General features: G+C 39.0%; 3 protein-coding genes and 2 long non-coding RNA genes across 6 annotated transcripts; 2 read left to right on the top strand and 3 right to left on the bottom strand.

The window, feature by feature from the left end:
* Positions 1-3,884: 3,884 nt before the first annotated feature.
* Positions 3,885-17,229, bottom strand: LOC106015340 (uncharacterized). Of its 2 annotated transcripts, XR_011804894.1 has the most exons (5): positions 16,862-17,229; positions 12,990-13,101; positions 12,045-12,123; positions 8,117-8,216; positions 3,885-7,726 (listed from the first exon to the last, which is right to left on the bottom strand). It is a non-coding gene; the product is annotated as an uncharacterized lncRNA (long non-coding RNA). The 2 variants fall into 2 exon arrangements; XR_011804893.1 differs by having other exon boundaries at positions 3,885-8,216.
* A 14,484-nt stretch (positions 17,230-31,713) lies between these two features.
* Positions 31,714-61,884, bottom strand: OTC (ornithine transcarbamylase). The gene is made up of 10 exons (XM_005014311.6): positions 59,372-61,884; positions 55,481-55,619; positions 54,806-54,887; positions 47,972-48,059; positions 42,471-42,624; positions 35,927-36,049; positions 35,554-35,607; positions 35,295-35,444; positions 33,993-34,130; positions 31,714-31,880 (listed from the first exon to the last, which is right to left on the bottom strand). Exons 1-10 carry the CDS (start codon positions 59,446-59,448, stop codon positions 31,821-31,823), a joined length of 1,065 nt encoding a protein of 354 aa, XP_005014368.3. The 5' UTR covers positions 59,449-61,884; the 3' UTR covers positions 31,714-31,820.
* Positions 61,885-62,035: 151 nt separating this feature from the next.
* Positions 62,036-119,121, top strand: LOC101793936 (uncharacterized). The gene is made up of 14 exons (XM_072027668.1): positions 62,036-62,211; positions 63,370-63,495; positions 69,966-70,058; positions 72,210-72,272; positions 73,856-74,014; positions 75,509-75,658; positions 84,218-84,376; positions 96,176-96,331; positions 96,858-96,982; positions 98,571-98,753; positions 99,708-99,873; positions 101,097-101,200; positions 104,079-104,144; positions 105,218-119,121. Exons 1-14 carry the CDS (start codon positions 62,124-62,126, stop codon positions 107,663-107,665), a joined length of 4,086 nt encoding a protein of 1,361 aa, XP_071883769.1. The 5' UTR covers positions 62,036-62,123; the 3' UTR covers positions 107,666-119,121.
* LOC119714467 (uncharacterized) lies at positions 105,068-111,138 on the bottom strand. Its single transcript, XR_005261702.2, has 3 exons — positions 111,000-111,138; positions 110,572-110,642; positions 105,068-105,200 (listed from the first exon to the last, which is right to left on the bottom strand). It is a non-coding gene; the product is annotated as an uncharacterized lncRNA (long non-coding RNA).
* On the top strand, positions 118,209-126,806 carry LOC140001347 (uncharacterized). Its single transcript, XM_072032768.1, has 5 exons — positions 118,209-118,337; positions 119,121-119,483; positions 119,693-119,732; positions 121,064-121,152; positions 124,717-126,806. The coding sequence occupies exons 1-5, from the start codon at positions 118,209-118,211 to the stop codon at positions 124,939-124,941; spliced, it is 846 nt and encodes a 281-aa protein (XP_071888869.1). The 3' UTR covers positions 124,942-126,806.
* The last annotated feature ends 5,566 nt before the right edge of the window (positions 126,807-132,372 follow it).

Raw genomic sequence — 132,372 nt, 5'->3', positions numbered from 1 at the left:
TAGCCAAAAAGGCCGTGATGGGGGAGCTCAACTCCCAGCAGCATTCACTTCATTTAGGGACCAACTGCAGGCCCCTCTTGGGCACCTTCTTCTGCTCACCAGCTCAGCCAAAGAGGGGTGAGAAAAGCAGTCCACTAAGCAGCTGATGCACTTACCTAGTTATCACTGCACATTAATAGTTACTCAGCGTTGTATTGTCAAATGCACTATTTTTGGTTTTATGCTGGTCAGCTGAGGTCTTGCGCTGATGCTGATGGAGGATCACGAAGGGGAACTATGCAGCAAGTCAGAGAGATTTGTATGCTGAAAGTCATTTATGCTTTGAGAGCCTGCCAAAAATCATGTTTCAGAGGGCATGTATAACACTGCCAAAATCAAGCCGATGAATGGCTGTATCATTGAATTTGGATGCAGAATGAGGGTCAAGTTCAGAACAGTCTAGCAGTAGGCTATTCACACAACCTAAGCGGGGTGGAACCAAGATGTTTTGTAATTAACACTTCTGAAAAAGAACTTATTTAGCCCTGTTTCCTTCTAAAGCGCAACAGGGGGAGGGCAGAGAGAAATTAAATCTGGAAGGTAGATGACTAGGCAATTTGGGGGCTATATAGTGCCAGGGCTTATGCAAGCATTTGGGAATTTCATCTAGTTAGGCAGAGTAAAACAAAGAAGGGAAATGTTAATGGCTTCTTCTGGAACCTGCATGCATCCAGAAGCTGACTCTGCAACACTGGTGTTCCTTCCTTGCTTCCACAAGTACAGTTGTTCATTCTTAATGGTAATTAAAAATACAGAAATAAAAAGTCTCTAGATGAAATACTACATGCTATTTTTCCCAAACGTGAGACGAATTTACATTTAAATAATGAGGCTTAGATGTGAAAGCATACAGCCTTGCATTTCATTTTTTACTGAAGAATCTTATCTCCCTGGGCAATGCACAGGGGACAGAGCAAGAAGCATATATATCACTTTTCCCTATCTGGAGAAAGACTGTGAAAAAAACCCTCAGATCAGGTACAGAAGGTGTCAGATCTTGACTGAGCGCTTCCCCTCCTTGCTTTTGCTTTTCAGTTCCATTTATATCCTTCTCTTTAACCAGTGGGTGTTTTCCCATTGCTTTTTGACTTTTTTTTTTTCCTTTTTTCTTTTAAATGGCAGGTTACTTTCAGCTCAAGCCAGTTTTTACAGTTAAGTCAGGTCCACCATGACCACTGCTGAGGAGAAAAATAAGATCACCTGAGAGATAAAACTGCCCAAAGTACTGCTGGTTACCATGAACTTATGGAAAGTGCAGTATCATTTCTAATACACACAACCATGGGACACTATTTGGAGGTTTGTTGGGAGTATCATGGGCAATTTAATTAAAATAACTGAATATACAATTATTTTGACTACATTCTGCTATGATTTTAGTGATCTCCATGGTATCCTTTTTTATGCATCAGTCATAAGCTCTTGGGGTGATGACTACTCAGTACAAATTGATGGAAAACAGGGCCAGTCCTTGGTGTGGCACTAAGTCCAGTTAATAACTGAAAAATGACTAAGAAAACCACTTAGTGAAAATTAGTTGTTTGTAACTGGAAAACCCATGTGAGAGCTCACGATGCACATGGCTCAATGGAAAACAAATGCAATAAAAGAACAGCAAACATAATTAAATTGAGTTTAGAGCTGAGGCTAGCTATCTAAAATTATCTGTATAGTGTTGACATAATATCTAGCTATGGAGAAATCCACCCCATTGGATCTGGACATCGTGGTTTAATAGGTATTAGTTGTTTCTACATCTGTGCTTAGATTACCGAATGGTTTGTGCAGGGTAAATTAAATCTCATGGCAGAACATTGCATTAGAAATATTAGCTAAGCTTTACGGGCCAAATTGATTGCACAACTATTCCAAAACATAAGTGACGATTTATACCAAACCTTTTTATTAATTTATTGCCTGCCCCTAAAACGGAGATTTCATCTTCAGATAAAATGTCTCAGTTAAAAGAAAAACTGAGTTCCGGGGAGACAGAGGAGCTTGATTCAATATAGCAAAGAGGGCAACAAGGATTGCAGGGTTTCTGAACAATGCCTTAGTTTTCAGCTTGAATTCAGCTCCAGCAAAAATCGAGCCAAGATTCCCAGTTCTCTTTCCACAGTTGCCCCTGGACAGCAGAGCTGGTGGCTGTCCTTTCCATTCAAGTGAGCAGTCAGATTTTCAACCATGTACTAAATAGTTATCAGTTTCTCATTCTTCTGCCCAGACAAGCCCATTTCAGTTATCTTGAAGGTCAGAGCAAGAGCATGGCTGTGCAGACAGAGTTTGTCCTTAGCCACAGTCTGTTATGAAACTCCCTCTGCCCAGCTGCTGCTCTTACACCTTGCATGATTCGAGGCTGGACCACAAACATGTCAAGGACATCACCATACCTCAAGGATTACTTCTCTTCCTCACTGTTGCCAGTGGTGAGTAGTTTGGGTAGTTTGGTTGTAGTGTTCCTGGTCACCCCATGCTTCCTCATGTGCTCCCAAACGGAAGAACTGCTCACCTCACGGGCCCACACGGTGAAGGTTAAGCCTGGGTGATACTAAATCCTTCCGCGTGTGTTTATCTGTGTACAGGCATTGATGAACTACAATTCCTCTCCAAACATGCCTGCAAACAAACAGTGCAATTCAAATGTTTGCTGAAAAAACAAAGGAGAGGAATGCAAGCCTGGCTGAGATGGATTATCTGATTAGGCACAAATATTTGAGGCTACCTTTTCCCATCATTTTCTCAGCTATGTTCCAGCTACATACTTAACTGCTTGCCAAACTGATCACCCACCGTCAGCATCTATGGTGGAAAAATACTGATGGTCCCCAGGGAAATCTATGCTTTGTTCTCCTGGGCTAAACTGAAGGTGACAGTGCTGCAAAGCCTCGAGGGGGAAGGTAGGCCTGCACAGGAGGGAGGAAGAAGAGGTGGCTGTACTTTCAGTAAACAAGGAAATCACATTTTAAAGGCCAGATCTTTCATTTCCTAAGTACAATCTGACCAGTGCTTTGCAATGCATTGCTGCTCTAGCTGTAAATAAACCTAAATTGAGGTCAGGTTACAAACTAGCACTCAGAACTTCACATGTTAACATGTTATTTTTTAAGAGCTCCAAAAATCAGATTTATCCCAAGAGGCATTTCCTACAGCTGATGTCAGATAACTTTATAGTCAGAGACTGGATGAGCATCTCAGCAATGGTGAAAACAGCTTTGTGTTTGGAGAGCAGGAGCTAAATGGATAGTCCCCATCAATTTCTCCTGCTTCAGCTATGCAGCAGTGCTAAAAACAGACAAAAACACCAACAGCTTGCCTGCTTTTATGAATTCAGGTTGCCCTAGTTTATATGGATATATGTGTATGTGTCTACATATGCACAGTTACTCTGGCAGGAAGAAGTGCTTCACCTAGAAAGACTGTAGTGTATTTTGGGGCTTTTGCAGGCTTAGAAAGACACTGACAAAATATGGTTAATGCAAATGCAAATGCAAATGCAAAAAAAAAAAGACATGTCTCATAAAAAAAAAGGGGGGGGGGGGGAGACTATGATACATTTAGCTAGATGTGCTTTATGAGTAGGGTGCTTTATGAATCCCGGGGGAGTGAGTGATGCTGCTGGACACCGAATACAGCTGTATATATAGTATGTATATATATATACGTATATATAGTGTATATATATCTATATATATATATATAAGAAGAATCACATAGCTAGCCTTGCCTTTGCCATAGTAGGCAAGCAGCCCTTGGGCTGGCCTAAAAGAGTAAACAATCTTGGTTAACTTTTTTATAGAATTCATCAAAATGAAGAATAGAGCACACGTAACTTGAAGCAAGGATGCCACTCAGTTTATTTACAAAACTTGTAAAATGCAAAAATGCAGTAATGAAATTGTGTTCTCAGGTAGGAATGAGATAATAGATTAATAGCTTCAAAGTGCTTCCCTAACAAATGAACACAACAAGCAAACAAATCAAATGGCCAGGATGTCACTTTCACTCTGTCCTTGTCAACAATGAAGTTGTGCTGAGAGAATGGGAGGAAGAACTGTTTGCTTTCAGACCAAGCCTAGCAAGCATCCCACCCAAACCCCTCCTCTGACTTGCAAAGGGAGATGCAGAGGTCACACCACGTGCTTGATTTGAGCTAAGAACAAGCAAGGATGACAGAGGTGAGTGATATCCTTCCTTCAACACAGGGTAAGTGCAGCTGCCCCAGTGCAAACCATAACTCTTGCCATAACACTTCTTCAAGACTTGTGGCTGTTTCAGGATGCTGGGTGCTGTTGCTAATTCTCCTGCCCATGCACGTGCTTTGTAGGACAACAGATCTATCCCCCTGACACAGGAGGATAATGCACGATGGCAGCTTTTGTACAGCTTTCCACCTTGTAAGAAATTCCTGACTAGCTCAGTGGCAGGCTGACGTTTATTTTTATAAAACTCTAGGAGGTGTTTTTCCCTGGGTTGTACACAAACACTTATTTGTACCAGGAAAGGAGGGTGGTGGGAGGAAGAGAGAAAAATATTGGACTGAAGTCAGCCTGGCAAAACAGCTATTCAGTGGGAGCTAAGCAAGTGCTGCTGGCCCGGTCTGGACCATGCTGATTCCCAAGGGCAGTTTCTCAGGCTCTGCTCGTTTCACAGCTGGTGACACACAAATTAATGAGAGACAATAAAGGAAAATCTCTGTCCTGCTGGATTTTCCTTAGAGAGGGGTGGAGGATGCAGGGCTGAATGATCCCCATGAAAACACCACACAGGAGAGGCTGCACCCTTGAGATGACTGTACCATTCCCTTTCCAAAACAAAGCTGAATTCCAACAAGTGCTGAAGATAAGAAAGGCTGGATTTATCCCTTGTGGAGATGTGCTGAGAAAATAGTCCCTGGATATTTCCCTTACTAAAATATCTCAGTAGGAGAGTTCAAAAGCAGGTACTAGTGGGATTTGTCAAAAGAAAGAGCTTTCAACCCATCAGAGAACAACAGTGTGCAGCCCGAGGACTCTGAAGATACGCTAGGATAATATCAAACTGTGTTGTTTTATTCTATAAGACAAACCATTATTTTCTTTCACATATTTATAACAATGATCATACAAATTGTGGTTTGATGACACAGGAAATCTCACAGTTCAGCTAGCAGGGGAGAGACAAAGGTAACAGCAAAATGTGCAATGGCATTAAAGCAGCAAAGAGACGTAGTTATGCTGGCAATTACTCCTGGTGTCTGAATGTTTCCACTCCATCTAATTTTTAGATGAATTTTTTTAAACAAAAGTCCTCTCCAAACTCTAATATGCGTCAAGGGAAATGGATGGAGAACCTCGCAGTGAATGGGGTGAGCAGCATGAATGAGCCTGAGCAAGGAGTTAGCAGGGAGGTTGCTTCCTGACAGCTTTAGGGAGAGGATGGCGATCAAGGCATCTGAAGACAGCAGGCATCAGCTTGTCTGTCATTGCCAGGGAAGCAACTGGAGCATTGCAGCCTCTGGATGTGTGGTAAGCAGACAGTGCAAAAGCAGTTCAACACCCCTGCTCAGAGCAGGTCACTGTAAACAACCACCAGAAATATCTGGGAGGTGGTCAGAGGAAAACCCCTACAGCAAGTCTGTCTGGGGAGCTACCAGGAGCATGGTGGTCTGCTTCTTCTCTGATACCAGTCTAACAAGTCGAGAGGGTGCTGAAGATGACCTCTCCGGGACAACGGCATTGACTTTAGCAACTCTTTTTAGTGAGGATGAGCCAACAGAAAATGGGTCGTGGGACGGGATAAAGCGCTCTGGGGCATTCAGACTATTGCAGTAGGTGTTTGTTTAACATGGCTAGAAATGCTGTTATTAAAATAAATATTTGTTGCTAAGATACTCTGTTAGTTCAGTACCCTTGAAATCTAGTTTGTGTCATTAGACTGGAGGCGCAGATATGTTATAAACGCCTTTAAATCAATAGCAGTCAGGCCTGGGAGCGAGGGAGGGAGGGAACTCCTCAAGCGCTAAGAAGAAGTCAAGCTGTTTCTAGCAGCTGCTCTGACCTGCAGAGCAAAGCTATCCCTGGAAGATAAGCAGCTTGCTGAGTGGGTGCAAGAGAGAAGACAGAGCAGGAGAACAGTGGTAAAAGATGAGGAGCAACAGCAGTAGGATGGGACACGAGGGAAGGGAGCATGCTGCACTCCCGGCCTGAAAAATGCCACCACATGTGGCTCCCTGCACAGCACAGACACAGCACTACTGACCTGGGCTGTGCCAGTCAGGAGGAGCAGCAGGGGCAGATTTTGGAGGCCGAGAGGTGGTCCTCTGATGCTAAAGACCTGTCAAGCTTACTACACTAATTTCAGGGGGTTTACTTCGGTCTGCTTCAAGTCTTGCCCCACGAACTGAGCTCCAGTCAGGGGCTGGAGCACTGCAGGTGTACTGCTGTGGTGCGTGAACTGATTCAGTGCTGTGCAAACACAAGCAAGCACCCTATTTAGATCATCACATGCCTACGTTTTAGGCTTCTTCTCCATAGTATAGAAATGTTTAGTCCAGCCCCCCTAAAGCAAATCCTCTGCACAGTTAAAAGAGGGAAAAAGGACACCCTAGAAACTTCCAGATACTAATTCAGCATCTTAGACTGAGCATCCCTCACCATTGATTATTTAAGAAACGAGTAGGAAATGCTGGATGACTCATTCCACCAGAGGTACTGCTTTTCTGTGGAGGATCAGCAGCTTTTTACAGAAAAGTGGGTCTTTTCTTCTGCCTCTCCCTGCCAGCTCTCCGTGTAATATGACTAGTGGGTGGAAAATGTGCCTTGAGTGTGAGCAGCCTTGTCTCCAACCTTTCCTCAGCCTGAGAAGATCAGTTTTTGTCTGATATGAGCGCATGCCAGCCTTACATGGAGGGCAGTCAGAGAGGGAGAATGAGGCACCTTCTGGCCCATCAACAGGGGACTGCAATCAGTGAAGGGGCTCAGGAAAGCTAGCAAGAGAGATCTGAGTCTCATCTGGGAAGCAGCAGGAGGTTCTGCTCCTCGCAGTATGTCAGCAATAGCATAAATGATCACCAAGAAGTATCGGGTGTTTTGGGGAAAGACATCACCTGCTTCTTCCTGAAGGCCAGCTGAAGCCATTTTCCTCTTGCTTCTGCTCCTGGCTGGGTGACTCTCACCTTCCAGCCAGGGGTTTCAGGGTCAGCAGGGAGGTTCTTCATGTCTTTAGGTGTCTACCAGAACAGGTCACAGAGGTGTGCTGCACCTCACCCACACGTGTGGGCACCAGAAAAGTCCCAGCCTGCAGCACATGAAAGTTTGAAAAACATTGCTCCTCAGTAGAGATTGAGTGCAAGCACCAAGGTTGGATCCTGGTTTCTTTGCACTGCTAAAGAAAGCAAAGCTGTATTTTATGAGCAAACCAAACTATCCCAGCAAACACGAATTCTTGCCAATACAGCCGGCTGAGCACCAGAGGCTTCTGCTGACACAGCTAAGACAGTCAAGGCTGATTATTCTTCTCCCTCCTATCAACACACCCGACTGGAAAATATCTGTAGTAGAGGCTGCAATAAAAGCAATCCCGATAGTTTGTCTTTTCCGCAGTGCTCCAATTTAAACAGGGTCACTCAGGCAGAATCCGCGGGTGCAGTTTCACTGCTGAGATCAATTTCGGTGCCCTGCAGAATTGCACCCGTAGTAATTTAGTGTGGCTGTAAAATTAGAGAGACGAATTATTTCCGGGGTCTGTACACGCAGCTCTCGGCTTTGTGGTTGGAGCCGCAGCAGTGCTCACGTGAGAGCAAAATGCTGCCAGAGATGCTCTGCTGCCAGCTCCTGCAAACAAATTTTTATTTTTTTTTGGGGGGGGGGAGGCATGTGAAGAGGAGGAGCTCTCAGTTGCACCTAGCTGCTGTGCTCTCTGCTTTGTGTAACTATTTTTTTATTTGTAGGGAAGCGATTCTGGCAAAGCATAAATATTGTCATAGCAGTTTGGAGAATGGTGTTGAAGGAGAAACGTGTGGATTAGCAGGGATATTTGGCGAATCGCTCATGTCACATCTTTGCAGGGTGGTGGAAGTATTTCATTATTACCAACCTACCCTAGCAAATGACAGTCCTCCATCCTTTTCTTTGTCCCAGGTGTTCAATGAGGGTGGTCAGCAGCCATATGGTGCCCTCCACAGTCTTCAAGCCAAGATCCTGCAGACAAATTACTAAATTCAGTAAAGCCAGGCAGGTAAAATCTGGATCCTACTGACCTCAGTGAGGCATGGATTTTACTTTACGTGCAGAAACTCACCCGTGTGTATACAGTCTTTCCATGATGTGTTTTGCTGTTGCATAATAGTTAAATCATTTCTCAGTATTAATATTTAACATAGACTATTTTCCCCCCAGTTTTAACTGAGAGTGTATTACTCCCAGTCTGTCCCGAGTTTCTGGTAACTGAACCGTACTTCCTTTGCAGAAAGGGGATGTTCGGGGATGTTATTATCTGAACTTGGGACAGGGAGACAGAGAACCTGGTTTTTCATTGCCAACTTGTGCAGCCACTTAAAGTGGGCAGCAGTATGCGTAATGCTTCCTTCTTCTCCACTGTTGATAGTCCCTGCTCACTTCTCAGCGTTGTAACAACCCAGTTTGCTGACCAGTGGAGGATCAGGTCCACAAACATCCACTTTCTTATCTTGTCTCTCCTCCTAGCCTCTCAGTAGCCTTGGGAATTTCACTTAGTCACCCTCCCCTTTTTCTCACATTTATAAAATAGGGATAATATTTATACACTCTTGGCTTTTATGATGACTGTTAATTACTGTTCATGCATTCCACTGGAAGTTAATGTAACTAAATGCAGGTACTAAATGGTATTTAATCTAATTATCAAAAAATCAGAATTATTTGATTCCAAAGGCTATTGTTAGGTTTTGGTTCATAGTCTATACAGAAACCACACCTATTTCTTTCAGTCTGCAGAAGAATGTGTTAATGGCAAAAGGTATGTAAGCCTTGAAACTGGTTGCTGAAGAAATATGAGACTTTCTTGATGCCTGTGATTCCTAAGGTCATGTTGTCTGGGGTCTCAGCTCATCACATGAAAAAAATAATAATTTCCAGCAAACTAACCCCCATATTTTGTATCTCAGCTGTCCACAGGTTCTGTCGCCTTTTCTATAAACCTAAGAAATATTTGCACTCTCTTTTACAACCACTAATGCAACTTCTTTCTTCGTTGTTGCCTCCCATCCTTTCTTAGCATTGCATGATATTGTTTTCCCACCAGTTGCTATATTCTACCCACCTGGAGGTTCTGCCCACCTGGGAACAGGTTGGGCTTATGATTAACCTGTCCCAAATCTTAGTTTCAAAGCTCATTTCATGTCTGTCTTCAGATCTCGTGCTAAGTTGTTCATACATTTTCAGATTTTAGAGTAAAGAAAATAAATTCTGTTTTTTAATGGTTTATAACTGAAAATCGTTGAGGGTTTTTCTGAACTCCACAGGCATGGCTCAGACAAAGAGTTTCTATGTCATCTAAGAGGAACACCAGATACGAGTCCGTGCTGGTACACCTGAATGGATGCTGCTCGGTCTCCAGTTGCCTTCACCAGCTCATGACATGGTGTCCGGCTGTGTGTGCATGTGTGGGCAGTGGTGGAAATGGGCAGATAGCAGCACTTCACCCATTTCGTGCTGACCTCTGCCCTCAGGAACACTAAGAAAAAGCAGTGCCTGTGCTGTGGGGACCACCAGCAAATACACCATGTTTGCTCAGTAAGTAGATTATTGTCACCAATATGCCTCTTCTCTCTGATATACACAGGGTGGTTTTCATGCCCTGGAGAAGAACAACTCTTCCTTGGTGGAAAATTTAAAAGGACCTCCTTCCCCATATCTACAGTGGTCAGGGAGAACAGGGTGTGCCAATATTTGTGGCCAGATAAAAAAATAAAAACAAAATCACACTCCAAAAGCTATAGTGAGGATTTAAGGAAATGGATGTGAGCTGTGTGCTCAGCCGCTTGTCTTTATGAGCAGTTTGGATCAATGTTCAGACAACAAAAGGTTATAATAAGTTTCTCCACTGGATATTTGTCTTCTCTAGGTATTTTGGTGACTCTACAGGGACTCGTTCAAGAAATGCCCATAATTTCACAAATTTTCAAGACTATGCACTACCAGTAACTCTGTTCAGGGAGTACAGGATAAAGCCTAAAATACTCGGTGACCAGTCTGTGCTACACAAATCACACAGCTGCTCCAAATGAACCTCGGAAAAAGGGGAGCCATGTGTTTACATGGGACAGGAGACTTTTCAGACTGTCGCTGAACCTAACTGCTGCCCTTGAGATCACCCTGTGTCATGTGAGGCATGATTCAGGATGCTGTACAGCTTTTGTTGCCTCAGGCAGCATCTTTTTCCAGGGGAACAGCAAGAAGAAAACACAAATGTAGCATGTTATGAAGCAATGCAGAGTCATCAGCTAGTTCTGGCCTAGTCCCTGGAGAGGAGGCCAAGGTAAATGGGCATCACTCTGACCTTGTCTCAACTTGTGCTCAAAGGAAAAAAAAGGCAGGAGCAGAGGGGGAGGAGAGAGCATATCTAAAATACTTTTTGTTCTGGAAATTCCAAAATACCTGCTTTTGGATCTTGTTTGCATACTGACAGCTCCCTTCCTCCATCACAGCAAGGTGCTCTCAGGCACCCCAACCATGGCACACAAGGAAACGCTTCTCCCCAGTAAGGAAACAGGGCAGATGTATTAGGTTTATACGGCAAGGGTTTGGTAGTGGGGTGGCCTCTGTGAGCAGAGCCCAGCAGCTGCCCCGTGTCAGAGCAGAGCCAGCAGGGCAGGAGGTGCACCAAGCAGGCAGCAACAGTTCCCCTGCGGCCTGTGCAGGGAGAGGCCCCTGGTGGAGCAGGCTGTCCCCCTGCAGCCCATGGGTCCCACATGGAGCAGATCTCCACGCTGCAGCCCCCCCATGGGTGGAGGAGCCCCCGTGGAGCAGGTGGATGTGGCCTGGAGGAGGCTGCGGCCCATGGAGAGCCCCCGCAGGAGCAGGCCCCGGGCCCGAGCTGCCGCCCGTGGGCAGTTTGCTCCTGGGGGATGAAGCTTGAGGAGCTGCTGCCTGTGGGCAGCCCCCGCAGGCTCAGCTGGGGAAGGATGGCATCCCGTGGGAGGGACCCCACGGGGAGCAGGGGCAGGGAGGGACCCTGAGGGAGCAGCGGGGACAAAATGCTATGGACTGACCACAGCCACCATTGCCCATTCCCCTGCTCTGCTTCAGGGGAGGAGGTGGAAGAGGATGGGTGGGGGGAAGGTGTCTTTATTTTGCTTTTAGTTTCTTACTGGTCTAGTCTGTTAGTAATAGGCAATAAATAACATTAGTTTCTCTACACCAAGACTGTTTAACCCATGACGATAATTGTTGAGTGACCTCCCTGTCCTTATCTCAACTGTTAAGCTCTTTTTATCAAATTTTCTCCCCGTTTGCCCTTGAGGAGGGGAAGTGAGAGAGTGGTTGTGGTGGAGCTCAGCTGCCCAGCAGAGTAAAACCACCACAGCGACAGTGATAGAGTATGCCAGTTTAACTGATAGACCTGCTTGCCTCGTGAAGGACAGTGGTAATAGAAAAGCTCAGCATTTAGCCTGCAATAGTCCTTGCCTGACATCCCCAGGTTAACAAGTCTTTGTTAACATCAAGAAGAGACAGACTCTCAGCCAGCATGGTGCCAGGAAGATCTTGGATTTTGACAAGCCAGAAATGTCACCAAGAAACAAGATGCAGTGAGCCTGTTTCATCTTCCTCTTCCCCTCAGAGCAGTGGGGGCCTGAGCAACAAACAAAGGAAGCTGTTGAAAGTTACTATTTTGATAAATAATGGTGGGTAAATACCCCCTTGAAGCTGTACCTCTGGTTTGCCTAAGTTGATCTTTGCCTGCAGCTGTAAGCCTGGAGAGGAAAAGCACAGGACACAGGGGACCAAAAAGTCAGGGCAAATCTTGGTGTACTGAGAGATACATCTCACCATGTTGGCTGGGCTTGCTTCTGGCTACAGGACATGTCGTCACATAGGAAACAGGAGTCAGCAGCAGAAAGGGACAACCCTACACAGGAGGAGAGATGAAGCTTAGAAACTAATTGAAGCAACTATGAACAGGAGCACAAAAATGGGGAAAACCCACTAGGATAATACTGTGTGCACACATGATGGTGGGATGGGTGGGGTGAGACCTTCATGTTGGATGAATGGTGGCAGCTGATGAGTATAAACATAGAAAAGTGACGGCAGACAGCCTGGCTTTGTGCTCCTGTGAGAAATCCTTGTAAAGGATAGGGGCCAAACAGAGAAAGCTACAGAAAAGAAACAATGCCTTTTGAGAAAGCAAAGCTTGCTTTTTGCCTGGAGGATAAAGTCAAGCAGAATGGTTTTCCACTGGGAGAGGAAGAGATAACCCGTTCGGAAAAAGGTGTTTTCATTGACATCTTGTTTTCTTTTTCTTGGTATCACTGTTACTGTGTTGAGTCTTGGGATATGAACTGTGCTACAGCAACACAAATACTTAAATGTATCTGAAAAATTAAGCACATCTGAACAGAGAGAAAAGAGTAATGGCAACTGAAAAATGGGGAATTGTCATTCCACAGAGGAAAGAATTTGAGTACCAGTCAGAAAGACTCTTTGTATATTCCCAGCATGTCCATGCTGCAGCTAGAGCAGTAATTTAGTAATCAGTTAGAGCCAGGATGCATTTAAGCTGTTACAAAATACATGGTTTGATTTGGTTCCATACCACAGCTCTTCTGCTATCACTGTTATGGCTTTCTACTAGTATATAATATTCTGCATAACTGTATTTTAATAGCACACTATGGGCAGCTCTGTGCTCTGCCCAAAACTCAATCTGTAAACAAAGAACTGTGGATTTTTAACCCACACATATTTTTTGACTAAGATTATTGAATTTCTTACAGCACTCCAATAATCTTTCTTCAGGGGTCTCAGCAGTCTTTTGCTAACAGGCACTGTAACAAGTTGCTCCACTATAATGTGGTCTCAGCTTCTGAAGTTTGCATCTTGGCAGCTGAAAAATAGAAATGAAGAGAACATCAGGGACTTTCCCAGAGGGTTCCTAAGGAGTCAGACACAGATTAATTACAGCGCAGGCGGCAGAAATGTGTAGTGACTAGTGTTTCAGGATATGAAACAGAAAAATATCCATTAGGAAAGCTGATATCAGATGAGACTATATAAAAGTCTGAACTAGAGCATTTGGACATTGACTGGGCCCGGAGAACAAGCTCCCAGGATCAGACAGTGCAAGCACAGGTGTCTATCCTCATATCAGAGCCTGAGTAGGCTCATTCACTACTTGTCCCCAGCCTCAGCTTGGGTTCAGCATCATGCAGAGGCAGATTAATGGGTCATTCCTACCAGTGGCATGCTGTTCAGCACACCTCCAAGCTGCCTCTGAATAGTTTTCCAGCCCAGAGGATGTAGACACTAGAAATGAAGAAAAATAAAGCTATTTGTGCCTGGCATGCTGAAAAACCAGGCTGCTCTGCCACTGCTGCAGCAGAACCACGAGTCTGTTCCAGCTCCAGAACCTTGCTTCTGCCTGCCTGTACAAATGCCCAGCAACAAGGGGACAAAAGTCTGTCATTTGTAGCACAAATGGTTTGGAAGTAGCCTAAGAAAATGTATTTATGACTGCAGGAAGCTAGGATAAAATCCTAGTACTCCAGTAGGAACTGAAACCTTTGTGCTACCATCCCTGTGCTGAACAAGTAGCAGCGGTATTCAGCCCCTGTGGTGAGGAGTGGCAGAGTATGCCATGTACAGAGAGAAGATGGCATCTCACTTAAGCCACATCTCTGGGCTTGAACATAACTAGGTGAGTGTGTCATCTGCAGTAAAAACAGGATTCAGGCATGCCTGTGCATCAGGATATGTTTCTGGATGACACAGCCATAGAAATGACCACCTGCCAATAGTGCACATTTGGGCACACAGTGGAGAGTCTTCCTCAGATGGGAAGACACACGATAAAATATCAGACTGGGCAGTGTTGTAGAAAGCCCACCTGCAGCATGACAGGGCAGTCTGTACACAACACTGGTACATGTCTAATTCATTATAGGACCAGGTTTGTATCAAGTCATGTGGTGCCCCACTTAATTTTTATCCTTTTTTTTTTTTTTTTTTTAGTTCTTTCTTTAATGTAGCTGTGGTTATATATTTGCTAGAGAGCCACAGTCCCATCTATCATCCTTTTTCCATTTTGTACAGATAATCCCAAAGCAAAATCTCATTAATGCCTTCCAAAAATAGTTCAAAGGGTTGCGGTTTCAGTCGGAGAAGCTGATTTTGCATTCCAGCCTTGGTGACCATCACACAAGCCAACGCAGGGACTTGGCACAATGGTACCTGCAAATTCCAAGATGATTTACTTGTCAGGCGCCCATTTAAATGGCATTTTAACTGTGATGAGCACCTCTATCTTCATTATCCTCTCTTAAAAGCCTATGCCACCTACTGATTATTTCAGGAGGAGCAGAGAAGGGCCCTGTCAGTTTACCTTGCTTAATGCTTTCCATTACAAAAGACCATTGTGATGTCTTGTGAGTAAATTTCATATATTCAGTCTTTTGGGGAGCTGGATTTTCAGCAGCAAAGCCTTTTGGCTAGAAAAGTGGAATTCTTGATGGGTTTTGGCTAATTAATTGTGAAAAAAAAAGAAAATACATCATGAAACAAGCAAACAAACAACTACCTTTAGTTTTTATCTTTGGAAAAAAACTTGCTTCCTTGCCAGCATCGGCTTTCTCAGGATGAGCTGTGACTCTAGCAAAACCACTCGCCTCACACCCCTCTCAGGATGCCCCCGTAGCTCTGCTGAAGCCATGAGGGATGAGAAGAGAAGCTGCCTGGTTCCTTCCCTCTCCTGGTAATAGCATACATTTTTCCAGGCCCAGTACACAGTCCTGCTTGGGGAGCTGGGGACAACTCCTTCCTTTATCTCCTCATTTCCACCGCTTACTGTGGAGGCCCAAACCTCCACAGAATTTAGGCAAGGAGAAGGCTGAGCAAGGCAGTGCTATGTCCATTCCCCAAGCCGGAGCGGACACTAGGGGCTCAGTTCGGTTGTCCAAATATAACTGTCTTCAGCTATTTCAGAAGTTCTCTCTCCTGAGTATTTCTATGGGACTGACAGAAAAACAGGAGACCCACAGTCTTCTAGAGAGTCAACAGGAGAGTAAACAGGATTCCCTAAAGCATTTAATGCTGCAGAAGATGTCTGCATGTAGAGAGTAGATTCAAACATAGTTGTGGAGTTGTGGAGCAGGTGGAGTAAGTATCTCAGCTCCTACTGGAGTCAGTGGAAATCCAATTCACATCCATCAGTGGAACCTGGAGAGCTGTGAATGCACCAGATGTGCCCATTTTAGGGTAGCCCTCTACACCCCGTTGACTAAAACGGGGGGATAGTTAAGTGGCTCACATGTCAACAGCTCTTCTAGCAACACCTAAACCTAGGGGTCTAGGCCTGGAGTTGAGCCCTGCCCTGTAAGTCTATGCCCGTGGTTCAGATCTTTCTTACAATGGCAGCAGCGTGCTATAGTTACCTATAATTTGTTGCAACTTTCTACCATATGGAAACAAAAATGGGTAATTACATTAAAAAAAAAAAAAGTAAAAAGCTTCATTTTAAGAAACAAGATTGAAGTTGCAAAGTCAGATCCTTAAAAATTAAATGTGTTGTATTTACAGCTACCCACATAACACCTAATTCAGTCATCTTCATATTGCATTTCTCTAGACTTTATTGCATTATATTTTTTCATATCCGCCTCTCACTTCATCTTACATTTCAAATTACTGTCTTCCAATATTTAACAATACATTATTAATATGAACATAATATGGCCATACAAATACATTACAAATAACACTAAACAAAAGCCATGTTTATTTAGGTTGCACAGTCAAGCACTTGAAAGTTAGGAAATGCCAGGTGCACGCACTGCAAGTAGAGCAGAATGCATTCCCTGCCCCAGAAACCTTATGAATCAAATTAACACATGATGGTCCCTCTGGTAGGAGGTTATGTTGGGAAGGTAAAAAGAAGAGTTAGTAGGACAAGTTACATAAACTAGGTATGAGTATTAAGAGGAGATGAGGGATTTTTTTTTTATTATTATTATTTTATTTTATTGTAAGTGACCCTGGTGCTTTTGACATTCCTGAAATAATATTCTGCATATGGTCCTTGGTCCTTCATCCTTTCTCCTTACAAGTTGTCTCAGCAGAGCATTACCTCTGACACAGCTCCTCCCTCTCTCTTTCTGAAGTCTATGATTTGTGCTCATGCACAAACTTCATGACAACAGGGATGTAAGGATGAACAGTGACATGAATTTCTCTCCCTCTTCTAGACTGGATGAAGGCCACACTTTTTCCCCAAACGCATCTTTCTCCATCAAGCTCTGTACAGTGTGCCAAGCTGCTTTCTGCTACTTGGTGAAGGTGCTGGTGGAAAAAGTTGACTACTGGAAATGCTGATGAAATCTTTCAAAAAAAAACAACAAACAAACACCTGAATTACTGGTTCATCTGTTCATTTACTAACTTAAGTTTCAGATCCGTGTCTTTGCTGTGGGACCTAGGGGTATTTCACAGCCCCTGCATCTGTCTGTGCCTTCTGCGTACTTCCAGACCCAGGGCTGAGTCACGACTTGGAGACGCACCAGCCTCCTGCCTCCCCTTCCCAAATTCCAACAACCTGAATGAGCCAGCCAGAGAGGATCAGTGACACACTTTGCCTGCTCTTCCAACTCTCCTACCTTGGCAGTACCCAGCCACGAGCAGTTCATACTCCGCTGCAATCTGTTCTCGGTTTCGGGTGTATCAGATGATTCATGACACAGGGGAGAAGAATAACTAGATATAAACAGCAACTCTCACCGTGCTCCGATTAATCATCCCGGAGTATTACTGTCCCACCACATTCCTCCCACTAGCTGACACCCCTCCAGTACGCTCCGTGTCCCATATGCTGGTGCAGCCAAAGGTGGCTAAAAATGCGCAAAGCCGTGCCCGTGCGCATTTGCAGCTCTCGCAGTAAGCAGCGACTCTGCTTTTGTTCCTGCTGGAATCTCAGCAATCCGCTCCCCACCCACGCGCCTGCCATCTGCTCCGGCCTTCGTGGTGCTGGAGCATGAGAACAACTGCACACAGCTCATCCTCAGAAACACGTCAAGCGTTGCTTTCTTTCCAGCCGAGAAGGGGGAGCTCTGGGAAGGGTACGGAGCTCTCTCCTTTCCTGGTTTCTGAGATTTCACAAAAAAAAATATCTCTCTTCTGTAATGATCACTAGGCAGAAATGATCTGGGTTACAAGACGCTCTTCTTCTTCCCTCCTACGCATGCCTCCAAACGCACCCCTTAATCTTTATTTAGAGAATGCAGCCTATTGTTAGTGCTCTCTGCTTTTGTTAGTATGGATTTTTATAGTGTTTCTTAAGTTTGTTCCTTTCAGTGAAAAAAAAAATATGCTACTTCTCTGACCTTCCGAACTGCTTGATTTTCTTAGACATCAGCGTAAGTCAAGGTGCAATATGTAAAGAATGGTGCAAAAATACCCTTGCGTTTTGGTTTGTGAAAGCAAGGTCGAGTGGGTGAGAGAAAGAACTGGTATAAATATGTATGGGTGGATTCATCTTCATTAGGCTCTTTCCTTTCCTATCTCCATTCGGCTCTTTCCTTTCTGTAGGAAAGGAAAGTTCTTGGCCAATTCAGCCAATTTCTTGGCCTCCACAAGAGCTCACTTCTGGAAATGGGTGATTTTATTTATTTATTTATTTTAAACATAATCCATACATTTAATACCTTCTCTAATACAAATCATGACTGGCTTAAGCAATATTACTTGTTTTCAAAATGTCATTACTTTCATGAGGGAGTTTTTCGTGTTTGGCACAGAAGTGGAGAAAGACATATTGTCCCTGCAAGAGTGTTATAGCTCACCTGGGGTACTTTCCATTGCATCGGTTACTAGGAAATTGCACGTTTCCTTGTGGCAAAAGGTTACATAGTTGTCGATGCTGAAACAAAACAGAAAAAGTTAAAAAAAAAAAAAAAAAAAAAAAAAAAAAAAAAAAAAAAAGAAAAGAAAAGAAAAAGGAAGAACCCTCTTTTATTTATTTATTATTATTATTATTTTTAATTCCCTTAACATGCATAATAGTCCAACTGGCTAAAATGGCTTTTGAAAGTCTTTTCAGAACAATTCCCTTCCTCCTGAGACCAAGAGGAATTTCTGACTAGGAGAATTAGTCCGAAAGTTCAGAACTGAAATCATAAATTGAATAAAATATCTCCTGCAGGCTTCACAATGGAAGTATTGTCCTCATAACTTAATAAGATATTTGTCATTGCTTTCTATACAAAGAAAAAAAAAAAAAAACAACACAAAAAAAAGCATAAATAAATAAGGAGAAAGTGGGAATAGGAGGCTAAAGGCTTTTTTGTAATGCAATGTTGTGATTTCCCTTCTAGCTGCCAGCAAAAGCAACAGTTTGAATTTTGGCTGATAATTCAACTAGGAGAATTTCAAAGCAATTTATGGATTAGCAGAGGAACTGCCATAACATGAATAAAAACAGAGACCAAGCAAAACCACCCAAAGAGAAGACGCAAAAATCTCTACAAGGAAACCTCGCGCATCTCACCAGCAAACAGCCCAGCCCCTGAAGTACAAGCTGCAGTCCAGTACAACCCACTGGTTACCTTTGCAGCCACCCCACTCAGAGTCACAGCACTTCAGGGAAGTAAAACAAGATGTGAAGCGGGCAGATCGTTTACACCACATCTTTTCTGGTGATGCCTGGAAGTGGAGCTTTCTGTGAACTCTGGACTTCCATTACAAAAGGCAAAAATAAAACAGCAAAGAACTTCTTCATTCCTTTGTGGTGCCTCATTACATATTTGTTGTGTATATTAAGATCTGCCCCCTGTATTTATTCATTTACAGCTGTATTTATTGCTTACATCATCCTCTTCCTTGATCATCTCTATCTCCAGCACCCAAAATAAGTTCACCATTGCAAGATAAAAAACATATCCCCATGGTTCCCTGTCCAAGAGTCTTCAGACACAAGTTTTTGCAAGAATTTTTGCTTTTGCAAAGTTGCTCTATCCTGCATGCTATTAGAGGAGGGAGGAAATATAATTCAACACAGTTCATCTTTTGATGTTTTCGCAGCCTTTTTATCATCTTTAAAATAAGATTTTTTTCTTTTTTTTTTTTTTTTTTTTTTTCATTTAGATAAGTTAGCAGTGTCCAGAAAAGAAGAAGCATTTATCATAAACTGTGAGTTGCTAGATACAGGGGGACTTAGTATTCCCTAAGACTCTCTCTCGAGGCAGCGTTCCTAAAAATCCATTATTCTTTCCAGGTCTTTGTGACAGCTAGTGAATCTTCTGCCCCACCTTAGAAAAGCTCAGGGAGATTTCCTTTACTTCTCTTCCTAGAGGTAGAGGAGGCAACAGCAGATCCAGGCTGTTTTCAGCCTATGCCTAATATGGGAAAAATCAGAAGGCTCAAGAGGGCTCACCAGAGCAGACTTCTCTCTGCCTCTCAGCTCTAATCAGTAAAAACGAAAAAAGAAGATATGGCTTTGCCATTGCCTGCTGGGTCCATCATTTTTCTTTGTTAGCAAACTCCAATATCTGTGTTCATAGCACAAGAATGCAGCCAACAAATCCGAGACATACCATATATTTCATGGGTTTAGCAACCCATAAAAGTTGAGAGGAGCATCTGATTTATCTCGGCAAATGACTCCAGCTGTTCTCGGGAACATATTTTTTTAATCAAAGGAGGTGTTCCCTAAATTAAGTCTTGATTTGAATCTGCTTGTCCCCAACTATTTGTAAAATATTATCTACTTTTTAAAAGCATTCTGAATGCTCTGCTAATGCGGTGTGGTGCGACTTTCCTGTAATCACTGCTTCTTCCCACAGGAAACTAGCGTGGTGATTAGTAATTGCTGGATTATCAAGCAGTGCACAAGCTCATTTTCTGGCCTAGGCAAGTTATTAGAGTTTCATAACTGCTCAGCCACATACATTATTTTACTGTATTAACCTCTCACTAAAGAGACCGCTGAGGAGAGGACGGATGACCCGCAGCGGGACAGATGAATACTCACTCCCCTGAACCATCAGACATTTTAAGTGCTTGCTGCATGTAGTGTTGCTTCTTTCAAGTGTATATGCAGCCGAGGCCTGTCCCACACAGCCCACAACATATTGACAAGGGGATGATGACAAACGGTGGTGTCTCCCAAACACACGAAGCTCAGCCATGCTTGGTTTTTAGCAGCGAGCTCAGCAACCACCCAGCACGGCTGTTTTACAGTGCTCACTCTCCTACCAGCTTTCCTCTTTGTCCCTGAAGCCTAAATCCTGATACAAGACAAAGATGAAAAATCTTCACGCTCATCTCCACTGGAAAAAAAAGTCTATTTGTCCTCACAAGCCTCCATTAATCACTAGGTGACCTTCTTCCTGCCAGAAAAGAAATGGAAGGAGGAGCAAGGCAAATACGTATATGTGACTGGTTAATACCCAATCTTAACTTTTAAAGGCAGGATTTTCCCAGAGTGATTTTTTTTTTCCACTGGAAAATGCTGGTTTGACAAAACTGAATTTTTCTATGGGTACATATGGCTCTCGTTAAAATATTTGCAGAAGACAATGAAATGCTCTGTTCTTACCTTTTTCCTACAGCCCTTACATTACACTGCTATTTTACATAAATGCAAAATGAAGCCTAATTAAGTAAGTCCAAATGAAACATTTTGTCCTTAACATTTGTGTATTTCCCTCAGTGAAAAATTATGTCATAATCACTTTTCTTTTCTTTTTTTTTTTTTTTTTTTTTTTTTTTTTTTTTATGACCCAGAATGAAACCAACTTTGAAAGCATTCAGCTTTCCAGAGTTTGGGGTGCCTGGTTGTCTGGTTCCTAACCTCCCCTACTCCTGTTGCAGTCATGAGCTGGACAGCAATGCTGAGCAAACCTCAGAAACAGGACTGGAGGAGCACAACGTATGACGTGGCCCGAGATCTCTGCACTATACCACAGCAGAAAAATGATACAAAAGCTCCATTCAGCACCGTCCCAGGGAAATGCTCTTTTAATCCACTCTAGTTGCTTCTTATCTTTTAATTTAATGTCTTTTATTTATTTTTTCTGGTTCTCTTCTACATATTTTTTTTTTCATAGCCTTGGTTTGCTTTCTCTTTTGGTCTCTTAAATGCTTCAGTGAGCGTAAGGCTCTCTGTTGGCAGTCCATATGTAGGTTAGAGAACAAGAAAGAGCGCTCTGCCCTTGCCTAGGGGTGGGTAAGCAGCCTAAAATGTCTTTGCGGGAGACATATTCAAAGCCCTGCAGGAAGGTGGAAATATGGATGGTATAAGGCTAGCCTATTTCATGGTTTATAACTTTGATCAGCATGCAAATGAAAGAGGGTGAGCATCTATTCCAAATGTTCACAGTGAAAGAGTTCATTTGGTCCCATTATCAAAAATAAGCGATGAAAGAGAGGGGTGCATGGTAGAGAGAGTCAGAGACAGAGGTAACTGGTGTGCAGACTGCCTTGCCTTAACCTCTACTCCCAGCTGTGCTGCAGACTTTTGACCTGAAGAAGTCGCACATGCTTCCGAAACAGCCTTCAGCCTCAGGAGACCGAACTGAAACACCTTGAGAGTGGTTCATCACCCCCGAGATGGCCACGCTTACCTTGATGCAGCATGGAGAAAGCAGCTGCTCCACCGAAGACATGCCAGCCCCAGATGGGGTTGGACACCCACACCAGGATGAAGCACAGCTCTTGCAGAAACCCCTGTTCTACCCACAGCCCACCGCAGGGGATGGCACAGGAGGCAGGACTACGAAACCCTACAATTTCTGTCAGGAAATCATGGATACCATAAAGATCCCATGCCTCTGTACCATTCCTTTCAGAACACAACCGCTTAACGAAAAATTGTCTTGTTTTTTGAATTACAGCAGGGGCCAGGTAAGATCGGTGTCTTGTGCATTTCACTAATGAAGATTTTCAGTCGGGCTGTTTCAGTGCCTCCCCAGTTGCTGTTTCTCATATTTATGCTCAGCCATAAAACCACTACAGGTCTCACATAAAGCACAAGAATCCCTAAAAATTATAGGGTGTCAGGGTAGAGAAACGGAAAACAGAAACAACCCCTACCCATTCTATCTATCTTTTCTGTAAATTATTAGAGAAGGAAAAAACCTTGAAGAGATTAAATAGAACTTTCTTAGCTTCCAAATAATTATCCAGTGTACTAATGTGCATCCCAGGACAAATTGAGTCCTCGTGCAAGTGACTGGAACAGTCATGAGGTCAGGAAATTCATGGAGTCAGACTTATGTCTAAATTTGGCTTTGTGTGTTTTATGGGGTAGCTCTTTTTTTTTTTTTTCCTTGGAGTGAAAATACAGTTCTCAACCAGGATCTGTTGTATCCCTTCAAAAATAGTGCACAGATTCCCCGCGATAGAAGCTCAGCTTCACCAAATACAGCTTTATGCGGGGCTCAAGAGAAAAGGAATGAAGAGTGCTACAGCCCAAACACAAGCAGGGACGAACATGATGTGTATCTGATTTCTTGTTTTAATTCAGCAGGCTTCTCTGCTCTAAAAGAACAAATGGATCTTGCTTCCCCAAGCATATGGCAGCCACACATGCAATTTACATCCCATATGGGGTCTCTTTCAGGCAACCGTCAGACTATAAAATGTCACGAGAAATTGCTTTAGATCCGCGTTGTGTAGCGCAGACACTCAGCGTTCCCCCTCGTGGCATTGTCCGTAGCTCCGGGAGAGGTGCTTTTAATATAATTGTGTGTGCTGCAGCCGTACCTGGAGGCGGGGAGCCCTGAGACGCCTCCACCAGCACACTGGGGAAAAGGTGCGGCTCCTTCAGATGCTGATGATCTAATTTAGAAGCAGATGAAAACAGTTGGTGTGACAAATAATGAGAAAGAATTGGGCAGGAAAAACAGCACTGTGTGGTTGTTATGTAGTGCGTTTTATCACTCGGTCTCAAAGCATGCTGTAATCAGACAAAATTATTCCTATTTCAAAGATGGGGAAACTGAGGCAGAAGCAGGTAACCTTTCGAAGCATGCTAAAGCAGTGGCAGAGCTGGAATCAAGGCCAGGTCCCCAAATTATTGTCCAGCTCTTTATGCACCTGCTCGCACTGCCTCTTCCTCGCATGCTTTGGCCCTGTTTAAACAGATCGTGCAATATTTATACTGCATATATTTATATAACCATAAATAGTTCAGTCACATACACGTGAACATGTGGGTAAAAACAAAACAAAAAAAAAGACAAAAAAAAACACAGATTAGGTCTTTTTATTTCCTCTTCTGACTGCACAATCTTGATTAATGGACACGATAGTATTGGCAACAGGATAAAAAGAAAAATGCCTGGCAAAATGATCAGGAGCAAATTTTAAAGACTAGTATCAGAAGGGTCTTCCCTTCCCTGATGAAGGAAGCATGCAGATAGTCATTGGTAAACTAGATATCCAGGCAAACGAGGCTGAAATTTCTGGCACAGCAGAGGATGCAAATCAACAAGGCATTAAAGTAAGTAAACAGAGGCCTGGAAAGTGAACAGAGAATATTTGTGCTTGATGTAATTATAATGAAGACAGCAGCAGGAAGGGATAGGACAGGAAAGGGAATTGCTTTATCGGTGCACATGCACTAGGTTAAATGGTTTTGATACTAGGAATGCCAAGAGGAGGAAGTATTTGTAAATTTTTGCCACAAGGGATGGCACTCCCCAGTGCCAAAAGCTGCTGTCTGTGGGAGGCTTTCCATTCACTCTGGTGAGCCAAGGCAGGCCACAGGCAAAGCCTCGTTCCTGGGAGCCCCACACTGGTTGCAGAACTGCTAATGACATGAGGAAAGCAAGCCTCGTGCTCGGTAATTGCCCAACAGTCCGGGAGAGAAATGTCCGTGCTACCTAGTAGGCAGGCAGCACGGAGAGACCAGAGAGTCCAGAAAAACAAGCATATTGTTCTCATACAGGGAGCTCTAGATGACATCTCTCTGCCTTAGTCTAGACTGGAACTGACCTTATGAATTCGGGCAATTCTTCTCTGTCCTGACTCTTGCATGAATGGCTTTAGCGAGCCTTCTCCCCGCTGTCTCCAGCCAGAGCAGATTTCAGATCTTAATTGAAAAGGAAATGTTTGCCAAAGGTCAGTCTGAGTGGAAGAAAAGCCCCTTTCATCGTGGCTGGGGGGGTAGAGCAGAGCAAATAAGTGTCTCGAGGGAGGCATGGACAGACTTTGTGATTTATTTCTTAGGGGGAAGGTGGGAACCGCTGAATTTTCCCTCTCTTATTTATTTTTGTGCAGTCTTCTCAAACTCAACACGTTTCTAGCAAGACCATACATCATTTCAGTCCTTACACAGTAGTTCTCAAGATCATCCCTTTTTCTACACATATGCACAGGCTCGATAAGTCACACCGCTCACGGCTTGGAGATCTCTGCGTGGATCAGTGCACAGGAAGCTTTAAGTAAGTGGCTGGAGCGTCTCAAGTCACTTGTCCATTACCACCAACCACCTTGAATGCCAAATGGCGTTCAGAGACCAGATGGGCATCGCTCCTCAGTTTTTATCTGAGGACACAATGTTCTTTTTGTGCTTACAGGCAATATATGGCACAAACGGACTGACTCTGTATTCACTTCTTTTAAAGCTTTTATTGTTGTTGCTGCTGTTTGAAATCTCTCATCTGAGGCTTTTGTTCCACACTGTATTGCACTCCTGGGTGCTGGGAAGCTGAGAGATGAATTGGGATGCTGGTACTTAAGAGAGGGGAACAGGCAGAGGAGGAACAGCCAGCCCATTTCTCCAGCACTTTTGATGATTCTGGGTGTCTGGAAAACTGAAAGAGAATCCTGGCTACAGGACAGTACGACAAAACAAAAGATTGAGCTCTGTCTTGCAAAACTGCCTCGACAAAGTGCTTTGATACTGAGAGGCACAACTAAACTAAAAACCTGCCACCCGTTTTCCCAGAGCATTCATGGTTAAGCGTGCTCCTGCTCCTGTGTTTGCTTCTGCAAACAACCATCATAATAGATGTCCTCTCTCTCCACCGTGGTATTTGGCATCCAGACATCTTACTGAGTAATGGTTCTCCATCAGCGGGTTGAAAAACAGGACAGCCTCACTCGCTACCTCTTTTGGAGATTGTCCAAAAGCTGCAGAGGATCTTTTTGTTTTCCAGTAGCCTTGACACCTGTCTTACACAGGTACCAGCGATCTGGAGGCAGGCAGTACGTGCTGGCTTCCAGAGATGCTGAGTGCTGTGCTCCACGTGATTTCTGTGAATTTATGTCCCTTGAAGGTCAGGTCCCGTGCCTATAAATTATTGTCACTTGCCAGGTACGATGTTCAAAATAAGCATGCTTGCTCTTCTGTCCAGCTCAGCAAGAGGGAAGAGCAAGAAAACCCGTTGTGGCTCCGAGTATTAACAGCTCACTGCCCCCACAATTCAGGATCCTTTCTGTCTTACACACCTCCAATTGGTCTTACTGCCCTCTCAGTGCACGAGGAAAGCCTTTCCTCGGTCGGACCAGTTATCCTCCTGTTATGTGGATGCCTAAAAGCAACGTGTGTGTGATCCCTCCAACGCAGTCCTGCCGAGGAGTTGCTGAACACGTTGTTCAGAGCCCTTGATTGCAGTCTTGAGAATCCTAGTTACTACCCTGGCTAAATCAACAGCGCTGTTAGAAGAATAACTATAATCTCCTGGCTTCTTTCTCCCAGGAAGACGGCTGGTAAAATAGATGGTTCTGCTGTACCGCAACTTCCTATGGCTGTTTTTGATTGCATTTTCCTCCCTGGTGCTACAATAAGAATTAAACTCCTGTCTCCGGTGCAGTTTTCAGCTGCTCTCCCGCTGTGAAGCGATGCTCTGAAATGCCCGGTGATTCACAGCTCTGATATTTCATGTCTAATGGAATTATTTCTGGACGGAATTGTCGGCTTTCCTGTGAGAGGGGGACTCATAAAGCTGGTAGGAGACAAATTATGTGTGTCTACCCCTGTCTCCTCCGGAGCACTTCTCAAAATCAAATTACTTGGCTACACTTTTAAAAATTTCTTCTATTGCATGAATGTGTAAGTAATTTAAAGTGAAACACAGGGGCATTGTAATTACACAAAACACCTGAAATTTAGGGTTACAGACGGACTTGAAGAAAGACCCAGCTGTGTCACAGCACAGAAGAATAAGAGAGGGAGATCTGGAGGCTCTCTCCTTGTAGTCTGTGCTATCACAAACTCCGTGTTATAGGTTTATATGCCTATGAGGTGGTGATTGACTGACACATGAGGTGTGTTATGTATTGCTGGATCAGGATTAAGACATTTCATTGTGTGAAGTCAGTCTGAGCTTAAAGTGCCCTCAGTCCCTCCGTGCTCCCTGCTCCTGCTCCCATCAGAGGTGGCCATGCCCGCCAGGCTGCGTGAGGGGCAGAAACACCCAGGGGAGTGGGCTGCTTTTCCTGGTGCTCGGAAATCCCCCAAAACTACTCCAGGGTTTAAGTCAGAAATCTGAGCTGCGGAGTGGGGCTTGAGAGCCTGCTGATGACTCACACAAGGATTTCGCGGCGCTGGGAGGCATTTCTTTTCAATTAGTTACGTTCCCACAGCAAGCAGATATCCCCCGAGTGATACCAATTCCGACATGCTCTTGTCCGTCAGGAGAATGCATGAGGCCCCACCTGCGGGTCCGGGGGGTGCTGCACACCACAAGGTTCATAAAATGGGCACAAACCTGCCCCACTGAGGCTGCAGCAGGTGGGGGCCCAGCCCCACAAAGCTGGGCAGGGGTCCCGGGGGCACGGAGGGGATGAGCATCCACCACAAGCTGGGCGTTTCGGATGAAGATACTGGAGAAGACCGAAGTCAGTTGGGTGAGACACCACTGAACTTGCTGGCTCTGACCTGGAGAGGGACCTGTGGAGTCCCACAGCCTGCGTGAGTGAGCAGTTTAGCTTTCTCCTTCCGATGAACTTCTTTTTTTTTGGTGCTTAAATCACTAAGCCCCTGCCCTGTCCACTCTTCAGTACTCTTTCCCAGCTATTGCTGTGATTCCTCACAGCTTAAGTCTCAGCTAAACGCAGTAACTTTGACCAGCAAAGGTAGAAACTTTGGTGCTTGTCCCCCTTTCTGGATATATTTTGCTTGTGTTACAGCCTGCTTTGCACGGGTGCCAATCCCCTTAAAACGGGCCCATTAGAGAGCAGCAGAATTCAATAGTCCTCTAACATACAACACTGACCACAAGGAGCTTTCCAAGGCTTTTGGCAGCGTCAGACAATGCTTTGACTGTGGCTGAGAAAGATCTGCTCTCTGAATGGAGTCACCCCGGATTGCTTGCCCCTAGAGAAAATCCCCTGAGCACACACACAGGCATGGGAGGGATCATCAGCATTTACAGAGGCCACAAAGGTTTGGGATTTCTTCAAAGAGTTGGTAACAAGATTGTGTAAGAACCAAACAGCCTTGCAAATAGCTGTATCCCATTAGTCATGATAGCAAATGCTGGGCTGAATAAAATGTTTATTGTGGCTTATGAAGTGTCTCTGTACACATAACCTTGGGCAAGACCCAGAAATTCTGGGCTCTGCATTTGAAAAGCAGCTGATTAAATAGCCCTGGCAAAATAATCAAAAAAAGCACTGTTTATTTGCTCAATACATTAACCAAGTGATTAACTGAGTAATGGGAAACCCAGAAGAAAGAAGAAACCTTTCCCTTTGTGTGCAGAAAAGTGTTTTTCAGCCTTTCCTCCGGTATTACACATTCCTGGAAAACAAAACGAAGCTCGAGATGCTTTGGCCCAGCCGGGAAAGCTCTCCCCAAATTGAACAATCATCTCAGTGCATTGCTCAGACCTTCATGCAGCTCCTCCTCCCTTTCTTACAGAGTTTTAAAGGCTGAGAAATGATTTAATGATTTTGGCTAGCTCTGGCTTTTTTTTTATTATTTTTTTTTTTTTTTTTTATGAGGGGTAAACATACATTCAGGAATTCTGGTGGACTTTCAGGTTTCTTCCTGATTGTCCAAGATCCCCACTGAGTCCTTTCTAATGTTACTGTTCCTCAAGTTCTTTGAGATACTTATAATTTGTAGATTCTTTCTGCCGGCCTGCTGTTTCTGTGCAGTGTGTCCTCTGTGTATGTAATAGAGAACACAGGACAAAAAAAAAAAAAACACACACAAAAAACTATTCTTACTCTTGAAGAAAACTATAGAGGAGCTCTTTTCCCCTCTTCTTGCACTGACTCAAGAACAAAGGTTGGATTATTTTCAGATATTTTTCATATATTCATAAATTAATATATTCGGATATATTTTCATGATAGAGGTGGCCAAGGAATCCCACCACTACTGGGAACCGACTGCGGAACAAGAGCTTACAGTGCTTAAACTGCTACTTAGCAATACTACATTTCTACCCCTAGGTGTAGGAGAGGAGTAATTTGACTTTTACATTTACTCTTGAGGACCATGATGATGCAGTGGGGCTGGACTGGGTGCCAAAGCATAATACTCTAGGGCTGTTTGAGGCACTGTAGGTTGTCTTTGCTGGCCACCAGCTCCTGCTCTAAGTGCCCAGCAGACTGTGCCACATCTGCCAGGCCTGTGCTCATGTCTCTGAGGCCCGTAGATGTCCGAGAAGGCCGCAGCTGGAATCAGGCTTACCCTGGGCACCTCAAAGCTAGGTTTAGTACCAGCTTTGGAGCTGTGGTTAGTCTTTGGGCACCAAAGTCAGTGTGGGACACGGCACACCCGCACTGCCGGTCCACATGTGGGGCCTGACCTGGGACTGCTGTCCAGGTCAAACAGAAGAGAGGGGTTTTGGGGATAGGAAGGTTTTGACTACCAGGAACCAGGCGTGAGCCTCAGTGTAAAAAGATGGAGAAAAAAAAAGAAAAAAGAAAAAAACACAACTATACTTCAAGTGCACTCATCAGTGAAAACAGCACTTCTACTGATTAAAGTATAATAAATGTAATGAAAAACACCGTAAGCTATTAGTGACTGCTACCTGTTATGCATTTGTTCTAAGCTTTTTAAATGCTGAGAACTTTTTTTTCCCCCCTACAAAATCTTTCCATATTATTGCTGTTTCCTTTACATGCTGCATTTGCAGTCATCTCTTGTAAATTTGGGTAATGAATTCAGAAGTCTGGATGGCATAATAATGGGGCCTTGCACACTACCATGCAGCAATCCCAGAATGATTAACCTGCACAGGTGGATTAAGCCACACAGAGCTGTTCTGATGCCAGGGCAAGCAGTGCAAGCCCCTTCAGGCAGAACAATAAGCCTTAAGGACACCGTATTTTTGGTCCCTGCAGCAGAAACATACACGCCTGTTTGGTACCAGCCCAATGCCTCCAGGAAGCGTCAGATCTGCTTAGCATGCACTGTGCAGACAGCCTGCACATGTTCAGTAACTCCGACCTGCAGGGATGTGCCTGGCTCACATTGCACGTGTAGAAATATCTAGTAAGCTCTAAGCCCACTCAGTACTTCCAAAAAGTATCAAGACAGCTGATGGTGTGAGTAGTTTGTCCAAGACAGATCAAGGACTATAAGGACCGTCATCCTTTTCTGTAGATCATCACAGAGGAATCACATGAAATCAACCCACTGGACATGCTGGACTCCATTGCTCATGTGCTATGCAGCAGATCTATCCATGTGTTTTAAAAATGTCAAGGGGATTCAGACGTCTGGCATCCTGCTTGGATTCCTAAGTATAAAAAGAGTCTGTGATAACCTAGATGCATGTTGGCTCTAATCAGAGCACAGAGAAGCGAAAGAGTGGAAGATAATTCTTAATCTGCTCACCGTGAAACATGTAACAAAACAATTCTGTTATTTTAAAACTGCCAGACTTCACCGATAGCATATTAATCAACATAATTAAACTGATAATAATATTTTTTCATGAGAGGACTATCCAAACGAGTTGTCTTACTCTCAGCACTAAATTCAGGTTAGTAAGGATATCGACAACCTAAGCACTTGGCATAGTTCACTGGTTCCAAAAGGACCAAATACAGTTTTAAGCGTCGTCTTGCTGAACTGGAACCCAGTTCACAAAGCAGGATCTAATACAGCCAGATATATACTGTATTGCATGCATTTTTTCACATAGGATAAGGACTTGAGGACTTGAGGACTTTGAGGACTTGTTAGTGTTAGGTCGGAGGTTGGACTAGGTGATCTTGGAGGTCTCTTCCAACCTAGATGATTCTGTGATAAATTGTAAAGTAAAATATTGATTTCTATAAAATACTTTACTCCTCCATTCTTTCTGCAGCTAGATTTCTGCTGAAGTGTCAATGATCACTGACTTGTTGAAACACTTCTAGTGTACTGATGGAAAATGTTAATTTTAACAAGAGACGCAAAAATGCTTGCAAAAACCATGAATCAATTATAAGATAAACAAACGTACTTTTATTTTCATTTTGGTGTTATGTGTGGCCCAGCAGTGAATTCCAATTTTGAAATTAATTAAATAACATTTTGCAGCTGATCACAAAATGGAAACCAATTTGCAGATTTTTAAAAAATCACAGACGTTCAAGTATTACAGTAGGAAACACACCGACATGTTCTTGAAACTAATTAGCAACAACAAAGAAGGTGGTTTTTAATAGCTCACAAAGCTTTAGCTGAAATACACACACATCCAGCCATCATAAAAAATACAAATGTCATGAATCTATTCACTGCTGAGAGGGATTAGCTGAAATGTACACCAAGTTACAGCACCAGATGAAATGAAACAAATTCTTTCCACAAAGGAGCTGTACACAATGCCATCATCTGCCCCTTGTTTTTGCTTAGAAAATTAGTTAGAAAACTTGCTTCTTTAGCCAAAATTCCGTTTAGGGAGTAAAGATCTAGGAGAGATGGACAAAGAATGAACCGATTCCTTCCAGCCGCATCTCTCTGCATCCAACTCTGTGGAAGCTGCTCTGTTCCAGTTCTGCAGCAGTATCCTCCTGTGCCAGCCCACAGGAATGTCACAGAGGAAGATAATGCTCTCAGGGTCTCTGTATTTTTAGTGTCAAACAGTAGAGAAATTTGGAGGTTAGCTGGAGGACAGAAACAGCAGCCAGGGCACCCAGGAAGCATGGGCAACGAAGGCCAACAGTAAAGCATTGCTGGTCTGCTCACCTTCCCTGAGATCAGCAATTAGTTGGATCAGTTTTGGGAGAAGTTTATGTCTGTCATACTACACAATGCTAGTTCTAACAGGGCTACAAGGTAAATAGAAAAAAAAAATAAAAAAAAAGAAAGAAAAGAAAGAAAAAAAAAAAAACAGATTGTAATATGCCTCTGATGCTGGTAGAGCCAATCCTTAACGAAATATTTCGTTAAGGATTTGGAAAGCTTTGGAAATTTTTCAGTGATGCTGATCATTAGAGAAGGTACACAGCTTAGAGGCTCTATATAAGAAGCAGCTTTTGCAATGGCGTTTATTGTCTCAAACATTTTCACAAATGTAGTGCAATATTACATACTTCAGCAGATCTAACCACACAGTTTTATTAAAGCATCATTCATTGCCTCGACCCTTTCTGAAGAAGATAGACGTATTTGCGGACCAGAATATTCTGCCATTTTTTCTTTTGGCTGGAATCCAAGCATCAAAATGTAGGCTTTTGTAGCTGTGGTGAGTAATCCGTCAGCAGGGAAACCATGACAGCCTAGAGGAGGAGGAAAAGAAAAAATCCAATCATTTTGGAAACAGATACTCCATAAAAATAAATAAGGGGAAAATATTTTCTAGCTCTAAGTCTTGTGTTGAGAGTTATTGGCCTGACAAAAAGTGCATGCTTAGATTTATTTGCTAGAATTTCTGATGATGAATCAGGAAAGAGCTGAAAATCACTTAGGATGTTCTGTATCACAGCTGATAGGTTTTTTTTAGTGCAGACAAAATATATTAATGGACAGCCTAGCACAAATTCAGACAATGCACATTTAGACCAAAAGCTGAGGCCTTTTTGGTGTGCTATACTGTATCCTCAGCTGCTCCTAGGAAATGCTGTAGGTACCAAAACAGCAGGTGGGCTTGCTTGCAGATTTCAGTAGAGCTGCCATTAGCATCAGCAACAGCCATACTTGAATAAGGGCTTCAAAATGTATCCCAGATTAGCTATACTTTCTGTGGTAAAACATGGAAAATACTCACTGAGGTTAACCGTGTGTCATGTGCCCCTCCTGCTTCCCCCCTAGTATTTGATACACAGCTCCAACAAACCCTTGGGCCATGAAATGAGAAACAGGAAAGTCAGCTAAATAAAATAGTGCTGAGGCAGCTTTGCTGGCCTCCCTGCACCTGTACGCACAATGAGCCCCTGTTCTTGCTCAGTTTTGAGAAGGTATTACCTGCTTCATCCTGTCGTGGTTTCCCAGAGATATCTGACTGCACATTGTTCTTTTGGCCCAAGATTTACAGGGGCTGTGCTCTTGCTGCCTGTCTTTCCTTTCCCCACAGCACCACTCAGTGTGCCAGATAGACCCAGGCACACGGTGGGGACTGAACACACAGCTGTGCAGCCCCCCACTGCTGCCCATTCCAGAGCCGCGCAAATAATTTATTTTTCAGTTTGCTAGCTGAGCTGGAAGGGTTAGAAAATAGGGTACAAACAAAGCCCACGCATTCTTTATTTTTTAGCTTGATAAAATACAGGTCTGACACTTTTCTTAACCAAACAAAATGTGTAGTTTGAACCCAAAGTAAAGGTGTTTTTTATGTGTTTGTTTTCGGGTCATTAACCTTGTAAAAATAAAATAAAAAGTATGAGCACTTTTCAGAAGTTTAAGGCCAAAACACCGCACTGAATTTAATACAAATTTGTTAATAATTTTCACCGTGTCCAGAAACTCATGTTTTGGTACATACAATACTCAGCCACTTACTACTTTAAAGCACATCTAGAGTTCATAGTTCATCTGAGAGCTATGTTAATGCCATTTGTGTTTGGTTTTTCTTCTCAAAGTTTTCACTAGCTTTTGTCAACATGATGGTTCTAACGCCACCAATAAATAATAGCCTACTGAGATCCAGCAGCAATTTTCTGAAATTCTAGGAATGCTGAGAGAGGCGTTATGGTTTACATTAAGTGCCAAGTGTCCTCTCATGGTTCCCATGGATCTCACAGTACCACACACACCATGACTTTGCAGGGTCCTTCAAAGTTTTGCTCTTGTGGTGCTTTCTCAGGGAAAGTTCCCATTGGTTTCAGTGGCAGCTTTTCTTGAGAAAAAAATGCAGAATCTCTAGCACCATCTGCTTTAAGTGTTTGGGAAATTGTAGTTTGTCGGACCAGTCCCTGGGACCTCAGCATTTAACATTTTAAAATGGAGCAGCTAAGTCAATCATTAGTGTAAACCTGGTGATTTAAATAAAAATAATAAAATAAAATAAAATAAAATAAAATAAAATAAAATAAAATAAAATAAAATAAAATAAAATAAAATAAAATAAAATAAAATAAAATAAAATAAAATAAAATAAAATAAAATAAAATAAAATAAAATTGCAGTTCATACTTCAGGTTTCACTTAGTGATAAAAACTGGGTCAAGCAACTGCAGACTATTATCAAAATAGGTCACATTTGTGTCCAGAAGTATTTGAGCTACAAATATATGTTGCCTACAGTCAAAACTATGATGTGCAGCGGGGTGCATTTGAAATATGTGTATTAATATTTATGGTTTATTGAGAGACCATATTGAATCCAAGCCTGTAAAGTAGGGCAGGACAGAAGCTGACCTAACCTCTAAATAATGTTATCTTCCTTTTTATACCATAATTGTCCATTTTCTGTTTTCTGCCTCCTGGAAAACCAATGATCTTGGAGAATAAAATACTTCATCATCAACTTCTTCAGGTTTTCTTGGTAAACAATGTAAAAATGTCCAGTTGGGAGCAGCAGATTTCACAGTCTACAGATCAAAAAGAATAAAAAAAAAATCAAGACATATGCTATTACATTAATGAAAACTTTAACTGGTAAAAAGGTTTACAAATTTCACATTAGCTCCCATTCTAGTGACTTTGATGATGAACTCAGAAGAACTCCACTGACATCAAAAGAATTTCTTATCAGTGAATAAGGTGGGAATATCCCCATTCAAGTCAGTAAGAGTTCAGTGCTGCTTTCACAAATTCCATTTTTTACTTCTATTTCTCTGACTTTAGAAGGAAGTAAAAACTCTAGTGACTTAGTGGATCGATAAAGTACAGATCAATAAATCTGTATTCGAATGTCACACAATAATATAATACTATAGATAATTTCAACAAGAACACATTAAACCATGATTTAAAAGGCTGAGATTTTTTTTTCCTTTTGATATTGTCACTCGTAATATACATGTATTGATCTAATATCAATAAACAATGAAGATTTAAGCCAATTCAGAGACATACCCATTAATAGTATTTTATGAACTTACGTTAAAATAGTGTCAATTAAATCAGCAGTAATTCTATCAGCAAGGAAAATGTCCTTTTTTCTTGAACAATTAATAGTTTACAACATCATATTATGTCTGTTTTTATTCTGATATGCACTTCAACTAGATGATTTTTAAAAACATTTATTCTGTGCTTTATACATTGGCAGATAGACACAAAATTGTTCCAGATTATGCCCAGACTATGAATTAATCTGTGAGCTGCTCCTATTAAATAAAATGTAAGGAATCTTTTCTGGTGGCAAAAAAAAAAAAAAAAAAAAAAAAAAAAAAAAAAAAAAAAGGAAGGTTAGGAATAGTGGTTTTGGTTTTGGTTTTTGTTTGTTTGTTTGTTTGTTTTATAAAAAAGTAAAGGATTAGCTCTCCTGCACTGGTTATGTTCTGGATTTAGATCTCATTGGGAAGCTCTGAGGGAGGCCAGCCATGTGAAGAGTACATATTAACCCAAAACTTGTTATTTTGTGAGTTTTCAAGCTGAAGTAAGGTTTGCACATTTTGTTGTTGTTGTTGTTTGTTTGTTTTTCCCTATAGCTCCACTCAAAACCACACCAAACCCATGCTTTGTTGAAGTTGATTCTTACAAACGCAATCTGTAAAAGGATCAGCCAAAAATGAAATCTGAATTTTTACCTGCATTGTAATCTGATAACCTTGAAATGCCTTCAGTCTTCGTTCCTTTTCCTCTTCTTGTCCCATGCTTATCCATGTATCTGTAACTAAGACATTGGCACCATTTGCAGCCTCCAACGGATCCGTTGTGAGAAGCAACTTGGTACCATACTAATGTGAATAAAACAAGGAAGATCAGGAAATCACAAAACTTCAACTTCATTTATAGCAAAAGTAAACTATTCGAACTACTGTAATAGGCTGTTTCTTGGGCTCATACCTTTTTGGAGTACTGTTCAGTTATTTTCATTATTCTCAGGTCTGGTTCAAAGCCCTGCCAAAAGAGGTGAGAGATAACACGATGGAACATACATAAGATCTTTAATGATTAGAAAAATACTGACTGAACCATTTTCCTTTGGAAAAAGCATGTTATTCAGCACTGTAAAGCTTCAGGAAATTACTTTGATTTTGTTGGAAGTTCATTTTGGGGATAAACTGCTAGAAAGTATTCCGATAAGGTAAGGAAAATGTATTTCATCAGTTACAGAATGAAATACCGATACATCAGTTAATTCTTTGTTCTAATTGATTCTTGTATCTTGCAAAATCAAAGGTTTGCCCTTCTTTCTCCATGCCCACAGCTTTCTTACCTTGGGCGTTGCAATATGCAGATGCATTCCCAGCTTCGCAGCGCTCGTCATGATGGAGTGGAGGACATTGTTTCCATCCCCGATCCAGGTGATGGTGAGCCCGTTCAGACCACCGTAGTGCTCCTGCCAGATGAACCACACAGCCCTGGGGTTATGTTCCAGGAAAATGAAGCAAGATGATGACACAGGGAGCAAGATGATGCCAAAGAATGCAGTGATTTTATGAGGGTATGGATTACCCTAACCTGGAAGAGCACTGCAGTGTTAACTGTAGCTTTGCCTGATTTCACTCACAGCCCGTATATGTGCAGCTACTCTGGCCCTTAGACACCAACAGATAAGGTCTAAGGAGGAACAAGAGGACCAGCAGCACCCATCTGCAGATCATGACAATTTGAAGCCCTTTAGCAAGGCTTGTTTTAAATAGGCAAGTTTATAGGTACTTGAGCTGAGACCAGAAAACTTGTAGAGATGTAACCAAGTGCTTCTATGTGCCTGCTCTGTACTACTCCACCTCATGGCTTGAAAGGCTAATGGAGAGCCTTTTATTCTTAGTTCAAAACTGGGCCTCAATACTATTGCCTTGTATCAGCTAGAAGCCAGACAGTGTTTCAACACTTTGTATGACGTAGTTCAGTGCTTGTCAGAGAGGATAAGCATCCAGACTGCAGAGCTGTACTGACAGGCTACCTTGCAGGAAGGCTCAGCAAAGATGCCAAAAGGCTGAACAGGAGAAGGGCTGGAACTGCACGCCCCTCTCCTGGCAGCAGCCTTTCCTAAACAAATGCTTGTAAAGTTGTTGCAGACCGAATTTACTGTCGTTTCTGCTAGTGAGCACAATTTTGCGTCAAAAATAGTAGCAGCTGAAATATTTAATGCCATTAAAATGCAGTTGAAATCTAAACCTAAGAGTCCTAGGCTGCCTACAGTTTAAAAGCTAAAAATATCATGTTGTGAAAGTATAGCTTTTTGATTTGTAGACAACCATAGGCTCATGGGCAGAGCTGTGATGTGAGGGCATCATTTATGGGAGAGCAAAGCAGGACCTTGCGGACATGGAAGTTATTTTAGTAGAACAGCTCTGCAAGTCTCTAAGCATCATTCAAAATCCTTCCACATCTCCTAGCAATGATGTTCCTAGGAGAAGGCCAAACTGAGGCATTTCTTTAAGGAGCTGTTTCCAGCGAGGGGTTAGCAATAGCTGAGACACAAACCCACAGCTAGGAGCAAATGAGAGAACCCTCAGTTCTTTTGATCTCACTATTTAAAAATAGACATCACAGCCTGTAATGCTCAAAGCACTGACTAGTGAGTCACAAATACACTGCTATGTTAAATAACCTCCACCTTATTACCAGCTGCTACTCTGCATTAAAAGAAGCACAGTGCATATTAAATACTTTCCTCTGTTTTCCCTAGCTACTAGCTGGTATGGATAAAATACAAAATACCAGAGATGTCTGTATAATAACCCTCATAATGTGCACTGCAAATTGCAAAGCCACCTCTGCCGTGACTGCTGTATAGAGTGGACATAGCTGAGCTATCCTTAATGAAGATGTTCAGCTAATGGAAGAAGTCGTAGTCAAGGCAGAATCAAGCTGTGTGCATGCCAGTGGAGCCTATTTTACATCGTGTGCTAGGCTTTGTGCTGCTGCTGGTAAACAACTGCTGCAATTCCTACCTCTTCACTTAAAGCCATCTCACTCTGATTGTGGCTTTGGTGCTTATCCTCAGTGCGTAGATGCTGCAGGGCATCCTGTATCGATACATCCCCAGCATCCAAGAACGTGAGAAAGATGAGAGGATTGCACTGGTCATAACCAATGAAGGCAATACAATAACACATTTTGTATTTCTATTTTGTAGCACATGCTTGATCAGCTACACAGAGGAAAACCTGCAAAAAGTGTTTCCCATGACTGTAATGATCAAGGTTAAACCAGAATCTTTTCCCCTGGCCCTCTGAAGGTACTTTTCCCCTTGTATCACTCCCCAGTTTTTCCAAACTCTGTTATATTAACATAGGCATTTTACCTGATAGGGTGTTCTGCAGTTTCTCTTTATATTTGGGACCTGACTTCAAAATATTTAGGCTACTGGTAAAACCACAAAACAATATTTAGAAAATCTAGAGTCCTTCTCCCTCATGAGTGACTCTTTGGCAAGCTGATGACTGCTGTTTCAGTGAAACAAAACCTGGTTTTGCTATTCTCATGAAAAAAATCCCTGTTAAATAATTAATGCCAATTTTACAGTCAACTTTCTCACCCTCATGCTTCTTCTGCTATGTTTCATTCTGTTCTTCTCCATGGTTGCAGTGTATCAGTGCACCAAACCATGGGGAAAAATAAGCGTGCTCAACGGTATAGCACTGTTGTATGTTTGGAGACGACGAACTAATTAATTAATTAGGGGCTTTCATGTCTGACTCTATGTGGGATTGCTTCCAGCAAGGCAGAAACTCTGACACCATTATAAGTTCCTTCTGAAACATTCGGCCTCAATGGTCATAGCAGCCCTCAATTAAAGCAAGCTTTTGAATGATGAATCAATAGTCCATCAAAATTTTAAATGGAAAGCAGAGGACAGTCAAAGCTTTAGCCCTTTGGGAGACAGCGTGACCTGGTAAATAAAAACCAGGGCAATCCTGAGAGGCACATGGTGCACCAGTTATTTTATTCCTACCTCGGTGTTTGGCATGGTTATTGAAACAGTGTGTTCCAGAGAATCAGTCTGGATCTTAGCAGGGATTTCCAATTGTTAGAATAATGCTGCTGCTGATGGTGATGAATTTAAAGATTATAATAATTTGAGCTCTTTGGGTTACAGTTTGGGAAAAGATTGAGAATAGACAGCAGCTCCCTTCAAACAGGGCGATGCCGTCATTTGTTGCGCTATTTGAAAAGGAACCCCCGATGCATTTGTTATGCTAAACATTTCTTTATGCCAACCATTTCTTTCTGAAAAAGAAATTTCCCTTCAGACCAGCGACATAAAAGCTAGTGGCATATGGATCCACTCTAATTACCAGTCTGGCCATCCTGCAGTCAGCTACAAGCTAGCTGATTTGGCCAGTGACATTAATATCAATTGAATCAATGTCAATACCTGCTTTGTCCCCAGAATACAAATTGTGTGATGCTGCCCGCCAGCCCAGCTTCGCCGAACAGAAATTGAGAGCCACGGCTTCTGCCCAGGAGACTGAGAGGCAGTGGGTGGGCTCAGGAAGCGGCTGTTGTACCTCTTCAGCACAGAGAGGGACATAAAACGGCCCTCCATGTGCACAGCAGCAGCACACCAAATTGTAGTCTCTTAAGGCCAAACCCTCACGCTCTCCAAATCAGGTTGCAAAATGTTTACAACCATTTCTAGTGGGTTTCAAGTCGAGAGCAAACTCAGCACAAACCGATTTTTAGAAAGAATGCACCAGGTATGGTAAGGAAAACAAACCTGTTGGCATAATAGAGGACATTAATACTGACCGCAGTATTAAAGGGGAGAGCACACGCAGACTGAAAACCTGTGAGGGGCTGCAGGTTGCTCAGGAAGAAGGCACTGGGCAAGAGGATGTTGAACCTGAAGGATCTCACCCCAATACTCATGACAGTTTGTAGCCTGACAAGAACACCCTCAATACAGAACGAGAAAGAGACAGCCCCAGTTATAAACCCAGTAATAAAAATGTCTGGGCAATGGGCTAGAATACACTAACAAACAAACAACCTAACAAACACAAAATGCACCTGTGAAAAAGGAATCAGAAGCCATAAGCAGGAAGACAACCTGACAAAACAAACCAGGAAACAAGGCAGAGGAAGTTCTTGAAGAAGATTCAAGAAAGCATCTGGAGAAATTAACAGGATTTAGAAAATGGAGGAATAAAGATGTGCTAAACGTGAAGAGGGCCAATATGCCTGTAGAGCTGCAGCGGAAAACACCAAGGGAGATTAAAGAAGAGAAAAAAGTACATTTTGGGTGTGTACTGACATCAGGGAGAGGCCAAATACAGGCAAGAAAGTATTTACAGAGATAAAGAAGAGACATTTTTAGGAGAAATCAGCTGCATAAATTCTGCAGCCATATGTAAATATAAGGCTATCAGTCTGTGTCACTATTGTATTTTGCATACATGCATAAATCAAATAAATTGCTTTTGCATTGCAGAAAAGCAGTCCGAATGTTATATGTGAATTTCTAACTGATTTAAAGAATCAGTGGTGCTATTCAACATCCCCATATTAATCTTCTTGCAGGAAGTGCTCAGATAACATCTCCTTATGCTGCAGAGAATCCCATGAGAAGTTTGATTGTGGTAAGCAACAACTAGACCCTGTGGCTCCCACTTCTTCAAGTGTTAATACTACTTCTGTGAACTGGTAAAGTTCATTACACGAGTGAAATGCTGTTTTATTAGGTGCTGTAAGACCAGCCTTCTTTACCTCAGCATACTGTGCAGAAAACAACAAAGGCAGCGGAAGGGCAGAAAGGAAAAGAGCACACGGTGCCAACAGCCGCAGTGCGCTGCTGGGAGCTCCCTCCCTGCCTCCTGGGTAAGAAAGCAAGAGTGTAAAGTGCAGCGTGCCCTCTGCAAGGTGGGCAACTATCCAGCTGCTCAGACAAACTCTGAGCTTAAGAACATGCTGGAAAGATCAGGGGAGAGATAGGAGTGGTTGGAGGAAACAGTGCTCTGCTAGCAGGTTGACTGGGAAAGTGTTGCAAATTTTAAAACGCTTCCATGGCTGTCCAAAAGCAAAGTCACTCCCGGAGACCTCAGTGAGTGCTCAGTTTATCACAATACCTCTCCACGTTGGATGTTTCTTTTTGAGCATCAGCTGTTATAATTCTGTTTCCTCATCACGTCAAATGGGCAGGAACACTTATTCCAAAAACTCCCTCCGCAGTGCTTGATGTAACAAGGACAGTGACTGCTGCTAATGCTGTCCTGGGTATTCCAACCAAGGGAAAGCCCACCCTGTTGGGTCATGCTCACCTGGAGCTTCTACAATTTCTGCCCTATTCAGGGACACAGTAGAGGAGAAGCTAAGGATGAACAACAGGGCATCTACCCATTCAGCCAATCTCAGCAGGTTTCTCCCAAATTCAGTGGAGAAAGAGACACAACTCTAGAGGGTAACTGAGATGCTCAGCAGCCTCCCTTCCTTGACAAGAGATGGAATACAGGGCAACAACATTGAAGTTTGGTGCCGCAGTCAGTGGCATGAACAAGAACAGTGGATGAAACAAGATTTACTGGCAGAGATACCAGCAATTATGGAGACTAAGAGTCATGATTACTGGTGAAACTTGCTATTCTCAATTGTTAAAATGCTAATAACCAAGGTGTTTGTAAGACAGAACCTCCCAAAACACAGTGATAATATCCATCAGTTTTACAGCTGCACAGTGTTTAAATAAAAAGATGATTTACAGTGTTTGATGACGTTCTCATTATGACTTACCATCTTACATAATTTTAACAGCTCACTGAAGCTGGCTCAAAGTAATCTCCCACATGCACGTATCCTGAGGTATGCAAAGCATTTTAATCTCAATTTCACTTTTTTTTTTTTGCTAGTCTCTTCATTCTTACTATTGAAAATTGTAAGAAAAATAGTAATCAAAGTAACAAAAAAGTATTTTCACTAAACATCTGAATGGTTCAGTATTTAAAGGCACGTATAATTTGTTATTTCTCTCACTAGATCTTTTCCATATACCAAACGTCCTATAGGAGAGTCTTTGACAGCTGAGAAACACAGCTGAATGAATCAGGAAATTATTCTAACCCTCCTTTTTTCAAGCAGTGTGATTTTTATTCATTCAGAAAGCAAACAAGGTCAGAAGAGTTCATCAACGTTGTCAACCAGCCCTGCAGTACACCAATATTTTTTAATAAGCTAGTTCCTCAATTGATTGTAAAACAGCATAGTCCTTCTGTTCACAGATAAACATCTGGCATTCTATGTGTAAAATGTCATCCAGCTGTCAAACCAAATATTTCATTAGATTAGAGCTACAAAATATGATCTTTGTTAACTGTTCTTTGATGTGAGCAAAGTTTAAATAGGTTTAAGAGCCTGAACATTGGGGATTTGCACCGGTAGCATTAACTGGCTTTTCAAAGTAAATTCAAAGCAATTTCCCAATATATGGATAACGACTCCTTTTACATTGTTCATGGGTTAGGGCAGCATCAAGAGTAAACTACTGAGTCTTTTAAAGTCAGTAGCAAAACTTCCCTTAGCGTTGGTTAAGCCAGCATCTCACCTTTATCTTAGTATTTAACCCTCCCTGTACATTTTTAAAATTGTAGCCTAATTCCAATGATTAATTTTATGCTTAATTTTATGCTTAACGTCAGTACCACTACAGTGGGTAGGACTAAGTAATTGTTTTAAATTAAAAAGATTCTTAATTATATTCCTGAATAAAGATCTGTTTAAATAACAAGTGTCATGCAATTACCACTTAGAAAAACCTAGGACTAAACAGTTTTGAACCTGACTTTCTCAATGTTATTAAGCAGGGATTATATTGTTACCTGAAGAGTTAGGTAATCAGCTAAAATCTGTAGAGGATGATATAAATCAGACAATCCATTGATTACTGGGATTGTGGCTTCTTTCGTCATTAGGTCCAGATCATTATGCTTATAAACTCGAGCCAAGATTGCATTTGTCATACTGGACAGCACCCTAGGGGACAGCAGAAGATATCCAAGTCAAACATAATAAATACATCCCTTTTGCACCCTTCAATGTGCAATGCATAAATATTAATGAGAAGTGGTAATGAATCAAATTTTTTTTCAGTTTTCTGAATAATGTATGATGCCTGCATAAAGCACTTAAATGCAGATATTTAACAAGCTGCTAATAAGCAAGCAGTTTTACTTATTAACAGACCATAGCAAGTAAATGAAAACTACTGCTGTTTCTCTTCAGCTTTTGATTGTAGCTACAGATAGAGCATCAATAAATGTTATGTTACGTTAATAAATGAACTAAGATAAGAGATTGCACAACAATGTAATACTTGAAGAATTCAGTAACTTTGGAGGAGATAAGATTTCTTGAGTCTTTCATCGAAGAACAAATGTAGTATTGACTGGATATTACAGTGCCTCTGCGTGGTATCTTGACCTTTGTGAGGATTAGGACTACAGATCTGTCTTAGATCACCACAGTCATTTACTGATCTTAACAAACATGGGAACAGGAGGCCAACAATAGCAGCCTGTTCTTTCTCCTATCTATATATCTGTATATTGACACTCCTGATATCAGCACTAAAGTAATGTCCGAGTGTGAAACTCATTATATGGATAGGGGCGTGCAGGATTCACTGTGCCACTCTGGCTTTAGCCTCGTTTGCCAAAGTGTGAAAGAGTCAGAGATTAGCGTGGTGGATTAGCATAGCATACTCAGTGTGCTCTGAATTCTTTAGATAAATTAAACATGGATTGTGGCTCTGCATTTCTGTTTTAATCAAGCCCTTAAGCATGACTTTGAAGTAGCATTTTGTGTGCTTTAATGTTATCTTTAATAGGACCTTAAAACAACAACAAAAAAGAAGAGACTGGAGAGAAGACTGTGGAAAACTGTTGCAGTATTTCTTTCTGTTTAGCCAGCAAGGATTCTGATATCTCCTCAGGTGGAAATATAGCTGTTAACCACATGGTCTTTACACAGACAAATTTCCTGATGAAGTAAGTCAGTAACAATTTTTTTTTTATACTGACATCAGACATTCCTTACCCAAGCAAAACTCTTAAAAATGTTACAAGATTCCCAGTAGAGCTCTTTCTGAAGGAAAGACTGCTGATAGCAGCCACAAGTGTAAAGGAGGAACTGAACAAACTATTTACTGATTGTAAGCTATTGGAACACCGTCTGTGTGACTATTTCTTCCTGGCTCATGATTTCTATTATTTTGTTTGTCTGGTTTCTTTTATTCTAGCTTGAAGGATGTGGCTTTGGAAAACCTGTTCTGAGCTAGCCATCAGAGAAATGATGCATGACCTCTGTTGTTAGCCATCTAATAGGTGTCCACCCTAAACAAGAAATATCTAGTTCCACTTCAGACAAGGAAAAGAGGCAATCACATTGAAAAATTGCCCATTTATCTTGGACATTTTATAGGATATTAGGTCAGCTGACTCCTACCTCACATGACAGATAAAGCATTTCAAGAAGATGGTTCCTTTACAGGATATGGCAGCAAAGGAAAATCAGTCATAATCAATGCCAAACTAGTGAATACTGCTGCATTTCCATCTTTACACTGTTGAAAGTAGGTACTAAAATTATTGGGCTCCTACCAGAAAGACACCAGACAGTTCTTTTTCTAGCATTTCTAGATACCATATCTCATAGGAGGAAGTCCAGATGGAAACTGGGATAATCTTTCATGAAATCAAAACCAAATTAAATTCAGCCAAAAATCTAGACCTTATCTGAGGAAATGAAGTCTCTTGTACGCAAAACGACGTAAAGGAAACCCTATAAGTCTGGAATTGCATAGTAAAAAAGATCTAGTTAGAAAGGAGTCTTTAGTGAAGATGAAGTTTTGGAAGGTGAGGGGGAGTAAGCATAGGTTTATCAGGTGATTTTGCATTTGATGGAGTTATCAAGGTTCCTATGCTATCACCAGCTACAAGTTTTTGTTTGTTTGTTTGTTTGTTTGTTTGTTTGTTTGTTGTTTGTGAGCCTATAAACTTAACCTTCAAAATCCCAGAGCTTGTAAATATATGAGTACATTGGAATGCTACATATGAATCTTTTCAAAATAAATTTTATTTCGACCTAGAATAGCTGTGAAGTTTTGCTCAGCTGTATCCCCCATGGAATTCAAAAATAAACACAAATAAGAATATGTCTTTTGATGTTACCTCTGAACTTTTTAACCCAATATATTGTGATTTTAGAGCATTTGTGTACTTTTAGGGTAAAATATTGTTATCCAGAGTTTGGAGTATTCTATGTATTTTTTGAAAGTATGTATCAGTTCAAAAGGTTTAATTTCCTGAAAAGACTACTTCATTGTCATTGATAGTAGTAGTAAAGAGGCATGTTGTAGACTTGTTCTTAGTAAGAAGTAAACCCAGCCACCATAGGTGGAGAGATTCATCCCTGATAACGCCAATGGACTCGTACAATCATCCTAGGAGCTCTTTATTACTGCCACTGAATGTTATGGCCACTGAGCTATAGTGGTGCACAACGGAACTTCTCTACACTGGAAAAAACAGATGCAATACTTATATTTCATTTCACGTCGTGGATCACACATGCTAAACACTGAAAGGCTTAGAGCTCCTTAATGGGTAGTAACTTTTTGCTACTGTGTCAGTGTAAATGTAAATGTCTTGTGAAGCACGGAAGAACTGTATTATGACCAAGTAATAAGTCACTAAAAATACGTTCACAGCAGAAATGCTTTCAACCCTTACCTGCTGCAATTATAATAAAAAACGTGGACTTTTATAACTCTGTGTCCCCTTTGCTTTAAGTCTCAATCTTAAGTACTTCTAAGGCCTTCAGAGCCCTAGACACAAAGCTGTAAATATTTTAAATACCCTCTGGGTTTACTACAAGCATTGTTTTTTTATTCTCACATTAACTGAATGAGGTTGGCATGTCATCCTTCATTCACAAGATATGCCAAGGAATTTATAATCAGGTTGTTCTTTTGGGTAAACTACTCAGTCTTGATTATGCAAAGTCAATAATAATTCCACTAATGAGAGCAGGACTGAAGCAGAGCACGTGGGGCTCTGTAGTGACTTGGGAAAGCCTTCTCTCCGCTGTCATAGGCAAGTGCTGTGACTCAGCAGAGCAGAAAAATCCCCAGGTCAGGGTCTTGAATAGCAACTTGACCTGGAAGAGGGAAGCAGTGACAGGGAAAAGGTGGGGTGAGGGCTTGCACAGGAAGTGGGAGCTTTCTCTACCAAATGGAGACTCCTCTGGAATGGATGGAAGGTCTGCTTCTTTCTGCCTTTTGCCTTATTTCTGCCTTTTGCCTTATTTCTTGTAGTCTGTCCGTCTTTCCTCATCCATTTTGCTTGTGCAAGCAAAGGTCATTCAAGATACTTCAAACCAAAGATTTAATGGCTCTTTATTACCCTATTTTGGAAGAAGAAGTAAAAAAGGTCTACAGAAGACATGTCCTTTTGTGGATCAGAACAGGGCTGGATTTGCCATAGGGTTGGTATGTGAACAACAGAGAACCTCCAGACAATGGCACTACGTGTCTGGTGCAATGGTGCTTGGAGAGGTTGTTGCAGAGGATCACTCTACAAGGGCCCCGACCACATCCTTCTCCAACCTGGAGGTTGGAATGAAAAAGAGGGGAAATCCTTTGAGAATAATACTTCTATCACTTAGGGGGAGCTACCTTTGATATGTCTTCCATTCACCTTTAATATGACAGAGTAATTATACTGGGGCAATGTGCCATGATGTATGAAGAATTTCTTTTGAGGGGATGTGTTTGAATCCCCTGGCAGCTCTACTGAACTGGCCAGGTGGATGCAGTGACCTAATATACCTCAGACTTGACTGTGAAATCTCAGATTAATCTGGTCTCTCTGTAGGCTCATGAGTTTCCACAGTTTTTGAATCACTGAAGCTCATAGTTACTAAAGCAAGCCATTGGGACAGTTTCACTGAAACATCTAATGCTATAGTTGCAGCTTCTTGTGATATTGGCAGTTATACATGTATACCTAGCAGGAAGTCAGCATTTTCACGCCTCAAGAGACTGAAATTTTGACTTTCTACTATCAACACCCATATGTCCTCCACTTCAGCAGTTAAAGGCAGGAAATGAAAATTTTAGATGTTCTAGTGTTTCATATTTTTCTTACATTTTCCTTGGGTTTCCTCAGATAGAGAACAGCCACACAGTTCTCAATCTCTCCCACTAGACCGTGAAAACTGTAATACACAGCGGGGCAATGGAACCTCGTCTGGCTGATGGCATATTTTGACTTGAGCCTGACAAACCTGACACTGCATATCTTTCACCAGAACAAAAAGGATCTTCCAGATGCTACTAACATTTCAACGGCTGAGCCTGAGAGAATCAACCCCAGGCTGCAAAAGGGCTTCCTAGAAAGAAGCACAATGCCGAGGCTGGGTGAGTCTTTAATATATGGAGGGCTCTGAAAAATAGCAAGGGCATCTGCAGAAGATAACCTCATGTTCTGCCTACTTTGAGCTAAATTATTTCCAGCTAGGGCAATGGTGATAGACTGCTAGCTACCCATTCCTGTATGCAGGTGGGACTTAGCATGATTAAGATCTTCCACAGGTGCTGATAAGAGACTGATGCCATAGCCCAGCCTCCAAGCAGTCCTGACAGTGAGTGTGGCAGTGGAGGAAGGCACATGGCATCAAAAATTTGCTGCAAAGTGTTGGCCAAGATCGGTGCTGCTGAAAGGGGGGGATCAGAGTGGCCTTCAGTGCTCCCCTGCAGGAGTTCACCAGCAGCTACTATAACTAGGATAAATAAAGTCTTTGCTTTCTGATTTTGTTTTTTGATTTACCAATCAGCTGTACTTCTATCTCCATGAGGAGCAACAGAAGAAGAAGGTTCTAGTCTTATCTGAATATATGTGCCATTATCAGTGGAGCTGTCCTACAGAGGTTTGTAATATGTTTCTGTTTGTGTGACTGTCGCTCTTGTTATCACTCCACAACCAAAATTCAATAAAATTGTTTCTTGTTGTGAGATGTTTTGGAGAGCTAGAATAGTTGGACTGACGGTGTGCAGAGCTACATTTTCTGTGTGCTGACCTGTAAGTATTTAAGAATTTGGAGTGCCTTCTGACGTTTTCCATAAAGAAAATATTAACTTTGAAAAACCTGCAAGACAGGTTTCAGCCTGACCAACTACTTCCTTAAACATTAATGGTGGACTTGGCAGTGCTAGGTTAAAGGTTGGACTAGATGATGTTAGAGATCCTCTCCAACAGAAATGGTTCTATGATTCTGTGATCTAACAGATATATAGCGATCAGTCAAGTGACATCTTACCAACCTTGCAGTATCTGTGAGACTCTCGTTAGTGCCCAGATGAATGTCTTGTGTTGTAAGGAAGGAAGGATGTCCTCCAAGGAGAGCAAATCCTACAATGAGGACAAATTAAAAAAAGAAATTAAACACCAGCACCTCATACTTACAACCAAGTTTTCATGCAAAAGGTATTCACAGCAATAAAACAAAAAGTCAGCAGGGCATCCAAATGCTTAAAGTCAGGCACCATGAGATGCAAATAAATGTGTTAGAATAAAACTCCTCAGATATGATGCTTTGCTAAAATTTCTAGGCATGAGATCTGATCTGTTTTCATAGGATCAGTCATTCAAGCTGCAAGGCTACATATTGTTGAAATATGTGGTTTCCAGTTAAGAGCTAAGTAACCCATTCATCATGCCGAATTTCTACGACGTCTACTTCAAGGGACTTTGCATCATAGAACTAGAAAGGACCATCTGAGTCATTAGGTCTAAGTCTACATCCTTGCAAGAAGTTGCAAGGATATTCACTCAGATAGAAGACCTTAAGTTTCCTCATATATCATTATAAACTTAAGCTGGGTCACAAATAACCAAGTGTCTTAAAAACAGTGATGTGACAGGGACGCAAGGAAAGATCTTGGGCACTCTTCATATCCCTCCACCCCACAATAGTAAGGAATTGACAAGGTGAGACAAGGAACCAGATGGATTGGGTCTGAAGACTGAAATACGTTCCTGAACAGGAAATCAGGGAAAGACTTGAGCATCATTTAAGAATATAAAACACTTTGGGAAACTTGACAGTATTTTAGACTGACAAATTTCACACTGAGGGCAAATCTCAGGCTCCATTGTGCCTTATTTCCATCGCACCACCACAATAAAGCTATATCACAAGCGACCAGCTGACACAAACATAGAAGGAAACAGCTTTATTTATTTATTTATTTATTTATTTTTGGACGGGCCCTGAGGGGGGTTGTCTTAGAAACTTTCACTAATGGTTTAGCACAGGCCTAGCACAGGACACAGCATCCTACCACCGGGAAAGTATGAAGAAGAGGGTTTGAACTGGGCTGTAAGTAGCTCTTTAAGGCATTTATTGTGCAGTGGGAACAGTTTTCCATATAAAAACAACCCCCTGCTAGTAGAGAAACTGCCAGGGAGGTCTTGCCTTGTCTCTAATACCCACTATGGAGGAAAGTCTGAAGAATCCTGGTGTGGACACACCAACCTTGTTGAGACAAACCCTCAGAGGAATGAGCCTCTACAGAGACAAAAAGCTAGATAAAAGGCCAGATTATTTTTATTGTTGTGAAGAGAAAGGCTGCATACAGCACAGAAGAGTGGAGATGCCCTTCTGTACCATAATGTGATCTCTTGGAGGTGCTTCTTAATTTATTTTAAAAATTAAGAAGCAAAAAGATTAAAAGCTGCTTGGGCTGGTTGTAGCCATTAGATGGCACTGCAGACACCGTCAGGACTGCAGCCTTAACGTGATGTTTGTAAAAGCACGTCAAAGATTAAAAAATTGACCCCACAACTACTCTTCAAAAATGATCAAACCAGGAATGAACACTGAAACCTTTCACAGCTAAAACCAAGCAATGAAGTTCAGGCTGCAGGCGTGGGCCGCACAGTGGGACCCCTAGCACAGAGAAGCCCTTATTAAATTCAGTCCCATGCGGGAAGCAAGGTTGAGGTGAGGTCCTCCAATTTGGATCAGTTCAGCCAGTCTCCAGACTTTAAAATGAAACCTTGCCTTTTGATGGCCTCAATTTCCCCAAAAGTAGGATTAAAAGCAATGATGCTCCAGATCCCACCCTCAGGGCAACTCTCTACTCCATCCATCCAGTGTATATTTATTTTTGCTAATGGGCCTGACCTTACTTTCCCTTTGTCATTATTAAGAATTGCTCCAAATCACAGTGAGACTGGATTCAGACCCAACAAACTTTTAAGAACGAAGCATCACTTACTCTACTGCTACTATTTGCTATCAGAAAAACATTATCAATATGCTTGCTGCTTCACCCTTCTTTCTTGGTTATTCAGAAGCCTTTTTGTATTAAGGCAGGAAAAAATGTTTAGGTTTCCCCAGATACTTTCACCTCCTCTCTGCAGCTTAGCCACAAACACTGCATTTATGGGAATGTGCATGCAAACTGGTGCCTAGACATTACAGCCTGTTTATTCAATGCCAATTTTTAAGTCAAGATCTCATGGATGAAAAGTTATAGGTAGTAACTTTTCCTGACAGATTTCTTGTTTGTTTGTTTAAAGTTATATATGATAATGTCAGTGGTTTATCCCAGGAAGTTCCACACAATACAACAGCTCTGCACTTCAGGCTTCTAAATGAGGACACTTTGGTTGATGTTTCACAGTCCAGGCAGACTCCCATGGACATGTTCTGTTTTCTATAAGTGATGCCCAAGTAGATAAAGAGGAATCTGGACACTTATTCAGAATTGCCAGGCGTCAGGCAGCCTAGTCAGATCCACCACCTGGAGTCTGTCTACATAGCAGAGTCCTAATGTGTTGGGTTTCTGCTCATGAACTGGCCATCTGTGCAGGGCCTGAGAACATATTTCCATCCAAAACTTTCCATCTGTAAATATAGGAGCTCTGTGCTCTAGCTGCTGTGTAGTTGCAGGGGAAGTATCCATGCTTTAGACTCTTTCATCCAGACTACTAACAGGAAAAAAAAAAAAAAAAAAAAAAAAAAAAAACACAAACAAAAACTTTTGAAGATATTCAGCAAAAAAGCACACTCTGGAGTGCTATGTTTAACTGAAAGATCTAATCCTCTTTGTTGTTGCAATCTGGTTACATCCAAAGCCACTTGCTAAGTGTTTATATGGATCTCGGTATCTTCAACAAACCACAGTAAATGTTCATACTGGGGAGACAGAATAGATTATTATCTCATTACCAAACTACTGTTAGTTTGTAAATAATGGACAGTTTTATGTCCCAGGCTGTGGTATTATTGATCCCACTTATGCAGATGCTTTTACTTAGGATATGACTTCTGGTGGTAGTACAGACCTGGGTTAAATTTCCATTCCAACCTGTTGATGCTACATTGGGTAAGTGGGCCAAAGAGAATCCTCTTGTTCATACATTGGATACACATTTATGTGGCTGCCTTGCTATCACCAGGAGCCATATACACCCATCTTCTCAAACTCAAAGGAAGGATCCTGTTTTATATTTCAAGAATCTAGATTTGGATTTGTTAGTTTCCTCACTGCCAGGATGCCCGCCTCCCTGCAGGATGTACAATCTACCAAGTATCTTTCAGTTTAGACTGATAACAAAGAATGTTTCTAGCTAACAATTACAGGAGCATTCCTAAAGCAGAAGCCTGAAACCCAATAATCATTTTTAAAGTGACCCCTCTAACTGGAGAGTAAGCTAAAAGAGTGCTCTTGCCCACTTTGTAATCTAGCCAAGCTAAACAACTTTAGCCACTCTAATGAAAAAACATACTATATATTCCTGCCGTGTAATATCATCCCACTACATTAGAACATGCGAAGTGATGCAAATATTTCTGTGACAGTATGTAGTAGCCTTCAGGCATTGCCTTCATCTTCCCCTCACTCCCATGGTAGGAGGCATGAGCTGGGAGTAATTCTGATGAAGCCAGTGGCAGCAAACCTCTATAAACCTGTCAGAAGGAAAGAAGGTACATAGGGATTTTCTGCCTGCGTTGTTGTAACTCTGTTTCTTCCTTGTGACATACTGTCTACATTCAGTGTCTGTGAAAGGATGGGATTTATTCATAATTTGCTAGCTAAAATGTAACTTAAGTTGTTTATTTTAAGAGTACCACTGACAAACAGAATACTTTACAACAAAGCTATAACACAAACAGGGCATTCACCTTTATGCCATACCTGAGGATGTTTATTTTACAAGTAATATATGACCATGTGGAATACCTTTGTTTTCAAAAAGTATGCAAGATCTTATACAGAATGGGTGTGAGATTCTGACTGCAAACAAATGACATTTACCAGTATAATAGCACAGATGTCACATTTCCCAATAAAATAGCCAGTGATAGCAATAAATACAGTAGGTGTTGTAAAACTGGATTTACTTTACCAATAGCCTGTGGAAGTTATTTGTAGTTCTTCATCAAACGTGCAAGACCACTACTATTCTAAAAATGGTAAAATAATATGGGTTTCAGAAATACGCTTTAAGACAAGATTACATTTGTTCAACAGGGTAAAGGGACCCTGGATTATGCCACAGGGACCTATACATTATTCAGTACAGTCCCACTGCCGTAAGAAAAAAATATTTTAGAGACACAGTATATTGGAAAAGCAACTTCAGCTGTTCTGTTATAAATTCATGTTTATTTGTTTTTCAAGAATGGAGTTCTTCAGAGGCTTAGAGACAACAGGACTTCTGAAAGGACTTCCACAGTGTTCAGATATGGCAGCAATCTTCTAGACATTGCATAGAGCAGATATTGAATCATAGAATCATAGAATCATAGAATATCCTGAGTTGGAAGGGACCCTTAAGGATCATCAAGTCCAACTCTTGACACCGCACAGGTCTACCCAAGTTCAGACCATGTGACTAAGTGCACAGTCCAATCTCTTCTTAAATTCAGTCAGGCTCGGTGCAGTGACCACTTCCCTGGGGAGCCTGTTCCAGTGTGCAACCACTCTCTCTGTGAAGAACCCCTTCCTGATGTCCAGCCTAAACTTCCCCTGCCTCAGCTTAACCCCGTTCCCGCGGGTCCTGTCGCTGGTGTTAATGGAGAAAAGGTCTCCTGCCTCTCGACACCCCCTTACGAGGAAGTTGTAGACTGCGATGAGGTCTCCCCTCAGCCTCCTCTTCTCCAGGCTGAACAGGCCCAGTGCCCTCAGCCGTTCCTCGTACGTCTTCCCCTCCAGGCCTTTCACCATCTTCGTAGCCCTCCTCTGGACACTCTCCAACAGTTTCATGTCCTTTTTATACTGTGGTGCCCAGAACTGCACACAGTACTCGAGGTGAGGCCGCACCAGCGCAGAGTAGAGCGGGACAATCACCTCCCTTGACCTACTAGCGATGCCGTGCTTGATGCACCCCAGGATACGGTTGGCCCTCCTGCCAACCAGCAACCAGCTTTTTCCCAGTTTCTACTCCTTTAAACTGAAACACATTGATTTTTGTCTAATCGTTCCTGCAAGTTTGTTCAGATCAATCTGACCACCAGAACTTTGTCCCACAACTGACCTCTTTCAACATCTCGAAGGTGCAGCTTTTGGGAAAAGCTATTTAAGATGACTCCTCTATTTTATAAGCAAACATTCTAATCCACTTCAATGCAAAGTCCCACTGGACATAAGATAATTGGCAAGAAATTAGCTTATTCAGTGATAAGGAACACATGTGACCCCACATTGTTTCCAGCTATAAATTACAAGGGACAATTTGTGTATATCAAAAAGTAGGTGAAATACTTAGTTTCCATGGAGAGAAAAAACTCGAGTCTGCCTTTGAAACAATGTCTTAGGCTTAGTGAACTTAAGACCAAATAACTGAAGGTGTGAAGATAATGCACAGAAGTTAAACTGCATTAAACTCCCTTGTGGAAGCTCTCACTCAGAAACAATTTGGTTTTATTTCATTGGAGCTTAATCCTTCTTGGATGATTTTATATGCATTAGCTCCCATCCTTAAGCTAATTCATCTGAACTTTCTTGAGCTTCTTTCTTCCATAAGCCTTCCAAAGCCAAGGACTAAATAGTGCTTCCCTCTGAATACAGAAGCAAGAATGATAAACAGATTCAGAGAATTCATGATTACCTGCCATTATAAGTATGGCAGGCAGCAAGGAAATGGCCTAAAAACTCCAGTATTAAAAGGCAGGTTGCCCTTACAAAGAGGGAACACAAGTTAGAAACACATTCATAATCCCTGCTTCATCTAGAGAAAACAGAAAGGAACAAAAATTCTACATAAAGACCAGGATGAGCAGGTGAAGGGCTGTGCTATATGATATGAAGGCAAAATTAGAAATGCTTGCAGATGACCTATCTTCTTCCTCACATTATTTTTACCTTTTCCTTTACGTCTTGTAAAGAAATGTGAATACTCAACAAGTTTTCTGTCCCTTAACCTATGAGAAACTTCTTCTTCTCTGATAAGTAAAAATGTACCCAGAAGACAATCACCAATTCTCAGTTATTCCTGGTTTTCCTGGTACCATGCAAACACATGAATAAACTATTTCAGTAGTCCCACTGACTTCACAGCAACTACCATGTAAATAAAGATATGCATGTGTTTCAGTGTTTGCAGGACTGTATCCTAAGAATAGTGTTCCAGTGCCTCATCTTATTAGCCTAATACCATGGAGTCTCCATCGAGTTATCTTCCCATGTAGGTAATCATGTTAAATTTATTTTTTCATTAACACATATCAAGGCATTACTGTGATTCCCCATCTAAACACATACTCTGAAATGTGACAATGGTAATGAATAACACACTTGAAAGATATTTACGAGAGCTTCCACAAGATGTAATTTGTGATGCCTACTGAAATTTATGTTGGGAACTGTGCATATTGGTGAGAACTTACATCAGAAACGTTCACTTTAACCTGTTGCTTTATTTCTGGTCTATCATGTGTTGGAATGATCTGGTGAAATTTCAGTGGCCATTAATATGCCAGGTGAAACACCATTAGCTACCATTCTTTTCCTATTTTTGTTTTAAAACATTAAGTGTCTCTTAATTAAAAAATGCTAGATACAAAATTATCTGGTGTTTTTCAGTGTAATACTCACAGTACACAATTTCAAATAAAACGTGGCTGTGCCATTGCTCTGATATACCTGTTTCTGCAGATAATCTCGTTCTTGTACTTCTCTTCTCAAAAATCATGGCCAAAGCTTTTCCTTGCATTAAAGGTAAGTACTAGAAAACAGGAGTTGAAGGCATTTCAATTTTATAGTCATTATCAATTTTTCACTGTAAAAATACTTCTTTCACATTTTAATTCAGCATTAGAAAATTAAAAACTTTTTTTTAAAAAACAAAAACAAAAACACATAACTTTATTCCTCTGCCCTTCAAGAACATCTAGCAACAGAAAAGGTTAAAGAGAAAGATCTAATTATAGGGGCACAAAGACACTGCATTTCGGCACCCAAATTGATCTCCCATTAAGGAGAACTGTTACTAATTTTATTCCCATTCAATACAGGGAACTGTCTTCTATTTCCTACACTTAGTGCTGCATACACACCATGTGTAAATGGATGGGATTGGCCAATAATAGGGCCAGCCATGCAACACTGCTTAACTTTTTCATTGCAAAGTCTTCTGAAAGAATATCTCTGAACATTTTAAAGGAATGTTCTTTGATCTGCAGTATGTGGTTCACAGTATTAAAGAGCTTAGATGATGATGTTTCGGACAAGCCAGCTAAATTGCCAATTCCCAATATCTTTCAAAACGATATTTATTTCAACATCTGAGTGACCTAAATGTCAGCTGGAGGATTTTACCTCTCCTTTGTGCTTTATCCTGTGTTTCAAATCTGAAGCCATCCACAGCAAATGCTTCAGTTCATCAGCTGTGTAGTTCTGTAGAGTAAGGAGGTCGCGACCTTTCAGGCTTACATTCATTTGAGCTGGTGGCCCACGCCTGTGTCAAAAGAACAAAAAAATATACGTTTGGCATTTGACACAAAATTGTACTCGTGTTAAAGTCAATGAACAAGTAGCTGAGATCTCTCTTGCTCCCCTCGTTTGACCCAGCTGGATCAGCTTGATGGACTGCCTTAACTGGTCTCAATAACTTCTGTCACGCTGGCACGACATGCCACCATGCCGTATATTGATAATATACTGATGAATAAAAGCTCAGGTAGTAGATTAATTCTGTTGAATAAATTAATTAATTCTGACAAATAAAAGCTCAGGTAGTAGATAGGCCTATGTGGCTTCTAAAGATTTTGGTGTTGGTTAAATCTGAAGGAATGGGCTTTTTGGGCAGAATTCTGTTGTATAGGCTCAAATTGAAACTGGACAGGGAAGACGGCGTCTCTTAAACTAATAGTACTAAACATTATTACTGTTAATTTGACATCGCAGTACAAATTGCAAGACTTTTCAAATCATGTAGCAGAATTTTTTCCTTTAATTGAATGTTGTGTCTTTTCTTTCCGGACACCCTTAAGAGTTCTTTAGATAGACATTATACCACCACCATTATTAAGAAGACTTTTTTCACAGTGAAAAGGATTATGTGTAACAGCAGGAGCATGGAGAATATAGGAAGAAGTAGCACATGAAATACAGATGCCCTGGTGGTTAATTTTGCTGGAGCTCAGTACATGCTGTCATATATCAGGGTAATGTGCTCCAGAGATTATGCAGACTGCCAGAGGATCCACCACTAAGCTAGCTGAGCATAAAGCACCACAAAGGTTCCCATCAGTGTGTACGATCTGTCTCTGCACAGGTCCTCAGACTGCAGAAGGGGTGCACTTCTATGGAGCACTGTTCAGATAAGGGAATGGATTTCTTGCTTTCTAAGTTTAGAGAGATGTTGCCCATGTATTTTCTTACAGTGTTGCTGAAAACTGATTCTCAAGTGAAATGCAATCCGAATTGTATGCACAACTTCAGTAATACGTGTTTGTCAGTAACATTAAAAATAATAATGCACATTTCCAAGACATAAAGACTAGTGTTCATGCCACTACAATCATTAGTAAAATGAAGTTGCATGTTTTTCTCTAAGTGTTATCTTTCTGTTTCTATTCCTGCCTCCAAACTGAAGTAAACAACTCAGGAAAAGTTAGCAAGTGCCCAAATGCCACATTTTTGAAACTGAAGTGGATATTACCGAGCTAGCAAAATGGTCTCTTGTACTTCTGTCTTTGATAACTTTAGAATAGAATATGCCTGGCATTAGAAGAAAGGTTGGGCATTTATGCATCAGGTAGCTTCCACCATTGCTTGAAAAACAGGCTGCCAAGGTATGCTACTGAAATCCAGTCCTGGGAATACTGAGGCTATATCTTGATATTCAAATGAAGGTATATGACTTCAATATGTGCATTCTGAAGTTTCTGTGCATTCTGCAGTTTCATGAATGTGACCTTTTAAAAATATTTTTTCAGAAGAGGGATTCGCTGCTGTGTCCAGTTTGGGGGAATGAAAAAATACTCATGCTGTTTTAACATCTCTGCACTCACTTGCTGCTTGGTCACTATTCTCCTTTGCTGCATCATTTCCACTTAACAGAACATGCCAAGTTGGAAAGAACCCACAAAGGTCATCAGGTCCACAAAGGACCACCCAAAAATCAAACCTGTGAACCTTTGATGGCTATGACCAATGACTGCACTGCCGTTCAAGTGTTTTTCAGTAATTCCCAGAATAATCTTCTCCATAACATTAGCAAGTTGTGAAGTGAGACTCACAGGCCTGTAATTACCAAGTTCTCCTTTCTTGCCATTCTTGAAAATTGGGACAACATTTGCCAGCTTCCAGTCAACTGGGACCTCTCCAGATTCCCAAAACCATAGAAAAATAATTGAGACAGGTCTCGTGATGACACCAAACAGCTCTTTGAGTACCCTGGGACGAATCCTGTCAGTCCCTCATGGACTTAAATGCATCCAGATGAATGGATGATTCTGTTTTCAGCCTTCAGTGCTGCTGCTCCCTGAGTTTCTAATGGCAACCTACAATTGCTTGAAGGGAGTTACAGAGATTGCCTAGTCTGAACCTCTCAAGCAGCAACATCTGTTCACAGGTCTTGTTTTACCACTTGGCACCGCTAAAAAGTGTATTGAGTAGTACCTATCACTAACTTCTGCATTAGTAGACAGTGAAGCACTAAAATTGTTTATCCAGAAAGGATCTGGTATTACCATCCTTGGAGATTTTCAAGACTTGGCTAAGCAAAGACATAGCTGACCTGATCAGCTGTTGTCAAACTACAAGCAAGTTGGACTATGGATCCCTTCCTGATCAATGTGTTCCCAAAATGATTCTGCTTTACTGCTATGACCTTCAGAAATGTGTTCTCTTCCCTTGTCCCCAACCTCAGAAACAAAGGCAGAAGTGGTCAAATGAATTGCAGTTAAGGGGCATGAGACAACAAACCAGAGTTAAAATGTAACAGGCAGAAATGCAAGGTCAAGCAGCTGCACATTTCTTTCCGAGCAGGGATAGAAATTACTTTGGATTACTAGCATATAGATTGAAATATATTATGTTATCTTGTGGTATCAACCATGATGTGCTTAACTTGTAATGTTCATAAGATAGTGATGATTGATAGTTTATGCCAATGTTATGATATAGTGTAAAAAAAAAAAAAAAAAAAAAAAAAAAAAGACAGCATTATACAGGGAGCTTAATAAATTGGATGATTTTTGAAAACCAGGTTTACTGGGTTTACCACAGTTGTTTTTCACACCTGCTTTTCTATCATTGCTGCTAAACAGAGAAAGTTCCCACTGATTACCAGCAGTGAAAATCCATAAATCCATTGAAGAAATTATCACCCAGGCTTCAGGACAACTCTAAAACTGTCACAAATAAACCAAAGAATTCAGAAAAGGTTTGTTTCATTTCTTGTAACGTAGAAATTATACATGAAAATGCCATTGCACACTAGGATTTCTGTTTATATGAAATTCCGGTATATTGCTTTCTAACACTAATCATTTGTTACAAATGCCATGAATATTATTCATATTGACACCAACACAAAAATAGATAGATGTGGCATTAAGTGTCAGGCCTTTAATTTTAACTTGATTCTTGAGATGTGACAAGCTTACTGAAACAGTGTCGTAGAGGTACTTTTCTGAAGCCATAGGGGAGGGGCAACTTGATGTGGTTGAAGAAAGAATCTAAGTGAGGTTACGCAGATGTGTCTCCTTGGTTAACTTTGAATCCCATATCACATAATGCTTTTCCTACGTGCCTCAAATGTACACAGAAATAATAATAACAAAAAACCAGCTCTGAAGCTGATTCACCTTGCAGCTTCAAGGAGATAATCCACACTCCCCCCTCCCCTCCCAGTATTGATCATGATAATTGTCTAAACACATAAGGATTTCCCATGCTTTATTTAGATCTTTATCATTTACAGTACCTGTGGTGCACACTGAACTCAAGAAGAAATGTTTTTTTCTTGGTTTTGAAGCTAAATCCCATGGAAAGAATTAACAAGATTTCACAAAACATAAAAAGGAAAAATCCTCCAGTCTCATGAAGACTCAAAGCTTGCTGCCTGAGAAGGCAAAAGGGCACTAAAAATGCTAGCAGAACCCTATTTCTCTCACTCCTCCACATAATTCAATTACTTTTGTCTCCAGTTTTCTGATTAAATGTCACTGAATGCCAGACAAAAGAAAAGGATTAACTTACCAAAAATGTCGCAGCAGATGCTTGTTGTTCCATGTTAATTTTTTAATTTGGAAAAAGCTCCTCAAATTAAAAAGCATCTTCCTTTCACAGTAGATTTCTCTCCGTCCTGCAATCAAAGTTAACAGAAATGCAGTTGTGTGAAGCAGCCACTGTGCAAATGAGGATACTATGAAGAACAGACAATCTTATCTTCAATTTTTCCAGCCTGGGCCGGGCCTGGTCAGGGCTCATATTGAATCTTTTCCTTGGTTAGCTAAAATTCTACAGATAAAGGCTTTTCACAGGGTCCATTGCACAACTCAGAGCTTGTGCTCTTCTGTCTGGGACCATCATATTACAGCTTGCGTCAATAGCATATTGTAGCAATTTCATGTTTGTCAAATATCTGTGCAGGAACACGTCCTAACAGAAACAAAAAAGCGAAGGAATAACTGTCATGGCACAAGAAGAGCAGGGCAGCTTCTGGGGACTGAGGCTATGGGGCTCCCTATGGGGTTGGTAGGCAGCCAGGACCCATCCCAAAACCCCACCAGGAGCAAGGCAGCTGGTGGCAACGGGACAGCCCCAGCCCTGGCACCAGGCAGCTCTGGTGTGGCCAACTCTATGGGGCTACTTGCACATGAGATGAGCCTCCCACATCTTGCGGAGAGGTGGCTGGTGGTGGCTCCTCATGGTGGCACAAGTGCTGATCTCCTCTCCAGAAGGGACAATGAGATCTGCATACCCAAAGGGTGGCAGGTCTGTGCCTCAGGTTAGGAGGGCATGTGTAGGCTGATGAAGAAAGATTACTGAAAGCCTGTCTCCTCTCTGAGCTGGCAGGAGACTGACCCTTGACACCTCCTTTCTTGAGAGGCAGCAGCAGTCAGCTTCCGAGTACATGGTCAGAAGAAGAACAGGGTCCAAACTGCCCTTTTTTTGTTGTTTTGTTTTGTTACTAACAGTTCTTTCTTTTCAGAGAAAATCAGCACCAATACTGGGAATCAGAAAACATACACATACATTCGTTAAATATCGAAGATTCACACTCAAGCTGTGATGCCTGATTACAACACATTTCTCATGGTACAATCACAGCTTACCATGCTTAGTCAGTCATGACTAATGTAATTAATATAAACTTGGAGCTCTCCTGAGTTTTCAAGGATTGCATCGGGTTTACCTTCACAAAGGGGTTGTCTTTCAGACCTTAAAATTAACTTATTCCCTCAACAAAGTACAACAATATGGCAAAGTTATATTAATAATATCATGGAGTAAAAGGGACAGATTTCCTCATTGCTCCTCAAATGTGAAAATAAAAGCAATATTCATGAGCTGAATGTGTTATCATCTTGCTCACTAACTAACACCAATAAAAAGGCATCTGAGGGACTTTGCCATAAAAACCTTCAATGCTGAATAATTTGAGGAATATTGTTAGTCATTAGGGTGTTAGGGTGTGCAGGGGGAACATCATTGCTTTAAACGCCATCTTTGGTTTAAGACCATTTTAGCTGATGATTTGAAGCATTAAGAACTGGGAAAGGAAAAAAAAAAAAGAGAAAGCAACACATTCAATCCAATTACAGCAATTGTAATTCCAGTGGTATTCACAAGGTGCAGGCTTGAAAAACTCACATAAGACATATTGCTTAATAGACCAGCTAGGCTGATACTCATATTGGGTGACAATATCAATATAACTCCTTTATCCTAAGCTCCTTTTCTCTCTATCAGTACAGATTGACACTACATTATCTTCTCTACACCAGCGTGTCTCAACCCATGCGCTCTTATGGTTGCATTTTAAATGCCAGGGCCTGGAATATGGAAATCCCAACCCAATGCCCTTGCTGTCTGCTTTAGATTACAACTGCGGTCCTTTGTGCCATGTGGTGGGCACTACAGCCAAGAAATGTTTCACTTGTGCCCTGGAGAGGGGCTGGGTGGGTGCCTGACAGGAAGGACATTGCAGTTGCTCCCTACAAAACGTGAGTACTACAGTCAAGGAATGGGCAGACCTTTTTCCAAAAAAACTCAGAGACAGTGCAAGGGCAGAAGAGTCTGCAGGACAGCTGTTGTTATCTAGGTATCACTGGCTGAATGGAAGATGAAATGCCTGCTTGAATACCCAGTCAGAAGACTTCAGAGGGACAGCTTGGAGAAGCCTCACAAGCCATCAAAGAGAAACAGACGCTCTTAGGACAGGAGTGCCCTAGGGGTGGCAAAATAAAGATTTTGAGTTATATTCTGCGTATGTGGCTGAGGGATAGCAGCTCAGGAGACTCAGCGAAGGAAGTGGGGCTATTAGGGGACAGGTTTGGGAGCCCAAGGCCCCACACAAAAGATGTTGGGAGCCCCCACACGAAGATGTCTGCTTCAGGAGCGAGTGGCAGGGACAAGCCACAGGAGGAAGACTGAAACGTCCCTGAAGGGAAGGTGCAAAGAGGACACACCAAGGCTCTTTTCAGTGGTGTCCGGTGCCAGGACGAGAGGCAGCGGGCACAAAGTGGAGCCCAGGAGGCTCCCCCTGAGCAGCAGGCAGCACTTCTGTGCTGTGTGGGTGAGGAGCCCTGGCACAGGCTGCCCAGAGAGCTGGGGGGGGCTCCTCCTTGGGGACCTCCACAAGCGGCCCTGGGCAGCCTGCACTCCCCCGCCAGCCATCAGGGGGCGCCCCGGGGGCTGTGCGGGGCGGTGCGGGGCGGTGCGGGGCGGTGCGGGGCGGTGCCGGTCCCGTTGCCCGTGGCAGGCCCCGCTGTTTACTTCCGCTCGCATGGGGCGCGGGGCCGAGCGCCGCCTGCCCGCCGCCATGGCCGAGCCCGAGCCCGAGCCCGCCGGGGAGCCCGAGCTGACGGTGCCCGGTGAGTGCTAGCGGGGGCGGGCGGACACACGGACACACAGCCGCTTCCCTTCGGCCCGCTGCTGGGCTGGGGAGGGCTCCTCCTCCTGATATCCGGGAATATATATGTTTATATATGTGCCCATTAGTTAAAAAGTTAAAAAAATAAATAAAAATGAAGGAGCAGTAAATGCAAATCTGTGAATGCGTGTGGTGCACGAAATTGCATCTCGCTACTAATATCGGAAACTTTCACTCCAAAAGGAGTATCAGATGTACAGGGCAAGAGAGAGCCGTGGGTTTTGGAGCTGGGTGCAAACCGTCAATGCCAACGAAGCGTTTCAGTGTGTACATTTTCAGTGAAAGCAGTGGTATTATTAAATCCTATATACTTCTACAGAAGCAGCCTAGCGTTCCTCTGTGTGTTACCATAGCCTATACGTTAAAAAAAAAAGCAAATAATAGTTACTCTTCTCCCCCTCTCCCCCCAGTAAAGCACGAGGTTTGACATCTTTAAATAAGAGGCCTAATTTGGCTTTGCCACACACTGCATGGCGTTTTGGCGAATGGTTTAACTTGTAAGTTCATTTATTCCCCATAGAGCGAGTATTTTCTGTGCCGAGCCAAGTGCTTGACAAGATGCTTGAGCAAAGGGTGGGGGAATAGTTAGCGTGGTGCGTTTTAAAACAACGGGGCTGGCGCTGTTCGAAGTGGGAAGAATTGAGAAAACTGGTTATAAGGGAGAAAGAGCCGTCTGGGTTTCGTTGTGGGGTGCTTTTCTTTGGGCTTTTTTATATTGCAGTCTTACGAACAAGGACAGTTGTTGCATCCCGTGTTTTGAAGGCTGAGGATTTTGTTTTTAGGGGGTCATTTTTAGAGCACATGTATCTATTCAGATGAGTGAGGAGGAGTGGTCAGTTTGGAGCCTGTCACCTCTTTACAGTGTGTGTGTGTCTCTCTCTAATCCAATTTGGAAAACCTGTTTGAATTCAAGTAAGTGAGAATTCTTCGTCTCGACCTGCTTTCAGGATGAGCTTTTGAGCGTACTTTTTGGGGACAGTTTGTCAGAGTTCTTTTTGCTTTATGCATCTAGTAATTAATAGGAAACGGCTATTTTAAAATGTCTTAGGAAAAAATTATATTCACTAAAATTGACTTTTTTTTCTTTTTTATGTTTTAGAATCAGGTGCTGTTTTCACGTTTGGAAAAAGCAGCTTTGCAGAAAACGTTCCTAGCAAATTCTGGTTCAAAAATGACAAGCCTGTACATATATCATGTGGAGATGAGCATACTGCTGTTGTTACAGGTCAGTATCGGAAGCGGAGTGTATGATAAAAGGTTATACATTTGGACAGCTTGGATTCTTATTTCAATTCTGAGGTAGTATTTGAAGTGTTGGAGAGGAGAGGGAACTCTTCACACTGGGGCTGTTGGATGCCTTTGAAGTTAACAGGAGTCAATGAAGGTTTTCACAAGACATGCCCAAGAACTGTCATGAATGAATCTGTAATAACCTAATGTATCGTGTTGGATTTAAAATAAGTGTGACCTTGTTCAGCTTAAATGTTTCTTGTAAATCTGATGGTGTCCAGTAGACAATCTTAAGTATATAGGTTTGTGTTGTGAAAGTAAATAGTATCTGTTGAACTCGGTTGACAAGTTCACTTGCCTGAAACGATAGATAAAATTGTATCTCTGAAAGGAAGTTCTGAATTATCAGGTAACTGTAAACTGAAAACAACCCTTGCAAGAACAACTCAAAGAACTTTAGCAAATCCTACTAAAATCAGAAATAAATTGCAAAAGCATTCAGAGGAGCTCAGAAGCAATACACTGAACCATCATTATTGATGTTCCTTTTCATTTATTTGAAATGCTGGAAGCAATACTCATCGGAGAGTTCATTCAATTTCTTGTGTGGAAGAGACTACTCTTTTGTGATGAAAACGTGTGTTAATTATGTTGACAACCAACTTCAGATAGGTAATCATACTTTTTTATCATGAAATTCCTATGCATATTTTCAGGATGTTTTTTATTGAAGTGCATTTATTCCTCATCAGGACCCAGTGTTGTGTCTTTGTCATTGCTCATTAAATAATTTCTTGAGTTTTTTTTTTCCCGCTATATCCCCAAGGAAAGTTGGAAATGCTGGATTTTTTAGAATGAACAGTTCCAAACATGATAAAAGAAGAATATAGATTTCATGGACTGCAGAACAATTTGAAGTGAAATTATATGATGAATTTTTCAAGCCTAACTTCATAGAAGATGAATTATGCGTGAATAGATTATGTTTTGAACAAAACTTCACACTTTTTTTGGATTGAACCCACTCTATTAAAATGCCTGTTGCATAAAATTAATCAGAACATAACCTAGGGCACTGTGAAATTTTCCTCTTGAGATTTTTTTTTTCTTTAGTATATCCCTTCATATGCCCACATCCAGTTTGAAATAACACTAATATTATTCTCAGTTTCAGAGTGGTCATCTTAAATTGCCTCCTTTAACTCCTTCAGCATGTGCTTATGCCAGCGCTGTTACACTAATCAGCAACAACCCACTAATTCCCGTGTCCCTGTAATACTGGCCACTTGAATAAAGCTTTTGAAGAAGTCGACTTGGATAGGGATGCGTGTAGCACCATTTCTGTACATCTATTTCTCCTTCTCCCTGATATTTTAATATATACTGCATATTTTGAAAATGGTCTCCCTAGCTGGCCTTTGCTGCAGTGTGCAGATAAGTCACGTGGGATACTTCTAAATAAGATCATCATTTTCTCAAAGCTTTTGTAGAGGGGGAACTGTAGAAACATGAATTAAAAATAAATAAATAAATCTTTGATACCAAAAGTTTTTTGGGGACATGATAAAGTAGAAGCAAAAGTGAGGGTAAAATAGTGACCAACACTGAACACAGGGAGTGAAACTGCAGGAGTCATGTAAATGGCAAAAAAGGAAAAGAGAAAATCTTTGTCCCTCATTTTTTTCTTCACACCTGTGCATGCACATGTGCACCACACATTTCTGCCATTAGATGGAGTTGGATGATGTGGTGGAATTAAAGCCCTTGGTGAATGACATTGAACTGCAATAACACCTGGAATAAAAGAGCCACAGAAGGGCATGGTGGTAATGAATTTACTGAGAAGGATGCAGACCATGTAGAAAAGCAGGAGTTCCTTGAAATCCATCTGAACCTGACTTGGAAGAAAGACAAGACAAACATTGCTGAAGAAGGGAAGGTATCTCAAGCAGGTGTGTATTGCATGCTTCTTATTACTTTCAGTCTTTACAGGTCACAGCATTTCACACTCCTTTATTTTCCACCCCCTGGAAGAGTAGGGTGAACTATCTATTTAGGGGACAGGGGGAATATGAGGTAGATTCAAATCTGATAGAAATGCATCAGATTTATATTAAAATGTCTCAACAATCAAAACTGTCATGCACACTGACTCAAAACATTCCTTACAGCTGGTTTTGGGCAGGAAAGACAGCGACATCTAGCACTGAATGTTGACTAAATGCAAATGAAGAAAATGTACAGGAAGTAATATTCAGCATTCAGACAAAATATTCAGAACATTTCAAATACTTCTTTCATCTACTCCAACATCAGTATTCCCATATGACTTCTGGGGAGAAAAGTATAAAGTGAATATAAAAAACTGCTCTTTGGCTTTCTAGGTTAGGATTTTGAGTCCAAAATAAATTACATTTACATACCATGGCTGTATGTTGGAATCTAAAGAATCAGTGATAGTTTCTTGCTGACGCTGAGTTGGCTTGTTGAGCTAGGCAGGGAAACACTTCTTCCTCTGCTTTTGGAATTTGGGATCGAATTTTTGTAGTTCCTTCCTCATTCTCTTTCTGCCTTAAGCACAATTTTGACTAAGATGTGCAAGCACTTTTTTTAAGCAGTTGTCTGAGCAGTTTTCTTCCAGCATCCCTTGTAATATGTTTAACAAAATTTCTTGCCCCATTCCTATATTTTTTGTCCCAAGAACAGTTTACTGACAGTTCACTCCCTGCATCTTTTGTAACTGTAGGCTTTGTAAAGGAATGTATTCATCCTCTTGGGAGCTGGTATAAGTAAGTGGCATTAATCATATTTTAAGGATCTATTCCCAATACCTTTCTATTAATAATTTTATTTTCTACAAACCTCTTAAAGTTAACAGCTGTCTTATTGTTTATTGGCCTTAATTAGAGTATCCTAGGCAGATCGCCTACATTCTGTCGAAGAGACCGATCCAGTTCACAAGGGGGAAATGGTGATGGCAGAAAATGTATCTTCTGGACTCAGAGCTCTGGAGAGAATTGAAGCCCCTGGTGCAAGAGGGTAAAGAAAGTTCCAGGAGGTTCACGCAGAAGCACAACGAGATAGTATGCATATAATTTCAAGTTACCTAAGGCATTAAATATTCAACAGCTTACACAAAAGAGACATTGGAATCCCTCCAGGTCTTTGGACTTAATACTCCATCTATTCTTTCTGCCTGTTGGCAGGCCATCAGAACATGACTCCTGTGTCTTTTGCACTCTGCCGTAAGGGGAAAATGAGGAAGATTACTACGTGCGTGTGGTAGTTTTTTGATACGTTTAGGAGCAAGCAACATACTGTGCTGTTTTTTGTACGACGCTAAATAGCCTAAGCATGACTGTTCTTACTGCTCAATAAAACTTTTGAGAATATTGTGACTTGCCTAAGAAAATTGATGTCATTCCCATTTTCATGAGATGTATTTGAATTGTGTACAAATTTCAAACAATGTATTAAGAGCTTATTCACAAAACAGCACAAATAAATACAAAAAAAAAATATTGTGATGCCTGGCATATGATACTCTGTCCAAAATACTCAATATAGCTTTTCAATTGAATTTCGTAATGTTCAATGTCTGTGTGTACTCTCCCTATTTTATCTTTATCCCACACTAATACCATGTAGAAAGCAAGGGGTAAAATGCCTAAAACACAGGTGATAGGGATGGACGGATGCCTGTTGATATTACAAAGCATGTGGAGTATTTCAGCTTGTACTCCCCAGCTGCTGAATAATGCCTCTTGCCAGCCTTCGTGAACTGGGGTTGCACACAACAAATGGGGTTCTAAGGAATCACAATGGTGGTAGCCATCACCGTATGGGAAATTTCCTGGTTAGTATCCTCGTCCTGAAGTCTCTTACAAAATTTGCTGTTTCAAAAGATGTAAGCACCTTGTTGCTTTTGTTAATAGCTCGGTGTTGGTGTAACGTCAGTGATGTGCCAATGCATAAATACTTTGGAGAAGTAGCCCAGTTTTGCATCAGAAGGAGAGTGGAGACTGGTGTTTGGTGTATGTTTCCATTATCAAAACACGCCAAGTAGTCCCTTTCTTAATACTCTGTTCTATCCTTCCTTTTGCCCAGAATCGTAATCTTACTGTTGAGGACCAGTCTTCTGCCTGCTATGCCCTATGGCAGATGGCCATGGGTTGTGTGTGTTTACACCAAAATGGATGCAAAAAAAAAGATACAAACAATCAGAGTTCTCAATGTTTTGAAATGATCCTTGCCTGTTTACCTGCCATGAAAGCAGTTCTCACTTTAGGGGATCTGTGGTGATGACTAGAGATTACTTTGTAAAAAGTTATGAAAATTGGGCGTTTTGCATACAAAATCTGGTAGTGTCTCCTGGCCATATTATGCCTGTTTTAAAACCTGGTCTGGTGTAGGGACCCAGACATGTTGCTTCATTACAGGCATTTGATACGGCTCTTCTGTAGTGCCTTAGTTTTTATTCACTGTCTGAATTACCCACGTCTCAGTTTTCTTATTTTCTATTACACTAAATCTTGGAAGCCTGAAATTATAAGAGGCTGTCACTCAGCTGGTAAAGAATATATGTATAAAAAAAAGTCTTCTCATCTGTTAAGCTTCTTGATTTTCTAACGCAGTGTCTGAGAACTTACAGATTGATGTAAGAAAAAGCAGATTATAGGATTAAAAGCATGACCTGCTAGAATTCTGAATAGATAAAAAAGAATGTGATTAAACTCAATTATGGCAACTTGGCATCATATTCCCTTGAGTACTACCATCGTCACAGGCATTTGAAAAGCATAAAGTAAGGATACAAAGTAGGATGCCGTTTGCTATTAAATTATTCTCTGTCAGGGTGTGTTTTGCCCTCAGTGACACACCTCTGCATGTGTTTTGGCATGGTTTCATTGCCAAAGTTGGGATGGTGATATAAATGCTATTAGTGAAATTTGGTAAACGTTTTCTTGACCTCAGAATTTTTTCCCTTTCGACTTATGGGAAAGACTTAATATTGACACACAGCCCAAAATGTTCCATAAATTGTCAAATCTGACAATTGGATTGAGACTCTAGTTACTAGTTATGCTTCATTTTGAGTATTTTATTTTACTTTAAATGTGTGGTTGTATTTAAGAAAATAAATGTATTTTTGTAACAGTATTCTTGTACCTTAAAAATCTCCAAATCATATAGCAAAGTCTCTGTAAATCGCATTCAGAACCTTCATGAGGAACCTGTGCTACTGAAGTACAAACAGCCATAATATTTTGGCATTGCTGTGTGGAAATGTGTTGTGCTCATGTGATAATTGATGGCTCTGGTGACCAGGAGTTTATCTACATGACGGCTCCGTGATGGAATCTAACTTACAGAGACCTGCAGAGCTGGAGCAAAAGCAAACAATCTTGTTTTAACACTTGTAAAAGGGATTTTTGGTTTTTGTGTTTGTGGTGTTGGGTTGTTTTTGACAAATCAGCTTCTATTGTTTTGCAAAGATTTACGCTGAAGGAGGGGTTTTGTCTTTGGATGTGAACTTTACAGCTTTACAAGAGGTAATAGTTTAAAAAAATAAATGAGATTAATGGTTCAGTTCACTGTTCGTAATGGTCAAACCTGCAAATTCATTGATATGCCATAACAGTTTCTGAAATAAAATTTCAGCATTATACCTGTTGAAGATTTCTAATCTCATGTTTTCATTTAGGCACACAAAATTCCCTGACTGCATGGTGTTTTTATGCATTTCTTCTTTATACGCAGAGTACTGGGTTAATCCATGATGGAAGATGCAGAGAAGCAAAAAGGCTCTTGTAGTAGGCCTGATATGTCCAAAGGAAAACCCATACAACTTGTGAATATATTTGAAAATGTATCATAAGATATGTTCTATAGAAGTGCAAATCTGTAAATCATTTTAAGAGATTTAGCAGTAAAACAAAAACAAAAAAAAAACCAACACACACAAAAACAACCACCATTCCTAGCCAATTGACAATAAAATAATCCGAATATTGGAATTTTGTGTTTGCGTTGGTTATATAGCTGCATTATTCATCCCTGTCTCTGAGGTAAAAGGTGTGAAATGTACTCAGTGAAATGTACTGTTATTTTACAAGAAGCCCTGTGCTTCCTGCACTTCCAGGGTCTGTCCAAGAATACACCTTTTTATTTTATGATGAGTGCATTATCTGAGCTGTAGTTACAGGAGAGGATGTCTGTTCTGCCTTTTTGTCCTTCCTTCTGGCAGGGGTTTTCTTACTGGATGCATACACAATGCAATTACTACTCTTATGTTGAGGAATCACAAGGATATTAATTATTGCTTACACTGCAGTATGGAAGTGCCTGATTTTGAATCTTCCATTATAAAGGATGTATTAAATAATACAGTGTGTGAAAGACCATCTCATCTTGCGTGAGATACTCAAACACTCATACGGATTCTAACTGTGCCTCTTCTTTCAGGGAATGGTAAACTTTACATGTTCGGCAGCAACAACTGGGGCCAATTAGGACTAGGATCAAAGAACACTGTCAGCAAACCAACATGTGTTAAAGGTTTGTTTAATTTTTCTTTTGTCCTTTTGAAAGGATACCCTTGTGAAAAAGTGCTTTATAGGATGCGGTTCCAGAGTAACAGACTCTGATTTCTTTACTCATCATGTGTAGCATATTACTGCACAAGCTCATAAAGATAGTTTAAAAGGAAGCCTGGCTACTTTTCCTTCAGTTCCAGATTCTGGGTCCTTTTGTGTCTGAAAATAACTTCAGATAAATAGAATCCAATCTTTTTTCATCTTTTTAGCAGTGTAAGATGTGCCTGAGGAGGCATAAATGGAAATATATTTGTATGAAGTGTAGAAAAACAGTAAAATGAATGTCCATATTGCTTCATATGCTGTAAAATATGTTTTCTTTCCATTCTTTTATCTTCTGAATCTTTCCTAGCCAGTTCTATCTCGTCAAGCAAAACTAATACTTTCTTCCCTATCCCCTTACTTATGTCAAATCAGATCTATCCCATTAACACATTCCTTTTCACATTTAAATGTTTATCCTCGTCCTTTCTGTGAGCAGATCGATCTGTTAGTTTATTGCTTGAAAACAAATTACTGTGTTTGTTCAAGCTGTTTTCTTCCTAATTTAGTTTATTCTACTATTCTTTCTCTGCTCCTCTCTTTATTTCACTTTAGAGGGAGAACGCAACTACTCTCAGGTTCACATCTTCTGTCAGCCATGTGAGAGATTGATTCTTACCTTGGCTTGAATGGATTGGGTGTCAAGTTCTGTTTTATTGTCAGATTGCAATGGAGAATATAACAAACAAACAAAAAGCAGAGGGATGACAGCAATTCAAAAGAGACCTGGTTTCCACTGAAAAAAAAAGTCACAACGGGGTTATCTTTCCTCTCTTGGCAGTAGGCAGCAGGAGGAAGACCTGGAGCTTTTCTCACTAGCTTTCAGGCATCAGTTGGCTCTGGGCAAATGTTGCAAAAACACATTTCAGTTTTGCTCAGGGCCAAGTAGTTGTGGCTGCTCATTTTCTGACAAAATAGTTCTGGAGTTTAACTGGAGACTAATGTGATTGGTTATGAAAAACTGCCAGCAATGCTGTCAATATTGCACGGCTCATTGGATGTGATTGATCGGCATAAGTGGGAGGTTAGGGAGTACGGGCTTCTGCTGAGCTTATCAGGCTGATGTAGGAGACAGTGGTGGGATATAAAGCAGCAAATTAAATTTTAGGAAGAAACTAATACTGGAAATACTGTGATTCTAAACTGGTATAAATGGTTTGGACAATTTTTTTTTTGTGTGTCTATATGATACACTGGTGAGAGTTCATGCTTAAGTCAGTAGATTTATTCAGTAGGAAGAAGGGAGTTTAATTTTAATGTTATGATGCTGATGAAGGTTGATTTGGAAGGACTGAAAAGGTTTTTGTGAAAGGGATGATGGTTGTTGCCTTTTTCGTGGACCAGTGCAGTGGAAAAAAAATACATTATGTAAAAATAATGTTGTTTTAAGAACATCATGAGTATTGTATAAGGTAAATTGGTGTGACCTGACTGCAGAGAAGATATGCATGGGTGGGTGGTAATTGAGCTGAAATTGAGTTAGGAAGGAATATGCAAAATCTGTTATTTTAGGCAATAGTCCAGGTAAGACTGCCCTTACCAGTTGTGAGTTTAGTGATTAACAAAAGGTCAGTACAAAGCAAAAGTCTAGCAAGAAAGTAGCTGTGCATAGTGAGGGAAGGTATGGTTGACAGGACCAAAAAAAAAAAAAGGTATGATTTTAAAGATTTAAAATAGTGGGAGAAGTGAAGGAGTGAATTAAGAACAGTATTATTGATGAAAAATGAAGAAAGCTCTAAGCATGCATTTTGTACTGCAAGTTGATGTATTCTTTGAGGTGTATCCTGTAAATGGTAAATTTTGTGGAATGTGGCATTTGGATAAAGTAGTCATCATCAAGTTATCCTGAGTATAACAGCTATAAGTTTTAAAGCTATGTCTGTTTTCTTCTGGGATAATCCCAATTAATAAGTCATGTGCTAAGATCAAATGGTCAACTAACATTGTAGTCGTTCTTTAGGTAAAAGTAAGAAAAAAATCATAGCATCCTCTGGAGCATAGAACATTTTGTTATTGAACCAACTATCAGACTGTTTGTAACTTTATCCTCTTCTTTGCCTTTAATTCATAGCTTTAAAACCAGAAAAAGCAAAACTTGCTGTTTGTGGAAGAAACCACACTTTAGTTTACACAGGTATGTAACATACTATGTACATATTGAAGGTAGATTTTTTCTGTTGTTTTAATGCCAAACTACATTGGTAACCCCATGAGTGTTCAGGAAAGAAGAAGAAAAAGCTAAACTGGCTGTTAAAACTTGTTTTTCGATATCCAGTTCTTTGAATGCTTGGATTGTTCTATGAAGTGCATTTAGAAAATAATGTGTTATAGGAGTTCACTAACAGAATAGAGATGAAAAAAATTGTTGCCTACAGAGATATGGCTAATAATCACCAATATTACGTTTATTACCTTTATAGGTATGTTAGTGTTTTTATATATCAGTGCTCAAATTTACCTTTGACAAGGAATGTATCTTTATTAGCATGAAGTTATATATTTGAGTAAAGATACTAGAACATTATGTTTTGAAGTCTTCAAAGTTTGTTGCATTTTAGTTAGACGGAGTAGTCTGCTGTTTCACTGATAAGTTACTTTACTAAGATGTAAATAAGTAAACTTTAAATTTAAATTGAAAATAAATACATTTTTAGGGAGAGAGTATATAGAGAATTGATGCAAATTATTGTCACGGTTCTAAAAGTTGTGTAATGGAATAGCCATCTTTGTGGTAGCAATGCTGTAGCTTGCAGTAATGTGATAAAGAGGATTGCTTGTTTATTAGGGAGTTTACATATGTGGAAACCGTGAGCACTGTAAATAGGCCTATTAGAATAAAACAGAACATTTTAATAACAGTTGAGTATGCAAGACTGCACAGCGTAAATATTAGTCACTTTTAGCGTACACTCTGGCTAAATAATTTGTGACCTTTTATATAGCACGGACCATTTGTAAATTGTATGTCAGTTGCTTATCACATTTGTGTCGGGATTTGTGTTATTAATGAGCCTTGTCTTTTTCATCGTAGATAAGCACTTTAAATACGAAACAGACTAAAATTAAAAATATAAATTCTGAAGTTCTTTTAAGTTAAAGATATCAATCATCAGCTTTAACTTCAATTTTAAGATTCTAAAACAAAATACAAGCTAGTTAATGAAAGTGATTTAAATATTAAAATGAGTAAAAGATTTCTAATAAAAATATAAGTAAAAATGTATTTCATTCCTACTGTTCAAAACTATCAAGTTATGTATCTCTTGAATTTATGTACTAATATGACTTTAATTTTCTTGCCTGTGACATCATTCTCCATTTTTCCCCTGTTTTATCTTAATTAAACAATAAATTCTTTAGGGAAGGAGCTGCTTCCAGCTGTTACAGCCACAGGTAGTAATTTTATGAAGACTCTTGCAGAACTTCAGGTTATATTTGTTTTTCAGATCAGCCTCCAAAATGATTGGGAACACATTCAGTTCACAGACATGTAAGGCCTCTAGACTATTCTGATCTAAACGTGTGCAGGAAAACCTCCCTGCTAATTACAACAAGAACATCTGGCTTCAACTCTAGAATATTTCAGGGCAGTAGACCCCGACTTCTCTGTAACATTTTTCCATAGAAAATTAAATTTCTTGCTGCAGTTTCTCTGACTTCTTGCCACTGCTGAGAATATCCTCATTCTGTGTATTACATGTGCTTTTCTATATGCAGAAAAAGGAAATGTGTATGCTGCTGGAGGTAACAGTGAAGGTCAGCTGGGATTAGGTGACACAGAGGAAAGGACCACATTTCATTTAATTAGTTTTTTTACCAATGAGCACAAGATCAAACAGCTAGCAGCTGGATCATACACTTCAGCAGCAGTAACTGGTAAGAGCAACAGCTAATAAAATCTATTTATGTGTGTTCGAGCCTGGTGTTCCAGGGAAACATTTATTCCCTCTCTCTGTCTGCATGTATGTGTATATTTTCTGTGCCCCTGTCTTCTTTCCCCAGTAAACCTAAGATTATTTTTTTTATAAACAGTTGCCTATTTCAGCACAATGTGGTGAAAGGTGACTGCTGAATAACTTGTTAAAATTTTTGTGAGAATGGAACTTTTCCATGGGCAATGGCCTGCAACTGGTCTCATTCTGTACTACTTACAGAATCTGTACAAAGGAAGGACAGAATGAATACTCTCAAACGGGAAAAACTCCAATTAATTTCCGGGGGAGCCAGCTGCAAAACATGAATCTAACAGAAATCAAGATTCTCTAATTCTGCTTTTCACTATGGTTATTTTGGTCTGCTGATACAGGCTACACAATAGTGTCATTACTAATTCTGAGAGTGGCCTCACCTATGACGTACTTCTCCAATGCGAAATTACATGATCATAACTTGATGAAGTCTACACAATTATAATATATTCAGCCATAGTCCTTTATTACCCTGTCATTTCTCAAGTCTTGTTACAAAGCAACTGTTTCTGTACACGTGTAGGATAAATTTTTGAGTCTATGACTTCAGAAAGCAACAGAGCAGAGGAGTACTCAAGAAAGATGTTAGCCAGCTTTTCTTTGGTTTGTATTTTTTGTGACAATTGCGAACATTCTTGTAAGATTTGTAAATGAACTTTGAATGGTTTTAGTGCCAAGCAGCACTAGCCAGTAGCTTTGTATGTGGTAGTTGTTTTATTCACAGCTCATTTCCCACCAATAAGAAATATGCAGAGAGAAGACCTTATCTCTTCTAGAAAACTCTTGAGATTTTTCACGTTGTTCACTACCTGTTTTTGCTTCTTATTGCTGCCATTGGTCTTTGTGTCACCAGAGGCTGGTCTTAATAAACCTGGAACAGCTATTGTGATAGTTTAAGTAAAACAAAATGAAGCTGGGCAATATAATAACCTGTGAGGAGAACTGAAAGATAAGGAAAGAATAAGGGAGATGAGTACCAAAGTCAGAATAGAGAATAGGTCTGGAAGAACAGGAAGGTGGTGACGTGCTACTGGAAACGAGAATATGCCTGCAATTCACCATGTTTTCATGCTGACCTCTGGCAACTGAATTGTCCTACACTCTCAGTCTTCCTCTTTTTGAAGGAATATTTTGAAGGATTGCTCTTGTACTGGTGCTATTTATGGTCTAATATCAGTGGATCACAAAGTGTTCTGAGTCACTCTTGAAAAGCTTAGGGAATACCCTCATACATCAGACTGTTTTGTTGCATTGTGTTAAATACCACTTTATGTCCCTGGGATAATGATGTTTAGTGGTGTTGTACACAGAGCTTATGAAATGCTTCTTAAATAGGTAAATTAACTTCTTAGTAGTGTAGTTTTGCTTTGAAATCTGTTAACATTCTGTGTCTTCATTTTAGAGGATGGGCAGCTCTTTGTCTGGGGTGATAATTCGGAAGGTCAGATTGGCTTGGCTGATAAAGTTTATGTCTGTGTCCCTTGTCAAGTGGATGTTGGAAAACCCGTTTCGTCTGTATCCTGTGGCTATTATCATTCTGCCTTGATAACAGGTAAGAGGATGAGATAATGGTTAGCGGAGACAAATCACTGGTTTTCAGATTGTTTTCTTGGTAAAGGTAGTTAATAAGACATTCATTACTTTTGAAACTATACAGGCCATAGTTGCTACAAACTCTTACGTGAAAGAGAAAGTAATCTGTGTGGTTTTGTATCACACTGGGAGATTTTATCGGAGAGAGGTTCTCTAAAACGTGGTACCGTATCACTTATTTGGAAAACTTTTATATAACTACTCTGTAATTGTTTATTATTATTGATTTAACGATCCCACGAGAAAAAAATGCAGTAAATGTTCTGCATATGCACGGTGAAGGATATTAGGAAGAATGACTGTCTTATACATAATTTTATTTTCATGAAGGTTATGACAAATGGAGATTAATACCGTGGTTTCAATAATCCAGTTTTTCTTGAAATTACACTTGTTTGTGTGATGATCATCTAGAAAATACAAATATTGAGTAGACTTACTGTATTTTGAGGTAAAATTAATCTCATTTACTAGCAGTGGAACATCGTTGTCAAAGTTCGATGTTATGTCTTATTCTTAAGTCAGTTAAACGGGTGATATACATTGTGAGGAGAAGCATACACTACAAAAAGTTGGTGTCTGTTCTCCAAGCCATCTCTCTGCTGCTTTCCACCTCTACATATTCTCACCTCTTTTTTTCTTTACAAAGTGGTGATACCATTCATTTATTAACAATGCCAATGTGGTTGAATTTATCAGTCAGTACGGATAGTGTTAAATGTGAGCAGCTATGAATTCCTCTCAGTCATATATTAACATTATTAAGCTTCACAGTATAGCAAATTAGAGTAATTAAAGATTTTGAAGGATCAATAGTTTTGATTGTAAAGCCTTTAATAGGTACCCAGTAACTACTCCATCAACTTGATAAATATTACTTTTCCACACAGAATATCTATACAGCTCTCTAAGAACATGCTGTTAACAGAATGAGAGCTTCCTACGGTGTCGAGGTATTAATTAGGTGTTACACTGGTAGTATGCACCTTTTACTACAAATGTCTTATTACATTAAATAAACAAAGGACTTCTGACTGACAGCTCAGCACCTGTTGGGAAGTCTACATCTTCCTGAACTTGAAATAAATGAAAAAAAAAAAAAAAAAGAAAAAAAAAAACACCTTAATTCAAGGACATAGCAAGAAGGTCTGTATTTCTGCCTTGGAGCCAAGAGCTGAAGTTCTGACAAGATCGCAATGGGATCTGACAAAGCACTCATTAAAAGGTGGGCTGAGGGCAAGCATCTAAGAGCAAGGAGATAACAGTGTGTGCCAGGTGCTCTGAGGAAGTGGAAATTGTTAATGGAGGAGGATGAGAAAAAGGAATTAGGGTAACAGCTGAGTGAGAGAAATGGAGCCCCTTAAAATATTAATAGAAAGATAAACTGGTTATCACCAGTGAAAATGAGGACTTTTTGAACCCATTACTGTTTAAACAAGCCTGGTTGTGGGATGGGAGATCTTAATTTTCAGCCTCTAATATCTGGAAATCCTGCAAAAATTGAGCCTGACTCTACCTTCCTGAAACTACTGGCATACAGATGACCTTTTTATGGTGGAATTAGAAATATTTTTGGATTATTTTCCTTTGGGAAAAAAAGAAATTTGAAGAAAATTTATTTTCCTTTGGGCCCTTGCAGTTTTCTTTGACTGATACTGTAACTAGCATAGAAGTTTAGTGTTGGACTTTTTTAGAGAAAATATCTTCTGTTGCACAGAGTTTTAATTTAAGTGTAAAAAAGGTGATGCTTTTATTACCGGTAGGATTCTTTTATTCCTTATGGAAGAGACTTACTTGTAGTACTTGCCAGACTGGCTCAGAACAGCGGTTCACATCCTCAGTAGTCTGCCTCTGAGGGGTAGTAGAACATAGCAAACCAGATAATTATGGAGTATCTGGAATATTCTTATAAAAGAGAGATACAGGTTTTTCTTCCCTCAATTGCGATTTAGTCATTGAATTATGCCTTAAATTATGTTTTAAAGTTTGTCTAGCACAGGGTTTTTTCCATATGTTTTGATTGTATGATTTTATCATGTACACTAGAATTTAAAGTAGTTAGTGGTGATTTTGATATATAACTTTGGAGGAAATATCTGGAAAAAAAACTGATTTTGTATTTCTAAGAGTTATTTGGAATAGTTCAGGTGGGTGTATAATCAATGTTAATTCCCTCAACACAATACAAAGGAACATTTTTAGATTGTGATTGCTATTACTGTGAAGATGGAAATGGAAGAAAATGTCACCAGCAAACTTCCAACACCTCTTTTGCCAGTTATTACAGTACTGTATAATTACCACATTTTGTCTTTTTTAAACATGTCTTGTACTTTAAAAAGCATCAAATAGTATACAATCTTTAATAATAAAACATGGTTTCAGGATATAGATCTTGATATGTGTAGCAGGGTTGAACTGATGACCATGTCACCATATGGTTCCCTTTCTTAATATATTTGCAATTAACATAAATTGCATCCTGGCTAAGTGGGCTGGTAGGATCACAGGCATGTTTGGGTTAAAACATGTAAGGTGGTTAATGAGGACACACTAGAATACATAGCATGGTCACAGAGTGCCCTCTCCAGGTCAGGATGTTCATTAATAAGAAACAATTGAGAAAAAAAAAAAAGGTTATGTTGTAGTAATTTGAGGTGTTTTTTTTTTTTTTTAATTAAAGATGTTATTTATTTGAAACTGCTTTTGTTTAAGAAGATTGTTTCAGTAGGTTCAGTAGGCATATGTTTTGAGGTGCTTAACTACCAGAAAAGTACTATAAAGTACAGTAGCAGTCAATGAAGAGTGTAATCTTGATGCAGACCTTTTAGTAAATAGAAGTATGTTTTATAGAAATTACGTGGCATTTGATCTTGTGGTTTTGTAATTTGATTCTACCAAAAAAAAAAAGTTTTTTTTGCAGACATAAGACCTTAGGTGCCCATATGAGCAGTGTCTCCCAGAGAAAGTAACAGAGAAAGAAGGAGCTGAAAGAGTGTAGCAACACTTTTTGAGTTCATTTACAGATCTCTACTTGACTAGTCTTTGGCCACACTCATTCAAGAGGGAACAATTTTTCGGAAAGTGCTAAGTTTGGCAAGTGTGTATAGCTACATCTGTCCACTGAAGGAGATGCAGGGCAGGAAACCCCGATGTATCTAAGCACTGCTGTGGTGTCTAAAGCAGAATTACATTATTGGAAACAGAAAGAAATTGAATATATTAAACATCTTCTGATGCTTCCCCTGCCAGAACCATTACCCATAAGCAAGGTTAAAGTAAATTCTCCTTGAGAAGGTATCTTCTCATAGAGAGGTTTGTGGGTTCCCCAAATTCCTTCCTTTTATGTAATTCACAGTTGTTTTTAAGGACCAATTTTAAAGGTCATCCATTCCAAAGACTTCCATGCTTAGAATTCCAGTGTTTGAGGAGGTGTCAACCAAATTAATCTGGAAAAAATACTTTTTCTTTTTCTTCATTTTTTTCTTTATTTATTCAAGATCATAGGGTGATTCAATTCTTTTGTCTCCTGCCATCAGCCAGATCTCATCTCTTCTGTCTTCTACGGTACTCACTATCTTTGAGGAGCAATGATAATTTTCTGTTTCCTTGTTGCTTGTTTATTTCCTTGACATGCTCCTGTGACCTGTGTTTAGTGATACCAAAAACATATCACACTATGAAAGTTTAGTATGTGAGAAGACTCATATGAGAGGAAAAAAATTGAATAACCAGGTTCCATGGACTTATTTTGAAGAGAATGTCCTTAAAATGCAGATGCGTTACACACACATAATTGTTATGAAAATTTATCTGAGTTTGACTGGATCCTATTTACATTTTATCGGTATTCTTCATAATTTTTAGACTACAGTTTGCCTTAAAGGGATGTGTAATGTATTCAAAAATTGCTTTAGTAAATGGGTTTATCTTTGTTAGCTGGATTATTAAGTTTAAAAAATATAATAAACTTGATTAGTTTGGGAAGTCAATGGGAGCTTGACCATTCGAATCTCTAATCCTATTAATTAGATTGTGATTGGATTAATATTTACTGTGCAGTAGTGTTTTTTAAAAAATGCTGTGGTGCCTTCAAAGAGAATTGCATTAGCAGTTAACCCCTAAGTGCTTTTTGGGGTTTATGGATTTGTTCCAAAAATATATGGCAGATCTGAGAATATCAAGACATTAATACTTACCTCCCCAAAAATGTAAGTTTTGTTGTTGTTGTTATTTCCTCTTACAGGAAAAATCTTCCAGTGAGAGCGTCGACAACTCTTGTTGTCAATGGAATTGTTTGGTTATAGAAACTCTTACACTGTAATTGATTGTTAATTGTTATTAATTAGGCTAATATTTTAGAATATAAAAAATGCTACTCCACATAACTGCAAAGTATTTGTTACTGAGGCCTATTCAGAATGTTTCTGCACATAAGAATAAAGATCGGAATTAAAATAGAAAATCCAACCAAACAGAGAAGTCTAAACACATAGTTTAGAAATGAAATACACTTCCCAGCAGCTGAGATTATCTACCGTTTCTTTAAAAAAACACATGAAGTGGCTATGAAATACCTTTTAGAAGAGTGTGGAAGCATGCAACAGAAACATTTCTGCACAGATTTTTGCAAATAAATGGAGCGTTGTAACATTATTGGTGTCATTTTAAATGGTTTGTGTGAGAATGCCGTTAATGAAAGAAAAGAGAAAATGTCAGGAATGAATGATAAAATAAGGACAGGCAGGAGGATGTGGTTACACCTCTGATGATGGTAGGTAGGAAATACAGCTGCTAACCTGATTCCTTACCTTGCCAAAGGTAATGTGGCTCTGTGAATGCATTGTGAGTGGCCACTCTTAATAACTTGACTCCTGTGAAACCCTGCAAGAAACTTGATGTTGTGTATAGTTGTATTATTGTCATTCCCTGATTGCATCTGTGGTCAGTTATTCAGAGAAGACAATTAGTCCAGTTGCTGGCCTTAGAAGCATGGTATTTGAAGACTCCATACCATTGGGAGAGGCAGATGTAATCTTGAAAAACTAAGAACCCATATAAAACCATATAAAATAGTTTTTTTTTGACTAAGGCAGAGGCCAAATTGGGTAGGTCTTGTGAGCTTTAGATATAAATATTGTGCCGTCAAAGTTAGGTTCTAAATTTTTGATGCAAGTGCTGGGTTATAGCTTTGCACTGAGGATTGGGACCCAGTTTCCATTTAAAGCAGGAATTTGGCTTTTATAAAAAATGGCCTTTTTGCAGTTGTTGTGCTTTGACTATGGGATACGTTTTTTCCACCAGAATTTTCAAATTAATTGATTGATTTATGAATTTAAATTGTTTTGAAGCTTAGGTATCTTAAAAAATGCATAACTTTTTTTTTCTTCTTCTTTTTTTTTTGTCCAGAATGAATGTTACCATAAAATATGAGACATACTTCAGATTCTCTCTATAAGTAAAATTCATTGAAAACCTATCCTTAGGCTTCATTTGAAGAAAATACTTCATAATTTAGATACATTTTAGATGTATCTAAAGGTAGCATACATCTTAGATCAGCGTGACGGCTCCAGAATTACTTCCTCTGAGAGGATGTGAGGAGAAGCACTGTTTCATTAAAAGACATGGTAGTTGAAGGGTTTTCTGAATGCATCAGAACCCTTCTTGACTTCATTGCTCTTCACAGCTTCCTGAGGAGGGGAAATAGAGAGGGAGGCACTCTTCTCACTGGTAACTGTTGATAGCACATGTGGGAATGGCACAAAGCTGTGCTAAGGGAGGTTCAGACCAGATATTAGGAAAAATTCCTTTACAGTGAGGGTGGTCAAACACTGGAATTGGTTTCAGTGAAGTGGTTGATGCCCCATGTCTGTCTATGTTTGAGACCTTATCCATTTATTTGGATAAGGTCATCAATAATACGCTTTAACTTTTGATTAGCCAAAAGTTGGACTCAATGATCTTTGTAGGTCCCTTCCAACTAAACTAAACCTATTCTATTCTATTCTATTCTATTCTATTCTATTCTATTCTATTCTATTCTATTCTATTCTATTCTATTCTATTCTATTCTATTCTATTCTATTCTATTCTATTCTATTCTATTCTATTCTATTCTACTCATTTTTATGGAAGGTCCTGGCAACAGCAGTCTCTGTGCTGCTCTGTGTGCACCAACTGCAGTAGGCACTGTTCAGCACAAATAGTTGAGTCAAGCACCACAGAGGAAAAAAAAAAAAGCATCACTGGCAAAAGACTTTGCCAGGAAAAACACTTTAAATCTAGTTTATCTATTGGAATGTATCAGACAACTTAAATGAAAACACATTAGTAACTAGTCGTCCCATAGTTACGCATAGTGAAGGCGCAGTTTTGCTACCTGAAATTCTTGCTCAGTTTTTATTCATGCAAAAGGAAGTTTTAAATGAGTGTATTGCCAGAATAAAAGTCAGGAAAAATTAATAAAAAAGACCCATTTCTAACTGACACCAGTTTTGACTTTTGTATCTCAGGATTAAAAATTCAAAAAAATTCCATTCCTGCCTTGCCTTGTAACACTCAAGTTTCAATAAACCTCAGTTCATTTTGAATTATATTCTTCCATTTTTATTAACTTAATTTTGATCATATGGCTAATCTCATTTGCTTTTTAGAAAGCATGTATAGTTTCATTTTTTCTACTTTGCATTTTGATGCATTAGTTTACTTTTAGATCGTATTTTCTATTTCTATGTAAGCTTATTTTTCTGGTCATTGTCACGGACCTTAAATTCCCAAATTTTAAGTTTTGGCGGACAAAGTGGAATGAAAAGTAACAAACGTAGCAGCTATGCTAAGAAAAAAGGCTAACATAAAACTAGTAGTGAGTTTGTTTTCTTATTCCCTGCTTATGTTCAGTGGAGAGAGTGGGTCTTTTCTAATGGACAGTTCTGAATACCTAAATAAGGCTTCAGCTTTGAAACACTGAGAGCACACTTATTTTCAATGTCGTTGGGCAAAGACCAGCATTTCTAAAGTTAATTCAGCTTTAATATTGGCAATGAATTTAGAGCTTTTGAATAAATCTCTCATACATTTGTTGTGCATAGTGCAATAGTAATGCCTCTGAGTTCTGTAAAAACAAATTTGTGAACACTAAATGTATCCCTCTGAAAGCAAAAGTACATTTTGTACAGAAACATAAATGTACATGTTTCCAAAAGTATTGCAAATGTGTGCTTCTGATGACTGAGCATTAGTAATGGAGTATAAGCATGTGGTTTGTTATTATGTGGATTACGTAAGTGTAGCTATGTCTTCAAATTTTCCTTGAGCAGACAGCTCCTACATTAGTCTAAATGTTTAATTATCTTGGACTAGCTCCATGTGAGAGTTCTGCTTATCCATGTGCTTTTTTATATCCAAATGAGATTTAAAAACAAACTTTTCCTTACAAAATAGTGTGTGTTGATTTTTGCTTGGTAAATATTTTCACATATAAATTTTGGGCCATGATTTGCTAAGAAGATATTATTCCACAGAACTCATTTTTTCTCTGGAGTGGAGAACACTCAGCTATTAATTTAAAGCCGTTCATGACAGTAAGGAAACATTTCCCAACAAAACCTCACTCTGACCCATTAGAAGAGTGGGAGGCCCATTAGCACAGAAAATCAGAAATGTAGGTAAAGGCAGGAGTAGATAAATTGTAAATATAGCAATGGAAAGTACGTTTTACATGTTAGTTCTTTAACTACTGTAGAAGGATGCTATATTGAATGGTACTTTAGACTTCCACAGTAGTGAAAAAATCAAAAGGAGAGATTGGAAAGATGAAACAAAGTAAACTTTGAAAGTAAAATAAGTTACCCAAACTTTGGATTGAACAAACTTTGAACTGAATTCATAAAAAGACTGGGTAAATTAGAAGGCTCTTCTGGTATCATCTTCTGGCAGATCAGAAAGAGGCTGCAGGAATGTATTTGTAAAGACCTCTCAGTATTTTTCCGAACTTATTTCTGGTGGAGTTATTGCTGTGGAACCACTGTTGTTGGATCTGTAACTCTTTTCTTGTTGTCTGGACTTCATGCAATTTCATATCATTTACTCAGCTTTTTTATTTTTTCTCTATATCTCACAAGAAGAAAGTGTGTATTTTCCATCAAGATTTCTGTTTTAATTGAGACTCTTATGAGTGATATGAGTGACTTCAGTTGACATGAATACTGATAACAGAAGGAATAATGACCTCTCTGACATGGGATGTTTATTGTTTTGTTTTTCCCTGGCTATATTCCTTGCAGGCTAAATGCTGTGGTTCATATCTTGTGGAGAGGGTGGTGTTAAAATTTCGCTCCTCCAAGTCCCGTTAAGGCATACATACACAGCTATTCGGACATCATACAGATATGTTCAGTTGTCCTGGAAGGTTCATGTACTTTTCTGTCTTACTGACTTGTGTCTGCAGCTGTCTAGATGATCCAGAGTTGTTTCTGACTGCTTTGTGTGAATCCTCTTCTCTTCTGTATTTTCACAGGAGATGGTGAGCTCTATACTTTTGGAGAACCTGAGAATGGCAAACTGGGATTATTGCCTGAACAGCTGAAGAACAATAGAGTCCCACAGCCTGTACTGGGAATTATGGAAAAGGTTAATAAGGTTGCTTGTGGTGGAGAACACACAGTAGTGCTTACAGGTAAGGTATTTAATTGCCTTTGTACAGCCCTATAACTTAGTAATCTCAATTTGCTTTAAAGAATGTACATCCCACTGTAAAGTAAGATTCTGTAGTGATGCTAACCAGAAGACCATTGTATATCAAGGAGGTAGAAATCCACATGATAGTTAACCTGAATAAGTGCAGGCCTGCGCTGAGCTGTGCTATCCCTTTTGCGGGAGGATAAACTTTGCAAGCTAATTGTAACAGAAAGCTTACAGGCAGCTCCTACTCAGTACCAATGGTTATCTCACCTGCGTGCTTTTGCTTTTATCTAAAACTTCACATTATTATGTCAATGTCATGACAGTGTAAGTGATGAATTGATTTTTTTTTTTTTTTCTTGTAAGAAAACTCTGTAAGAGCTCAATTGACCAAAAGGGATGATCTCATCCCTTTCCAGGGATGGGATCTGTGTGGCATTCTGTGCGTGATTGAAGGCCCATTCAATTCCATGTAGCACAGGATTCCCAGCATATGAAGGGATGTAAGATTATTTGTACTAAACTCTTTTTATTTATAGTGTTATCCCTAATAAATAATCCCTAGTAAATATCCCTAATAAAATATCCCTAATAAATAGCATTTTAAGAGATACTTACAAGTCTGAGCGCCTTCTTTACTGGGATCCTAACAGGCTAGCACCTCCTACTGCAACACCAATGATCAATGTTTCTTTCTTCTGAGGAGCCTGAAATTGGTGTTGGGAGTGTGGGGAGGAAGCCTTAGATGAAAGCTTCCAATCTGTAGTAAATTTAAATGACACAGAATATGCAGTGTTTAGAAAGTCACTTTTCAATTAGCTGTTTAAATAGCAAAAAAATTGCACAATCCAGTGGATGCCTAAATGGATTAAATATCTCTCGTAATACAGGCAACACCTGTGACTTCAGGTGAATTCTGTATTAAGGTGAGCAGAATCTTTCACATGCGTATAAAACTAGTACAGATACAGCATATTAAACATATCATACAAGTATATAAAAATCATTGAATAAAACTGTTATATAGTAGTTCACAGAGTTGAATTTATAGTTCTTGGAAGATGAAATATGGTCTATATTACTGTTTTACAAATCTTTTTTAGCACATTTTGAAATATCTCAACCAGCTGATTTGAATGGGAAGTTTTCTCAGTGATAAGAGCTATTTCCATCAGTTACAGAGGGTATCAGTGGGTGGGGTAAAATGGCTCGTCTCACACCTTTGAGGTGATGCCTGGTACGGTAAGTACCAGAGAAAATGATAGTTAATTACTTTGTGTGCATATAAGAAATACTTTTTAAAGTTTTGGGTGAGTGAGTGAGTAAAGGAAATGGGATGCTATACAGCACTTAAAACACACCAAGAATGGTACTGTATTTCTAGAAAATAGAATGAGAAACAGATAAAAAATGTTATTTTTAGTATATATTTGTTTGTCATAATTTGATTTGTTGAAATGCATTCATTGGCTGACTGCCTAGATGGGTTCAGAGTATGCAAAATAATGTTATGGTTTTAGGAGGTAGGAATTTAGGAGGTTCATAGCCATTGTCAGAACAAAAATTCCTACCATTTGGCCTCAAAATAGCTAAGTGTTTATTTTAAGCATTATTTTATGTGTTTTAATTTAATTTTTTTTTGTCAATATGGAGGACTGTTTTAGACAGAAAAAAAAAAGAAGTAAGAGAGAAAAGATTTTTGTAATTTTTTGTAATGTCTTTTGTAATCAGCTGTAATACACAAATAGTAAAATGGAAAAGGAAATTTGGAAAGAACAGAGAAATAAGTTAGATCTTTATTATTACATTGAATGTTTCCAAACAGTCTGGACCTAATGAAAACTCAACCTGAACAACTTCAAGAAATGAGACTATAGACATAGTCGATAGACATAGAAACATGCAAGTCTTGAAAATTTCGGAAGGAGGGATGATGAGTCTAAAGACCCTGAAAATTACAGATCAGTCACTGTAACTTCTTTAGTTGTGTAGAAGTGTTGAGAAAATTAAACAGCCTGTTCATAAACAACTGGAAGATAATTCAGACAATATTATAAGACCAATACAATTTCCTTCTATCAGAAGGTAATGGCCACTAGATTTTACTATCTTTTGAATTTCGTGAGGCTTTTGAATAGCTTTTAACAGGGATTCTCTGGGATCAGGTATGGAACTATAGAGGACTGCACGTTGCAAAGAAGTTCTGTTAGTAGTAACATTATAGATATGTAAAAAGAAGTTTTGTGTTGTGGTTTTACCCAGCTGGGCAGTCCCACCACAACTGCTGTTACTCTCTCTCCTCAAAGGGAAAGGGGGAGAAAATACGATCAAAAGGGCTCAAGTGTTGAGATTAACAGGGAGCTCACTAAACAATTATCATCATGGGCAAAACAGTCTCAGTGTAAGGAGATTAATATAATTTATTACCTATCACTAGCAGACTAGAACAGCGAGAACTAAGAGCAAACCAAAACCACCTATCCACCCATTCACCCTCTCCTACCTCCTCCCCCCAAGCAGCACAGGGGAACAGGAATGGGGGCTGCGGTCAGTCTCAGCAGCTCTCCAAGCACTGCTCCCACACGGCTCCGTCCCATGGGGTCCATCCATCCCCCAGGAGCAAACTGTTCCAGCACGGGTCCCCCACGGGTGGGCGGCAGCTCCCCCCAGACCCCCTGCTCCTGCGGGGGCTCTCCATGGGCCGCAGCCTCCTCCAGGCCACATCCACCTGCTCCATGGGGGCTCCTCCACCCATGGGGGGACTGCAGCATGGAGATCTGCTCCATGTGGGACCCATGGGCTGCAGGGGGACAGCCTGCTCCACCAGGGGCCTCTCCCTGCACAGGCTGCAGGGGAACTGCTGCTGCCTGCCTGGAGCACCTCCTGCCCTCCTGCTGCTCTGACTGGGGGCTGCAGGGCTGCTTCTCATTCCCCGCTCTCCCAGCCTCTGTGGAACAGCAGAGTTTTTTCCCTGTCTTAAATCAGCTCTCCCAGAGGTGCAAACATCACTCACTGGCTCGACTCTGGCCAGCAGTAGGTCCCTTTGGAGCCTGCTGAAACTGGCCCTTATCTAACATGGGGCAACTTCTGACCTCTTCTCACAGAGGCCACCCCTGCAGCCCTCCTGCTGCTAAAATGTTGCCACATAAACCCAATACATGTGCAAGACCACCAAGTTTACATTCCACTACATGAAGGACTTTTATGAGTTCTGCTGGGACAGCATGTACATTTTGATCATTGCATTTTTGAAAAGGCATAAAATGATGTGGAGAGTCCATAGTGAAACAACAGGGATATCAAAGGGTAAGAAAACATACCCTGAGAGAAAAGTTTTAAAAAAGGGGAACCGATTAAGCTAAGAAAGGGAAAACTAAGGAGAGACATGGCACCACTTTTTACTGGCATAAATTCCTCCATGGAAATAAGGTAATGAATTGTTCTCTTGGTGGGATCTCAGAGTAGGACTCTGGTTGCAACACAGGTTAAGTTAAGTAGAATTTTCCTTCATAAGGATGGATACATTTAGAAGGCATCTCAGTGGTTGTGGTATCTCTGTGAACAAAGAAGGACGCAGGGAATTATGGAACAGTCAGTCTGCCGTCTCCTTCAGAAAGCATGTTATGTTTTTCTGTAATCTGCTGGCATAGTTCTTTCCATGTTCCCATTACAGCCTTTCTTGTGGCTGTCTTGTTTTAATCTAATCATGTTTCTTACTACTGGGAGTTTCAGTAATTCAAACAGAAGACTTCCCTTCTTCTCCACCTTTCCTTACTATCCTGTTTGAGTTGCCATCTGCCTGTCAAAATTTCTATTCATTGGATTTAATAATTATAAAATACTATAGAAGCAGGAAAGGGGTGTTTTAAGAGATGAAGGGGTGTTTCATTCAACAGATGATTTCAAAATTATCAGTTTTAGCTTTTATGAATTCCACAACTGTATAGCATGCCTGTAATTAATCTTCTATCAAAATGCAAAAGCTATAAAAACAAGGAGGTTTTGTAAGTCCTTAAATCTGTATTTTGGAAATGCTAAGTAGTCATCTGTTGTCAATCTGGCAGAGTGTCTTCAAGGTTATGAAATCAAAGTTTCTAAAATATAAACTGAAAATCTATCTGGGGGGGATTTTAAGTAATTTGATGTGATATTGTACTGCAAGTCACTGGAGAGAATAAAGGTAGAAGTGATGTGATGGAAATAGTTATGTGTAATGGTGAGACAAGCTGCAAGATTCTGGGTAAATCAAAACTCCTTTGGGAAGAGTATGAAGAGGAAACAACAGTAGCCAATCCGGGAAATAATGCAAACATTTGTCTACATTTCAAAGGCTTTGTCTCTGTTCTTTCACTGACATACAGTCTCACCCTGGCAGTATTCTGTCATGAAATAAATTTCTTTACATGAAATCAGATTATCATTATTAGGAAAAAAATTACCATAAATTTAAAGCTAGCAAATATATAAATCCTAGCATTATTTTATGGGTTATAAAGTGAAGTTCAGCAGAAAGAATTAGATTATCATTATTGATTTTTTTGACCATAAATCTCAAACCAACCAAAAGATATTTTGTTTTAATGGTATTTCATGTGATAAAATTTCATTAAAACAAATGACTTCTGCAGAGTTTTTGTAGGAAGATGTAGACCTGGATGATATTTGCATTAGAGTTAAATTTTACAGGAGATAAAAGTAGAACACAGAGGCGAACTATAAATGTCAAAAAAAAAAAAGAAAAAAAAAAGAAGAAAACACCATAGTAAATCAGTGTCTTGCTATGTAAGATTTATTTGCCTATGGAAACAGATGATGGAATAGAAGACACATAAGAAATTCAGTGCTGGCTTAGCTGTCAGTTGATGATCAAAGTGCTGAGTGCCAGTAGTTCCAGTTGGGTCAAGAGAAAAAGAAAACAATATCCTCTGACAAAAATGCTTAAAGATTGATAGTTGCTGTGATAAGAGTGAAAGGTCAGACAGAAGATTTTAAATGTAATTCAGCTATTATTATTCAGTGCCTAGTAAAGTTATGGAGGAGATTATTCTGGGAGTTACTGAATAACATTTGAATGACAGGGCAGTCATTGGTCATAGCCAACACAGGTTCACAAAGGGAAAGTCCTGTTTAACTAATTCGATTTCCTTTTATGACAAGGTTACCCACCTAGCTGACCAAGGGAAGCCAGATGATGTAATCTTTTTAGATGTTAGCAAAGCTTGCAATACTGTCTCTCACAGTATCCTTATAGAATTGTAGAATCATTAAGACCTCCAAGATCATCTGGTCCAACCATCCCCCTACCACCAATACCACTAATATCATCCACTAAACCACATCCCTAAGCACCAGGTCCAATCTTTCCTTAAACACCCCCAGGGATAGGGACTCTACCACCTCCCTGGTCAACCCGTTCCAATGCCTGACTGCTCTTTCTGAGAAGAAATGTCTTCTGATTTCCAACCTAAACCTTGTGTGGTGCAACTTGAGGCCATTTCCTCTTGTTCTAACTCTAGTTATTTGCAAGAAGAGGACAACCCCCAGCTCCCCACAATTTCCTTTTTGTTGGATAGAGCAATAAGGTCTCCCCTGAGCCTCCTCCAGACTATACACCCCCAGTTCCCTCAGCTGATCCTCACAGGACTTGTGCTCCAGGCCCTTCACCAGCTTCCTAGCCCTTCTCTGGACTCATTCCAGGGCCTCGATGTCTTTCTTGTAGTGAGGGGCCTTGTGGACAAAACATCCAGCATACAGCTAGGCAAGTATATAATACGATGGGTGAACAATTGGTACACAGTTGGAACTCAAAGGGCTATAATAACTGAGGTTACATTTAAATGGGGACAGACAGTCACTAGTGGGGTTCCCAAAGACTCTGTTTTAGGGGCAGTTCTCTTCAGTGTTTTTATTAATCATTTGGACATGGGACTCAAATAACTAATACTAAACATGCTAAGTAAGTTTGCAGATGATACTAAATTAGGTATTGACTCCCTCAACAGGGAAGAGTAGAGGGGCCTTGCCAAGAGATTTTGACAAGTGAGAGGGCTGGGCAAACACCAGCTGTATGAAATTTAACAAGACCAAGCACAGGATTCTGCTCCCAGGATGAGGCAATCCTGGATACATGTACAGACTGGGGGATGAGAGGCTGTAACACAGCCCTATGGAAAGGGATCTGGAGATTCTGGTTGATGGCAAATTGAATACAAGTCAACAGTGTGTCCTGGCAGCCAGGAGGGCCAACCATCCCCTGGGGTGCATCAGGCACAGCACTGCCAGCCGGTCAAAGGAAGGGATCATCCTGCTCTGCTCTGTGCTGCTGCGGCCTCACCTGAAGTACAGTGTGCAGTTTGGGGCACCACAGTGTAAAAAGGATACAAAACTATTAGAGAGTGTCCAAAGGAGGACTACAAAAATGTTGAAGGGTCTAGCAGGCAGGATGTATCAGGAACATCTGAGGTCACTCAGTTTGTTCAGCCTAGAGAAGAGACAGCTTAGGGGTGACTTCATAGCAGCTTGCAGCTCCCTCACGAGGGGAGCGGAGGAGCAGGCACTGAGTTCTGCTCACTGGTGACCAGTGACAGGACCCGAGGGAATGGCATGGGGCTGTCAGGGGAGGTTCAGGGTGGATGTTAGGAAAAGGTTCTTCAGTGACAGGGTGGTTGGGAACTGGTGCAGGCTCTGCTCAGTCAAGGCACTGAGCCTGCTGGAGGTCAAGAAGCATTTGGACAACACTCTCAGGCATACAGTTTATTTTTTGGTAGTCCTGTGTGGAGCCATGGGTTGGACTTGATGATCCTTGTTGCTCCCTTCCAATTTGGGGTATTCTTAAATCTATGATCCTGTCATTAAATAGGCTACAGCTATGAAATTCTGCCTCAGGCACTTTGAACAAAAGAGTAAAGTTAATAGGAATATCTAAAATGAAGGGTGCATTGTCAGTGGTGTTGACATACAGAAATTTTTCTGACTCAAACTTCTGAAAAGTATTTGGGAAACAAGCTATATAGGGCCTCTGAAACCATTTAAAAAGCGAGTGTAGTATACATGCATTTTAGGCTTTGCACCATAAAGTCAACATGGAATATGTACTAGAGTGTGTGTTGCATCCCAAGGTGAAGTGGTATGACCACAAATTCAAAATTCTGGAGAGGGATATAGCTTCAAAGAGCCTCAGAAACATTTATATCTCTTTTAAGCTCAGTTTCTTAAATTAATAAATTCCTAAACTTCCAATTTTGCAGAAATCCTGAATTTCATGTCATGTACAAATGGGTACTGCTTAGCTTTAGTAACACCATGTATACTGATACAGTTTTCAGCTTTCCAGGGTCTTTCCAGTTTTTCAGGGTGTGCCATTTCAGTCTTAAACAGTAAGGAGTGAGTGTCTGGTTATTCTATATTCTTCTGTTTCATTTATTTCATTTAACATAGGAATAAGATAGGAGCAAATGTCATAGGGAGAAACTGTTGTACATCTTTGTTCGTTTCTTGTCATCAGTTCTACTTAGGGATCATCAAATTAGGAGAAAGCATAATCCAGTTATTTTATTGAGTATGAGACAAGTTTCTTCCTGACTCTCATGCATAATTAGTCTATTCCAAAGCACTTCATTTGATTTCTTTCTTATGACCGTCTTATCTACTCTATTGGTAATTTTACATGGTAAGAACCATTGTTATCTGGGTTATTAAATCAAACGGCTGTTTGGAATCTCTCCAGCAATGTATTGGAGTAATTGGTAGAGCCTAGACTGGAAAATAATTAATTTAGTGGTCTGAAATTCCAAAATGGGAAACTTTTTTTTTTTTTCCAGAGAACAAAAAATTAAATACCACTGTTACTTGATAACAGTAGTAAAGGGGAAAAAAAGGAAAAGAAAATGAAAAAGAAAAAAAAAAAACACTAAAACTTTTTAAATATACAAGGTTTTAGAGGTTTTTAATATGGGATTGGAAACCATCTTCTATACAACTCTTATTGTTAATTCTTCCTTTACTATTTGCATTTGTTCCAGAGAATAAACAGAAGAACAGTTAAAATTCAGTTGCTGCAAAAGTTTTCTCTCTTTATAGCAGCACAATCTTACTCATTTCATAACAGTCTTAGCAGCCAGTTCATGAAGCTCATATCCTCATTTCGGATGATTTCTTTCATTCAGACTAAAAAAAAAAAAACCTGTTATCCATGATTCTTGCCAAAGCTTCCTACCAAAAATGGAAGCTGTTGGTACCATCACCTTGAAAAGAAATGAGAGCGCAGCAATCCCGACTTGTGTACTTTTTCAATAAAGCCTTTTAAAAAGTAGCGTGAAAGCAACTTGTGAATCTAGAAGCTGAAGAAGAAACAGATGATTGGGAGTGGCCTCAGTATTTATTTATTTTTTTCAAATGATGACAGATCTTCTGGGAATAATCCTCTCTATAAAAGGATACGCTACCTCCTTTTATTCTTTGAAGGGAGGGAAAGCAAAGATATCTCTTTAAAGGAAAGAAGTGAAGCAGTTCTTGGAGAATGGGTCACTTGACATTACAATACAACGCATTAGTTTGTTAGCATGTAAAATGATGGATTTTTTTATCTTCTGTCTCAAGGTCTTTTAAAAAGAAAAGGAAGTCAAGATACCCTTTTGAAAGAGAATGAGAAGGATGAAAAAGCTCTACCTTTTTATGACAAAACTGAGAGACTGTTCAAACTGTATAGGATTATCGAGATTTTTCAAACAGTTCTTAAGACTGCATACTATTGATACGGAAATCTCCAAATCCAATTATGAGCTGTGGTAAAACTGAGTATTATGTCAACAGCTGATTTTTACGGTAACATTTTTCTGCATAAGCTGTTCAAAAATAAAGCTATAGTAAGACTGAATAGCCCATTGGCAGAGTAATAGTAATAATGTTCAAGGGAGATGAAGACATCTGGAGATCTGTGAGCATAACTGCTTTTGTTATTCTTCTGCACATTTTTAACTTTGTATGTAGCCTTAAATGTGTAGCAAGGAATGCACGGATCTTGGAGACTCTTGAAGCTCCTTCAGTGCTTTCAGCAAATAGCATGTGTTAAAATATATATATATACATTTTTGCCTAGGACTATTAAATTTATAGTGACAACTGTCATTGAGATTGAAGAGCTCTTAAGTACTCCAGAAGCTTGTAAAGGTGGAAACTCAAGTTCAGGATGGAGTTCAGCTCTGTCATTTTCTCACAAAGTCTGTGAGATTGCTTTGCTACAGACTCCTGTTTGTCCCCACTTCTGCTAAGTGGAATTATTACTGAGGCTAGGCCTCACTTTTACGCAAGAGATGAATCGTTTTAAGAACGGTGCAAGATTTTTGCCTTTCTATACCTTGATAATGGACTAATAAGCAAATTTTAAGAGGAGCAAAATTTAGGTGCCTGTGGTATAGAGAGGCAGAAGAGAAATTCATTTTTCTTATGAAGGTACTCTAAACTGGTTTTGGATTGATCTCTTCTCCTCATTGACAGTAGCACTGGGAGAAGAAAATAGTATCCTGTACTTTTGAAGTTAACATCTCTAAATACCAATGCCTCTAGAGGTCTTGCCTGTTTTATGAAAAAGGCATTGCATATTGCAACCCAAGATTAAAAATAATACGAAAACACTCCAACTTCACTCAAAATAATTATGTGAATCAGATAGAGACAAATGTTTTGAAAATTACAAGAGTTTCTGGTTTTCAAAGAAGTAAGACAAATAGCATGCTTTTAAATAGGACTTATGGAATCAGCCATCCTGAGAAAGCTGTTTACTGAAATGAAGATTAGACTTCTTCAGTTCACTTACAGTGAGGTGTCTTTCAGGGCTCATTTATTGATTCTTATCCAGAAAGTCAAAATGTCACAGAAAAATTCTGATTGTTTAAAGATCCCCAAAGATGCTCAGTGCTTTCTTACACGGAAATTTCCAGTAGAGGGAGCTTTGCTATTATATTTAGTAGAAAAATGACTTTGATGAGTATTTTGCATCTCCAATCTGAAATAGTGTGAAACCATTTTCTTTCCTTTTTTTTTTTTTTTTGTGATGCAAATTCGTGACATCTTCATATTGAAAAATTTTGAAAGGGACAGAAAGGGCAAACTGTTTTCTAAAAAGAAAATTTCCATATTTAGTGTTGCAGTATTTCATCATAGTTCCTCTGAAACTGGAGTTCAGTATGAAGCAGTAAGTGTGCTACTGTGGTGGTAATATCAAATCTGGCCCATTCTCTGCTTTCTCTTTCCCTGAAGGTAGTGAAAGATTAGTTTGGAGTGAATGGTAACATAATTTGTTTTTAATATTTCTGCGGTTTGTTGCTGGTCCAAGAACAACAGCAAAAGAGTTGCACAGAATAAATTACTTATGTGGCACTGACACTTATTTGGCTATTCCAGTGACCTTCTGTCCTTGACTCAAAGTGCTCAAAAAGGAAAGATTCTCCTTCGATTCTTTTTTCACACATTCAGCTGTAAATGCCTATTCCTGTCTTGTTCTTGAAGATGCTGAAGTTTTTGGTGTGATGGCATCCATGTGGCAAGAGCAGGCATGCTCTGCACTGTGTTCATAATAATGATGTAAGGATATATTGCTCCCAAGTCACAGTTCTGTTTGCTTGAGGTAGGATTTTTTTTTTGCCCTTCCCAATTCTTCACAGATTTTCATTAAGTTTTTACAAGTTTCAGTTAGTATTTTTCTAGCTTTTCCTTTGTTGCCTATGTGCAGAAAAACAACAACAACAAAAAAGAACAAACAAACGAACAACTAAATAAAAACAAACAAGCAAAACCACACAGGAAGTAAAATTACAAGAATGTCTTCCCAAAAATACGTAGTCTTTGAATTTCTCTTTTCATGCATCACCTCATCAAGATTTCTAAGCTTCTCAATCATCTCCTGTTGTGATGGAGTGCAAGGGATGGACACACCAACAATCATTACCGTCTTCGAGAACATCACATTCTTTTTCCTGGCACAGACAGTCCATTAAATGGAAAAAATATAAACGTGGAAAGATTATTGTTCTGTAACAAGATAACATAGTTATAATGTTCTCTGTATTTCATGCTGGGTTGATTCGGTAGCCAAAAACAATACTGAAACCTCTTCTGTTATTGTTCCAGGGTCTTCTTCCACACATATCAGTTGTGTTTTAAAGAGGTCTGTTCTATTACATTTGGGGTCATACAATGTATATGTAGGTAACCAGAATTTAAGATTAGACTATGGTACTTGAAAATGCACTAAACATAGTGGTCTTGAGTTAATTGTGGTGCATGAACTCCCATAACATTTTGCATTGGCTAATATTATGTGTGCATGTGGTCTGGATTATTTGCAGTTATGTTAAAAATATTCAATACTGAACCATTCAAAATTATTTCCTGCATATTGTTGCCTCTTTTCTACTTTATTTTGTTATTAACTGATAAATGTAATTGTTTAGGTGGTATTTTTTTTAATTGATAAAACAGTGCTTTTTTGGCGCTGATGTCATTTGGCTTTCATTCGGCTAATAGAAAGCAGGTTATAATATACCATAGAATCACTGAATGGGTTGGTTTGGAAGGAACCTTCAAGGCCACCTGGTTCCACCCCCCTGCCATGGGCAGGGACACCTCCCACCAGCCCAGGCTGCCCAAAGCCCCATCCAGCCTGGCCTTGAGCACCTCCAGGGATGGGGCAGCCACAGCTTCTCTGGGCAGCCTGTGCCAGTGCCTCACCACCCTCTTGAGTAAAGAATTTCCTGTAGCAGCATATTTATTGTTAACTTTGCCTGTACATTTTCAGAGACGGATGTATATACTTTCGGACTTGGACAGTATGGGCAGCTGGGACATGGCACTCTTGTTTTTGAAACTTCAGTACCAAAGTCTGTGAAACACTTGAGGAGACGTAAAATACATAACGTTACATGTGGGGAAAATCACACTGCTGTAATAGCAGGTATGTACGTGAAAAATTCAGAAATGCACTTGTCGTTTCTCTGTGCTGCTAAAGCTTTTGTTATAAAATGAGTAGTAGAAGAAGACATTGCAAATGTACTGGTTTCTAAAGGTGAAGGAGTTAGTGACAAATTCAGATTCAATATTAGGAATTTCAGATTCACAATCATGCATAGTTTTGTATACAACATCTCCTGGAGAATTGTAACCTCATAATCATGTATTGCTAACAAGTATGCTTGTTTAGAAGTCTTTTTTTTTTTTTGCTACACAGTTTCAATCCTATTGTTTCATTTTTTTCCCCAAATGTCTAGACTAACTCTAATCTTAGCCAGTCCTTTGTCTGAAAAAATATGTACTTTTAGATCATATTCATCTGTTGAGAATCTAAAAATAATTGTTCAGTTTTTGCTTTGGGAAGAGAAAAACTGCTTACTTGCATGGCCTGTTACTTTGTTCGTAATGTTTTTGTCCTGTTTTTCTGTTGAATCTTTGTTATTAATAACATCTTTTTTTTCTACATGCAGAGAATGGCCTCATGTTTACTTTTGGAGATGGGCGACACGGCAAGTTGGGCCTCGGAGAAGAGAATTTTGCGAATCAGTTTGACCCCGCTCTGTGTTCTAATTTTTTGAGTTTCACAGTCCTTTTGGTAAAACATTTTGTTATGCTTCTCAGACATCAAGATGTTTAGATTCTTATGAAATGTTATTAGTGAGAGCTGAAATCTCATTATAGAACGATTTTTTCCTGCAACGTTTAATTAGTTGATAGCTTAGATAAGAGAATTCTCAGGAATAACCTTATCAATGACTATAAATACCTGAAGGGAGGGTGTGAAGAGGAAGGAGCCAGGCCGTTTTCAGTGGTGCCTAGTGCCAGGATAAGAGGCAGTGGCCACAAACTAGAACACAGGAGGATCCCTCTGAACATCAGAAAGCACTCCTGTACTGTGTGGGTGATGGAGCACTGGCATAGGTGGCCCAGAGAGGTTGTGGGGACTCCCTCCTTGGAGATCTTTAAGAGCTGTAGGACGTGGACCCTGGGCAACCTGCTCTAGGTGGCCCTTGTTTGAGCAGGGCGATGAAGTAGGTTACCTCCTGAGGTCCCTTCCAACCTCAACCATTCTGTGGTTCCATGATAACACAAAGGGAAACACAAAAAGGACATTGTTTTCACTTATCACATACACCTTTAGTTTGGAATGTGTTTCTTTGGACTACACATATAGGCTGTTTCGGGGGATTTTATTCAGTAGCACTGGGCTATAGTGTTTTAGTCTGTAAAGCCGGTAGTAGTCATAAAAGAAAACACTAGTTTCTTTTTGGTTTTAGCAGTCGGGGCGGGGGAGGCTGGGAAGGACAATAAATTTTCTCTGAAAACACCAGAATGATATCTATTTAAATATCTAATTAATTTTAATGATTATTTGTACAGTGGGATATTTGTAAAATCTTCAGATTTTTATTATTATTATTTTTATTTTTTTTTTGCAATCCATATGGGATGAGAAAAGAGAAGTACTCTTTTCTTTTTAAGAGCATTATTCGTATATATTTCCTGGGGTTTTTAAGAAATAAACATAACAGAATTGCCAACATCAAAAATGCAAACATTACTAGAGGTTGAGCAAAATTTGAGACTTAAGTACATGGCTTTCAGTGCTGTTTGTTTACAGGACATAGAGTTTAATAACGTTTTGTTAGAAATGGTTCAGCTTTTATACTTTTTTAAAAGGGAAACCACTGATCTTCCAGCAATAATACCTTGTCTATTGGAGGTTGTAGGACTTTACATTACATTTTGTGGATATTGTAATAAAATGCCTGGGTTTATATTACTGTAGTTATCTGTTGCCTACATTTGGCTCACGGAAAATAATTAGCAACAGTCCTTTAAAATAAATAGCATAAACAGTCCTTTAAAATAATTAGCAACAGTCCTTTGAAAATCAGTGGAAATATCTTTTTTTTTTTTTTCTTTATCAGTAGTTTCTTAGCCTTATCTAATGTGTTGTTGAATACAAATATATTGTATGTTAGTGAGGAAAAATGAACATAGATCATTAGTCATTAATAATCATAATTATGTACTTTTATTTAACTAAAGCAACTAGATTTGAAGTAACTTATTATCCCTTACTTTTGTTTTGGTTTTCTTATGATCTAAGTCCCTGGGGATGAGATCTTTGTTTAGATTCTTGCAAATGAAATAATCAGAACTTTGTTTTGCTGCTGTAGGTGGCTTGTGGTGGTTGTCACATGCTTGTTTTTGCTACTCCAAGACCTAAAGAATCTGAAGAAATACTCTTAGAAGATTTATATGAGAGCCGTTTGATTGCTACTATCTCTAACGTGAGTGGAGAGTCACTAGTAACAAACACCTTACAACTAACATCAGCACGAATGCGACGTCGAGAGAGGGTAAATTGAGAGTTGTTGAGAGTTGCTGTACTTTTTGTGGGAAACAGTCACTTTTTAAACTGAAGTAGCAGCATATACTCAGCAGACAAATGTATCTCATTCAAATATGTGTTTAATTTTAATGTTTAAAAAGAAGAATGAATATCCACCTTCTTCCCAAAATTGATGTAGGTAAAAACATAGCTATTGGCCAGATTTTGCTTGTTTATGCGTTGAAAAACACTCCAATTGGGCTTGTATTTTTTTAATTCTAAAATATGTATTCTGTTCCTTTGCATTTTTCAAAATATCTTAGAAATACAATTAAATAAGAAAGAATCTGACTCCTTTTGATGTTTCCTCTGAGTCCTTGGATAGATTGAGCAAGTTTATAGCTTATACATTTTCACAGAGAATCTCTCATTATCATCTTAAAACAATCTTAAGATCCTCTTGCTACTTGCAACAGTGTTTCTTCTCCTTTATTTCCAGCTACATATTGCATGTGTTTTCCTTGAGCAGCACAGTGAGATGGTCATCTCACTTTCCTGCCTGAAATCCAGCTCAATCACAAAAACACAACAGAACACTTTCCTTTATTTTGTAAAAACGTAGTGATGCTGTGGATCAAATACCTCAATGCAATTGAGAAACAAGTATTTTTATTTTAAATAAAAATCAAAGTTCTCTTTCTTCTTTTTCTATATTTTAAGACTGCTTGAGATTATTGTGTAGAAACCATCTCAAATATCCCATTATACATCTCTCCAATTTTCAGGACTACAAATAATCAATATGTTCAAGAAATCAAGTTTATACTTGTATAACAAAGTTAGAACGGTGCGTCATCAAATGAACGAAAACATCATTCTTATGTATGGGAGGTTACTTATGTTTAATTTTTCTACCCTTATCTTAGGGATTTTCTCAATATATGTTTTTTTTTTTTTTTTTTTTTTTTTTAATGTTCTAAAGGAAAGGTCACCAGAACAGATGATTCGAATGACACGAACTCTGCCTCCACTGGGAGATCACTTCTTAAAATCTTCATTGCGCGTGTCTAGCAACACCACCCCGCTCTGTTTTTCTGCAACAAGTCATCCTAAAGCTGTGCCTGTGGAGGAGAGGCATCATGAAAAAGGTGAATTGTCACCACATTTTGTTACTCTTTTCTGAGAATTAATGAGTGTTTGGCAGAATACAGACACAGAAGTTGAGAAATATGCACAAGAAATGGCCTCAAACTTGGTTCATGTTTGGAAAATGTGCATAAAGATTTAGAGAAGGGATGTGTGAAGGAAAAACAATGCTCAGATTGTGGTTCCTGTGCTTATAGAAATACAAGCTTATAGGAATACAACTTTATAAAAAGATCAGTAACCACTTTCTCTGTTGTCATGATGAAAAAGAATTACAGAGAAAAAGTGATTAGGAAACATCTTAAAGACTCAGGGAGGTTTAACAGAGACCTTGGATAAAAAAAGAGGTATACTAATTCATACAGAAGCTTTCTTCCTCCTTTGGAAATGGAATGTACTGTTCACTTTTTGTGGTCTAAGATAATAAGGACTTGGAATATCCTAGCTAGTGCCAAAACCTGGGTAACAGTGATGGATATTGTGCTGGACTTGTGCACAGGTTCTCTAGAGCAGTACTGGAATTATCTGAGTTCCTTGGGGTGTGCAATTTCCTGGAAGAAGAAATGCTGAAGAGTGCAGAATGCAGTGTTTCATGTAAAAATTAGTTCAGATTGATTGGACAGTCAAATCCAATTTAACAGTAATTAATTCAGCTAAAATTAAAATGATTATTAGTAGAGTTACTAGCATGTCCAGGAAAGCATTGCAGTGAAATCTGAAGTGCATTTAGAGTCTTTTGAGGTCCAAAACCTAGGATTTTGTGCCATAAGAAACTAGTAATACACCTAATGAACCTGAGAATGTAGGTACATTTTCATAATGCTGTGTTGGAGTTAATAAACTCACTCTCCATCATCTACACAGATAATGTGCAATGTAGGTAATATGACTGCAGATAATTTACTCTAATTGCTACACTATTATTGAGAGATTGTCCAAAAAGAAAAAAAAAAGCTTTGTTCCATGTAACATTTATTCTTTGAAAGCCTGCAAAAATGGTCAGAGATTGGCAGTGCACTGAGGCTAGATTTTTGAGCTACCATTAATGTTAATACTGATCAAAATGAGGTGGAAGTGTTTCTGCTGTGTCTTAGGTTGGGAGGATGAGGAATCTCAGAACTTCAGCCCAATGTCAGTAAAATACCAGTAATCTCTTTTTTACAAGATCTCTCTTGTACTGCTTGATATATATCACTTACTCAAAAGATATTTGTTTACCTTGAAGAAAAGAATCGTCAAAAAGATGAACCTGGTGAAGGCTCCGCAGAAGATTCAGATAATGAAAATAAAGACAGAAACCTTGGAGATACAACTGACATCCTAAACATGGTAATATATTCCACTAATGAATCTGTGAGTTGTTGCTTTTGTGCAGGGGGACAACGCAGATAAGTCACGTTTCAAGTTTTAGTACAGAACTTTTGTGTAGCACAGAACTTTTATGTGGCATGAAGAAGTAATGACATACTGTTAGACAAGCATACATTTCATGTCATCGTTATACAATGAAAACATTTATTTTCCTTTTCCAAGTGATATTTTATTATGACATTGAAGCAGTTGTTACCACAACCCCTCCCAACACTCTGCTCTGGATATCAGAAAGAAAAGGAAAAGAGCACTGGATACCCCATAGTGATCTCTATCTCTGAACTTCTTCCTGTTGATGATTTCCAGGAGAGAGAACTGCAGGAAGAGAAACAGATCTCTGTTCCTCAGAGAGCTTTTTTAGTATAGGTGGAACATATTAGAGGGAAGACCAAAATGGAGACAGTGTAACATACTTGATCCTCAAGTATGTTCCCAGATATTTTTCTTATTTAAAAACTGTTCACCTTATCACTTGTGCATCTTCCCAAAACATTTTCTTCTCTCAGCAGGTAGGGCATATCCCGACCTTAACCCAGTGCAGCAGAGAGTTTTTGTTTTCCTTCAGTGGAATGTAAACAAATGTGCAAATCACTATGGACTCAGCTCAAGATATCTTGTCAGTTGTACTGGGGGGATTGCACATTTTACAGGAATTTGTTTGTACTTAACAAGTACTTAGTAATTTAACGATCTGTGCATACCATATAAACTTAGAAAACTTCGTTTACAAGAAAAAATTGTTTTCAGATGTGATGAACAACATGGCTTTAATTAATTTACTGAGACATAACATTGCACCCTTTATATAATAGACTTCTTTCCCCTTTTTATTTTTGTGTCCATTATGAGCCAGTTTCAAAACATCAGAATGAAACAGTAGATTTGAAAAACATCTGTCAGGTAAATTTGTCAAAATAAAAAAACAAATCCAATTGATCTTCATGAATTTAAATGAAAGTAAGCTGTTACAGCATAGATGTTTAAATTTTTCTGAATTGTGGAAACATATTTTGTTGACAAGTGTTTGAGCAGGAAAAGCCTTTAATGGCATGTTGATGATAAAGTTCTGGAAGTCAGAAACCAGAACTATCCATGCCCATTGTCTTGAAAAAGAATATGGTGGTTAAAGCATAAGCAGTTAGCTATCCGCTGCAGAGAGTATATTCTACTCATTTATGGTATATGGGAAAGGATGGCAAGAATCTCACTATTCTTGCCCACCTAGTAGCATTCTTCATTGCCTTGCCTTTTATATTTTTCTTGCTGAGACAAAGATAAAGGCATCAGATTACAACGAAAAAATCTGCTATAGTGCTTCTTTGAACATGTGCTTTCAAGGCTGTGGAATCAAACTGGATGTTAAGTGGAAGGCTGGGATGCTAAGGTAGTAAAGTGTTCAGTTTGTAACCACAACTTCACACTGGGTGGGAAGCGGATATAAAATGTGCTTGTGGGCACTAAGAGAAGGCATGTAGCTTTCAGTCTCCATAGTCTCCAATATAGACATATAAGCTGCTTACCACTTGCTCTTTGTAAGAAATAAATGAAGGAGTGGGTATAAAAGATATGAGTTTGAATAATCATACAGACTTCTTCTCAACCTGGCTATGCAATAGTATTACAGTGGTCATATGCCATGATGGTGCTGTGCTTTGCACTTCTCACACTTCTCAAAAGCTGTGTGCATTCCTGATTTAATCAAATAGCACCGCTTCTTCAGGTTTTAACTTACTAGTAATGTCATAATTGAAATAGCAGTTGTACATTTAAAAGAAAACTTACTCTGATTACAGTTTTTGACTACAACGCTGCTTTGCTTATTCGTGGGCTCAACAGTTCTTCACTGCAAGATCCAGCATTTTCTCAGAAGCCTTTTTCTGAAGAAGTCTGATTGTCCCTTAGAGTGTTGGTAGCTGGAAAAGCAACAGTTATGATGGAAGATAGTGCTGCCTAGTCATTTCTCTTGTTCAGGTCTCCTTTTGCCTCCTCTGCTCTTCAGAGGAGCAACTCACTGTCCTTTCAGCCAAGAACCAGATGACCTGAAAAGGCAAATTACCTGATCCCTTTCCTTCACTGGAGAAATTATTCATTTGGCAACTGTTTTAAAGAGGAAGTGCCAGTTGATGCAATATGCTTATGTATATGAGAACAGAAACAAAGCAATAACCTTCAGGTAGTGAAAATCTGCAGCCCACATAGTATTAATAATTGTCTGAACATAAGAATCTATGATTTTATTAATTTTTTAATTAAATAAGCTTATTTACGAAATGTATGCTCCAAAGAGGCCCTGCCATAGGTATAAGTTTCTGTTAATCAAATTTTCCTCTACTTGTTGGGGTGCTTTCACATTTTTAACATGTATGAAGGTGTTTACTTGTTAGATGTGTATCATCTAGTGACAACACAATGAGAAAATTGATAAATACTAAGTTTAAAATCAGTAGTTTAATTTCTAGCTCAGGGATTTTTAAAGTGCTTTTTGACTCAAAAGTTATCAGTTAAATAAAAGCAATAGACTAAGTTCATATAACATTTAGAAGCCTAACCTAAAAACATACATTTACCTATCTTCCTTACCGAATGAGACTGGTAAGGATACACAGGAACCTTTTTAAATGTTATACTGCATATTTCCTTTGAAATAGTGTGAAGATTTGAGTTCCTTTACAGAAACTATAGCTTTCATTTAACTAGCAATGTAATTGGCAAGCATGAGGCTTGAAAAATAGTCTAAGATTCTCCAATGAAAAAGTTTTTTGAAAATGTTGATACGATGTCATTGTGCAACCTTTCCTTACTAGTTATATTCATTCTGAGATCTCATTCTTTGCAGACACATGTGATGAAATTGAATTCCGGTGACCAGTCCTTAAAATTATCACCAATCCAAAAACAAAAGGTACTGTAACTAATTATATATTTATATTTATACTCATGTTTAAAATATTTTATATAAAATACATTCAGAATATTTTATATAAAATATTTTTAATCCTTGTATTATCCAAGTACATCGTTTTTTTCTGAGTTTTAACAAAAGCTAGACAAATTTTATAGGTCTTTTCTTGCTAATATTAGGAATATCCAAGAGGTAAAATTATAAAAAGCTAGCTGAAGGCAGGGAGGATTTGTGCAGGCACATAGAACTTGCATGTCCAGAGCAGTTTGAGAGTGTATAGCACTCTCCCAGTCTAAGGAGCAAGAGACTATCATAAACACTTTGTAATTTATTCCAGTAACATACATATCTTCTGTTGATACCAGAATGGTTTAACTGACTTTCAGGACAGTTAAATAAGTAAAGATTTTATTTACAAAAAACAAGCAAACAGACAAAAAACATTGTTGAATTTTAAAGGACCAATAATACTGGTCTTAATTATAAAATTAAAATATCTTGAAATTATTACTCTGCTCTACTTCTAAAACAATAACAGTGTTTCAGCATTTTAGTATATTTCATTATTTTTCTACATATCATTCTACATTAAAAAAAAACAATTTGCAGAATTTGTTAAATAAGAGTAAACTTCAAAGCAGAAAGACAAAAGATTTTCAAACTTAATAGAAAAAACATAACAATGTATCAGAAGATTTCCCAAGGGGACAGGTGGAAAAAGGTGTCTGAGAAGTGTTATTCTTCCTTCTGTTCACACTACCACTCTCACAACTTGCTGTTACTCTACCTTATGGGATGTGATAGTGGCTGAATAGTTAGTTTTGCATTCACGTTGAGTGCTTGGACAGTGAAAAACAGTACATTTGACATCAACAGGATGTTATATTCTTCTAATATGTATACATCTAAATTAATTTCATTTGAAATACTCCACCTTTTATGTTACCTTTTGTTCCCATCACACAAATTGTTTCTTTTCTTGTTCAGATGTTTCTGTAGTCTTTCTTTTGCTGTCATTTGTCCTTAATGTTTTCCTTCTTTCTTTTTAATTTTCTGCTTCTCATGTGGAATAGAAGAACAATAAAAATGTGAAACTTAAAAAAGATGGTAAGGGTGGGCTGAAAACCATTGATTCTGATTTCATGCAGAAAGGTCCAGAATTAGACTCTGGTTCTTTACAAAAGCAGTCTTCACTTTCAGAGTCACCAAGACAATATGCAGATTTAGAAAAAAGTAGTGCCTTTGTAAGGAAGCCTGTGGCCAAAAAAATTAGAACGAAAGGTAAATCTGAGCATGCACAAAGTGTTAGTACCTCGAAAAGTGGTGTTCAACAAACCAAGGACAAATGTATATTAGTGAAAAGGGAAAAAGAACATTCAGAAAATCCTGAAATTGCCAGAGAGGAAGTAACACATAGTTTTCCCACTGAAAAACAAATTCTGACTGAAAAAGCAAATTATTCAGATAAAAAATCAAAAGTTGTTAGATCTAAGCAATCCCTTAAAATAGATGTACTTCCATCTGCATCCAGTAATCAGCTCCAGATTGGTTTAATTGCAGAAAAATCCAATCTTGTTGAAAACCAAGGAAGTCGAGAAGCAGTAGAAAGTGAAAACAAAATAAAGAATGCTGTTGAAAAATCTAATAAATGTGAAAGAATCAGTGTCAGAGGGAAAGAAAATAATGTAGAGGGGAGGGAGTTTAAAAAAAAGGATCAGATTTTGAAACAAAGAGCAGTAACTATGTCATCATCTTCAAGTGAAGAAAATAGTAATGACCTTGCAAAATACATACTTAAAAGTAGGGAAAAAGAAGGGGACCATTATGAAGGCAGAGAGATCCAGAAAGCAATGAAAACAGTAGAAAATGTAAAAGATTCAGACTTAGAAAAAGAAGTCAGTGAAATTGAAGAGATGCAAGCTACAAACAACATGAAAGACTATGTAGAAGACACTGATATAAAAAGCCTAAATGAAGAAGAGACAAACTCAGAAGCTAAATCTAATGAAGAGAGACGGTTAGAAATCGAGAATGATGAGGAATCTAATCAAGAGCAGGAAAGTGAAGAGAGTGGAAAGGGTAAAAGTGAAAAAGAAAATGGATATCAACTGAATGAAACAGTTGATAGTGAAGTTGAACTAGGGGAGGAAGAAGAAGAGACTGAGTTTGAGAAAGACAGAGACGAGGTTTCAGCAGAAAGAGATGAAGATAAAGAGGAAAGAGATAATGAGGAAGAAGATGAAAGAGATGAATCACAGGTTGAAAGAGACACTGAGAATGAGAATGCAGAAGTTGAAGAAAATCATCAAGAAGATAGCACAGACCAAGGAGATGAGAAAGGCAGGTTGATAGAGGAAGAAGAAATATTAAGTGAGGGAGAAAAACAGGATATTGAGGAGGAGGAGGAGGAGGATGCAAAAGACAAACAAACTGAAAAAGAAAAGGAGGAAGGGCATGAAAGTGAGGAAGGTGATGAGAGTGAGGAAGGAGATGAAGATAGAGACAGGGAGCAACAAAAGGAGGTAGAGGCAGAACAGGAAGGAGAAGATGAAAATGAAGAAAAAGAAAGGGAGAATGAAGGAGATGAGGGTGAAGAGGGGGAGTTAGAAGAAGGATTGTCAGGGAGAGAAGAGGAAGAAAGAGATGAAGAAGAACAAGAAGAGGAAGATAAGAGGGCTAAGGAGGTGGAGGATGTTGGAGTGGAAGAGGAAGAAGAAGATGGGGAGGATGAAATGGAAGAGCAAAGAGAAGAGGAGGAGGCAGGGGAAGAAGCAGAGGTAGAAACAGAAGGGAAGGAGGGAGAAGAAGATGAAAACAAGGAAGAAGAGGAGGGGGGAAATGAAGAGGAAGGGGAAGAAGAAGAAGGAGAAGGAGAAGGAGAAGAAGGAGAAAGGGGAGTGGAAGAAGAGGGAGAGGAAATTGAGGAGGAAGAGGGAGAGGAAGTTGAGGAGGAGGAGGGAGAGGGAGCTGAGGAGGAGGAGGGAGAGGGAGCTGAGGAGGAAGAGAGAGAGGGAGGTGAGGAGGAAGAGGGAGAGGGAGGTGAGGAAGAAGAGGGAGAGAGAGGGGAGGAAGAGGCAGGGGAAGAGGGAGAAGAAAATGAAGAGGAAAAGGAGGAAGAGGAAGGGGAAGAGGAAGAAGAAAAAGGAGAGGAAAAGGAGGAAGACGAAGGAGAAGAGGGAGAAGAGGAAGAAGGGGAAGAGAAGGAAGAAGAAGGGGAAGAGGGAGAGGAGGAAGAAGAATTGGAAGGAGAAGATGAAAGGGATGAGGGACAGGAGGAAGAAGAGGAAAATGAGGAAGAAGAAGGGGAGGAAGAAGAAAAGGGGAAAGGTAAAATAAAAATTGTTAATAATAAGCTTCCGCAAAAGAAAAGCCAAACCAGGAAAACAGGGAAGACAGAAAGTTCTGCTGTACCAAACAGCTCTAAACAAAAAATGAAGTCCAAACAGCGTGTAGCAAATGGTTTGCATAATTCAGAACAATTTTGGAACAATGTGCTGCCTCATTATTTAACTCTAAAGTAGTACGGACTACTGGATATGCATTTTAAGCCTACTCAGGAAGATCTGGAACTGTGGTAGACTAATTTTAAAATGTAGCCAAAACTTTTTATTATACATATACTGAAGTGCCTATTTGTTGAAAAGGACTGAAGGAAATGTTTAGATTTGGGAAGCTCTTATGAGATAAGTCATTTGCACAGACATCTTAATCATATATGACAGTTGCTGAGGAAGGAAAGTGTGTATGCCTCAGATTATAACTTCATGCTGATAACATTAATTACACATTTTAATAGTGTAATCTTTGCCTTTGAATCAGATTTTTTGAAGTAATACATGAATTTTAGTTGCAACTTACTTGTTAATGTGCCTTATATGAAAAAGAATGTCAGTAAATCAAAGAAACACATCTTAAAATGTTAGTTTACCATATTCATTCTCACTACTTTTCTTCTGTTTATATAAAATGTTTGTTTGAGTATTCAGCATAAATTAAAGAAAGGACAATTTGCCAAATCTGCATGGATCAGTATATGGGAGGGAAATGGAAAGGCAAACCGGGGTAAATGGTAGCCTAGGCTTTTCCAAAGGCCTTAACATTGACTTCTTATTTTTGTGTGCACAATTATGTGCAAAAAGACAAACAAGAGCCTCAGAATTAGGCCTATATTGCAGTATAGTCAGAATACATTTGCTTAGTGATAATTTTTGACTATCACGTTAGGTAATTTGACAGAAAAGATGACAAAGATTCAGTAGCTGCCTACAAAAGTCTAAACTACATTAGTCATCTAACTCTCAACGTTCCCAAGGAGGGGAATGTATTTGTTGCAGCGTGAAGTATATATGTATGTTTTCAGGATCAGAGCTTAAGCTTCTTCTCATTGGAGGAGGTTTGTGTTTACCCTTCCTAAAAGTCACATCAGTGATCTCCAGAAAGAAGATACTGTAGTAAACCAAGAAACTAGATGGAGTAGTAGCAAAAGTGGTGTGAAAGTCTAAACTACTTTTGTAAATTACAAAGTATGCTAATATTTCTAAGGCTTCCTTAAAACGCACAAAAAAGATCTTGAAAATTATTTTTGTGATTTTGAAATACTGTGCTATTTCTAATAGTGGTTGAATCAGCAAAAGAAGGGAAATGAACTCTCGTCATTCAGCATTATTAGTTATTACTATGATAATAGGTGGTCTGAGGAAATTTTGTAAACAGATCTCAGTATTGACGTTCTCTGGAAGAATTATTATTTAAAACTTATTTAAAATGAGTACAGGAGAAGAAAGAAGCCAAAATGAGTAAACATCACTCAATAAAAATGTTAATGGATGATTATATTGAGATTATGAAACATTTTTAATGTTGTTTTGTAAGAAAAGTGACATTAAACAATCTTTGACACAGTGTCTCCTGAATTTATTTTCTCTAAAGACTGTGGTAGATTAATGATTTGCCAGTAGCTTCTAGTTCAGTTCAACCTTTCCTACTTCAATCACCCCTTTCATGTACCATGTTTGAAGGTAAGATCGATTTTAGTAACATGCTGTATGCAATAACTCTATCAAGAATACTTACTCCTGTGACTGTATTTTGTCCCTGTGAAATTAATTTCAACCTTTGGAACTTTCTGGAATATGTTATGCTGACATGAGTATGTGTAAGTCTTTGGAAAAGGGTAAGTACCCTGATATTGTGATAGACTGGAACAGACTGGAACATTTTAACAGTTAAATGCACTTCCTAAGAAGGCAGCTTACTCTAGTAACGGAGTGCTGTGAAAATACATACGTTTGAAACTAACTAAACTGTGTTATTTTATTTCTTAGGAAAGATTAGGATGTTACTGTGACTAAACTTAATACTATACTATTAATATTAACTATTAATATTATAGTAATAAGTATTTTTATAGACCTAAAACCATGTTTATTGACCACGGGCATCTTGGATACGATGCCTACTTGTTTGCGATTCTGAAATTCAGTCTTGGAAGAATGCTGTATGCTAAGAAAATTATGTTATTTTTTATGAATAATATTTGAGAGAGAGAAAAAAAAAATCAAACACAACAACACGAGAGCACTTTGAAACAAGTGATTTCAGGTTCCACATGGGAATAAATCTTCATTTACTGTTTGGGTGTAGTTTATAATCTAGATCCTTAGGTAAGTGGGGACCATTTGTTGTTGCTCTCTTAACACATGCTAGTAGTAAAAGTCTTCCCAGTGTTTTCTTGGAGTGTAAAAGAAGCCAAGTTGTGGGCATCTCCTCGTCTTTATTCTGTCTGGGTAAAAATTCTTTGAAATGAGAACTGATTTTATATTGCTTTGTGGATCATTCCTGTGGTAGGGGAAAAGCAGAGCATTGCTGCATCTCTTCTGATGGTTTTCCACTGAACAGTTACATAAATTGTACACTATGCCAATGTTTGGGGGGACTTTGGAACTCCATCAGCATAACTAGAGTGGAATTTTGTTTTATTTGACTCATGCGGATTTATAAAGCTTGGTAGTTGCGGTTTTATGGAAATTCAGCACATCCTTGATATTTACTATAGAAAAAAAGATTTATGTGCAGTACTTAAACAACATGGCAGAAGTACTCTCAAACTAGTTTCTAGTGGAGAAAAAATCCTGAAATATAGAGAGAAAACAACAGACATAATTGCCCAGACCAAAGGTCTATCTAGCCCAATGTCTTATTTCTGCCAGAGGCAACCTGTGAATGCCTGGCAAAAAAATAAATAAAAATATGTGACGATACTTTTCCTGTATAACCACTCAGCCTTCAATAATCTTTGCTTCAGAAGTTGTATCTGTTGTATATAATAGCCTTTTTCTTTCCTTCATTAATTTCTTACACTCACTTTTTGAACCCATGGAAGCATTTTGTGTCTGGTCCATGTTTTGGCAAACAATTCTTAGATTACCTTAAATGTTGTGTGAAGAAGTAACTCTTCTCTTTCTCTCGAATCTGTCGTGATACTTTCATTTGATGTCTCTGTATTAGAGAAGAGCATTAATTGTCTCATGATTTATTCCCTCATAGTTGTTACAGGGAAAAAGCGTTCAACTCTGTGGTTGAAACCAAGATGAGATCAAAGTGGTTTATTGATATGTTAATGATAGTTAACCAGCAATCAATGAACTGCACATCCAAGATCAACAGCAGTAACACAGCAGGTACCAACAATACTAGACCTCCATAACATGTTAATAAGCAGATGCAAATTTCTGAGCAGCCTTTTGCTGCTGATCTCAGAAACTCAAATCCCCACATACACCTTCATGAGCACGTTCACAGAATTGCACGTAAATACAGTTCTTCTCACAGCAGGCACAAGTTACAAGCACATACCTGATTTTCAGGGGGACGGGCAAATCAGCTATTGCCAAACACCTCCTGTTAGAGATGAGCGTGTTCGAGATTTATCTGTGCCCAAGCTGCTTCCTTCAATCTGCTAATCCCCATGCTGGTGAGAAAGCACCCCGTAACAACCCATACACATGAGGTGTGAGTCTGCTTCTTCACTGTAGCCTGTCCAGCAGCTGGCGTGCAGGCATCTGGTGGAGAGGCTGTTCTCTCCGGCCTTGAGGAAGTGCTGGTGGGGGAGGCCGTGGCAGTATCACAACCAGTTTTGTCCACTCATCTATTCCCACTTCCCTCCCCTAATGTCACAAATTGGTGCTTTTATACTTCTTTTCAAGCTGACTCCGACTTTCTTTGGGTTTTCAAGTCTCTTTGTTACCGTGTAATCCACCCAATGCTTATTTTAAACATATTTTGACATTGTCAATTTTCTCTTTGTCAAATTGAGGGCAAATGAATGCTTGAGTTTTTGGTATTCACCTTCCACGCACTTATATCTGTCAACACTGAATTTTGTCACCCATTCACTTTATGTAATGAACCCCCTCCGCAACTCTTCACCATGAGCTTTTGTCTTTACTCCCCAGAAAAACTACAATCCCTGTGATATCATGGTTCACTTCTTCCCAAATTGTTTCTGAATAAGTTGTACTATAAATTTTCCCTCATGCTTGCAAAATTTCAGCATTTAAATTTTGTCATGTTATACCTGAAAATATCAAACTATTCAAATAATTGTTCTCTTTGCGTAATTTGTACTGAAAAACAAAATTGTCTTTCTCCAAACTACAGAAAATACCTGGTTTGGATTAACTATGTTTTGTTCTGGTGTCTTATCTGGGTAGGTACATCCTTCTTCTTTAGTATGGGGCCATTAGGAATCATGCAGAAAAGGACGTTTAGCTTTTGTTTCCATTGCTTTTACATTTCCCCCCAAGCTTTTCTTAGCTAAAAGGTAACTTTCAGCTTATTTTCTCCATAAAGGAATGATACTTTATTGATCTTATTTCTCGGAACAGCAAACTGAATTTGCAGTGTGAATGTAGTCATTTGACAAAGGGGCTGAGATACCCTTGCTGGTAGAAATAAATAAATAACAATTAAAGGGCAAAGCATATTTTTATATTTCTTAATGCAATCTGACCTTTTTCTTAGGACATATAGACTAGATTTATGAACCGTGAACTTTTGTGTATGTCTTTAATTTTAAAATTAGTTTTATGGGAAGCCAAATCAAGTTCAGAAATAACAGGATCTTCGGACAAAAGAATGTTGTCAGATCTGTAGCCTGTAATAGACCACATGGTATCTGATACACAAGGGCAAATTCTCAACTCATTTCTAGGTATGCAATTCAGATAAATGGTGATGTTTAGTCCTGTAGCATTCTACGAGCAACCGAGTTAATGTTTTTCTTGCACCAATGGCAAACCTATAGTTCTGTCCTCAGTTAAGTTCTGAGCATGTTCTTGACCTGAAGTCACTCATTAAGTTATAATATTTTACACTTATAATATTTCACACTTTTTCATATGTTTTAATGCAGAGAAGAGAGGTTTGCTTATGCATAGTGAAAGATTTTGGTGAGATATCTTTGGCGTCAAAAAATTGCACTGCTGAGAGTTACTGAGGCTTTACTTTTCTATTGCAAAAAGACAAAGCAAGTACACTTTCCTTCCTCTGGGTGATGGGTAGGTTGCAGGGCAGCCTGATGGAATGTCCCAGGTTTAATTTTCTGGGTCTGGAGCTTCGTAATTTGTAATAAGTAGTCCTTTCACACAGAATTGTGTTAGTGGTTTGTGTGAAATGTAAAATATTTGTGGTTACATATTGAGAGTGAGCTATACAAAGGTAGCTGAAACTAGAATTATGTATTAAACAAAGCCTTCATCTGCATTTATACCTGAGGAGATGTAGATCACTCTAGTGTTGAAGAGTAATGTTTCCCACTTCCTCTATACCAGTGATGTTACAAGAGACTGCTGGGACATTCATCTGGAAAGTCAGCAATCATCATCATCGTAATACGAGTTTGGGGCTGTGAGCCACCCTGGCAGAGGCTGGATTTTCTTAAAAGGAAGTTTAAAATAATTACTTTCATTTTATCCAGTGTTCAGCCAAGTTGCAAAATGCCTCTCGTTATTAGAAACGCAGCAGCAGAACTACTGCAAAATGGACACTTACTGACATTTCCAAGAAAAAACAGAACAATGTAAACATTTTTCTATAAGAATTTCAAAAAAATGCAGAAAATGCATCCATCCATTCCCAACATACTTTTGACAGACCCTTTGTCTGTTAACATTAAGAATTCGTTTTTTTTTATGCAGCATAATATCTTTCAAAGACACACCAAATTTCTGAGATAATATATTCTGATTTGAAGCTGCTCATATTTCATCTGTTTTGCTTAGGTACCTAGGATTTGTTTTGGTATGCTTTTTTCAAGTGATTAAAGATTAAAGGGTATTTATGTAAAATGGTTTATAAGAAATTATATTCGATGTAAATAGTCTTCAACTTGTTTTGTGATTCTTCACAAAACACGCTACTTCTGCACAGTTGGTTGTTGGTTTTTTTGCTTGTTTATTTTTCTTTTCACCTTTGAAACTGATATTAGTTATTTGTTCTCCAAAGAAAGGAGACTTTTTGGAGAAGATACTGTTTTGTATATGAAAGCTGTAATGCATCTGAGCTATTTCACATGTTGACTTATCTTGGGAAATAAATAATAAAAATTTATTCTGACTTGCTGGAGAAAGTATCTTTTAGGTAATTCTATTTAAATCATTTTTGTAGTTAATAGATCAAGTCAAAATCTAAAGCAAACCTGAAAGTACAAATGCTGCCTTTTTTAGAAAGTAGTTTTACATTAAGGTTTCGTGCATTGTTAAGGAGTTGTTTATACTCAAACAAAAATTCAGAGAGGTATCTTTCTTCAGTTACTCCTACAATAAATAACAAGCCGGCAAGCCACAGACTAATTACATCCCAGCCAGCTGAAATAATCTGTAAGATACTGGCAGCAACAAAGGGCTGTCTAGTACTGTGTACTAAACATCACTGTACTGTTTCTGAGTGGTATCTGAAGTCCTGAAAATGCAATCAGATTTATTTTTAATGCAAAGTATGTATACTGCCAGCCTGCAACATAAGTGGACAGATCTGTGGAAACTTACAGGCCCTCTTGTTTGGTTTCTGGTAAGCAAACTGTTCTGTTTAGTAAAGTACAGTCAGAGATGACTTAGGAACACAACAAGGAAAAATGAGTCTGTTCAGTTTCTATCTACGTTGTTTACAGCTATTCACTATTTTACTCAAGGTTTCTCAAATGACACCGTCCTGTTAGAGGATGCAATTGTAGTGTCACAAATACTATTGCAGTAATTTGTCATCACATATTCATAGTAGTCATTGCATTACTGTGTGGGCATCAAATACTTTGAGACATTTTCTTCCATCATATTAACAAAAAAAACACAGCTATCATTAGAGTTCAGTTTTTGCGTGACATGTAGGAACAGAAACTCATGCCTTACATAAAAATTACTTTTGCTTGACTGTCTGCACAGTGTGCAGGAAATTACGAGTTCAGCATTACATTAATATTCCAGGACACTTGCATGACACAAGTCTTCCCTGGTAAGGGACTGTTAAAAGTATCAGATAATCTGTGTCAAATGCTCTTGACATAGAATTATCCAATTACCAAACAAATAAAACCTCATAGGATTCCAGATTTTAATTTTTAGACAAGGTACGGTGATGGGCTTTGCAGTTTACTGAAAATTCTTTTGGGTGTATTCAGCTGAGCTCCCCTGTTTGTCTTCATGAAAATATACACGGAAAGCCTACTTTGGCTTTTTGACTGCCTCACTGCTTGTAAGTGAAAGAATAAGCTTTTAAATCTCTCATTTGAGTACTCTCATTTGAATACTTCTATCTTTTATCTGTACAGCTTTTTCTTTAATAATCATTGAAGTGGAAAATACTTCTCTAAGGGTTAGAACAGCTGAGCTAATAGCTTTTCTATATTAATAGCTACAAAATGAAAGTCCAGTTCAAATTCCTAATGACATGGCTAGCACTATATGGGTTTTAAGATATTAAGCTTTCGCTGTAACCCCTAAATAACTGTGAGGTATGTATCTTAGCCTTATGAAGAATTTTGTAAGAAAGTATTTCCAATCACTTCACCTTATATAACTTGACATCCTTGCAAGATCAATATCAACAAAATGTTATGTGCCTACCCATCCATATATTTCTAACCCACAAAGGGTAAACAGAATGATTTTTATTGTCTTCTTCATCTATATGTAAATTAATGGTTAACATTGTTACTTTATATGCCTTGTTAGTAAAATATTAGCATAGTGTATTTTCCCAGCATAGACAATTCAGGGGTGACATTGACAAGCATTAGTGTCTCAGAGATCTTCAGAAGTTGTAATTCCTATACCTCTTCCTCCTCAATCCTGCATCAAAAAAGGATGGTCTGTAGAAGTGTATTTTGTCATTGTTCTTACCAGTACTTTACAAAGTGAGCATTAACTCCCGTATGACAGCATTATGTACTGTGGCCCATAGATCAACCTCTATAGAGCTCATACCCATCTTCCATGAGTCGTCTTCACAGTGAAACTCCTATTAGGTGTGCATTTAGTTCAGTTGTTGTACTATATAAGAGACCCACAGGATACTTTGGGGCATCTAAAGGCTAGACTGGTAAGGGGGGGAATCTGTTCCTTCCATGATTAAAAACTCTGATAAGCAATTGCAAATTTGTGGCTGCTTGGCAGAAGGTAGCCAAAGAAGCCTGTAGCTAACTACCTCATTCTCAGCTGTCTCTATAATAAACTCCTCTGTGGATTATGAACAGTTTCCTGGACAAATAGAAATATCTATTCTGTAGACCAGAACTTCCCAGAATTTCTTAGTGGTACACATAGGAATTACAGATTTATTTTTGTTGGTGAGTTTTCACAAGATTTTAAAAAGATTTGAGAAGATCCAGTTATATTTTGTCAGTGGTTCTGAGATTCTTCCCTAGAAACATAAATTGGTGGTGGCAAACCAAAAATATTTTGACTTCTTGAGGAGACTTGGAAAGATACCATAAGACTTCCCCTTCTGAAATGTTCAATATGGACAGCCAGGCTGCTAGAGCTCAGATTCTGTAAATTATGTGAAACAGTGAAGGCAATATCGAGAAACTTGGTTCCCAGCTGTCGTTTGAGCAAGGTTTACCATGGGACATGTCTTCAAGCTTCACTGTGATTGTTTTTTGGCTAGAGCATGACAAGAGGTCTGACAGCATTATGGAAAAGGTTATTTCGTAGTGCTGACAACTTTTTTGGCCTTGAAGAAACTGAAAACTCAGGCTTAACTGAAAGCCATTTCAAGTACTTTCCATGTATATTCTTTGCTGCTATTGACTTTCTGTGTGTGTCCTTGACCAAGTCATCTTTTCAGTGTCTCAACTTTAGAATTAAAACTATTGAAGCTATTCTTACAGCTTTATCTTTCTATGACCAGGGAACATAAAGTGAAACAAGAAGATAAACCTTCTAAAGCATGATGATGGAGAATAATGCAGTGTTTATGCTAGGATGTATATTTGCTTTAAATAGTACTGTCATACTATTCAGGTATTTTTAATGGCCTGACGTTTCATCTTTTAAAGAAAAAAGGATGTCTGTAGTATGGCATGCTCATCTGTTGTTCACTTACATTGGTAAAAACTCTCCAAAACATGCCTGTTAATGAGCATGCAAAAGTGACAGTAAGTAAACTATGCTATCGAGAGTTATCATTGAAAACGGGTTATTTTAGAAGTTGAAAAGATGAGGTGACACCTCTGCCAAGCTGCAAGTATAATCGGTGGGAATGTGGTCTGGCTGGGAGGCTGTTCAGTTTAACAGCAGGTATAAACACCAAGTTAGCTTTTCTTAGTTACCTCTGGTGGATATGCTGCTTGTCATTAGACACATTATCTGTGCATAAGAAACGGTCTTGAAAGAAAATATGCTTTGCACTGTTATATTATGTTTTGAATATTTAGATGAGGGAGAAAGCAGGTGTGAGTAGATGGAAAGCTGGAGATGAAGTGTGAATAAAGGTGAGGCCAGAAGTACAGGTGATTTTTGAGATTGCATTATGTAATTGAACAAACGAGGATTGGAAGAAGAGCTTTTTCAAATCAGTTTGGCTTTGGGAACTAATTTTGATGTGAATATGTCATGGCCCTTCAGAACTCAAATCCTAACTGCTTTTATTAACTACACTATACAGAATGTCAGCATTTTTGTTGTTGATTGCTTGAATAATATCCCCATGTCAGCACAGCTAGAGATCCTTATATGTGTTTATAGACTGGGATAAATGGTTTTGTTGGTTCAAAGCTGGACAAAACTTTTCTTTTAACTATCTTTACCTTATGCTCCATTTAGTAGAGGAATGTTGCATAGTGCATACATGTGCTATTAATCATAAATTTTCTCCAGTTTGCAGTGACTAAATGGAGTCTCTTCCATAGGCCATTAATATGCTTAATATCTCTGAAAACTGTCTTAATTGTAAAGGAATCAAAAATAGAAAAATATTTTTCACAGATGTCCATTCTAAGTAATTCCATGTCAATCCTACAGTCCTCTGGAAGATTGTGTGTTGGAATTTTATCTAGTGGAATTATTTTTACATTTTTTTGCAAATCTTGTGCATGCATTATCTCTAAACACTTCTGTATTTAATATTGCAGTGTCCTATAGTGGTACATTGAAGCCTACAGGTAAAGTATACCAATGATAAATAACACCACTTCCAAAGGAGTTAAGATGAAAACATTTTCAGTTTTTATTTGAAATACTTTTATTTCAAATGCTTTATTTGAATAGTTTTTTATTTGTTATACTGATATCTAAGAAACAACCTTTTTCATCTCCTAGAGAGGTGAAAGAGTTATTTGCTTTTTCTTTCCATCATAGATGTCTGAACATATTATAGAAGAATCAAGTGCATATAGAGTTTGTCATGTTTAGTTTCCTAATCAAATTTCTCACTAAAACAAACAAACGAAAAAATCAAGGACGTTTCAAAAAACATTCACACCCTTCCAGAAACCTGCTGTCATTTTCCTTATCCTTGTTCCAAATGCCAGCAGACAGGATTTTTGCAGTTATTGTTAGTGTTCTTTCGATGACTTTCCACTGTGCAGAGCCCCAGGGAAACCACAGTGGGATCTCCACATGGAATCTTTTTGCACTGCTCCTGGGAAACTTCCCAATAGCACACAAGGTCACAGGACCAGATGGCAATGTAAAAATGGTATGTCTAAACAGGATGGAGTGTGTCAGCGGTGCTGTTCAGTCTACACGCTGTGTGAAAAGATATCTCACCCAAACACTTTGCACTTAATTTCTTTTGTAAGACTTGAAATTTCCTTTTTTTTTTTTTTTTTTTTTTTTACTGGCATACGTAGCTGGCAATATAATATAACATACTACTAGGATGCTTTTGGTTTCCAGGTGCTCCCTGTAGCATCAGCGTGTGGTCTTTGCTGATAGCCCACTTTCACAGCCATTCACAGAATGTAGCTTGTTCTCCGCAGATATAAGACGCTGAAGGGGAAGCTGATGCAGAAGCATGCAGCTCATGAACTTTTTGCCCTTACATATGGTAACAGGAAATTTGTTCCATGCATCACGAAAGTTCTGGCTGAGTTAAACACTTTCTTAAGGTGAAAGGATCTTTGAAAATATTAACCCTTGCTTTTCAACATAGGCAGAATTATTCTGATGAAAAAGAAGTCTTTTCCCCATTTTGAAAAAGTAAGTCATGCAGTGGCAAAGCAGTTGATATTGCATATCAAAATGTAAGAGTTTGTGGTGTAAACATGAGCTAAGTCAACTGTGCTCACAGATAAGAGACATAATATTTCTTTTCTGAAGGCACAGATCTGAGGGCACAGTTATATTTCTGAGAGTCTTTGTTGAGAGTGAACCTTGAATAAGGACTCCTGTCTGATTTTATCTACCTTAGAACATTTTCTTTTGCATTTCTTGTTCTTAGTCAAGTAGTGATGTGTATGATGAATTGTTGTATGGTTAGCAGCACAACAGTATCGTGCAGCATGCATTTCAAAATCCTTTTTTGGCCATCTTGTCAAAGGAACAAAACTCATCTGGAGATGAGGAGACAGATGAAGAAGAAGATGAAGAAGAAGTGGAAGAAGTGGAAGAAATAGAAGAAGAGGAGAAGGAAGAGGAAGATGAGGATGAAGACGAGGATGAAGAGGAGGAAGAGGAGGAGGAAGAGGAGGAAGAAAAAGGAGAAGCAAAAGAAGAAGAAGGAGAAGCAGTAGGAGAAGAAACAGACAAAGAGGCAATGGAGGAAAAATCCAAAAAAAAGAAACATCATAGTAAAACACCTGAGGGAGAGAAAAGCAGTAATACCACAGTGGAAACTGTAGAGGTAAAATCTTTTACTCCTTTTAAATTATTGTCTGTGAAATAATTTGTTTCTTTAACTTGCATTTATTTTAATATTGCTATCTTAGAAATGTGAAGTTGTTTGGGGTGGTTTTAGTAGAGGGAAGAATACATAGGTAGGTGTTTATAGTTAAACATTTTATTTTTTAGCAAGTTTGAAAGTAGAAATTTCATTGTTTTGTCTCTCTATAGACAGAAGAGACTACTCAGAAAGAGACCATCATTGAGCAGGGTAAGAGTACAATTCCTAAGAACTGGACCATTGTATAAATTCTAAAAAAAATATAAAACTTTTCAAAAGATAAAATAATCTCTATTATAAAAATACTGAACAACACAGTTACTGTCAGTGGTTGGTTAAGACGTTCTTGAGATAAAATGAGGTTTGAGAGGCAAAAAATACTACTAATTGTTAATGAGTTGCAAGAAAAAACAAAACAAAAAAAAAACACAATGCTTTTCCCAGTTATGTTTTGGAGGGAGTCCACAAAAAAAGACTTTCTCTTAAAAGGATTGATTTACTGAAAAAGAGCAGTTCTAGTTGTGAAGTATTGGTAACTTGATTATTTCTCAAGCAACTTTAGGTGCCACGTTTCTTCATGTCAGTGGACTAGCTTGTCAGAAGTCTTGTAACCCCACCCACCAATGCCATTTCCTCATTATGTTTGTGCATAAACAGATTATTTTCGGTGGAACGTGGTAATTTCTGAACACCATTCAAAGAGGCTGAATATCTGAGTCTAGATGTTGCTTGTAGTTTTGAGGATAAGTTGAGCAGGCTGATAACAGATAGTCCTTTAGAAAGCAGGGGAGCATGAAGTTGGCTCCCCTATATGCAAGACAACTCAAAAAAGCTTCTTTCTCTAGAATTTTAGAAATTCTAGAATAATCTGCAATTGGTCTTTTGTAAGAAAAAATAATGGTGATATAAAAAAAGATAACTCCCTTTAATAATGAAGAAGCCATGCCATTTATCTTCAATATTATAACTGGAACAGCTTTCGTGGAATGGATGCTTACATATTTTCCATCATTCAGTGAGCTGGAAGTTTTGGTATTAAGTTCTAAATTTGTATCATTCATGCAGAGAGTATAGGAAAATTGAAACATGGGAATATCAACTCAGTTGGAAACCTTTTCCTTCACCAGAAGATTCTATGGAATAAAGATTAATGCTGAACAATAACTCTTGCCCTAAAAGTCAGCTTTTCCAAATTGGAATATATTTTCAAAATCTGTGTACAAGACATTGTGTTATGTCCACAATAGGAAACTATGAGTGTCCAAGTCAAAACATTTTATATCATCTTACTGCCATGTTTATTCTGTTCTGGAAAATCAAGCATTTGGAGAATAATACACGGGCCTTAATATAGAGAAATTAAAAAAATAAAAAACATTCTTGTCAGGCTAGGCATCAAGTTGAATTGAATACTCTGATTGCTTAAGATACACATTTTATTTAGTGACTTTTACTTCATATATAATTTGAATAAGAGGTCTTTTTGATCCAAACTTGCAAGAATTGGAAGGAAGTTAATATAAAGGTTTATATTATTGTAGAGAAAGAAAGCACTGGCAACCATACTGTGAATGATTCTTCAGAGAACACTGAGGACCAAATAGCTGAAGGAATAGCTGGGAGAAAGAAGGTATGCGGCCTAATTTTTCCTTCTAATTTTAGTAGTGACCAAGAAGTCAGTGGTCAGTTGCAGAGATGAAGCAAATGCCCACATTTACCTGAACTGCAAAACCAGTTACACTGCTGAGCCACCCATTGTTTCTGTTTAAATTTTGATTTTATTTTGTGATACCCGTGTGTGTTACTTGCTGTGGAAGTGTTTGTTACTATGCTCTGACCATGGATCAAAATTAAACATTTTGTCATCTTCATATTGGAAGCTTGTGTATTAAGCATGTATATCAACATTTTTCTGACAGAGATTGTAAGACATGCAGGTTGGTGCGTATTTTATACTTCTACTCCCTGCCCTTAAAATTATAGAGGGTCTTATAACTTTAGATGTGCCACATACCTCCTGGCTCTTTGACTCCAAAATGTTGATGACACCTACAGTTAGGGAAAGAACAGAAAATGCTCATATTGACAGCTGAGTGTGATTATAACATTAGTGGAACTGCACTGCAGAATGATGGGATCCTACTGCCTATGGATGTATCCAGACATTACAGCAGTGTCGTAATCCACTGTAGACTAGATCATAGAATCATAGAATTATTCAGGTTTTAGAAAAGACATCTAAGATCATCCAGCCCAACCTTTAACCTAGGACAAAAGTCCACCACTAAACCATGCTACCAAGTTCTTCATCGACACGTTTCTTGAAGACCCCCAGGGATGGTTACTCAACCACTTCCCTGAGCAGCTTGTTCCAGTGCTGTACAACCCTTTCAGTAAAGAAATTTCTACTAATATCCAACGTAAACCTCCCCTGGCGCAACCTGAGGCCATTTCCCCTCATCTGATCATTTAGTGCTTGGGAGATAATACATAGATTTAGGTAGATAGAGAAGATAGATAATGCCTGTAGCTTAATGAAATTTAATAGCTACTATTATGGAAAAAGGCCAGATATTTAGTATTTTTTGTTGGGATTTTTTCATGTGGTAGCTCATTATCTTCTCATGTTCTTAATGTGTCTCAAAGTATTACAAGCTGCTCTTACCATTGGATTTTTTTTTCCTTGTCCATTTGTAACATTGCCTTTATTTGAACATTAAAACAGTAAACTAGAAGGTAAACTGAGATAGTGGGAACTAATGTATCTAAACTCTATTATGAGTGATCAAACTAGACTTGGAAGTAATGCAGAAGTCTTACAGGGGAAGGAAAAAAGTTGTCAATTCTTCATTGGTAAATGAAAGTATAATGAAAGTCAAATGTGAAATATAGTCAAATAAAATAAATAAAGCTCAAATAAAGTCAAATGAAAGTCAAACGAAATATACAACTCTATTGCCAAAGCAGATTTATTAGGGTTGCGTGGTAGGAGTAAGTGTGCACCTTGCATGTGGACAATGGACACCTCTCTCATGAAATCCAAATTATTACACCCATCACCCACAAACCTTCAGCTGAGTTGTGTGCATGTCCAGCACATATCTATGCTGTAACTGTCGCTCATTTGTGACTTGACTGGACTCAGGTGTAAGCCAGGGCCTCATGAAGGTTTTGCCATTAGGAGGAGGAGAGAGAATGATAAGTCCCCATTTGCAAGGAGGAATGAATATATAGCCAACACACAAACACACACACCAATTGTTACAGATTTAGCTAAGATGGAATACGTTTAGGGATAGCAGAATTCCCCACTAACTTGAGTGTACCCTTTCAACTCACAAAAATATCTTCCAAGATTTCCTCTCAAAATGGAAATGTTAGTAAGGAAAAATACAGCATTGTACCTGGGAAGAGACACCGACTCAGACTACAGACTGAAGGGAGTTTTATTTATATTTTATATTTATTTATTTTGTTTTATTATATTTTATTTTAAAAGTAATCACCCAAATCTCCAGCACTCCTTCTTGCCATCTATATGTTTGTGCTGTCTTCTGGTTTTACACCAGCTTATGTGAGGGAGAAAAAATGTGAGGTTAAAAATAAAACTAAGTTATATTTCATAATAGGGAATGTAAATGGAACAGTCGCAAAACTGGAACTTATATCGTGAATAACACAAAACATAAGTAGCTATTTTAAGTATTGTGTTGTTGCAGTAAAAACAACTGTTTTGTGAAGCTATAAAAAGTTAAGAGGCAGTTTTATGACTTTAACTCATGTTAGGCTAAAAATATTGCAATATATTTCCTTTATTAAATTTTATTTCCTTTATTTTATATATTTTCTATGTATATGTAATATATAGATGCAATATATTTCCTTTATTAAAAAATGTCTTCTGTTGATACATTTGCTCTGATGAAGCTTATAATGGGGAATTCTCTAAGGCATATACCCAGTGGTAAATTTTGCAGTAAGAAATAGCAAGTGAATGAAAATAAGAAAGACGTTACTATAATTAGTTTGCAAGTAAGCCACATAACTACACTTTTGATGTTTCAAAGAACTTCTCTGCTATTCCCAGAGTTATTTCTGTTGCCCTTAAAGAATAACTGTGTGATGCTTGACCCTCTCATAGGCAGAAATCTTCTGATACAAAAAAGAGATTATTTAATGTATTGCAATTTATTATTAAAAAAAAAGTTTTGTGTATGTAACTGATGGTTAGTTTAATTTGGTTTCTTCTACAAGCAAGTATATAAGTCAGTCTGCAAATTGTTATACATTGTTTTAATTAGCCTAGTGAGAGTATTTTTGAACAGTGAATGGCTATTATGTATTAGTGAGAGTTAGCAAGAACAGAAGAAAAGATGTTCTATTAAAATAAATCATAGTATTTCTGTCAGTAGAAATGAGAAAAAGCCCATTATCACCTGATTGTGTACAGCACACCCATAAAAGACAGGTTGTTACTCACATCAGGTTTCAGTGAGGTGAAAGCTTAGGAGTTGATTCTTATGAAACATTAGCTAAATAATTTTTCTACCATGTTTCCTCTTGAAATCAGCAGTTCAGCTAGTTGATCTTGTATCTGTTTCCAACATGCACTGATTTAAGATATATATATATGTGTATATATATGTGTGTTGAGGTATACTCTACATGGAACTTCTTACATGTTTAGGACCCAAAGGCTTCTGCAGAGACTGGCTGCTGTGTTCCCTGTTGAACAAAGTCCTTAAGCACCAGTTAACTTCCAGCATGTGTATAGTCTCATTGACATAAAAAGATATTGTTCTTAACTTTAATGGGACACATGGTTATAATGAAGCATATTAAGCATTAACTGCTTTGGGGCTTTGCTGATCTGAGCCTTTATTTCTGGCTCTTTTCTCAGACTTGTTTGAAAGAAGCACAAATAATTTTGCACCACTTGCATTATTATGTACAAACTGTATAATGTGCAATTTGGCAAAATTAAATCATTTTAACTTCTTTTATTAATTTCTGCTACTTTAACACATTTCAAATGGTGCAGCAGGGTGTTTTTCATTAGCAGTTTTTAAATAGTCATATTGTTTTGAAAAAAAAAAAAAAAAGATTTATTTCACCAAGGATAAATTTGTGACCTAAATTGACCCTGTTATATACAAAAGGCATTTTTATTTATTTATTTATTTTTATACTCCAGTTTTCCCTGTTTAAGCGAAAGCCACTGACAAGCCAGAAGAATGTATGTAACAGAAAGGAGGATTTATCTGGAAAGCCATTCCAGAGTGAACAAGAAAAAGAAAAGGAAGATTTATCTGGTGAAGACAGTAAAGATGAAAATCAGAACCATACATTGGAGAATTCCAAGGAAACTGTGACTAACCAGGATAGAAGGATGAAATCTTCTACTTGTATTTTACTCTAACACTGTTATAATATGTAAGAATGTGACAGTCTTAAAGCACATAATACAATTTATACTTGAAAACAGTTACGAGTTACTGAAGCTGTTGATGGTTGCTTTGATTGATCTGATTGTTGTGATTTTAAACATGCAGACCATTTTCTTGGTATTTATTGGTAATTTTAATAGTTGCAATTGATATGTCTATCAGAATCTTGCTGGAGTTCTGTGGCCTTAACTGTTAGTGTTGTAAAACAAAATATATTTTTTTACGTGAAAAGTTGAATACAAGCATTTCATGGTTTTTGGTAAATAACTTTATTCTGTTTCAGTCTACAGATCACCACTTTCAGTTTGATGCTCCTGCAAAACTATAAATATTTGATGTTAAGATATTATTTGACTTAACAAACTGGGTGAGAATATTGAAGTTCACATTTTAAAGGTGTACTCACTTGGTACAAAAGACAGTACACACTTATATGTGCCTCTTTCTGTTTTGACTTAAAAAAATAGCAATAAACACCCTGTGTATATAACATGTAGGCCCTCGTTGAGGAAATTACTTAAGCGTGTGCCTAATTTCATAAATGGCAGCAGTTCCATTGAAAACGGTACCTCTAACAATGACATAAATATGTAAGTCAGAATCCTGCCAAACTGGGAGTTGCACAAACATCTCATCTCTGAGAGATGCTGAATGCCTTCACTCCTGCTGAAATCAACGTAAGGTGATGGGACTCTCTCCTCACAGAATAAAAGGTGGACATCCTTACTGTAGTTTCAGTTGGATCCTAATGCTATAGTCTTTGAGCATCCATACTTTAGTCAGCCTCCAGTGAAGCTTTTCTTACAGAAGAATGCAATAGTAGTTACAATGGAATACCTCGATATTACAAGCAGATTGCTGTGGGCTATATATTAACACTTTTTGCAGGCAACCTGGCTTTTCTTCAGATGGTGATTAGAAAGAATGAGTAATGAATCCCGTTACTGGCATGGATGAGCAGAATCTTTGTTGTTTTAATTAGTCCAAGAAGCAAAAGTGACAAACCCACTATTGTAATTACCAGCATTCCCTCTCAATGAAATCTGATTTCTGAACATTTAATCTAGATAAATAGGAAATATAACCCTTACCCTGATGAATCTGATCCAGTATCTGCTTGTCCCTTACTCAGATATGCATAGTTTTTATGAATATACACAAGCCCTAGGATAAATTATAAAATAAAGAATTAATGCTAAACTGAGTACTTTTCATAATACTTTGCAAGGGACAGGTGATCTCTTTAGAAAACCTAGGAATACTGGATGCTTGGGTCATGCATTGCCAGAGTTACTTAAAATCTTTTTGTTTTGAACTGTTACTTTCCTTTGGGCTATACTTGAGTTCTGCAACGAAATGCACATGAGATTTTTATTTTTTTTCCCAGTGTGCATTATATTTACACATTTTCTTGTTTTCCAAAATGTATATGTCATTTCTGCTCTGCTTGGATAGTATTGTGAACAGTAAAGTGGGAAAGGAGGGATAGACCAATAGTGCCCTCAGTAATTTAAATGAGCTTTAGTTATTTTTAAGGGGAGAAATTCAGTCACAGAAATTATTACCATAAGGACAAATACTTCTCTTAAATGTGAACTATTTAAGAGGAAAATAGTACGTTGGAGTGGTAATTATCCTTGAACTTAATGCTACCAAAGTTTACGCAATGGAGTCTAAGCTGATGTTCACCAAAGCTGGTTTCAGGAACTTGTATATTTATCTGGTCCGTACCAGATGGTCCAGTTTGCTTAGGAAAAACCAGCAGCAAATTAATCAATTCAGATATCTTTTTTACATGTCTTCCTCAGAAATAAAAAAGAATAAACAAGTAAAACAAGCTATATGAAACTGTGTATTAATTTAAAACGTCTTTAACAAGTTCACAACCCTTGTGAAAAAATGTAAAGTACTTTTATTATGAAAATAAAATCAACTTTCATCAACTAAACAATAACAAAAAGATGTAGAAACATTTGCGGTATATTTTTGTATCGTTTGGTACTTTCCCAAAGATAATTTATATCTTTATTCCTAGATTTCACAGCCTTTTTACAACTGAGATCGTGCTTCAGAATTTCTGGTTTTCTAAAATTTCATCATCGGAGCTACCACTAGGTGGAGGTTGTGTTCTTCGAAGGTGTAACTCTATCGTCCCAGGCTCTGCAGCCAGCAGTTTTCCTTCCCGGGGCCCCCAAAAAGCAGTTAACGATACTCTATCAATTCTGATTCAGAATTATCTGAAAGCTTTATCTTGTCTGGTTTATCGCTTTTTGCTTTAAGGTCCTCTAGTACCTTAACATTTTTATATAGTGCTATTTTTTTTTTTTTTTTTTGTAAAGTGTAAGAGCGAAATACATTCATAAACATTTAAAGGCAGAAAACACAAATCACTTGTATTTCTGAATATATACGTAGATGTTCAGTGGGGAAACTAACACAGAAGTTCAGGTAAATGTTTGGTCTGAAAAAAAAAACTTCATATATCTTGCTGATGTATACATGAATATATATGCTGACACATAAAAGTATGTGTATATATACTAAGATACATATATATACACATATGTATGTGTGAGTATATGTTTGTAAATGATCAATAATTTATATATATGACCAGAAATTACCATTTCATATGTATGTTGACATGTGTTTGTTTGCTGATTTCCAGAAGCACAGGATTCATTCCTGCATCTATCATTCCTATGGACGTTTGTGATGACTGAAATAGAAAAGGAGAGAACATGCTGTTCAGGCAGTACTTTCTATACCCAAAGGTTATACTAAAATACCGAATGAACTTCGTATAGCGTTTTCCTTGTTCTTCCAGGAAATAGTTATATAATAGGCAAGCTGTGTCCAACTTTTGTCCCTAAGGAAGGTTTTAAGTCATGTTATTGTCATTAGAGTAGTTGAAATGAATTAATATCATAATGGTAAACTAATGTAAGTCCCGATAATCATGTATGCACAACCTAATCTTATGTGATTATTGATTAATTTAGGAGGGGTTCACTTGAAATGAACTCATGAATAAGACGCTAAGTGCCAGCTTTTACAGGTGCCTTTTGACATCTAGCATTTTTTACATTTAGTCAAGTGTATCAGAAATGCTTGCTTGCACCCAAAACCCATTCTCATTCTGTACTCAATATCCATTGAAAGTGCTGGCCAGACTCCCTGCTGATTGAGAAAAGGGTCCTTCGTAAAGCAACATAGTGGTTACACAACCACACCTGATACTACTGTCAGGATGCTGGATGTCTACCTCCAGATGAAGTAATAATGCTTCACTCAGATTTACGACATCATCCTTGCAGCATGGATGCTAAACAACAGAAAAAAAAAGTTTCAAAAAATCTTAAGTATGTGAATTAGCAGTAGATACCTATTTGAATTGGCTATTAAAATCCAATTCTGAGCAAATTTAAAGATACCCAGATGTTGGATATGAAAATGATAACCATTCACAGCATCCCTGGAGAATTTTCTCTCTTCAAAATATAAACAATCTGGAAATGTCCTAAGAGTGTTTTTAAGAGCTCTGTAGTTCATACTACTTGCAAGGAAGGATTAGGATATTTTCATACTGCGTGATATCTGAATTCCTTTAAGAACATAAATAGTGTCCTAGTTAAAAGTGATGAGATCACTACTAGTGGTGAGAATTGGGAAAATTAATGCTTTGATAGTGGATCTGCTTTGCTCAATCCCTTATTACTGATCAGGTGTCACTCAAACTTCAACCTATTTGCTTCTAAGACAGTGCTGGAATTGCATTTCAATCACAATATAATTACCAGTCTCCTTTTCAGATAGTAATGACTCAACAAAAACATTGCAAAATCTAAATCTGGCTAAATTGCTGTTCTTTTATTTATACACAAAGAAATCTTTCATTTTCAAGCCCATTCTCATTTTATGTTGAAACAGTTTGGACACAGCTGTTTCCAATCAAACTCATCAAAAACTGAAGAGATCTTACCAGTTACAATTTTAAGAGATGTTAACAGCTTTAAAAAATAGAAAAATACAGAGCTTTTGTTCTTCAATATATCTATCAAACATTAATTTATGTATCTGCTGATACAGCTCATTCTATTCTTGAAAATATTCTACAGTATCTAACTAAGAATCCGATATTCTCTTCCTCCCTCCCCCTCCCTTCTGTTTTGTCACTGCTGAAAAAACTGTGAGTCATCCAGATGGAAGGAGGAAAATGCAACTGGTGTTCTTGGAGACTTGCTACGTATGCATACTACGTATATGCGATGTATGCGACTGACCCAGACCTCTTAGTTGAAATTTTATGCAGAAAAAAAAAAAAATCTTAGTGGAGAAAATGAGGAAAAGTCCTTTTGCCATTGCAGGACAGGAGAGCATGAGGCCACCAATAACTGTGAAGATGCAAAGAGACTTGGGTCAGATCACTGGCACGGGGTGCACTGTCGAGGGATGTGCTTGGGGAAGGAACACGCTGTCCTGAAAAACATTTCTTTCCCCTGAAGTATATAGCCAGAGCAGTATATACTTCAATATTTTTGTCAAGGAGTAAGCCATTAAATAAAGAACTATGTTGCATGCAAGAAACTGTTTGATAATTATCTCCATTATGAAAGCTTTTAGAATTTCCATTGATCTACATCCTTCTGATATTTTTATCAGTGATGAAGCTAAAAGTCTTCAAGGCTATTCTCGAATGTTCTCTTTTCTGTCTGTAGAAAACAAACAAAATCTTTCTATTAGAAAAGATGGATATGTCACTTAAAAATGCAAAATGAGCAAGGTGGAGAAGCCTTTTGCAAGCAGCACCGAATGAAGCACCTACTCTGTGTGAACTGAAGCACAGGCGCTGACAGTGGGGTTTCACAGGCATTTGTTGAGAGCAGCATTACGGTAAGATTGAGAAATTTTGTATTTCATTCTCAGGATTGATCTGTGTGTGACACATCTGCCTCTTTCTGGCAATGTCTTCCCCAGATGCTTTTTTGCCTTTCTTCCCTCCCGGTGCTTCCCATGCCTCACCACAGCAGTGCCCACCCCAGAACTTCTCTTCCTTCCCATCATCTCCGCAGGTCAGTCCCAATCTGTTCTTCCTTTTCCATCCTGTCATTGTCAGAGTCACAGAAACATCCCAACACCGGAATGCAGCCAACCAGCCTGCAAACACCCAGATTGCCCCCAGAGACCAAGTTCACGTGCAACAGGCTGACATCCAGAGTGAAAACTTGAGCCCCATGAGCTGGTAGGCAGAAGATGCTGAGAAGAGGGCCTGGTAACAGCAAACACAGAGCAACAACCAAGCATTTCAGACTGTTGCTGCGTGACAAGAGAGTCATTCATAAGCTTTCAAGAACTGTAAGAACTGCACAGTGCTAAATTATTGATATTTTAGAGCTTTCTGCAGAAATTAGCAGGAGTAACTCTAAGTATTGGAGCATTCTTGTTCACCAGGACAATTCACCGGGGTAAAAACACGAGTGTAATAGTTTCCTGGATTGGGCCCCCCGTTTGTCATCTTCTTATCATGACTAATAAAGTCTTAGCTGGGGCTTCCAAAGCTTAATTACATGCAGATGGGTTGTTGTTTTAGGCTTGTTTCATTGTTTTCTTATTTTTTTCTTTTGTTACCATTCTTTACTAATCAGTGAAAAACTTAAATCGGATTGTTAAACTTTATTAAAAATAGTACTTTACTGAATTTCTCCCCCCATCAATAGCTGTTTCTGTATTATCGTTGTAACTGTAGCTAAGTGACAGCAATTGTGGTTCAGACTAAGAAAATTATACTTCTGTACCTCTATTTAAAAAAGCATGAAAGAGGAATTATGTGCTTAAATTAAGTCACAGGCATATTACGAATATACCTGTAAGTCTTCAACAGCACTTAACTTTGCTTTGGGTCTTATTGTGCATTTACTAAGACATTCCCACACGCTTCCATCCCATACTCACGGCTAAATTATTTTTTAAAGAGCTTTATTTAATTGAGGACTGCATTTCATTTCCTCTAAACAGTCAGAAACTGTGAATCTTCAGTGAAAATCATGGTGGTTATTTCTTGTGCAGTGCCAGTAGTGCCTGGAACTGCAAATAACCACAAACTTAAATATTTGGAATTTTTTTCTATGACTGTGTGAAAGCTGAGCTGAGAAGAAAAATTGACCAAGACTACACTTTCAAATTCAAGAAATGTGATACTTGTTCAATACATTCCTAGTACCAAATCCATTCTCCTATTAAAAGCAAGAAAACGACTTCACAAAAATCTAATTTGTGTTAACAAGTTCGGAGAAGTTTTTTAAAGATGTCTTGAACTTGTCTTTCAAGCCTCAGTCTTCTGGGTGATTTTGCCTAACAGCCATCCTAACAAAGGCACAGAATACGGGTTGCATTGCACAGGTGAGCTCTGGAGCCAAATCCCATCTGAATGAATGCACATCTCAGTATCGCCATGTCTACAGGGCTGATTTCAACCAGTCTGTCAAGGATACACTCACACTGTTAGTTATGCTCACACTTGCATCTAAAGTTGAGCTGTAACTCCAAAGCTATGTAAGCCATTAAATCCTTTTGCCTTTCCCAGGGCACCTAAAACAACCCAAGAGCTGGACAGTAGCGGAAGAAGAGCATCCCAGACAAGCTCATGCACTAAGCTCTGCAGAAACCCCTGCAGTTGACAGCCCAGGGATAGTAAAAAGCAGCCAAAAAAAAAAAAAAAACAAAAAAAAAAAACAAAAACCATCACAAAGGTGACCCAAGAGTGGCTGTGGCCTCAGGGGTTTGGATTTTGTCGGGACAGCTGATGGAGAAGCAGCAGCTGCATTCAGAGTGGCAGTGGCTCCTTGTACAATGCTACCAGTCTTGTATAGACCTGACGCTCTTAAGAAGAATATCCTAAATGAAAGCCACTGCTTTGGAAATGGGTGGCTGGAAGGGCTCCCAGGGAGAGAAAGTGAGAGATAACTGCTCCATTGCGGCCTGCTTCAGGTATCCCAGCTATTCCAGCACTTTTTCATGCTGAACTGTTACCAAAGACTTGCAGCACAGATAAACTCCACAGATAATCACTATTTATTGCAGACTTCTAACCTTTTACTTTAATCTTTTCTACAATATCTGTGCCAATAATAACAGCCTAAGGCAAGCCTATTTTCCTTATTCTTCCATTCAGAGTAATGTTGGTCTTCTTAATCTCTCCTCACGTGGAAATCTGTTCTTTCCTTAGGCTGGTAAACTGTAATGGCTCAGATGATACTGCTGTTGTTTTTTTTGTTTTGTTTTGTTTTTTGTTTGTTTGTTTTTAAAAAAAAATAATGATGAAAACTGAATATTGAAGTTTGACCTAGTCCAGCTGTTTCTGCAGCAGTGGATTTGGGTGGGGAGGGCTGCTTTGCTCTCGATCT

The sequence above is a fragment of the Anas platyrhynchos genome, chromosome 1 (genome assembly GCF_047663525.1).
Source record: "Anas platyrhynchos isolate ZD024472 breed Pekin duck chromosome 1, IASCAAS_PekinDuck_T2T, whole genome shotgun sequence".
Classification (NCBI taxonomy): Eukaryota; Metazoa; Chordata; class Aves; order Anseriformes; family Anatidae; genus Anas; species Anas platyrhynchos.
The sequence above is the reverse complement of the archived record's forward strand: the minus strand, read 5'-3'. Positions and strand labels throughout refer to the sequence as shown.

Bases quoted from the DNA above. Each gene is read 5' to 3' on its own strand.
- OTC (XM_005014311.6), bottom strand. From the start codon at position 59,448: ATGCTTTTTAATTTGAGGAGCTTTTTCCAAATTAAAAAATTAACATGG. The intron at 54,888-55,480 runs GTAAAATCCTCC...CCTGTTTTCTAG, and splicing joins GGATAAAGCACAAAGGAGAG to TACTTACCTTTAATGCAAGG. The intron at 35,608-35,926 runs GTAAGAAAGCTG...CTCTTTTGGCAG, and splicing joins TGCATATTGCAACGCCCAAG to GGCTTTGAACCAGACCTGAG.
- LOC101793936 (XM_072027668.1), top strand. From the start codon at position 62,124: ATGGGGCGCGGGGCCGAGCGCCGCCTGCCCGCCGCCATGGCCGAGCCC. The intron at 70,059-72,209 runs GTTTGTTTAATT...TTTAATTCATAG, and splicing joins CAAACCAACATGTGTTAAAG to CTTTAAAACCAGAAAAAGCA. The intron at 84,377-96,175 runs GTAAGGTATTTA...GTACATTTTCAG, and splicing joins ACACACAGTAGTGCTTACAG to AGACGGATGTATATACTTTC.
- LOC140001347 (XM_072032768.1), top strand. From the start codon at position 118,209: ATGACTTTCCACTGTGCAGAGCCCCAGGGAAACCACAGTGGGATCTCC. The intron at 119,484-119,692 runs GTAAAATCTTTT...GTCTCTCTATAG, and splicing joins CCACAGTGGAAACTGTAGAG to ACAGAAGAGACTACTCAGAA. The intron at 121,153-124,716 runs GTATGCGGCCTA...TTTATACTCCAG, and splicing joins GAATAGCTGGGAGAAAGAAG to TTTTCCCTGTTTAAGCGAAA.